The sequence below is a fragment of the Rattus norvegicus genome, chromosome 10 (genome assembly GCF_036323735.1).
Source record: "Rattus norvegicus strain BN/NHsdMcwi chromosome 10, GRCr8, whole genome shotgun sequence".
In the NCBI taxonomy this organism is placed as follows: Eukaryota; Metazoa; Chordata; class Mammalia; order Rodentia; family Muridae; genus Rattus; species Rattus norvegicus.
Genome location: NC_086028.1, coordinates 75,285,001 through 75,400,000, shown reverse-complemented (window position 1 = coordinate 75,400,000; position 115,000 = coordinate 75,285,001). Strand labels below are relative to the sequence as shown.

Sequence of the window (115,000 nt, the reverse complement as noted above, 5' to 3'; positions counted from 1 at the left end):
GAATGTTGTCACTTCCGGAAGAAGTCAAATAACAAACAAACAAAAACATGGCATAGACTCTACTTAGAAAGATAATGTGATAAATCGTTTCTTTTTAAGATAGGAAAAAATAAATTATGCATTTTCATTGTGAGGGCCAGGTTTTCTAAACGGATTCAACCTGAACCTCTGGATAGATGATTAATTTCTAAGCCCTTGTATACTGATTAAATAAGTACTACACAGGTGGTTGGTGATGGACAAACCTGGATCCTTTTTCTTTTGAAACTTCTAGTTCCACTGAGAGAGGCTGACAAGTAGCTGGAGAATCAAAACATAGCATGGCCATAGCCATGTTAGTCCACTGAAAAAGAACTGTAAGAACGTACGCGAAGGTCAGGAGCTCAGTTGGTAGGAAACTTGCCTAGTGTGCACGAAAACCCAAGTTCAGTCCCTGCGACTGTACAAACCAGATGAGGAAAGTGCAGGAGTCTACTCCCAGCATGTGGAATGCAGAGGTGGGAGGATGGGAAACTCATTATTATTCCTAGGTATGTAGCAAGTTGGAAGCCACGAATTGGTCCTCTGCCACCGTACGGCCTATAGCTTCCATTTTCAGATGTCTCCAGCACTGATCCTAATTGCTTAACCATATGCCTTTAAGTGTACAGTGACCTTTACATTTGATTGTATGGGACCCTGTCTCAAAGAAAATCTACGTGCACATTCAATAGTTGCAGCTCTCAGCTCACAGGCTGCTTGCTTTCCTCAGTTGAACTCCCAGCATTTTATTTGGACTTGCACAATGAACCTTTTCCATTTACGTGTCCTCCGCAAATATTTGTAGACTGAAATAACAATTTCCTTACCTTTTCTAAACACAGGAAGCTGGTATCTATAGCCCAGTCATTACTGTTCGACATCTGATCTTGCCTACCTCTAGCCAGGCTGTGAGCTAAGAGATAAAGTCTCCTGGAACCCTGAGAACTTAGATCTTTGCATGACCTGGAGAAGGGGGTCAGGGGTTCAGTGAGCTGAATAGATAATCAGAGGAAGGAACTGACCTCTGGGATCTTAGGCTCTGCTGCCTTTAGGTTATGCTGCGGGTCATTTGAGGGTTCAGAGTAGCCTAAGAATCTCCCCAAGTATTCACCTAAGACCTCCTTCTTTCTGCCTTCCTTTGCCAGGGTACCAGCATGCCTCAGTTTGTCCCCTCACTCCTTCCTTTGTTCTGTCCCCTCTCTCTGGCCTTAGCATTGAAGAGCTGCCCTGCCACTCTTTTCCCATTCCCCCACTTGGTTTCAAGTAGAACCCCCCAAAAATGGCTTCTGCTTTCAGAAACTCTCACAACCTTTTTCACCATTGGGAGGGGGAAGTTGTACACCCAGAGGACAATGGGGTCGAGAAGTTGGGCGTCCTAATTGGTAATTGCCAACTATATTATCTATAAATATGCTTTACTTCTATTCTTCTCTCCTTCCGGTAGCTGTGAAAACTAGAGGGAAATTCTGCTCCAGGGAGTTAAGAAAATTAAACCCAAATAAATGCACTGACATATCCCTGAGGCAAGGAGAACAGTGAATGAACAGTAGCTTCCTCTTTTCTCCCAGCTGTAGCCTGATCTCTTCCAGGCTCTTATATCTGAGTGATAACCCTAAGGCAGGAAGGTGGGAGACCATCTAAGACCTCAGATTTCCCTATACTTGATGCTTGTTCCTACTCCTTAAATGGTGCCTGATGTTCAGTGTCTAGTTTTAGGACTGCTAAAGTATCCTCAAATCTAGTGAAGAGCAATTATTTTATCGCCAACCTATTGGCATTTGTACAGGATGCAAACCCAAGCAATAATGTTAAAACCATAAGAATCATGATTAGGAAAGAAATAAATGTGTGTGGCATCATCATTTCTAGTAACCTAAAAAAGAATGCTGTGATTGCTTTATTTTTAATCGGTTCTTTAAAGATGTATACTAACTGTTTATACATAATTTTTTTCTCTAGTAACTAGATCTAAGTGGCTCTCTGTTCCTTGAGCCTTGCTAAAGAGTAATGTGTGTTCTTTGCTTAATATTGTCTACGATCAAGTGTTGAAGCAAATGTCATTGGTCTCTTTATCACGTTCCTAGAGGTTTTTGTGTTTTGATATAAATAATTGATTTGGAATCTGAAGTTTTGTCCTCCTGCCATATTTGGAAATGAAACTTGCATAGAATGCATGGTGCATGTTTCTGCACAGAGGTAGGGCAATTCGGCTCTGAGGCCATAGAGTCAAGCTAATCTCCCTGTGTTCCTTTGTTTCCTGCATGATACCTTGCTAGACACCAGGACCACTTTACCACTAAAGACAGAGTTGCCGCTATCAAGAGTAAAGAATGAGGGAGGGTGGGGGAGATGCTTAAAACCGTGGTTTCCATTCTTCCAAAGGATCAGAATCTGTTTTTTAACAACCATATTGTATAGTTTACAACTCCTATACGTCCTGGAACAGAATATCTACAAACCTTTTCCGGCCTTCCTGGGAAGTTGCACATAGGTGCAAATACACACATAGTAACATACACATATTCATAAGGAAAAATTTTTTTAAAAAATATTAAAAGGAATGAATCTGAAGATCATTGCTTGCATTGGGCACAGAGTCTAGGAAACCATCCAAAATAAAACATTTAGCAAAAGATTAGATACCAAATGCCAAGAGCCTTAAAATATAAAATAAGGAAACAAGGCCATATCATATGTTAGAAACACAGAAATGGCCCATGTGAGGACTTTGTAGCTTTATTGGTCTGTTTATCTGAGTATTTGTATATGTTTCCTTCTGCCACTATGAATGGACCATTGTTTTGGAATTCCTAAGCAACTTAAAGTCCAACAAGTATGAGCTATGATATAGCCAATTAACCCTTCAGACACACTGCAAAGATGCGGCTAAGCCTCTCTAACCTGTATTTGCTTGGTCAGCTCTTTGGCCAACTGAGCTAACTGTGTTTTTTAAGACAGTCATGTTTTTTTAAAAAAAATATTGATAGACGAGATTTTCATTTTAAATAGGAAATGTTACGTTTGTTAAACATGTGAGTCTGACAGGCCAGCCAGACCCACAACATTCTGCTCGCCTCTGCTAATCTATCACTGATGCCCCATTGAGGATGGTGGAAGGGGCTTGGTGACACTGTGGCAATTGTATTCTTAGCCTTTAGGAAGCTTCAAGAAGGCCTGATCATCAGGATGCAATTAAATCTTTATACAAACATTAGACCAGATACTCTGACCCAAATACTTCTGGAATGTGTCAAAGAATCCATATGTTTACCCTGCCATGAAACGTGGGCATCCTGGTGTCCAGCAAGAGAGACAGAAGAGTTTGAAGAATGATTACCCATCCAAACCCTTATCATGTGGGTTATCATCATCCAAGGAGGCAATGGATGTATGATCAAGAGACTAAAGAGGTTTGCATTTGATGGTGCCAGCTACCCCACAGCTAGCCCGTCTTCACCCTGTGCTGCTTCTCACACACACTCTACAATGTGCATCAAGGTAATAAGGTGCATTGCTGGAGCAACACAGTCTGAGATCTTTCTTCAGGGAAAGCTGGACTCCTTTCTCTGCATTCTGGGTACAAAGCAGCCAAGATATAACATAGGAGACTCTCCCTTTTCCTTTGCACATCCATCCCGGTTGACTAAGACCACCCAAAACACAAGGCATTTCTTTTTCAGATATATCTTCTTGCCCTTCAGCTCTCCTTCCAAATGTCTTCTTTCCTCCAGATAGGGGCGTTTACTCAAGCCAGGTCTATTTACCTAGCATCTGGGCTAAAGTACACGTTAATCTTCCCAGGGTAGTCTCAAGTCTTCCCTCTTCACTGAAGGCATTTCAAGACCTCGCCTTAAGCTGGATTCTAAAGGACAGAGATAATGGAGTAGTTGGATCAAATGAGGTGAGAAGAAGAGAAAGAGACAAGTGGATGGAGATGCCCGTATTGTAGTAGTTTTATCTGGGCTTGAACTTGAACATTGGTCTCTATACTCGTATCTACACAATCCTGTTTACTGAATGCATTTGGAGAGAAAGTCAGTGTCAGAGGTGACTTTCCAGGTCACATTAGTAATTACTAAAAGCTAGGATCTGGTGGGTTTCTAGTGACTTCAGCAATGCCTTAGCTCACATAAGCGCTGGGGAAGGGCTCCCTAATCGCACACTTCTTAGGGGATTCACTGTTGATACGAACATGTCGAGAAGAGCTTTGGCCTCTTCTCAAAGCTTCCTATAGCATCTCCTGTTGATGGCACATTTTCTTCTGCAATATCAGGTAGAATAACACCAGCTGTGGGGGGGGGGCGTGTGTGGCTGACATTTGTGCTGGGCTACGGTTCTTCCAGCCTGGGTTTGACTACCTCTTATTACCCAAGTTGGTGAGGAAGGGACGCGACCATCCATGTATCCAATGGTACATGGGGGCATCCAATACTGGAAAGATAAAAGTGTCAATTATTAGCCACACGTACTGAATATTGGTACATGCTGTCCATACATGGGCAGGGGTACATAAGGAAACAGAGAAGAGTTTGTAGAAGACATTTTTATAGGATCTAACTGGTGAGGTAGCTCAAGAGAGCATTCTGTTCTCTCGTCAAGATGTCTAGGCACAACAACAAGAGTAAAGGACAATTCCATTAATATTCTTGTGCAATAATTTATGAAAAGTCTAATTCTAAGAGTGCTACAGGCCTGTGGACATCAGAGGGCTCTGTCGATGCTTTCTAGAGATCTCAGCTAAACCATCTAAAATAGAGTGTGGAGACTACGCATGCTAGGCAAGTGTTCTACCACTGGACTGTAATGATCCATTTTGGACAGGAACATTTTACTGTTGAGTGAGTGAGTACTGCCATCATCTCGACCTTCATTCATGTCGTCAAAGAGGTTGCCTTTCACCAGAAAGAGAAGTCCGTTTCCTAAGCAAAATTACTTGCCTGAAATTTCAAATTTAATTTTCAAATAGGTATCATAGCAGAGCCCTGTCCCTTCTCCAACAGCTTTAGCCACCCCTCACCATAGTGGTACAGTGAAGATCAAGGCTATAAATGAGTCTCCTCATGTAGATCTGATTCATGCCAAAGGAATATGAATGTTCTAGAATGAACAGGGCTGAAAATTGAAGTTTAAAGATAAGGGGGTCAAAAGTAAAGAAAAATGGTGAGGTTTTTCCCACCCAAACTGAATCTCTAACTCTAGTTTCCGGTCTTGAGATTTAACGAGCATTGGAACAGATGCCTGTTGTGTCTCATTTGTCTCCTCCCACGGGATGAGCCATTGGGAGTAGACCTGGGGCCCAGGGCCGATGAGTCAGGGAGAAAGGGTTCTTTTCAGAAGGAAGGATCTTTGATTCAGGACTACCATCACAAACTCTTCACCAAATGACTTCACTTTTAGTTAAATATGAGTCATCTCCCCCTCTCCCCCGCAGGAACTGTCTGAGTCTTGTACTAACAGAAGAATTCAGTTTCTACTGAATGAGAACAACTTGGGCTTCCGAGCATCTAAAATCTCCCAGATCTGGACCCTCTGTCAGTCTGAAGACAGCCTTCACAAGTTCTATTTTCTAAGCTTGGCTCCCAGATGTATTCTGAATATTTAAACCTCTAAGTCTACGTCTGAGTTTTCTAATTCACGCACACACTGAAGAGAAGAGGAGGCCAATATTTCTTTTTTTTTTTTTCTTTTTTTTCGGAGCTGGGGACCGAACCCAGGGCCTTGCGGTTGCTAGGCAAGCGCTCTACCACTGAGCTAAATCCCCAACCCCAAGGCCAATATTTCTTGACCCAGTGGATGGTGACTGTTGGTGAAGACAGGGCCACGGAGGTGGGAACCAGATGTGGAAGGAGGCTAAGGAGAAAGGCAGAAGAGAATCGGCAGCCATCATCCCAGGGGCAGATCTGAGCAGCTGTTCCCTGCTTCTGCTTCTGCTTGGGAAGTCTACCAAGGGCTTCCTGCATTATAAATCTGTTCCGTCACTCAGTCTAGGATGTGTTATGAGGACATAATCCTGCCACTGTGTAACAATGCCAAAACAAAGGCTAACAAGAACTGAGGAACTGGGAAAACCTTTGAGCCCAGGGTCATTGATTTTTACAGAGAGGTTCAGTGAGGGGCAGGCACTCTGCCCAAGGACTGACAAAGTAGAAAGTGAGGATTAGATCTCAGGCAACCTGAGAACTTGTTGGGGTTTGCATATGAAATGTCCCTGGATGGCTTATGCATGTTGAAATCTTGGTCCCCAGCTGGTGGAACCAATCAGACAGAGATCATTACATCACGAAGGCTCTGACCTAATTAATGGATAAACTCATCAATGGAGTTGTAAGTTGATGGCACTATTGGAAAGTGCTAGAAAGGCCTGGTTGGAAACATAATTTGTTTGGGATGGGATTTTTGTGACTGGTTCCTTCCTCAAGGGCTCTTTCACTATTCGCCACCATGAAGTGGTTACCCTTCACTGTCACACAGGCCTGCCACCATGATGTTCTGCTTCCCATAGGACCTAAAGCAATGGAACAAAGCAAGTCAAACATGGACTTAAATTTCTGAAACTATCAATCGAAGTAAATCTTTCTTCCCTTGTGTTGTCTGTTTTGGTTATTTTGTCACAAGCACTGAAAGGCTGACTGAAATAATGGTCCCTCTCTTTTTCTTTTTCTTTTTTTTTTCTGTATTCATTTTGAAACAGCTGAGGCTTTAAACATGAAGAGTCTCATAACCTCCTTGATTTTTCCTTTTTATTTTTCACTTTACATCCTGCTCATTGTCCCCCTCCAGGTCACCCTTCCCACAATCTTTCCCCCTTCCCCACCTCCCCTTCTCCTCTGAGCAGGTGGGGAGCCTCTGGGTATCACCCCACCCTGGCACTTTAAGTCTCTGTGAGTTTAGGTACTTCCTCTCCCATTGAAGGCAGACAAGGCAGCCCAGCTAGAAGAACATAGCCCACACGCAGACAATAGCTTTTGGGATAGACACTGTCCCAGTTGTTCAAGACCCACATCAAGACCAAGCTTCACATCTGCTACATATGTGTGAGACCTAGGTCCTGTGCCTATCTGTGTATGTTCTTTGGTTGGTAGTTCAGTCTCCAAGAGCCCCCAGGGTCCAGGTTAGTTGACCCTGTTGGTCTTCCTATGAGGTTCCTATGCCCTCCTTCCTCCTAGTCTTCCAAGCTCCATCTGCTGTTTGATTGTTGATGTCTGTATCCCTCTGAGTCAGTTGCTGGGTGGATCCTCTCAGAGGACAACATGCTCCTGTTGGCAAGCATAACAGAATATCATTAGTAGTGGCAGGGATTGGTGCTTGTCCATGGGATGAGTTTCAAGACAGGAAGAAGGACATAAGTAAGGATGCTTGAGTCTCACTCAGAAGGGGAATGGACTGGTCATGGAGGACAGATGGAGGGAGAGAACTGGGTAGAAGAGGAGATTGGAAGGGGAGAGGGAAGAGGCATCAGGTGTGGGTAGGAGCAGAGGGGATGGTCCCTCTTTTTAATGTCTGTCTTGGTGTGTCCACTAGCACACTGTCTCCACCCTTTACTCTGGTTCTCAACCCAGGGTCTTAGAGGGAAGAGAATTTGCCAAGGTCCTTGGGGATATGACTCAGGGCTACAACTCAGGAGGAGCCATGGGGGAATGGATTCCTTCCCCTGACCAGGAGAACCCTCTGGATCTTCATCAAAAGGGGGAAAAAAGGATTCTAGAGTAAAGTATTATTCCAACCTTTGCTGAAACTCACCTCTGAGATGATCAGCAAACATCAAAAGAAAAATTGGGGGAGGGAAGAAGAGAGAACAGGAAAGGCGTATTGGGAAGGGAAAGGTATGGGAGGGGAGAGAAACTGTCAAATGAGAAACGGAATCGACTGTACCAGAAACTCCCAATCCGAGCATGACGTGAAGTCAGCTGAGTGCGTTAAGGAGTCAGAGACTGGGTAACTTGAATACAGCGATCCCATTTGCTACCCTCAAAATCAGCCAAGTGCTAAGGCAGGGGTTCATAACCTTCCTAAGGCTGCAACTTTCCTCAGGCTTGGGTGGTCTCCAACCATTAAATTACTTTCATTGCTACTCTATAACTGTAATTTTGCTCCTGGTAGACATCATAATGTAAGTGTCTGTGTTTTACAGTGGTCTTAGGTGACCCTCATGAAAGGATTGTTTGACTCCCCCCAGAGGGATTATACTCCTCAGGTTGAGAAGCTCTGTGCTAAGGGACCATTCAGATGCTTCTTTCCTGACCCTGGACAAACCCTTTCCTGAACACTCCAGAAACTGTGACAGCAGTCCAGTTCCCAACCCAACTGAGTTGGACTCAGAGAAAATGTTGTAGCCATTTTCTTGTGGGGAACTTTCAGTCAGAAACTCTGCAGAAATGCTTTCAGGCTTTTTATCCAGATGTATTTATTAACGTGCTTCCTCCAGCCTCTAGCTGCCTCCAGCTTTGGTTGGCAGAAGTCCGTGTGTGCCTTTGAACTTCAAATAGCTTCCAGATCTGTGTCTCTGTCTCTGAGAGGGCAGCATTCAGCTAACAAGGACATGGGGTCCCATGAACAAAAACAGCTATAGAGTTGACAGTTGTGTCACTGGTTACTTTTTCTTATTCTTTCTCAGTTTAGATCTGGCTTCAAAACACTTGCTATTTTGAAAGATTGGTCACCTCTGGAGCCTGGTTTTTGTTTTGTTGTTGTTGTTGTTGTTGTTGTTGTTGTTTTGTTTTGTTTTTGTTTTCTTTCCTGAAATTAGTGGGCAGTCCTGGGTAGGGTTCACAAGGCATCCATTTGCTTAGGCTAAGAGAACTCTGAGACAAGCAGATGGGCTTCCCAGAAAGAAAGCACCAGGGTTCTGTGGTCCAGGTGTAGGTAGATACAGCTCCCAGCATATAACTTGGATTTCTTCCCCGCTGGGAGGGATTCTCTGGGTAAGAAGCAGCAGGAGTGAAAGAGCCGTTCCTTATGTAAAATTCAGCTTGGGGAAAGCCATCATTGCCTCAGGAGAGGGAGGGAGGAAAAGGGAGGTAGGCAACAGACTGGCTTGGAGGGCTCTGTAAAAGCCTAATCGTTCAGTGTCCCATCCTCATGTGAGTCATGGCAGACTCAAACGGCCGAAGTGCACCTTGCTCCTCTCACTGAAAAATACTCCCCCCCTTCCTGCCCCCAATATTCCCCATCACAAGGACCAGGAGCTGTCCCTACTTCCTTGTGAACCCTGTGGGTTCTCCTTCCTTGCCAGCTGGTGGAATTTGTCAAGTAAGTCTAGGACATCACAATCGCCTCCCAAATCTTTGAAGTTATGTCAACAACTCTTGTTTTTCCTTCACAGTTAGAATTACAGGGTCAAATGACTTCTTGGAACTATGTATTCTGAGTCCAGGTTAGAAACGAGATACCATCAGCTATTGGCAGCTGATGGGTGCGGAGGAAGGGATGGTCATTTTTCTTTAGGGGTATGGTCCTCTGTCAGGTTGCTCAAGCCCCATACAACTGGACTTTTTGAGTAGTGATGATGATGATGATGATGATGATGATGATGATGATCTCTAGACGGAGTCCAGTTGGAAGCCCTGAGTGGGGGAGTTAGAAAGAGGTAGTAGGGGTTGATATGATTAAAATACATTGTCTGGATGTATGAAAATTTAAAAGAATAAATAAAAACATTAAAAAAATAAGACCTGGACAGATGGCACAGCCATTAAGAGCACTTGTTCCTTTTTTTCAGAGGACCAGGTTTCATACCCAGCGTTCACATGGTAGCTTAAAGTCCCTTATAAACCCAGTACCAGGCAATCTGATGCCTTCTTCTGACCTCCATGGGAACCAGACAAACATAAGGTGCACATGCATACATACACACATACATACATGCAGACAATACCCTCATAAAATAAATATTTTTAAATATTTTAATAATTATTATTTATACAATACACATATAACATAATCAATATTTTATTCTATGGTATATCTTACATTGTAATGTATATTTTACTATATACTATAATGTATAATTAATGTATTAATATAATATATTGTTGTTATATTTAGAACAACGAAATGTGGTACCATCAAATAAACGGGTTTTCTAGTATGTAACCTGCCTTTAATGTCAGGAATGTGGAAAGACAGTAGGCATGACTGTCCTCCATCCGCTAAGTCCTGTTAATGATCCCTAGGCACAGAATTTCTAGTATAAAATGGACATTGACTTCAATGAGAGCAGTATCCTTGGATCTGAATGTGTTCCAGAGCTGTGAAGAAAACCAGGGCAGAGCCCTGAGACCCCTGGCAGCCCCTTTGTCTTTCTCTCACTGCTGTTTGAGCCACTTCCTGCTGCTGCTGTCCTGCAGCCCAGTTAGGGCTTACTCTTCAAAGCACCTGGGAACTTGCCCTGCCCTGGAGCGACTCCTCTGTGTGCTACTTTACTACAGCAGGTGGAAATAGCAGGCCACCACACAATCCTGTGAGTAACCCGGTGCCTGGGCTCCTTCCTCCGCTCTGCTCAGCTCAGGTTGCCGGGATCATAGCACCACGCTCTGCGCTCTGCGCTGTCAGCTTCTCTTTCACACTGTCTGACACCCCTGCCAGTAACCTTCTCTCCTCTGCAGCTCCAGTCACTCCCAGGCCCTCTCCACTCCCAGCTACCAAAGATAAACCCGAGTCCTTCCAAATGAGCCTCAACCCCTAGGTGCTGGAGTCACAAAAGACAGGTCTCCCCCAAAGGAAATTATCTTTGATTTGGCACACGCTGCATTTTGACCAAGTTCCCAGCCGTAGGATTTTCCTTCCAAGGCACGGACTCTAAACTCAGGGGTTGGGTGTGTGTGTATGGGGGATGGGTAAATCAAAGAAAAACACCGCTAACTATTAGCTCTTCATCCACCGCAATGCTCTCTCCTCTACTTTTTTTTTTTGTTGTTGTTGTTGTTGTTCCACACTTATTCATTTTGTCTGTGGCATGTGTGCGGGGGTCAGAGGACAATTATTCAGTTCTTTCTTTCCACCCTGTGGACTTCAGAGGGTGGGCGTAGGGAAGAATTAAGATCATCAGGCTCCATGGCCAGCGCTTCTATCCACCGAGCCATCCCACCGACCTATGGTGCCCTTTATAGCTCACTGGAGGACATCGCTGATTATCACCCAGAAGTTCTCAACTTTTAACGTTAATTTCACAGTGATCCTCAATCATCCAGCCTGTTTGAATGGTAGAGTCTATCTTTGCATTGGCCTGAGACACACAGATAAAATCAAATTTCATGTGGATTCATAAAAAAATAAGCATACAGACATATAGCTTCCTCGACTAAGACACCCGTGCCCACACAGAATTTTGCTAAAACTTTTCTAGTTATTGGAATTACAGTGATTTATTTATTTATTTTATTTAAAATATTTTTCATACATACAACACCTTCTGATGAGGGTTTCCCTCCCCCAGATCCACACCCTTCCTTCTCATTATAATATAATTACACATTTTTAATGTGAACCTGCTATAACAACTAAACCATACAAAGGGCTTCCTGTTCTAACAACTAAAGGATCTAAAGTCAAATGGATAGCCTCCTGCTAGGTAACCACTGCTTCTCAGGTTCAGCGGTAGGAGGTCTCTTCCCACGCTGTGGTGTATACACCAATGAATGGGTAATGGCCCCGTTTCTCATCACACTGTAAACACACTCCATCTGTTACTAGCCTTCGGTTCGGTTCTGTTTTTCATGGTGCTTCTTTGATTAATATGTAAATATTCAATATCTCCTTACTTTAGACTTAGTAGATTTAAGAGTAAATAAAAACAGGGTCAGGGCAAGCAATGCCATAAAGGAAGAAAGAGTAGAACAGAGGTATGATGAAAGTGAATACTGTGAGTGGGAAAGTTCAAGCATAGAGGATGTTGGGAGTGTAGGTTGAGGTAGTGAGGGAGGAGGGTGAACCCAAATGAGGGTTGCAAGGAGAAGCCATGGGGACACCTTGTAGCACAAATGAGAAATATATAACAATGATGATGGTGGTGGTGATGATGATGATGGTGGTGATGATGATGATGATGGTGGTGGTGGAGATTCCCCTCATGGATAGATAATGCTGTGCCTAGAAGCGATGGGTTATTAAGTGGGAATCTCGGTGTCAGGAAAAAGATACCTCCGTAGGAGTTGTTGGTTGAAGAGGCCTGATAGACCCTCCAAACAATGCCAGTTTTCCTCATACCTCTTGGTTGCCCACCATGATCAGATGATAAGATTCTGTCCTTGAAGACACGGCACCACCTGACTGACATATAGACAGAAATAAGTTGGAGCTGAGTTGTAAAGGCCATCTCTGCTGGCTGACCTTCAAGATGGGATGTTATGCAGGCTTCTAGGGGGTGGAGTGGGGAATAGCACTGATGACTCATCTCGCCGTGAGCCCTATCAAGTGCAGTACTGACTTGCCAGGAAAGATGTGCCCATGTGTGCAATAGTGTCGTGATAGTAAACTAATGACTACCTGGTTGGATATGAATGAGGGTGGCTCCTCCAGAGATCATCCATTCCTAGTACTAGAAAGCCATCCAAAAACCCATGTGCAGGAAGACCATAGTCCTAAGAAGAAAACTATGTTATTTAGCTAAATCTTCATAGGGTCTAACTACTGTCTAAATATCAATGTTTATACCTATAGAGGAGGGCTACTCTCAGCCTTCACCAGAGAACCCTGTCTTTGTAGTGAACATCAGTGAATGCAGAGACTCATGGCTTCCCCAGTTGCTAGGAAAACTGACAGTTGAGTACTCAGTCCTAAACAAAACATACATCCTGCCCAGTCTTAGACTCAGGAAACATTCTGGGGTATGGGGAGCAGAAAGAATTGGGAGGCGGTGTGGGCAGTGTTGTCTCTGGGGCACAGCAATTACAATCACAATCTCACAGCAGACTGGCTGCCTGTTCTGGGTCTGTCAAAAGTCAATCGGAGACCAAGGAATGTTTCTACCTTTCCCAGCTCAGTTAGTGGATTAGGTAGCTAGTTAGTTAGCTGTTGGTGGATTCTAGAGGATGCTCAAATACTGTCTGTAGTTGGGTACCAACTAGCAAGTTGCCAAGTTCCAGTGGTCAAACAGGCATCCCTGGTTAAATTCAGTGGTCACAAAGCCAAAGACATTGATGTGGGAAAGAGATTTATAAGAAGGATGGGGCAGGAGGAGGATGGGAAAGAGTGAGGACTGCCAGCAATTGGAATGCATTCTACACTTACAGGGACTGTATAAGAGGAAATTTAATTAATAAAAAACCCAATGAGGGGCTTCTCTAAGGTCAAATCTATGGGTGTGCCCCATCAGAAATGCTATGGACAGAAAGCATCTCATATTTCTGCTTTCTGCACACGTTTACTTCCCTCTTCTCAGACGTCACAACTTCAAACACTTCGTTACACATCTCCAAAATTTAGCACAGGGAATCCAGAACACTTTCGCCCTCTCAAATAGACACTGAATTTATCTTCCCCCTTCCCTCCTACAGGCTGTTAGAACAAGGAAAATCCTCTTCTTTGTAAATTGGCATAGTCATCATGATCTCCTGAAGCACCGAATAGAAATGAGACATTTCTCAGGGAAAACTACCATCACAGAAGGTCCACAGAAGAGAGCCACTGTCATTAAAGTTCAGAGAAGGGAACCACTTTCAAAGTTTAACTAGAGCAGTTGAAAGCTGGGAAGAATCTTGTCTGTAAACTAAGCCTGTGTGTATTTGCATGTGATTGAAGGAGAATCATGTGATCATATCCTAAAGCCCAGTCAGCCTGTAGGTTAAGGTCACCCAACCTAGTCTAGTCTCCCTTTTCCTTTCCTCCCTCATTGTCCAGACAGGAAGTAGATGAGGTCAGGCAAACATGGCAGGCAGTATAAGACAGAGCTGTGATGGGATAGAGGTCCCCTGGCACCTTGCTCCCTGATTGGTTTAGTTAATATATGATATGAAGACACTCTATTTAATCCAACATTACATGTGAGTAAGAAGTAAGATACGCCGACATCAGCAAGATGTGTTAACTTCCTGCAAAATATTGGGAGGGAAAGCGAGCTCAACACTGTCAGCTACTGCAATGTATAACATGGTTGATGGTTAGTGGATCAGTTAGGGCTCTTCAGAGACCCAAAGCCAGTACTATATGTATATAGAGCAAGATTCATTTTAAGTAATTGGTCGTGTTAAGGAGAACATCAAATTCTAACCTCCCTCCCAGGGTAGCCCAGAAAACTGGAGATCCAAGCAATAGATGACCTTGTAGTTGAGTTCTGAAGACTGTCTACCTGCTGACGTGCCTTCTAGATCAAAGAAAATCATTTCATTAAGACTATCAACTGAGCATCAGAAGCCTACCTACATTATAGAAGGTGATCTGGCTTACACAAAGTCCATAAATTTCAGAACTTGTAAAATAATATTTGGCTAACTCTCTGAATAATATGGACAAACCCACTTGACATATAAATATAAGCATCATAATCGTTGTGGCTTGGACACATCTATCACTGTCCAGACTCAAGTCACAGGCCAGTGGAAGGGTTTGTAAGAGGGAGAGCATTTTCTAGAAGGCAAATACACGTTTTTATTATCTTTTGATGATCGAGCTGGAAACCTGTTCTTTCTTTCTCTTTCTTTTCTGTGTCAGTAGCTTACCCTGTCTCACAGGATGGCCTGCAGCACACCATCTGACCTCAGACTTGCAGTCCTCTTGATTTGGCCTCCCAAGTGCTGAGATTATGGTGAGAGCCATCAGGTCTGGCCCAGAAATACACTGTTTCTGATGTTCATGATTTGCTCATAAAATGTATGCATGTTGTTACCCGGAAAGCAGCAATTTATGCCCAGATTACATTAGTGTCAAGACTTCCTGAGACTTTAAAAGACATCCAAATCTCAGTGCCCCAAATTTCTGTTCCATAAAGAGTCATCAATCCTTTAAATATACATATATTGGGCAATGTCCTGTCCAACGACTGTTAGCCATCGGAGAAATAGACCCATTCTCATGTCAAGGAATTTGTGGTTGATTGGGAAGAACAGACAAGGGGATAAACAACTTCTCATAGGTACTGTTTTGAAAGCGATATTGTTCTGAAGAAATATTCTCAAGGATGCAACCATGAAGCCCCTCCCCTCTCCACGTTCACTGAGAATCCTTGATTCCAAGGTAGATGGTTGCTGGTCGCTCTGACTGACTCATATCACCTTACAGCGACTTGGCCTATCATAAGTTCTCTAATTACAGAATCCAGTCTCTCTTCAGTGGCTTTATCAGAACAAAATCACTTCAATGGTTTCTAGGTACAATGGAGTCTAGGCTGTGAGGAATTCTGGGCTAGAATATAAATAGCTTTATAGTTCAAATCAATTACTTAATTTAGTAAGGGAAGCCATATGTCTGCCTTGGGCATTAAGAAGCATAGTCTTTGCTATTTGCATAAAAAGAGCCCCACTTGGAGAAGAGAAGCATCTGGGTACAGGATGGATCTCTGAAATCAGGGCTCCATTAACGAGGTCACTGTGTTGTGCTGTTATGTTAGCAATTATCACAGAGGAAGTTAGTCTGGGATTAGGACCAGATTTTCCAAAGCCGGACTTGTCGCTACCCTGGAAATAGACTTTCCTGTTGGTGACGGTTAACAGCAACCTTTTGTGCGACAACAACGGGGCTGATTATTCTGAAGTCTGAGGGCGGAGCATTCGCCTTGATTAGACAGCAGCGCAGCTGAACGGGTGCTTCATTTCTGACTCGGTGAGCTGCAGCTGTAAAGTGTGACTCCATACTTTTAACCTGTAACGCCTTTGTGTTGTACTAGCTAAAGACGCACCTGCAGCTGAGGGGATGTGGTAGGATGTGTCAAGCATTTAAAATTAAACAGTACATGCTGGTCATAGAAAAGCCCAGTGCAAACAGTATTCTACGTATTCTAAAAAGCTTCTTTGTGGCCAAGTGTGCTTTTTCCCCCCCTGTGACTTATATGCACGTGTGTGTGTGTGTGTGTGTGTGTGTGTGTGTGTGTGTGTGTGAGCATGTGAACATGCTCACCTGTGTGGATGCCTGTGAAGACCAGAGTTTGTTATCAGTTGTCTTATTCAGTCACGTCTCCATCTTGTGGTTTTAGACAGGCACTTCTCATTGAATCTCATGATTATATATGGAGTTCATCAATTATGTATATTGTCTGGCCAGCGACCCCTTGGGATTTGCCTTGCTCTGTCCCCGAGCACAGGCATCACAGATGCACATAACCCTTCTAGGCTTTTCCATAGGTCCTCATGCTTGCACGACCTCTCTCTTGCCAGGGCTATCTTCCCATCCCCAAACAAAGCACTTCTCATTTTCGTGCAAGCCATTTCCCCTGTTGAAGGGTGACCAGCAGGGCCATCTCCTCAGCCCCTGCTCTTCCTTGTTTTCTCTGAAAACTTCTGGCCCCACTTCAGACCAGAAAACAGAAGCAATGTCTAGATTCACTCAAGATAAATGGTGACTACGCACTGAATGAACCCTACCCCCAAAACCTGAGCTTTAGATTTGACGAGCCAAATGTTATTCTGCTGAAGGGAAATCTTGTTCTAAATAGGACCTAATATCTGGAACAGATTGAAATGGTTAGGAAGTTTAATGTTATTTATATTTGAACCAACAAGTTAAAGTGCTGTTGGAAAACAGTTCTATTCCTCAGAATTAGAAAAGAGAAACAGAAAGTTATCCAACTAGGTCAACCTCCAGTGAATATTTTGACCCCCACCTTATCAAATTGCCCTGAACCACAAGGGGAGAGTTAAAGGCTGTTAAAAAAAAAAACAAGTTACTGTGGTAACATTAATTAGCTAAACTTTTGATGTTATAAAAGTTTTTATAACATTTATAAAATATTATAAGAGAAACTCTCGGGGCTGGAGAAATGGCTCAGCCTTTAAGAGCACTGTCTGGTCTTCCAGAGGATCAAGGTTCATTTCCCAGCATCCACGAGAAGGCTCACAATTCTACCTCTTGTCACATGGTGGTCTGACACCCTCTTCTGGCGTTCATGGGAACTACATGCAGGCAAAACGAGCCACTCAAGACTTTTATTATGAAGGGGTGTTGAATTTTGTCAAATGCTTTCTCATCATCCAATGAGATGATCATGTGGGTTTTTCTCTGACTTTGTTTATATAGTGGATTACGTTGATGGATTTCTGTATATTGAACCATCCTTGCATCCCTGGGATGAAGCTTACTTGATCATGATGGATGATCATTTTGATGTGTTCTTGGATTCGGTTTGCAAGACTATTATTGAGTATTTTTACATCGATATTCATAAGAAAATTGGTCTCTTTCTTTGTTGGGTCTTTGTATTCTTTAGTTATGAGCATAATTGTGACTTCATAGAACAAAATGGGTAGTGTTCCTTCAGTTTCTGTTTTGTGGAATAGTCTGAAGAGTATTGGTATTAGGTTGTTTTTGAAGGTCTGATAGAATTCTGTACTAAACCCATCTGGTCTTGGGCTTTTTTGGTTGGGAGACTTTTAATGACTGCCTCTATTTCTTTAGGGGTTATGGGGCTGTTTAGATGGTTTATCTGATCCTGATTTAACTTTTGTCCTTGATATCTGTCTAGAAAATTGTCCATTTCATCCAGATTTTTCAGTTTTGATGAACATAGGCTTTTGTAGTAGGATCCAATCCAGCTATACCACTCCTGGGAATATACCCAAATGATGCTCCAACACATAACAAGGACACATGCTCCACTATGTTCATAGCTGCTTTATTTATAATAGCCAGAAGCTGGAAAGAACCCAGGTGTCCTTTAACAGAGGAATGGATACAGAAAATGTGGTACATCTACACAATGGAGAACTACTCAGCTATCAAAAACAATGACTTCATTAAACTCTTAGGCAAATGGATGGAACTAAAAAGTATCATCCTGAGTGAGGTAACCAGTCACAAACAAACACTCATGGTATGCACTCACTGATAAGTGGATATTAGCCTAAAAGCTCAGAATAGCCAAGATACAATCCACAGACCACCTGAAGCGGAAGAAGGAAGACCAAAGTGTGGAGGCTTCAGTCTTTTTTAGAAGGGGAAACAAAATACTCACAGGAAGAAATACAGAGACAAAGTGTGGAACAGAGACTGAAGGAAAGGCCATCTAGAGACTGCCCTACCTGGGGATCCATCCCATATACAGCCACCAAACCCAGTCACTATTGTGGATTCCAGGAAGTGCTTGCTGACAGAAGCCTGATATAGCTGTCTCCTGAGAGGATCTGCCAGAGCCTGACAAATACTACACACTGAGCAGAGGAAGATTCTCACAGACAACCATTGAATTGAGCACGGGGTACCCAATGAAGGAGTTAGAGAAAGGACTGAAGGACCTGAAGGGGTTTGCAACCCCATAGGAAGAACAACAATATCAACTAACCAGACCTCCCCAAAGCTCCCAGGTATTAAACCACAAACCAAAGAGTACACATGGAGGGACCCACGACTCCAGCCACATGTGTAGCAGAGGATGGCCTTAGGACATCAAAAGGAGGAGAAGCCCTTGGTCCTGTGAAAGCTTGATGCCCCCATGTAGGGAAATGCCAGGGCGGGGGGGCAGGAGTGACTGTGTGGGTGGGTGGGGGAGCACCCTTAGAGAAGCGGGGGGAAGGAGGATGGGATAGGCAGTTTCTGAAGGGGAAACCATGAAAGAAGATAATATTTGAAATGTAAATAAATAAAATATCCAGTCAAAACAAAAAGTAAATGAGCCACTCCTCAGATGCCACATTGCTTCAAGCTGCAATGCTCACCCACAAAACTCAAATGGGACTCACATTTAGGAATACGTTGACAATGCACAAAAATTGGCTATAATTTGCCAAGTATTTTTTTAAACATTGTAGGATATAGACAAACTTACAGTCAAGTGGCGAGACATAAAATTTAGCATCTGGACAGATGGCTCCACGACTGTTTACTGCTTTCCCAGAGGACCTGAGTTCAATTCTCAGTTCACACCCAGTGTAATTCTAGCTTCGGGAGACTTGGTGCCATCTTCTGGCCTCCATAGGCACTTGCATATACATGATATGCACGTATATGTGCATGTATGGTATATATGCATATATGTACAACATATAAAATAAAATTACATAAATGATTAATAAGGAGGAGGGGTCATGATCCTAGCATAATCGACATACCCCCATGTTAGTCTAAGCTCAGTGAGACTGTTAGTAATTTCGCTCACAGGGCAGATGCTCTTTTGATGGATCCTCTGATAACACGGGTTATCAGTAACATGGGTTGCTGTCTGTGATCACATTAGAGCAGGGCTAGGTGTGCTGATGACTGTGCTGGAAATTTATTCTTGAGGTCTTTCAATAGTGCAAGAAACAAGAAAAAGGATGAAGCTAGAGTAGGAAGCCTTTTCATCAGCAGTGGGCCTTAGTAAAGTCTCTGTGATGACTGATGACTGGCTTTGTCCAACAATATAGCTCTAGATGACATCTCTGAATGTTGTGACCTTGCACCTTAAGTATCTAGATGTGTGTTAGCCAACTATTCTTTGACCAAAATAGTGTTTCCTTAAAAATGGTAAATGGATCAAGGGTATAAATAAGAATAATGAATAAGAATAATGTATAATGCCTAAAAATCCTAATAGTATAGACATCTACCATTGCTCGAGAGATACCCCTCATCTGCTGTCAACTTCTTTTGATTACTTTGTTCTGTTTTCTCAATCAGTCAATCCACTCAGTCAATCAATCAATATGTGTACATTATGAAAACTCCACTTTGCATTTCTTCTACAGTTATTAATTTTATCTGATCTATTCATTATGAAATGTTTGAAATATATTATTGATATTAAGTTTTAGCTGTATCTTTTAAAAAGCAGACATTGCTCAACATCTATGTTTGTTTCTAAGTTGACACTATGTTTTTATTGTGTATTGAAAAATATGTTTATTTTTAAATAATTGTACATTATGGATTGTTTAATTCTACTTAAAGAACAAACATCATCTCACATATTTACAGACAGTTGCACCTTTTAAAAAATCTCTAAATTCTGTGTGTATGATAATCCATTTGTCTCAGATTACTAATGACTTCCTAATTTCTAAATGTCCAGATTAATGGATATCTCTCTGCCTCACCAATACTGATCTTTAAGTCACCAACATTGTCACAAACTCATACTGAATCTCATAGAATATTCCTGGATCCCCTGATTGATCCCCTGGATCCTGATTCCTGTTGATGTCTGAGGAAAAATAAAGTTTACAGATGAAATAAAAAGGAAGCAAGTGGGTAGAAGGTGAATCTGGAGCTATGTTATAAGGGAGACACAGAGCAGGAGCCTATGCATGTGTGGGCAATGTATCTGATCTTAGAGGCTCCACATGGGAACCCCCAAACCACTTTTAAGTGATTTATGAACAAGATTAGTCTATGTCCAGACGCTACCATTCCAAGAGTCACACAATTCTCTACCTATACCCACTTAAGTTTTATAAGAAGTCCATGTGCTTATTAGCTTATATGTCAGTTTGGCACAAGTTAGAGTCATTTGGGAAGAGGAACTCTCAGTTGAGAAAATGCCTCCGTAAGATTGGCCTGTAGGTAAATTCGTTTTCTTAATTAGTGGTTGATGTAGGAGGACCCAGCCCATTGTGGGCAGTGCCACTCCTAGGCTGCTGGTCCTGCATGCTGTAAGAAAGAAGGCTGAGCAAGCATTAGGGGCAAGTTACTAAGCAGCACCCCTCCATAGTCTGTGCATCAAATCCTGCCTCCAGGTTCCTGCCCTGCTTGAGTTCCAGCCTGACTTCCCTTTGGTGATGGACTTCCTTTGAATATGGAAGTTTAAGTGAAATAAACCATTTCCTCCCCAGGTTGCTTATTTGTTTCTGGTCATGGTATTTCATTGCAACAACAGAAAAACTAACTAGACAGCCCATGGTATGGGTGTCTTTTATCGCCTCTTTATAAAAGAGGAAATTAAAATATAAATACATTAATTTAAATGACTTCATGGCCCAGTAAGTAGGAAAGCCAGATTTGGAAACTCAGGCCTCCTGATTTCAGAGCTATGACTCTCAACCACATCCATAGAAATGCTTCCTTAAGGACATCAATCAAGAGGCATGATTCATGGGAAATACAGATGACATATCTGTGGAAAACACAGTGTAGATCAGGCATGGTCCCAAGGGAAGCAGGGTTGGCTTGTACATACAGTCCAATAACTGAGGATTAAGGAAAACAACTATTTTCTTAGTGGCATCACCCCAACATCGTGAATGGCAGAGTACCCCGAGACTACGCTGGCGTGAATGACGCTCGTTCTAGATCTGAAGAGGAACTAGACTCTGTTGCAAAATGAAAGCAAGCAAATGACTGTAAGAAAAGTGCAATTGGATAGCTACACTCGGAACGGACTCTCAAGAATACTCTGTCATTTGGAGGCAGCTTTTTGAAGTGTTCCTGATAAGGCTGTTTGGGAAGAGAGAGAGAGAGAGAGAGAGAGAGAGAGAGAGAGAGAGAGAGAGAGAGAGAGAGAGAGAGAGAGAGAGAGAGAGCTGCTCGGCATCAATGCAGCTTTCTTCACAGATACTGAACACATGCAGAAGAGCAAAGAAGATGCTGTCAACACCTCATGGAGCAATGTGGAAGATTCCAACACAGAGCATGTTGCTGTAAACAGACCCTCCAAGCAACACAGAGCTGACAGTGTGGGTGAGCTCTCAGATCTCTCTCGACTGCCCACACATTTGTCTCCCTGGCAAATGCTCCCAACCTTTCTCATGTTAGTCAGAAGAAGCTACACAGGGGATTTAAAAAATCATCTGGATCTGACAGGTCCTAGTTATATTTCTCTTGTAATCATTTCATCCGATAGCAGAGGGAACTGAGTACCAATGTCACTGAGATAAAACTCAATGTGTTCAAACCCATTCCAAACACATGACATGGTGTGGAAAACGTAGATTTTGCCCTCTATGGTTCCTCTTGGGCATCCATAGCAAGTTCTCAATGAGACAGCCATTGCCCAGTGCCAATTTTATCTTATAGAGTTGGAGTTATAATTCTGCCCTCCCAGCTGTCATGAAGATCAAAGTATTTAAATGCACATAATTTATAAGGTTTTAGTGTATTAAAATTTATTTTCCTATTGATTAACGAACAGAGACTGCTCACAGATGGTCAACTTCATCTATCTCATGAAGACTTTGACAATAAAACCATTCAACGAAATTTTTTGGTCCTGAATATTCCCTTTCTTCTATCTCATCCCTTTCTTTCTTTTTTTAAAAAGTCTTTTATTTTCTTATAGTGTTTTAACCACTTCTTGTTCTCTTAGAACAGTTTTAGATTTATGGAAAATTTGGGAAGACAGTGCAGAATTCCCATGTGCACAGCTCTCTGCCTAGTTTATTTTTTTCCCTTTGTGGACCTTCCTCCAGGCAAACAGATGTGTACACTGCCTTCCATCTCTACACAGAAGAGAAATATCCTACTCCTGCACATTCTGCTTTAATTATTGTCCTCTTCCACATCAAAACAGAACTCCTAAGACTGTCCTGTGAATGGCTCTTTTATTGCCACCGCCCACTGAGTCAGGGCTGTCAAAGTCCTCTGTGTTATGTGATGCAATGTTACCTTCTCTGTCTTCATCATGTTCTCTCACCAGATCCAGTTGAATTCTCTTCTATGCTCTCCACACCCTCCACTGACTGTCTCCTAATCTCTTTTGTCACCTACTTTTCTGCCTGATCTCAAGTTTGGCAGGTCTCTACACATGGTTAAAGCTCTTGTTTCATCTATCTATCTATCTATCTATCTATCTATCTATCTATCTATCTATCTATCTATCTATGATCTATCTATCTATTTATCTATCTATGATCTATCTATCTATCTATCTATGATCTATCTATCTATCTATCATCTATCTATCATCTACCTATCATGTATCCATGTATCTATCTATCTACCTACCTATCTATCTATCCATGATATCCATGTATGTATGTATGTATGTATGTATCATCTATCTATCTATCTATCTATCTATCTATCTATCTATCTATGATCTATCTATCTATCTATCTATGATCTATCTATCTATCTATCATGTATCTATCATCTACCTATCATGTATCCATGTATGTATGTATGTATCCATGTATGTATGTATGTATCCATCTATCTATCTATCAATTATCTATCATCTATCTATCTATCTATCTATGATCTATCTATCTATCTATCTATCATGTATCTATCATCTACCTATCATGTATCCATGTATGTATGTATGTATGTATGTATGTATCTATCTATCTATCTATCTATCTATCAATCATCTATCTATCTATCAATCATCTATCTATCTATCTATCATCTATCTATCTATCTATCATCTATCTATCTATCTATCATCTATCTATCTATCTATCTATCTATCTATCTATCTATCTATCAATCATCTATCTATCTAATCTATCACCAGTGCCTCCACACTGATATCCAAGTCTGCATCTCTACTTTGAGAATAAAACCACATCTTCACTGGCCGACTGAGACCCTCTACTTCATCATCAGAGAAATATCTCAAGCTGAATACAGTCAAACAGAACTTCTCATCACTCTGTGTTTCCCTCTGTGCCTCCCCCAAGCCCCATCCCAGAAATAGCACCATTCAGTTGTCCGAGTTGAGAGACAGGCAGGTGTCTCTTACATTCTGCTTTTCTCTCAACCCATCACAGCCACCCTACCAACCTGTTCCTTCCACGTTGCTTCAGGCATCTGCCCTCAAGCCCCTCTCACTTTCCACATCTAACACACCGCCTGTACTCCACATGGCAGCGAGGGTGATGTTTTGAAGGTGTTGATCATACGCTGTACTTCCTTGCCTCAACACGACAGTGTGCTCCAAATGCACCCAAACTCTCCCACTCTCCTTGGTTTTCAAGGATGACCTGACATGACCTGGCTTCTTACTTTGCTCTGGGTCTTCGTGTCCCACCATTTATTCCTTATATATTAGCCGCTCTTGTCTTAGGTTACAAATACAAGAAGACTGTCTCTGTCAGATAGCTCCTCCCACCAGCATCCTACAACCAGCTCCTTATCACCTGGTCAGAGAACATCCTTAACTCTTCATTTTAAAGTTCCTGTCTCTTCTCCCCTGCCTTTCGCCTGCATATATCTTAGCTTTAATTTATCCACTGCGTACATTGATACTTTAAATTTCCTTGCTTGTTGTATTGTCTCCCCCCCCCCCCCACACACACACCTCCTGGCATCCAGAAGAGGGAATTGAATCTCCTGGCACTGGAGTTCTAGGCACCTCTGAACTACCTCAGTATCTGTGCTGTGAACCAAAAATTCTACTGGGATAGAACGTGAGCACACTCTCAGAATGACCCAGACATTCCTACACCTACTTAACCACCATTCAACACAGTCAGAAGTATGGGTTCCTGTCTAAGAGTTCCTGGTTCATTAGTGAATGGTTGGGTGAGTCCCAAATACTTTAAAGTTCCCTGGATGCTGACAGTGTTGCAAGAGGCCAGGATGGCCCAATTATTGCCAGTACAATACCTTTGCTAACTGATTATCTCTTCTATCCTGGGAGCTATGCTCGATATTCCTATCGTGTTATATTCTTGAATCCTCTACTCTCCTGTCATCAGCTTTCTCAGACTCCAGCTGAAAAAAATCAAGTAGATTCAAGTAAATTGGGGGGGGGGACAAATCACAGGATGACAAGTGGCAAATTGAGATTTCAAATCCTGTGTTCCCTCTAATAAGGCAATTTAAAGAATGGAAATGTTTTCTTCAGGTCATGATAGCAGAAATGGAACTAATAAATAGACCTCTGAGGGTGGTAACACTAAACTCCTCAAGTTGCTCCTGACTTTGCTCCAATGCAAGGTGTCCCAGATATTGCAAAGATAAAAGGCTTGAATGAGCACCAAGAATGATCATTAACGATGTTTCTGGATTAAAAAATGAGATGAACGTTCTACACCTTCCTCGTTTCCCCAACACCTAAAGAACATTTCTCAGAGGACTGCCTATGCTTAAAATCTGTTAGATTTTGGGGGGGGGATATGTTACAAGAAAGATACTTTATTTTCTTGAGGTGTCATTTCGAAGGAAGAGGGCTACTTTTAACTCTTCAACACTTACGCCATCTACTTCTGGCTCCTTAGCTGGGATGGAATTTATAACAATAATGTGATATGGAGTCAACTAGAGAGTGATGAATTAAGGGTCCTCCAGAGACCTACATGGAGATAACGTACCAGCGATGAAACTACATGGCAGCCCTCCAAGGTGGGTCACCTGTGGTTTGGATAAGACTGTTATATCCCTTATCTGGCTACACTTTGCAAATACTCCACTTAATAGTGGAAAATGTTATTTTTAATATAAAATACCAATAGTTCATTTTACTAAATAAAGACTCAGACACTACGGTGAAAGTCCACTGTCTCAGAGAGGCAGAGAAAGCAGCCAGATGACCTTCCACCTCCACTGATGTACCAGAAGGAAAAAGACCCCTCTGCTTCCCCACGCTGTCTTAAATACCCTTCAACTCAAAGACCCTTCTTTCTCTTTGCTTATATTCACTCTCTGTCCGCTGGTTTCTAGTCCTGCCTCTTGACCTACTGCTGACTTTATTTAATCTTGTCTACAAAAAGCTCTCTGGATTATAGGTGTGTGCTAGGGCTGAGCTACATCACAACAACCTGTTCATTGTAAAATAAACAGAACGCTCTTGGATAAAAGGCATGTGCTAGGGCCGAGACACACCACAAGCTTCCTCCCCCCCCCCACACACACACCACCAGTTCACAGTCTGGTGGTTCACAGTGGTAGCAAATGTCCTGCATTGGAAAATCTTGGTATACAAGGTTTAGGAAGTAGTATTGACAGGTTTGGGGGTTGTCTGAGTGTGAAAAAAGATTAGCCGAAGGAGGAGGAAGAGGAGGGGGAGTCGAGGAGGTGGGGAAGGGGAGACAGAGAGGGAGGAGAAGAGAGAAATGAGGAAGACTCAACCACGACTTCCAGTCTTTGGTTCTAAGCCACCGGGTGGATGTTGGTGTCCTTTAGGAGGAAGGTTCACACTAGAAGAAGACGTGAGGCTTCACTGCACTTTGTTTTGTTCATGAAAATTTTGGATATCCTAAAACGCCTCTGAGACATTCAAGGGTAATGCTCAACAGGCAGTTAAAGATGGAGGGTGGGAACCCCAGATTGTTTATAAACCTGACAATAGATAACAATATACCAGGAAACTGGAAAGATGTGTCTTCTGAGGTGTGAATCATGGAATTCAATAGTCAGATAAAGAGAGAGATTTCACACTATTTAGACAAGCCTGTGGGTTTGTTGTCTCTAATTATAATGAAGTTTTGTCCCTTGGAAGGAAAAATCCACCTAAATTCTAAAAGGAAAGAAAACTATAACATCCAAAGCAAACCAAAGCAAGCCTCCCGCCCACACCACCTTCTCTCCCCCATGTTCCTTCTGTCTCCTTTCAGTTTGAAAGCAGATAGTCATTTCCTCCAAGGGGAGAAGGTGGCATAGAAATAGAACTAAACCCTAACGACACAACCCGATGCATTTCCTCTGCACTCGTGTGCAGTCTCACTTCATCTCTGCTGTGACTGAGACCTCTGGGAAAGGGTCACACAGCTGGGGTCCATGTAAGCATCAATGAGCTACACATTTGATCAAACCCAACGCTTTCTTTGAATTTTGTGTTGTTTCCAAGGAGGGGGCTTTCGTGTGTGTGTGTGTGTGAAATGTTCCAGTTGCGTGAACTTTGAGATTAAACAGAGTAGTACTTTTTTTTTATCTCAGCTTTGTAGCTCTCCACTAAGGGATCTAGATTTCTCCTCCTCCTCTTCTTCCTCCTCTTCCTCTTCCTCGTCCTCTTTCTCCTCCTCTTCTCCTCCTTTTCCTCCTCCTCCCCTTCCTCCTCCTCTTCTCCTCTTCCTCCTTCTCCTCCTCTCTCCCCTCTTCCTCTTCCTCCTTCTTTTTCTTCTTCTTCCTCCTCCTCTTCCTCTTCCTCCTCCTCCTCTTCTTCCTCACTTCCTCCTCCTCCTCCTCCTCCTCCTCCTCCTCCTCCTTCCACAAAGTGCCATAACAGTTGTCTTCAACGAGTGCTTTGACTTAGACATGGTGTGGGGGATGGTGCTATGGTGGGTGTCTGCCAGTGGATATGCTTTGTCCTTGTGTAACAGAATCCCAGTTTCATTCAGGACTCTGTGTGTCTGACTCCTAGCTTGTGCTGTATCAAACAGTCAGTCTCTTTGTTGGTAAGAATGCTCAACCCCCATCAGTTCCACGAGGTTCATTCCAAATCCCCTTCCTCTTAATCTTTCAGCTCAGGGCAGTGAGGAACTCCTTTTGGTCAACAGGATTGGAGGGAACCCAGGTGGAAGTGGCCCCCTTCTGAATGAAAAGGCAAAGCCCATTTGTCTTTCTAAGTATACAGATGGAGCTCCTGGGGTCACCACTCACATAGTTGTGAGAATAAAAGGTATTGGAGATGTAGCACAGACAGCTAGAAGGATCATTTCCTTAGCAAATAAACCCATGTAGGTTACAGGCTAGTCAGTTTTCTGTTGCTGGGCAGAACTGGTCGGAGTCTTTTCCGATAAAGCTACTTTCTTTCCACAACTGTTCCTTTGTCTTTACCCGTTTCTGTGACGACTGTTTTGTTCAATAGTATCGTCTCTGAGGCTTCCTCTTCCTTCAGGCTTACCAGTAGGCCTCAATGTGGCAGGCATTTGATGCCCAGAACTCTGGGAACAATCCCAGCCGTTTCGTGAATGTGTGCTGTGTGCACCAGTATCATGCTAAGTAAGCCCTTTTTGCATACAAGGTCTCGTTCCACCTTAACATGGAATTACATAGGGAAACAAGATCACATGGTACCCATATTGTTTAAGAAAGAGAAACCGGAAAGAGGGTATAAGCGGTGTGCTCAAGTTGCACATCCAACGGGATGGAAGGAAGAGGATGCCACTTCCTCACTCCTGTGCCTTCGACTTCACTCACTTCCCACACTGCAGCCAATCCTAGTGCAGGTCTCCCCCTTGCAGGGCTGAGCATTTCATTCCTCTGTAACTCAACTGTCCGGTAGAGATTTCTGCCATGTTAGAGCTACCCTCCCCCACACCATCAATACAATGGCCACTATAGCCATACAAGGTGACTGACGACTTGAAATACGGTTCACCCACGAAGGAACAGAGCTCTAAATTCCGTTAAGTTGTTAATTTCAACTGAATATCCACATGCATCAAGCCACTACTGTACTGAAGTGCTTTCCATCTTCAGATTAGAGGACCCCAACCGTAGGGCCCTCTCCGGTCCCCGCTCTTGTGACAACTCTTGGTAGTTCTGCCATTCTCTGGACTGGCAGTTTTCTCATTTAGAGTTTACATCTGGAGCTCATGAGAGCAGCTAGATCTGCTTCAAACTCATTACTGTGAGAAGAGCAGCATGTGGCTTTGGCGTGGCTCTTAAGTGAGAGGTAAAATACCAAAGTCACCGTGAAAGAACGGTAGTACTTACCCGGCGCTCTTGTACATTGCAAAGGGGTTAGAAGGCTATCACGTTTTCAGATGAGTGATACAAACAGGGTACTTAGATGCTTAGAAGCTGGGATAACAAGAAATGAAAGTCACAACACTTTCCTGTTTCAAAGCTGACCCCTCCCCCACTTCCATCTAGATTAGCATTGTCTGCAGCACACCACTGAGCTCCCAAAGGGTTGTCACCGGTTGGAGGGCTGCGTGAGAAAACATGAGAAACAGTGTAATAAGAAAACCACTATAGTCAAATAGCTGGGGGAACATACGGATCTATAAACTTCCCTCAAACGATCAGAGTCAGGAACGGTAAATGCTGTTTCAATACACCATCCTGAGTGACCCGAGACTCCTTCGCTTGCAAAGCAAACTACTTGTGACTTGGCCACTGTTGCTCATCTTAATCTAACTCTGAGAACACACATTTCTCCCGGCATATTGCATAAAGCTTCCTAAGGGAAGACAAGTAATTACATTGACAGGAATTAAAAAAAGATAGGGGTGTACCTATGTGGACAAAGTGAAGTCATTGGAAATTAAAAACAAAATATGAATCCAGGAGTCCAGAGTGGAGAGGGGAAGTTTTATCTAATTCTAGCCAGTTGATGTCATCATAATCAGATCCGTGGCTAGCCAGGAGACCAGGGGAAACGGGGGAGTTGGAAGAACTCAGATGTTCTATCCCGCATTAGGCTCAGTCTTATGTGTGCAGGACGAGCTTAGCGGGAACAATGAATGTATCTGAGCCTTAGCCAGGACTGTTTTCCTGCAGAGATGGTTTTGAAGTCCCAGAGAAGGAACCACCATGAGTTTAACCCTCTGGCATCCTTCTGGGGCTGCTCCTCCCCCAGCCAGATTTTCTGTAGCCTTCCAAGCTCACCCACAGCAGTGGTGACGTTTCCCAGACTTCCAGCTCATCTGTGTTCAGGAATGGGAGGGCCGGGGCCACTGACACACACCAGTATCCTGCAGCCTATTATTTCCTGCCTGCCCTGGCTCCCCTCCAAGACTCAATGACAGGTGGATGAAGTTCACAAGAAAGCTCAACAGTGGGCCAGGTTTCCAGGAATGTTGCTATTAATCTAGACTCGCAAATTCCCCACCAACCCAGACTGAATGGGAAGGCAGCTGAATGGGACTGAATTGGCTCTTCCTCTCCCTCTCCCTCTCCCTCTCCCTCTCCCTCTCCCTCTCCCTCTCCCTCTCCCTCTCCCTCTCCCTCTCCCCCTTTCTCCCTCTCCCCCTTTCCCTCTCCCTCTCCCTCTCCCTCTCCCCCTTTCTCCCTCTCCCTCTCCCCCTTTCTCCCTCTCCCCCTTTCCCTCTCTCCCTCTCCCTCTCCCCCTTTCTCCCTCTCCCCCTTTCCCTCTCTCCCTCTCCCTCTCCCTCTCCCCTTTTCCCTCTCTCCCTCTCCCTCTCCCCCTTTCCCTCTCTCCCTCTCCCTCTCTCCCTCCCATTGCTCCCTCCCTCCCTTTCTTTTTCTTTCTATTTCCCCCCTTCTCTCTCCTGCTTGGATCTGCAGTTGTTTTAATTGGTGTAAAACTGTTGGCTCTCTCTCACACCAGGCTATGATTCTTGAGACACAACCAAGTGTGTGCTGAAAACTTCTGTGTGGGTGAGGTGCTGGCTCTAGGTCTGACGACAGGAATTTAATCTCTACAACCCAGATGGTAGGGAGTTCCTGGTCCTGCAAGTTTTCCAGTGACACCACCTCCCCCAACCCCGGACAGAGAAACACAGAGACAGACAGACAGACAGACAGACACACACACAGAGAAAGATAGAGACAGAGAGAGAGAGAGAGAGAGACAGACAGACAGACAGACAGACAGACAGACAGACAGAGACAGAGAGAAACCATTTGTAGAACATGAGCAGCAGTGTGCAGAGAGGTACTGTGACAGGATCCTTAGGCTTTCCCTTGCTCAAATGCCACATGAATTGCTATAAACAAAGAACCAATATCCCAGGTGACTTCATCACATGAGACAGTCACCACTGATAGCTACTAATGTTGCAAAAAGACAATTAGATGGGCAATGCCCTATGGAAAAGCTCGATTCTTCACATCACCTGTATCATTGCAAAAAATATGAAATCCCACTCTGTCGGGATATTACCTTTAACAGAAGATTTATTGGATAACTCCTGCTTCATGATAAAATGGCACATAATAAGTTGCAGACACAAAAATTAATGAAAATAGAGGGATCAACAGATGCATTAAGTGACTTTTCAATGTTTTAAAGTATCTGCATGTGTCCCCATGAGTATATGTCCCATGTGTATGGGTACCTGTGGAGGTCAGAATACTGTAGCAGCCCCCTGGAGTCCAAGTCGTTAAGTGAGTGCAAGATGCTCTGCACGGTGCACTGTGAGTTGAACCCCAGTTATCCTGAAAGAGCAGCCGACACTCATAACCACCGAGCCATCTCTCCAACCCGTAAAATGCTACCACAGAAGTATAACCCGCAAAACTAGGAATCCAGGAAGTCCTGCAAGGCAAATAGACCAGACAAAAGATGTATTGGGCTGTGTGGAAGATTTTTTTTGCCTTTGACTAAAAAATATTTTTTTGCAATAATTGTTCAGTAGGATGACTATAGACGTTGCTAATATAGTGTGTATGACAATAATTCTGGGAGAAGGGATGAAGAACGCATTTGCCATAAAGAAGCAACACATGCTGGAATATGTGATATGATTATTTTGAACTTGGACATCGCAAAATGAGCACATGCGTTTAGACGCTACAGGGTCCCCCACAAATCTATGAGACTGTTATGTGTCAGTCAAAAAATGATAATGAAACAGGAATTGTGAGGGAACCTGGACAGTTTGAACCATAGAGATTTGAGCCATTAAAAAAAAACCAACTCAGAAATGGGTATAGGGATCAAATTAGATTGCTCATAGACTGAATTATTAAAGATGAATAACAGGAACATGGAAATCCATTCTGTTTTAGAAATATAATATGGTTGAAATCATCCAAATGGGAGGAATTTGAAATTCAGATTCCTGCGTGTCCTTGTGGCCTTTTCTGTTGCTATGACAGTGTGAATAAAGTTAAATCGGGGGAGGAAAGAGTTTCTCTCAGCTCCCACAGCTGGGTCACAATGTCTCCGAGGGAAGTCAGGACAGAAACTGAAGCAGAAATCCCAGAAGTGTGTTGCTGCTCACTGGCCAGCTCTCTGGCTTATGCTCAGCTAGTTTTCTTACATAGCCCAGGGCCACCTGCTAGGGATGGTGCTGTCCCCAGTGTGCTGGGCCCTCCCGAGCCAACTAATAGTCAAGACAATGTTCCTGTGCGCATGCTCAGAAGTCAATTTTATAGAGGCAAGTCTTAAATTGAGGGTCCCAGCTGACTCTATGTTCAAAACCTCATCATATTAGGTTTTGAGTGTTGGAAATCTTAATACCATAAAGCCACAAGATAAATCTCCAATTTTTAGCAAGTATACTGGGAGTTTCAAAACTGGATGTCCCCTACAGAGAATTTTGACAAAATTAGAGACTGTAAGCTATCTAAATCGAGTAAGTGAAAATAGAAGAAGTCAATGCATCGTTAACAGTTAAAGTGTGTATGATAATTATCTACTGATCGCTCAGAAATAATTCTTCCAAATCTTAACGGCATCTGGGTATAATCATCCTGTGAGAAGTAGCCAGCATTCTTTCATGACTTGCACTTTGGGAGAGCTCTTTAACACTCACCTCTGGAGCCAAGGTTCATTCCGTGATCGCATAACCATCTTTGTGAATGCTTCCTTTCTAATCACAAAGGCGGGAGAGATCCTGCCAGGCCTCTCAGGAAGGGAGACGTTAAGTTGGTATCAGTTCTCACTCCACCCCTTCCAGTAGGAAGTGCTGCTATCCTGGAAAGGGAAGGGAACCGAAAGGTGCCAGTCCACCAATGTGCTGGCAGTTGGCATCAGAGGGCACAGACCACACGGACGCTTTCTCTGAAGGCCTTTTCAAATGGCAAGTGCCCTTTGGTTTTGCAACCGAGGTATGGAAGACAGGGCTCACTGCCTCATGAAGCACACACACTGGAAATAGGAAGGGAGGTTCTGCTGTCACTCCATAAAACAGGGGTAACCATCCCAGCCGTTTGCCTGCAGGAGGTCCTCCAGGAGAATCCGCACTAAAAACTGTTTCTCCAGGAGTGTCCTTGGGATAACAAACACGATTTGTATCTAGGCCCAGCTCTATAGTGCTGCCAACACCAGAAAAGGGAGTCTCCCAGATGAATCTTTTGCTTATCATGAGAGGTTGTGGGCTTCAGACCTGCCTGGAGTCATCTCGGGAAAGGCAGATGATATGACTCCACCCAAGCCCCACCCCCACCGACACAGAGCATTATGGTGTGCAATCTCCTCACCTTTCCTATATAGTCCAAACAGACCTCATTATAAACCACTGCTAACATATGGACTAACCGAATGGTCCCTGTTTGTGTTCTGATTTTTACATAGACCCTGAGGTTTAATGTCTCAGGACTTGTCCAAGGTCACTCAGCTCAGGGCTAGAAGTAGAATCCTGATTATCTTGTACTAGACTTCGTGCATTTAAACACACCCCCTTATACACTTATTTGCCTTGATTATGCAATCAACTTGCCTTTTAATTCATAATCTTCTCCTTCCATCAATATGTGGTGTGTGCGTGTGTGTGTGTGTGTGTGTGTGTGTGTGTGTGTGTGTGCATTTTCCTGATGGTGCAACAGTGTTCCCCTGAAGAAACTCTCACTCTCCACCTAAACTGTACCAATTGAAGTGCTGTCTCAGCTTTAGGAAGCCTTTCAAGGGTTATTCTCCATTTCACATTGGTAGAGACTTGATAACATTCTACTGAAAGCATTTTTAATACTCATATTTGTTTTTGGTGTGTGTGTGAGTGTATATGTATGTATTTGTGTGTGTGTGTTTATGCATGCTCACGTGTGTGTGATATACATATTTCTTACTGTTCTTATTTACTTGCACATGCAGACTGAGGTTGACCACAAGTGTATTTCCCTCATGTTTTTCATCTTTCTTTGAGTCCCTCATTGAACCTGAAGCCCATTGATTCAGCTAGACTGTCTGGCCCAAAAGCTTCAAGGATCCACCCACAGTTTAAGCTCAGCCTAGTTTTTTGCTTAGGTGCTGGGGACAAGAACCCAGGTCTGCATGGGTACCATTTGAGACATCAGTTTACTTGCTTTAATTGTAGCACTCTAACCACATAACCATTTATGTATTTGGTTTAAGAATCCTGTTCAGTTATTTTTGAATCCAATAAATACTTACTTTGCATATAGCACTGGTTGAATGTGTATGATCTGAAGCATATGTAATTTAGCTTGCCTCTGTCAAAACATACTTCAAGGCACTGGAGGAAGTTAGAAGATACAAAGGGGTAACATTGTGATTCATACTTGCCTAATTAACCCCCACACGTCTTGAGCACACATCATCATCGAAGTCTCAACTGGCTGGAAATGAGTTTTAAACATCTACACTTTGCAAAGAGATAGGTGAAATGCCTCAGAAGTAAATATGTTTGCGGGTCGCTCCCCAACTTTCTTGCTCTGTGTGATTCCAGGTTGGGTTGGGTGTATGAGGAGGGAAAGGGCAGCCTTCTGAGGAGATTAACAATCTGGTATGAAGGATGAAGAGAAAAGAACAGCCGTGGCTGCAGACCACACACCGGCCCTCTGATCCCTGTGCTCCAGGTACCCCCTGTTATCTCACACGACATTTTACACACTTTCCTGGGGTCAGTGTGCTTCTCTGCTACTCTGTCCCTACCCCACTCTTGTTCCTCATCAGCTCCTTCTTCCTGTAAAATGACAGCTCTCCTGCAGATAACTCACTGCCTAGCCATCAGACAGCACCATCAAGAACAATTTTGCAAACCCAGAAAGAAGCTGATTTTTTTGGTTAGCACGGAGACCTCCAGGCGGTGTGTGTAATTTTGTAAAGTGTTTACTTAAGTGACCGAGCCCTGTTGGGCTTTTCCATGCAGTTTCTAATTTCTCTAATTTTGGACTAAGTCATAAATCTCATAAAAGTTTGCCTTTATACCATCCATTTCATCCTCCCTGGGATTTACACCAAACATTCTAGTGGTAAGTGGGAGTTAAGGGTAGGGTGAAATCACACCAGGCATGGTCGTGAACTCTACTGTGCAATTCGGGGTAAGTCCCTTGGACTTTATGATGATGCTGTGCTCTCCTATTTCTGTTTGGAAAGTTTCCTCAGTTCTTCGGTTTAAAAACAAGTCTTTTTTTTTTTTCTGAAAGTCTGCCCTCAAATGTTTGTAGTGAAGTTAATTCTTCTCTTTAAGAGCATGGTAATCCCCGAAGGGGCTCTTCTGTCTGCCCTTGTCTTTTCTTGACCTAGCTTGGTGAGACAGGTCTTGTCTACCTGTCTAGTGGACCTCAAGTGCCATCCAGGGAGCAGCCCAAGAATCTTGGACACTGCCCTACTGGATGCTCAGACTCTTTCTGTAACCATTTAAAAATATGCCATGGTAGCTGCGGGTCCAAGTCCAAGGGGTTTATTTTCACTGGCTGCTTCAGATATCACCACTGCGCTCCAAATAGAAGCCAGGGTGGCAGCTCGTGTATGAAAATGTGTGTTCATCCATTTCTTTATCTTTCCGCTTCAGCATTCCTCCCCCATCCCCCACTGACACCCCACCCCACCCCCCAATTGGAAATATATCTATTTGGGAGCAACTGCTGACTGAGAGGATCCAGAACTTTCTGCTGGTAAACACTTGGCCAGGGACATCATCGGTTAAGCCTCTTGGACTCCAGTGAATGACATAGTGAAGTAACATATTCGGTCCTCATTCTGGAGACAACAGTTTGTTGTTGTTGTTCTCGCGGAGGAGGGCAGTCTCAAAACCCCAATTTATGACTCTAGAGGAAAAGGCGAGGCGTCCCTTGTCCATCACAGATGTTTCAGCACTTGCAGGCTGCGTGAGAGTTCTTCTTAAGTCTGCTGTGCTTGAGTCTGGCATTACCATTTGACCTACAGCTTGTCACGAACAAATGAATTCCTAAATACAATTCTGCTCAGAGAGGAGCTATTCTGCACCATGCTAACCCCTGACAAGTGTCCCTTGAAAGCTACTCTTGGAATGTCATCTCTTTCCTGAACCTGTCTCATTCCACGGATGAGAAACTTCTTTGTACCTACAGAGACATCTCAATAACTGGGAAAGGCAAGCTAAACTTTGAAAAGAGCCATGGGCTAGGTAGCACTGTGGGTGGTGAGGGCAGACTGGTTAAAAAGCTTGGCTTTAGACCTGTCTCACATTCCTCTCATCTGTTGCTCGGGAAAAGGTATTTCTTTAATCCACCTTCTCGATTATTTATGGTGCTGTGTGTTTCCTCTTAATTGGCGGCTAGGCAAAGCCTTTATATTGTAAGGAGACACCCTAGCATTTGTAGTGACCTTAGGCAAAGTGATTGACACTAGATCCCAGAGTCAGATGTCTCCAGTGACGCAACTTGCTCTCCCAGGAGCAGGAAAGCTTCCTGCCCCAGAGATTAAGTTAGAACCATGGAAGTGCTAAAATGTGTGCTTAGCCCTTCTCTGATGCAAGCGCTGCTATTATAGAGCCTGGTTGCAGAGGAGTGGAGCAATACAAACCCTGCCTCCCAGTGTCTCCACTCCCTCTTGCCTTGCTACTGTGTAAGACAGCGTGCTTTGTGCATGGGCCAGATACTTGAACTGCTGCAGACCACATCCACACACCCCCTCCAAACTTACAGTTGTGTGTGTGTCTGTGTGTGTTTGTGTGTGTGTGCGTGTGTGTGTTTTAGGATTTTGTCTGTCTGTTTGCTCTACCCCTACACTTTTCCCTTCTCAGTTAGTACAGCTTATTTAAGGACGGCAATGTCTAAGTCCTCACTGAGGATTTGCAACAGGTCAAACCAAGAAGCAATCTCTTCTGCAACGGCACTTTAAACATAAGTGGTCATCTGCTTGTTTTTCTGGATAGGGAACTGAGGTGAGCAGACACAGGATTCTTTCTTTTCAACATAGCCGGCGATCTCCGATGCACATGGCTGAGAAACCAAGAGGAATGAGGCTGAGAAACCAAGATCACGGAATGATCCATCTAAGTCAAAACAACGCACTGGCTTTCTTAACTCCATGTGCCCCGGTGGTCCTGGAACCTGCTAACATTTAAGGTTTCTAGGCAAAAGGGTATATCTAGATGGTGGCTGTCTCTTCAGTGTTTCCATAGGGATTGCCCTCAGTAACTTCTGATACATTAATTACGCCAGTGTTGGACCGCAACTAAAGCAATAATGTCAAAACACATATAAGGTCATGAGCCATAAAATGTTTGGAAAAGGATGGAGAAATAAATAAGGCCCGGCTTACATTCCCCTTACTTCTAAGACTAGGACTCACCTAGATATTTAATTCAAATAAACCATAGGTTCTTGGTTCTCATTCTGTCTTGATCCCTACAGTCCTGGAATCCAAACAGGGGTGGTTAATATTCAGATCGGGAAGCTGGCTGTATTAGGCCTTACTGTTTTTACAAAAGATTTACACCTGATCCGTCTTAGCCAGCCTCCTTACAGAGCAATTGCAATGCACACCTTGTGCCCATTTGAATGTATAGTACCTGGGTCTGTTTGGGATGTTGATCATGATCAGCTGACACTGGACAAAGGGATCAGTGAGTGAGTGAATGCCTAGATGGGAACTCAGTGCCCAAAGTTTGCTGGTCTGAATCAGTAAAAAGTGCGAACTCTGGTAATGAATTTGTGTTTCCCAGAACTGTGTGTATGTGCGTGTATGCATTTTCACATGGATGTGAGGGGACATACGAAGGTCAGAGGTCAATGAAACCCAGTCTTCCTTGACTGCTCCCTTCTTACTTGGGCTATACACTTTTCTTTCAGCTGATTGGCTCACCCAGAGATGCATGTCAATAGAGACTTCCCTTAAAACATTCAAGATTTTGGTCAACATTAACCATCCCACCCTGCCTTCATTGACATTCTGAACTTTGAGTTCCTTGCATAGAGAACTCAAGGAGGCTGAGAGTAAAAGCATCATTTTAGGTTCTATGCTTGCCAGCTGGAGAGGACAGCTTGATGTTTATGAAACACTGAAACTATGTTTAGGTTGTTCTCTGAGGACCTGGTTGCAAATGTAAGTGATTTAGTAATGGTCTCCATAGATGTTTTAGTTCATTGATGTTGCTGACGTCAGTCACTCTTTACCTCACATTGTAATCATAACACAGTTCCACAGGATTGGTTTGAGGGAATTCATTGACCATTACATTTTTCCACCTATCTATGATAATTTAATTAAAAAATATTAAATGGATGTAAGGATACTTTTATTGTCTTCTGTGGTCATTAGAAGGACCTCCACAGTCTCATAAAGTCAAATACTTGGTCAGCAGGGAGTGGCACCATTTGAAGGGATTAGGAGGTCTGGCCTTGTTAGAGGAAGTATGTCACTAGGGGGCGGGCTTTGAGTTTACCAAAAGCCTGTTGCAAGCCCGGAGTCTCTTTCTTCCTACTGCTGGGTAGATCCAGATATAGGAGTCTCAACTATTTCTCTAGCAACTGAGTGCTTGCTGCCATGCTCCCCATGACAGTAAAGGACTAACTAAACCTCTGAAACTGTAATCAAGCCCCAACTAAATACTTTCTTTTGTAAGAGTTGTCATGGTCATGGTGTCTCTTCACAGCTATAGGACAGTGGCTTAAGACATCTTCCTTTCCTAAGGGGACATCTGGGGAGTTATTTTGGTTATAAAGAATAATGAAGCCAGGAGCTAGATGAGGTTTGTGTACTCCCCAAATTTACATGTGAAAAGCAAACCCCTAGTGTGACAGTATTTGGGGTTGGATCTTTGGAAGCTGGTAGGCTCCTGGGGATTTATCCTCTTGGCTGAGGCAGTGGCCCTGTGAAGTTCTTTCTTTGGCCAGCTCTTCTGAGGGGGCACAGTGAGAGACCTGTTTATGAACTGAAGAGAGAATGCTCTTATCAGACAGAAGCCCTGTCACTGCCTTGTGCTGAGATTTTGGAGGCTCTAAAACTAAGGCAAATCCATTTCTGCATTTATAAGCTGTACAGCCTATGTCGTTTTTTTATTACAGTATCTCAAAAGGAAAGGGACTCCATATGAACTGTAATGTTGTTCCCTGGCTTAGGGTTTTCACTGCTGTGAAGAGACACTACAACCAAGGCAACTCTAATAAAGGAAAACATTCCATCAGGGCTGGCTTATGGTTTCGGAACTTTAGTCTCTTATCATCATGGCGGGTAGCATGGTGGCATGCAGGCTGGCATGGTGCTGGAGAGGAGCTTAGAGTTCTACATCTGGATCCACAGGCAGCAGGAAGAGAACTGAAATGAGCTTCTGAGACCTCAAAGCCCATCCCCCATAGTGACACATTTCCTCCAATGAGGCCACACCTCCTATGAGTACCACTCCTTATGCACCAAGCATCAAACACATTAGTTTATGGGGGCCATTCCACTTCAAACCACCACATGCCCTCAACTTCTTCATCTCAGTGCTAGGCCTCCCTGGCTGTGAGTTCTTGGTTACACAAGCCTCTGAAGCAGAGTGGTGTTGTAGCCTCACGGTATGGTGAGGTACGTTCTACTGACTAATAGCGGCTGTGCCTGGATCCTGTGAATACAGAGTAAGTCAGGAGTGATCATGATTCCTCATGGGTGCCATAAAATTGGGATTCAGGCCCTTGGAATTCAAAGCACAAGGGTGAAAATATACGCCCTAGTGGTTCTCTGCAGATTTCTCCCTCAGTCTTGCTGTCTGCAGAAGGATAAGGAGAAAAGTGAATTGAATGACAGAAAGGTCCCTGAGGAAGAACCCTCAGGGGGGTTGTTTCAATATTACAAGTCCAATTTTGAAATTTTATAGTATGTTGTTTTTAAGATGTATTTAATTTTGTATGTGTGTGTGTGTGTGTGTGTGTGTGTGTGTGTGTGTGTATGAGAGAGAGGGGGGCTGGGGGAGGGAGAGAGAGAGAAAGAGAGGGAGAGAGAGGGAAAAAGAGGGAAAGAGAGGGAGAGAAAGGGAGAGAAAGGGAGAGAGAGGGAGAGTGCACACATGTGGTTTCAGGTAAACACAGTCTGCTCTCTGCAAGTCCTGTCAACCACTGAGTTATTATCTCTGCAGCCCTCACAATGCTTTATAGGGTAGAAAATAAAAATATTTCTTTATAAACTAACCTTATTCTGAAAATGAAGATCACCTGGCTTAGTTTAACTGGAGAGTTTATAATATATAACCACTTCTTCCAAGTTCAAAACCCATGATCTCTCTCTCTCTCTCTCTCTCTCTCTCTCTCTCTCTCTCTCCCTGCCTTCTGCTTCTCCTCATTTTTCCCTTCCCCTCCCTCCTGTAATTCCAGCACTCAGGAGGCCGAGACAGGAGGATTGGCACACATTTGAGGCCAGCCTGGGCTCCAGAGGGAGACCCTGCATATATATACACACTTACACTCCAGCTTGCATAATGTATGAGGGTACATTTAGCACATGTTGCCTGTGTAGGATAGAACCATTTGTAACGATAGACGCTACTCAAGCATGGCACGTTGTAATTGCAATTGTAATTCAAATCTTTTCTGCTTTCCTTACTGGAGTTGCGATTTGCAGTATATTAGGACTACCTCAGTGGCTTACAGCTTTACAGGCCTTTATGAGGCCTGGTGAATCCCCATACTCTCCCCATATTTGGAAATTTCCATTGTTTAGAAAAAGAACTTAGGGAAGTGGATGGAAAGGAGGCCCTTGAGACACCTTCTCTGTTTCATTCAGCTAGGAACCATATTGCTATCGGCAGATACTATCCCAATTAATCAAGCAGTTAAATCTTCCTATAGGATTTCCTTGAGGACTCAGGTAGCAGCATGAGGCCCCCTGGTGGACAGAAGTAATGCACGTGTTTGCTTTTCAATCATTTTGAAGAGTTGGGTGGGCACTTAGCTGAAGAACAAAGGAACGTTGTTTCACCCTAACCTGCCTTTGCCATGGAGCTGGGGAATGCTGGGTAATCTATTCTTGGGGAAGTTGAAAGTCGAAATGTTTTCTTTCAATAACTAAGAATAGACTGTAATTCTGGATAAACCGCTCACTCTTCATTCTTGAGTTTATTTAACTTGAGTATTTGTTGAGATCCCTCCTTGTGTGAGATAATGTACTAACCAGCACACTAGGTACAGCATACAGTAAGGATATGTCTAGGAAGGTTTGGAAGGGAAAATCTAAACACATTTATATGACCCAGGTAATGAGAAACTGAAATTCCCATAAACAGTAAGAAACACTGGTTGGGGAAAGCTCAGGTGGGTTCCCATAGAAGACAGGCTTCCAGGAGGAGGTACCTTTGGAGCGGGAGTGCTGATGAGAAGCAAGATTTGGGTAGGCGGGGATGGAGAAGAGGATGGGAGGAATGGTGTTATTATTATAAGGGAGAGAGAAGAGTCTGGACAGACACGGAGGCAGGAAAACCAGAGCCTAATGCAGGATGGTGGAGTTAGTGGATGGTGGAGTTAGTCTGGCTGACTCATAGCGGCAGGTTTATTGGATTGGGACTGAAAGATGAGCTGTGTTTAGAGCAGCCCAGAGAAGCTGGAACTTTCCCTGAGCAATTTCTTCATGCAGCAGTACTGAACCTTTTTGCCTGTCTTTGATGAAAAAAACAACAACAAATATATCAACATATATATCCTGCTGTGAGCCCCGTTCATTCCCTGGCAGTTGGTTATTAGAAACATTAAGGTGTTTCCAACTACAAAAGCAAGCAAAGCCTGGGGAGTAGCCAATGTCAGATGGCTCCTGGCAGACTTAAGGAAATCCCTCAGTGGAATCCCTTCCAACCAATGTAACACGATAGGGACCCCCCCCCCCAACCTCTGCAAATGTTAAGGCTTCAAGCTTAATCGTCTTCTTACTCTGGTTGAGTGAGGTTTAAAGTACAGTAACGAGGGATGACTCTTACTGGAGTACATGGAACAGATGTGGGCTAGCTCACAACCACGGTCTCATCTTAGTTGTGCAGTATGATAACCAATGGAATATGCAACCTGCAGGAGCTCATAGTTAAATCAACAAGAAGCACAATACACATTTAATGGAACATTGTTAAATTTTTGACCCCAGGCACTGATTTCCTACTGGCACCTTCAGAAACCCTTTAGGATACATTAAGTGCTACGGAACATATTGTATCCCGAGATGAAAGCGACAGTCTTCCAGTAGAAGAAATGACATCTCCAGTTGAGAAACACACAACTGCTACTTTACAAATGAGATGAAGGGAGGTGGACGATTCGAAGTAGCCACAAAAGTAATAAAGGCAAGGGCTAGAAGGATGGCGGCACCAGAGTTAAGATCATGCACCGTTCTTGCAGAAGACCCAAATTCTGTTCCCTGGATCCATGCCAGGCAGCTTCCAACTACCTGTAACTCCAGTTCCAGGAGATCAGGCGCCCTCTTCTGGACTCCACGGGCACCTGCACTCACTGCGCAAACGCCAGCACAGCCTCTCAGGAATATACATAATTCAAATAAAATAAATCAGAAAACAATAAGGACAGCAGAAACTAGCATTTAAGAAGTTTCAGCAGCCATGAGCATGTATTATTTTGAGTGAAATGCACATTGAACTTTTGTATAAAAGCCATCGAAGGTGCTGTATTGGATTATTTCGGTATTAATTTAACTGTCCCCGCGTCATCTGTGTTCTCATCTACGTTTCTGTTTCCTTCTGACGTATCATTACAATCATCTACAATTGTCCATTGTTAAAATATAAAAAATATTAGTCTATTCTTCAAAATAAAGTACCTCTAATGCTGTTTGTTACTGAGAGTGAAAATTCTTTAAGGGGTGGTAAAGAATCAACTTATTAGAAAAAATATATATATATAGCACAGAATTTCCTAAGTACATGGGAATGCCAAGCCTATGTAGGTTTTTGGTGGAACGTTTCTGGAACACCACTTGCCAGGGTTCTCATCCTGTCCATTATTTGTCCATCATTCCTTAAGTACTTTCTAAGGTGAAGCAAGTGTTATTTAATGCTGTGCATATCCCGCGCTCCCCAAACGTTTAACATAAAAAGAAAGCTGATTCTTCTGTCTTAGAAATAGCCCTTAGGATTAAGTTTGTCGTTAAAGAAGATGAGTTATTCCCTACAAAGGGGGAACCGTCTTGACGCCTCGCTTTCGGTCCTCTCTATGCCCTATTTTCATTCTGGTAATTCATTCCAAAGTTGAGCCCATCCCCTCCTGGGCTGGTTCGGTACGAATGAAGTCACCGAGTTAGCGTAGGGCGGTAGGGTGAAATGTCTCTTTTGGTCTTACTCAGTCTTAAGCAAACAAACTTCTCTGATTTACCACCAGAGCCGTCTGACTCTCGCGTCTCTTGACTTTTTTGTTCCTTTGTCTCACCTTCCAGCACAACGCGCTGGAGGCTAGTAAAAACAGTCCAGAGGACAGAAGGACCAGGCCTAAGATGGAGATGACGGAACCATGGGAATTGAAGCTGTAAGCTACAGCGGTGACCACGATCCCGGTGATGAAGACCACCACGGCAAAGGGGATGATGCAGCGGTAGCAAGAGAGTTCGGCACCCCCGGTGGCGGCCGTCAGCTGAACCTCACTGACCAAGGGGACCGTGGTGACCACAACTTCACTCTTGGGGCTTTTCTCCATTGTCACAGGTGTGGGAGACTTCGGGCCTCCCAGGTTCTCTTTTGTGGGTTCTTCAGTCATTTTTTTTGCCCTGGGGGATGTTTCTTATCTCGCTTCACAGGCTAGGTTCAGAAAGCCTGACCAGGGTGGAAGCTGTGAAGAAGAAGGCGGGAGACGTCAGCTGAGACAGCAGCACGCGCCTGCAAATGGAAGCAGAGAGGTGGAGAGGCACCTCCTGTCCCAGGTCACCCGGGGAGCACACGTCCCACTTATTCCCATTTTAGGTTTGTTGGGGTCTTTCGCACCGAGTGCAAGGGAGAGCGAAGCAGCTGTGCACAGAAAAGGAGAGAGAGAAAAAGCAGGAAGCGCTTGGCAGAGTTTCACTGCCCGTGGTGGTCTACAAGTATCCTTTATAAGCGTCCTTCTTTGCGTCTCGCCCGTGTTTTCTCCAAGCACAGAAAAGCCTGAATCCTAATCCAAAGATGGCTCATTCAAGAGGAGAATATGCTATAAACAGTTCCCACAACTCCCTTCAGCGTGAGCTCTGCCAGTTTTCCCGGGCATGACACGCATTCTTTCCAAGGTATCACCCATTCACTGCTCATGAATTCAATGTCAGGACCAACAGCAAGTACACCAGCGACATGCTTCTCCATCAACTGACTTCTTAAACAGGGTGAACCGTAAAGTGTGTGCTTGGGACCTTTCCAACCCCACCCCACCCCACCTCAAGTCCCATCCATACCCCCACAACTCCGAGACTGAGGTACAGGTTAGGGAAAAAAAAAAAAAACCCTACGCGCCAATCACTTCAGGACTAATGATTAGAATGTGTCAGCAGACCACTACCCATATAAAAAGGGAAAAATAAGAAAAGGAGGTTTTGGATCTAGCTAATTTGGGGGGGGGGGGCTTTTTCAATGTTTCATACAAATTAACTATTCACCAACTATTAGAGTAACTAGCTGTGTTGTACAAATTCTCCATTTAAAAGCAACAAGGAGTTTTGTTATCCTGTATTTTATAAGAGGCTTACACAAATAAGCATAAATAACACACACACACACACACACACACACACACACACACACACACACACACCACATTTGGCCAATCGTTTTTCCTCGATGACCTTCTGTATAAAACTTGCCCCTTCCTAGCTCTTTTTGAACTTGAAGTCTTTAGTACAAAACTCAAGATCAAAAGGCATCTGGTTGAAACCCCAGTTTGAGAAACCAGGAAGAAGGTCTTGTATGAGGCTCAGAGCTGACACTGAGTCACGGACTGGCACCCCGGGAGAGGCTGCATAGTTGCAAAGACTGCAGATTTGTTGGAAACTTTAAGATCTTTGGTTGTATTAATCCTTTGAATGTATTAAACACTGACCAAAAATAAACACAACATTAAATCAAAACAGACCAAAATGTCATTCACCAGGCAATGAAAGTATTTAAGAGGTCTACCTGATGTAACTTGTATATAATTTGTAGTCACCAACAAATTAACTATTATCTAATTAATTATCCCTAATGATTAATTAATAATTAATGATTATTTATTAACCATTATCCAATGATACCCTAAAATTATTGTGGCTAGGTCCATGATAGGATATTTGACACTTTATTCAGAAATAAAATAGTTAAAATTAAAATCTCCCTCCCCTCAATGCTAAGATCGTCACAACTTAAAATCAAAGATTTGTCCCCAAATTAGCAACACATACCTCACAAAAAGGCAGTCCATTACCAGAGAAGCCACTTGACTTGGGAGAGAAGGACCAGCCAGAGTATTGTTGTCTCGTTCAACTTCTGGGAAAGAGCCTGTCACCCACGGGGCATTGGTAAAAGAACAGACCAGGGATTGCCTCTGAGGGACAGAACAGACATAAAATACTTAACTGTAGACAAGACTTTGAATCCCGGAGCTCTTCGTTCCTGCCACCCCAGCTCCTAAGTGAGGCTCGTCTTCCCCTCCCCTCTCAATTGACTCCCTCTTCCTCTAGCATGCCTCTCCCTGTCTTTTTTCCTTTCTTTCTTCTTTCTTTCTTTTTCTTTTCACTGCCAGCAGATTCAGAGTTTTGGCTTGCTCCAGCTCTGTTCAGGGACATGGTAATTCCGGATCATCACTTCACAGTCCCCAGAGAGAGGAGCCAGCGTCGGCTTTTCTTCCCACCATTTACTAAGCAGGCTGCTCTGAATTACTCGGTGTTTCTAGATCTTCCTCTGGCTTGCCCATCAGGCATATTCATAAGAGAATCCCAGAGTCAGCACTGCAGACCTAGCTGACTGACAGAACCGGGGAACAGAAGCTCCTCAGAGACAGGAACAGCTGTGGAGTTCTCAAGCTGCTGAGCCCAGCCTCTAGGTCAGCAAAGAACCAGAGCCTCAGACTCTGACAGTTTTCCACTCATGTATGTGTGAGCCGGCCCCTCCCCTCATGTTCCTTCATTTACAGAAGAGGAGGACGGGAAATACTACATTCCTGGTTATGCTGGGAAGTCCTGGTTAACTTGATTTAAGCAGGACTGCTTACTGCTTAAGGTGCTGGGGGATGAATGGCTTTGGCAAACCTGGAATCACCACCACCGTCACCAGCAACACTGCCTCTCTGGACAAAGCCCCTACTATGGGTGTGGTATGACATTAAAGACTGACACATGTTAGTATTAATTCTCATTCATTTGTAAGTGAAGTTATGGGGACATGCAGAGGTAAATGAATATGACTTAAGTTCACAAAGAAACTCTTGCTTCAGACCCCAGTCACATTTTTCCCCATACTGGAGATGGATCCCAGGGTCTCGTATGTACTAAGTAAGTACTTTATCATTCTGCTATATTCCCAGTCCACTCTCTGCCTTGACCCATGAATCCCTATGCCTCAGTTTCTTCAGTAGCTACAGTCACAGACTTCACCACCAGGCCCACTGGACCTCAGTCACGAAATGGTGCAAGCTCACCCACTGATTCTCACCCACTGAGCTTATTAAATGAAGAGTCTGAATAAGTAGCTTCGTGGTAAGCCCACCTATGCCAAGTCTGCTGTTTTTGGTTCCACTTTAACCAACAACACATCTTAAATAGTCCAACACACTCACACACACACACACACACACACACACACACACACACACACACACGGCACAGTATTCTTTCGAAGAATAAACTCAAGGCATCATCGATGACCCGACAGGCTCATGCTTTCTTAGAGTAAAGCCACTTGAAACTGTAAGTATTTAAAAAGCGTAAAGCCTGGGGTGGAAAATGTCGGTGGCAAAATAAGGGCACTGTGATGAGCTTGTCCCTGTGTCTAAAGGCTATCCCATGATTCCTTTCCTCTGTGCAAGTCTTACTAAATCCCGCTATAGTTCACTCATTCGAGTCAATGACAGAATAGCATTGTCTTTCCGTCTGAGGGATGCTAGCTTTCTTTAGCCACTGGCTTACCTCCTGGACCTCTCACCCTCCCAGCTCAGCCCTCCCCAAGGTGACGCAGAGAGACCAGGAGTCCTTTTCCTCCTATGTGAGCCAGAGCAAGTGTTCCTTCGTTCCAGTTGATCACACCGAGAAATCCCCGAGACCTGTCTGAGTTAGAGGTCCAACATGCTGGGTATAGGAGGAGGCCACTTGCAGGCCACTTGGAAACCCAGAATGCCATCATCCTCACGGCTTCCAACGTGAGTCTTAGAGAAATGGAGTCTCACATATAGCTAGTGACATCACTGGAGGTGAGTCTGGGCATCTTTGGAACCATGGCATTTCAGAAGAGGGTGACCTGGGGTCTAGGCTACATCAAGAAGAAGCCCTCAAAGAGAACGTCTTCCCACTTGAGAACTCTCGCCTTTGGGGCAAGTCCTTCCTAATTCCTACTGAAGGCCATTTTCTGCAAATCAAACAAATCTCCAATAGCAACCAGGAAGCTCTGAACATCACCTTATCCTACCGAAGACCATTTTCCCCTTGCTTCCTAAGCCAAAGGTAAGGAAATGAACCTACAGAGGGGAGAGAGGCATCCTTGCCCACAGCGAACCACCCCACCCCACCCCAGGGGCTGAAGCAGTAAGGAGAGACAGTGAACAGAATTGTGTCCCCAGGGTGGAAGGCCACAGGTTTGTTGCTACTCCTAACACTGACGATTCAGCCTTCTCCTGGTTTCAGGTGTGGTGTCCCATGCCACTGTCCCAGCACAATGTGAAGGCATCTGCCTAGGTATGAAGATGCCAGTCTCCAAAATCAGACGACTCCTGGTTGGAACCGGTAAATTTAAAGAAATGGAAAACTCAGGGATTAATCAGAAAGCATGCCAGAAGAGGTAGAAGAAGCATCAAGGACACAAGCATCTTTAACCAACCTTATCTCTTAAGAAAAAAAGAAATAAAAAGGAATTTCACAGCAACGCATGCAAAATGCCTTTGAATGTCCAGTCTTCCGCCCAGACAGTGCCTATCTGGTATAAAGCTCCCTGGGGAATCGCTTACTGGACACCTGGCCCCACGTGCAAATTTTCATCACAATGCATCCAGTCTTTTTTTTTTTTTTTTTTTTTTTTTTCTGCAAGCTCTCTGTGCAGAAGAAGGAGGAAATCTCCCTGGTTCTTTTTAGAGTGCAGGGCTTGTGAAGGCTCAAGTTTGGAAAACTTTTCTGAAGGCTTCCGAGTGCATGAATGGTAACAGTCCTCCCAGGGCGAACCCCGCCGGCAAGCATTCGACAAGTCTCTCCCAGATCTTTCAAAGAGCAAGGAAACCGAACCTTACCTTTCTCAGCCAGAAGCGGACTGAGACAGCTGCGAGCGCCGGCCAACAGCAAGGCCGAGAGTGGGATGCAAATCAGCACGCTAGGGACCGTACACAAAGTACTCAGCAAGACTTACAGACCATTAAGGGACCGGAGACAATTTGGTGAGAGGAAATTCCTTACATGCTGTTGTATTTTACTCTTTTTTTTTCCGTGCTCACACCATCCACTGTAATTACAGGAGTGAATCCCTAGTAATCCAATTATTTAAAAGGTCATTCAGAATCTCTCCTGCTTTGTTTTCTTAGTTTTAAATTCTTAGGCAAGCATTCTTTTTTAAGGTTTTTCTCTAACCTCTTTTTGATATCACTCCTTTGTAATGTGAAGCTGCAGAAAAGAACTCCTCTTTGGTCTTCTACATTACCGGTGGAGGGGGAGTGTGGGTAGGGGTGGCGGAGGGATGTGCATGGGTTTGGAAGGGGGAGTGGGATCCCCTGCAGATATGTCATCAGGACATTCAAGTGATAAAAGAAAAATCGATGGATAATAAGAGATAAGGTTGGGTGGCCTGTCATCATGAAGTCATGTAAACTGGTTCTCCAATGATTTGGAAGGGGGAGTGGGATCCCCTGCAGATATGTCATCAGGACATTCAAGTGATAAAAGAAAAATCGATGGATAATAAAAGATAAGGTTGGGTGGCCTGTCATCATGAAGTCATGTAAACTGGTTCTCCAATGGTCCTCATATGAGGATGCCAGATGGCATGGGGTTGCTAACACACTGCACCGTCACATCTCGGAAGAACTGAGGCCACCAAGAAACTCACAAATAACACCGTGAGGGAGAAAATTCCTCTTTACTTAAAAAACATCTCCTCTTCCTTAGCAATAAGGTACAGTTGCTTAGAGGGACCGCAGTGGACCGAAGGAAGGAGATGTCCAATACCAGGACAAAGAGGTCACTGGTGCAGTTCCCATCTGTAGGAGCCAAAGGCTGGGATGTTTCCACACTGCCTCTGCTGGCATTTTCTCTTTTGGGAAACACACTTGCGCTTTGCATTTGGGGAAGAATTGCCCTCACGTGTGTTTGATTATTCTCCCTCCCTCCCACTTTCGTTCTGCTTTTGCTTGGTGTGGTTGAGCTGGCTAGTTTCCAGCATCTAGGAAGATGCCGGTCCCTCAGGCTCCTCTCTGTCCAATCACCACATGAAGATCGCCGTCATCACCCAGCCCAGTTGAGTTCAGTGAAATTCGGGAAGCTGGCCAGCTTTTCTTCTAGCTATTTTTTTTAAAAGGGTGTGTCTACAGTTCTACTCTGAAATCAGGGGCATTTTGGAAAGCGATCTGTGCTTTTTGGATAGCATGTCTCACTTGCTATTCCCCCTCCCAAACACGTCCCGGGCATTTTTCTTTAAGTAGAAAGATCTACCAGTAGTAAGAGGAGGAAAGAATGTGCTTTAGATACAAACATAGTTTTGCTATTTGTTGGTGAAGTTCCAGGCGCGGCAATCCCTAAGATCCACACGTGGAGAGAAAGGATACCCTGGACCTCTTAGATGCGGGTCCTAGCTTCTGGTGGCTGGCACTTTGTTCAGGCTTAACTCTAGAACTAGCTTCCCCGTTGGGAATGGACCTCCCCAGTACACTGAAAGAAGAGGGACGGGGCATGTGAATGTTCATAAACACCTATCACACACCACACAGCTCAGGGACTGGTGTTTGTGTTTCCCCGTGCAGGATCCCGAGACTTAGCAGTGTGCGATACTTTAGCGGATCTGTACTACGAGGGAAAATGGCGGAACCAAGCCATAACTCCAGGGCCCTCTACCTTGTGCCCATCTATTGGCTATTGTTTTTGACTGCTTAAGATTCTATGAATAGTTCTCACTTGGGGGTTCCAGGGTGGCATACTGTCATTAGGTTTACTTTCGAGCAAGTAAGTACCCTCAAAAGAAACGTAATGGTTGAATTGCATGTTGTGTCCCCTATGATTCTGAGCATTGAGACGGGGCTGTGTTAGCAAGCAGATTTGAGTGGGTTTGAAACCAAGATTGACACAGGCTGCCCTGTGTGTGTGTGAGAGAGAGTGAATCTTGGGAAGGTGTTACAGTGGTAAGGACATTTCAGGGGTCTCCAAAACCATCCCTTATCCTTCTGAGAATAATAATTTTCCAATATTGATTGCACTGCTTTTGGAGGCCAAGGACTTAGTAAAGATTGTGGCTGAGCAGACAGAGAAGCAAAGGCAAAGTCAGGGCCTCATCTTGGAGCTAAGTCTTCAATGGGAAAGGCACAGGAACGCCAAGGCAGACACTCTGCATTTGAGACCATAGCAAGCTGCTACACATACCCCAGAGAGAAGTGATCAATTCTGGACGAGGTTTGGGAGCTACAGAGATGAGTGTGGACTGGAAGTTTCGTGCCAGACAAGCATTTGGCACTGTAAGGAATGAGGGGGAAATGTAATTCTGGGTAAAGGGAGTAATGTGCGTTACGTAAACACGACTTGGAAGAATCCGAATCTTCTGCAGAGAGTGGGGAGCAGCCTGCATGGCTCACACGGAAAACATCCAGAGTGAGACTGGAAATGGTTTATGGTTCTATTAGGGACCAAATGATGCATTGGAAGTCTATTTAGCGGGCAGAGTGGCTTTGAATAGTACACCATACTCAGCTCTGTAAAGAGTGGCCAGCACTAGAGTGTTGGAATATTCTGAAGAAAGTCATATGCGGGGGAGGAGACTGGGGGAGCAGGCAAGAACTCATGACACTGGGACCCTAAACTAGGAAGTGTGGACAAGCAAGAGTTAAGAAGACAGGGAAGGGGGTTGGGGATTTAGCTCAGTGGTAGAGTGCTTGACTAGCAAGCTCAAGGCCCTGGGTTCTGGGTTCGGTCCCCAGCTCCCAGGGAAGAACAACAAAACTTGGCAATGGATTTTATGTGGTACCAGCTATTAGGAGAGGGAGAGGAGTTTATAAGACTTTAAAGGCCACCCAATTAATAGTTTAATGAGACTGTCAGCAGAAATACTTGGGGACAAAGCACAGGTAGTTGATATGCATTTGATTTCATTACCTATACTGTTTTTGTGGATTTATTATTTCCTTTAGACAAATGATCCAAGGGGGTGGGTGGGTGCAAGAAATAATTCTGTTATACAATCAAAGATGTGCAGGGCCTTGTTAGACATTTGATGGAAAATGGGCGCGTGCTGGACTAAAACCACCACTTGATTGCCCCTAACTCTTGCCTTCTTCACACCATTCCCAAGTTCAGATTCTTCCTAGGGCTCACGAGTCGTGTCTTCTCACTAGAACAAAGGCTTGGGCTTTGCAACGATGATCGTGTTGCCAGTAAAAACAGGCAATCATCTTCCCACGGGGCCTCCGCAGAAGTTCACTGAGAGTAGAACCAGCTCACAAAACCTTTTGGAACGCATTCGGATCCACTTAAGAAGTCTTTGATGTCCGTGACGTGGGTGGGCAGTAGGAAAGAGAACAGTTTGCCCAGCTGAACTGAATTCAAAATAGAACTGTTTATGAACTTATGGAGCAGAGCAAGGAGGGCTGGCCATTGGCTTCTTTCTCTAGATTGAAAAGAAAATTAAAGTCGTATTTTATACGGACAGCCACACATTGTCTCCTTCCTTCTTGTTTAATTAAGTAAACTATACAGGAAGAGACACTATTGTCTTTGTTAAAGAAAGAAAGAAAGAAAGAAAGAAAGAAAGAAAGAGAGAGAGAAAGAAAGAAAGAAAGGAAGGAAGGGAGGAAGGGAGGAAGGAAGGGGAGAGAGAGAGAGAGAGAGAGAGAGAGAGAGAGAGAGAGAGAGAGAGAAGAGAGTGGAACTTGGTAAAAACCAATAACCCCAAGAGAGTGCATGGCCCCAGAAGGAGAACAAGATGTTTCTCCGACCATGACTCAGAGTGGGAAACCCAAGGCTCCAAATTCTAATTGACCACTTACACTCAGTCAGTAATTCTGCCATCCGGATGTTTGAGGGACGTCCAATTGGATGGTCTCAGTATTCTCGGGGGCTACCTCTCTCCCCTGATTTATTCCTTGTCATTTATCTTCTAAGATCATTTTACTAGGAAAACCTTTGTTTACTGCCCCGGTAGAACTCAATCATTTCCCTTCCTAGGGGCACAGCATAAGGGTTTGGATCGCTTCCACAGCAAAACCAGCATTTCTGACTCTCCGCACATGTTGTGCAATGAAAAGATCCATGGAGTGATCATCAGGAAACTTGGATTTGAATCTTCTTTTCTCTTTAAGGCAGTGAACAGGGGACCCCAACTGCTGGAAGTTCCATTTGTGACATCCCAAGTAAACCCTTTTAAAAACTCTTTCTTTCCTTTTCTTTTCTTTTCTTTTTCTAAGTGTACATGGGCTCAGTACATTAGAGCTGAGAGCAGTTAGGGGACATAGCTAATGCTGACACACAAGTCACCAGAGCGACTGTAGGAAACCTCACTTTAAAAAAAAAATCTGCAGTGTGTTATCTGTCCGCAAAGCCACTGACCTTGTACCGTGAACTGTGACTATCTATTTATTTCCATTCAGGAGTCTGGTTCAAGGACTGACTACAGAATAAACACTTCTTTGGTTCTGTGAGAAATTTGAGGTTTGCAATGTTTGCTCCCTGACTGACAATCTCGCTGACCGTGAGTCGATACAATAAGGTATGCAGAGACTTTCAAGTCACAGAACAGGCTGCAAAATTGATTCAAAAATCAAGCCCCAGGGGCCAGAAGGCACACTAACAGAGCCTCATCCTGCTGTGACTGATGTGACGTAAGTCAGAGACCTCAGTTCACAGTTTTATGTGACAGGACACATGTGTAGCCAACTCTAGGGAGGAGGGGTAGGAAAGCCCAAGGGTGAAACTCACTGGGAACAGGAAGCTCTCCTCCCTGGACCAACAAGGCTTTTGGACAGAGGAGCTTCACCAGCTTTGCAGAAGCAACGGGGCTCCTAGGGGGCTGCCATGAGGGTGTGTTCTGGTCACAGTGAGTGTGTATTTTCTTACTGATTCACTTCTCCCTGTCCACAGAATCCAGAAAAGAGACACTGCTATCGTATGGCTCTGCTCAATGCATTAGATTTCTTTATGATACATAGTCAGTTTTACGTTGCTTTAGGATATTAGAGGTGAGTGTGTGTGTGTATGTGTGTGTGTATATGTTTGTGTGCCTGTGCATGTGTGTGTGTGCCTGTGTATGTATCTGTGTGTGTGTGTCTGTGTGTGTGTCTGTGTGTTTGTTGTTTGTGTGTGTGTCTGTGTGTGTCTGTGTGTGTGTGTCTGTGTGTGTGTCTGTGTGTGTGTCTGTGTGTGTGTCTGTGTGTGTGTTTGTGTGTTTGTGTGTCTCTGTGTGTGTGTCTGTGTGTGTGTCTGGGTGTGTTTGTGTGTGTGTGTGTCTGTGTGTGTGTTTGTCTGTGTGTCTATGTGTTTGTGTGTATGTGTGTGTTCAGTGTGTGTGTGTCTGTGTGTGTGTTTGTGTGTTTGTGTGTCTCTGTGTGTGTGTCTGTGTGTGTGTCTGGGTGTGTTTGTGTGTGTGTGTGTCTGTGTGTGTTTGTGTGTATCTGTGTGTGTGTCTGTGTGTGTCTGTGTGTGTCTGTGTGTGTTTGTGTGTCTGGGTGTGTTTGTGTGTGTGTGTGTGTGTGTGTGTTCAGTGAGTGCTGAGAAGCCATGAACAGGCATTTCTTTATTCATATAAAATTTGAAGTCTCTAGTTTCCATTAATATGCCAACTTAAACAGGTATGTGAACTTAACCACACCGAGTACTCCCTTGGTGAAAACCCACCCATTCTCCCCTTTTCTTTCTTTTGAAAAGTTAATTTATTTGTTTAATCAAATGCTGCCCCCTTCTGCACCCCTCCCACAGAGACCTTCCTGCCATCCCCACGCCCCTTCTCCTTTGAGAGAAGGGCTCCCCAGTGGATCTCCTCCAACCCTGGCACACGAAGTCTCTGCCAGAGTAGGTGCAGTCTTTCTTACTGACGCCATACAAGGCAGCTCTGTTGGGGAACGGATACCACAGTCAGGCTATGACTTTAAGGAGAGCCTCCACTCCAGTGTTAGTGGGTCTCACATGAGACTGAGCTGCACTTCTGCTCCATATGTAGGGCCTTGTTCATGCCCGTGTATGTTCTTCGGTTGTTGCCTCCATCTCTTAGAGGTCCAGGTTAGGTAATTTTATCAGTTTTCCAGTGGGTTCCAATCCCCTCCAAGGTCTCGAATCCTTCCCCAAACTCTTCCACAGGAATCCCTGACCTCTGTCCAGTGTTTGGCTGTGGGTACAAACAGTTTCAGTCAGTTACTGGGTTAAAGCCCTTCAGAGGACAGTCATGCTAGGCTTCTGTCTGCAAACTTAACAGCTTCATTAATGAAGTCAGGGATTGGTGTTTGCCCATGGAATGGGTTTCAAGTTGGGCTGGTTATTGGTTTGCCATTCCTTCAGTCTTTGCTCATTTTGTCCCTGCATTTCTTTTAGACAAGACAAATTTTGGGTCGAAAGTTTTGTGGGTGGGATGGTGTTCTTAGCCCTCCACTGAAGGTCCTGCCTGGCCACGGGAGGTGGTCTCTTCCCACTCCATGTCTCCTGTTAGACAACTTGACTAAGGTCACAGGCACTGACTCCTGGGAGCTTCTGCCATCTCAGGTCCCTGGAACTTCTTAAAGATTCCCCTCACTCCCTCACCCCTGGCAGCTGCAGATTTCCATTCATTCTCCTGGTCCTCTGGGTCTCTCCCACTTACCTTCCTCCCTCTGCTTTCTATAACTCTTTAGTTCCCACTGCTAAGAGAGATTCGAGCATCCTCGCTTGGACCTTCCTTCTTGTTTAACTTCTTTGAGTGTATGTCTCCCCTTTTCTTAAAGGAGGAGTCACCCTCCTTCCACGGCCTGCCATCATGAATTGGCCTGTCAGCCTCAGACCCAGGTTGGTTCGCTTTTCAAATCTCAACACAGTATTTTGTGTTCCTACTCTTGACCACTCAAGATCCTGCTTGCCCATCTCTCTTTGACTCTCCTGTCTCCGCTTCTAAGACATCTTCCTTGATATGTCCTCCTCTGGGTTCAGACTACACATGTCTGAGAACCTCCCCTGGTCCCATGATGCTCTCTGCCAGTGCCCTGGTCCCATGATGCTCTCTGCCAGTGCCCTGGTCCCATGATGCTCTATGCCAGTGCCCTGGTCCCATGATACTCTATGCCAGTGCCCTGGTCCCATGATGCTCTCTGCCAGTGCCCTGGTCCCATGATGCTCTATGCCAGTGGTTCTCCATCTGGGCAATGTTGACCTTCAAAGATGGAAAGTTGCCTCACTGGGAAAGACTGTAATGTTCTTCCAGAACAACCAACAGCAAAACTCCCTGTTCCTCAGTGCTGCGTCCTGAGTCACAACCCCTCTAGTTGTGACAACCACATGTCTTCAGACTTTACTGAATCATCCCAAAGAACAAAACCTCCCTGAGTTGAGACCCTTGCTTTGAGCTTACCTATGCTACGTCCCTCACCAAATAAGGGAGGAATTGTGTGTTTATTTATCTATTCTAATTTAAGAGATTGAGAGCGTCTCAAGAACTTGGGGAATCCAAATTTATCTGTAACTCCTGCACCAAAGAAAGCATGATGTGTACTGAGACTAGTGGTATATATATATTTGGGTAAAACTCACTTGATAGGTTTCTGTTGCCTACACCAAATGCTTCTGCATCAGAGGCTGGACAAGTGGCTCAGTGGTTAAGAGCACTGACTCTTTCTTAAGAGAGCCCAGGTTTGATTCCCAGCACTCACTTGGGTAGGTCACAAATATCTGTTATCTCAGTTTCGGGAGATCCAATGCCTTCTTTGTCTTTGTCTGGCTCCCGAAGGAACCATAAGCATGTGGTACACAGACATACATGCAGATAAAAAACCCATACACATAAGTGAACATTGAAAAAAATTTAAAAAATGTTTAAAAGAAACTATCAGGTCTCAGTGGGCTTAAAATATGTCCATGTCACTCAAGTAGAAAAGGAACTGATAATGCCAGTCTTGTTACCCTATGGGGTGAGAGAGGACAAGTGTGTGGAGGGTACAGTCGCAGGCACAGCCACGGTGCAGACAGTATAGCCTATGAGTCACTGCTGCTCTGCTGGTTTTCTCTGACCTAGAGCCTGGACATCCTCAGCAGTGCCATCCTCTCTAACAGCATCCAGGGTGTTTCGTTAACGTAGATGGTTATAAATATAAATACGGGAAATACTATTAAAAATAACCAAACCCCCATTATAGCAGTGAGGCTGACACATTGCTGGACAGTCATAACACAGCACACTGCTGTATAGTACGTGATGAATGCCCTAACGGATGAGCCACCTAAGAAAGACTGAGCTCGGCTGAAGGAGCTTCCGCTACCCTAGGCCTGTCTGATCTCTGTGTCTGGGATGGATTGAGCATCCCTTTCTTTGCCTTTTTGAGCTAGTTCCAGGCTGCTCTGTGCTGGGATAGGCATTTCCTTGACTCCTGAATTCTAATGTCAGCGATAGGAGAGGAGCAAATCTTACTTTTTTTTTTTTTTTTTTGGTTCTTTTTTTCGGAGCTGGGGACCGAACCCAGGGCCTTGCGCTTCCTAGGTAAGCGCTCTACCACTGAGCTAAATCCCCAGCCCGAGCAAATCTTACTTTAGGGACTGCTCGAAATCCCCGGAGTTGGTCAGGAAGCTCATCCTGTTGTGAAGCAGGTTCTCACCTACAAGACCTGTGGCAGCACACAGCCTCCAGTCTCACAGGGGGACTTTTCTCGCACTCTGCTCGTCTTCTGGATCCGTGTCACTGTTTTGTAGCTTGAGTGTACACTTGGGGTATCCCATCGTGGTGGTATGTTACCCCATCACTGCGGCTGGCTGATCTATAGATTTCTCCGCTCTCTGGAGCAGAATTAACTTCAGATTGAGTTCAGCTTACACAGAACCCCTGTCAGCAGGTAAATAACCATGAGTCCCCATCAACTCTCCCAATATTAACCCAGGAGGAGCTAGACTGCAGAAGCAACTCCTGACTGCTTTCTTTGTAGCTTCTATCCTTGGCAAAAGCCAGTCTGGACCATTCTGTTGCCTCCTAAGAAACCAGTACTAAGCTTTCTTTTACTACCTGTCCTATACTGTAGTACATACTGCCTTTTCTTTTCTTTTTTTTCTTCCTTCCTTTCTTTTTCTTTAGTTTTCTTTAGTTTCTTTCTTCCTTTTTCTTTAGTTTTCTATTTTTCTTTCTTTCTTCCTTTTTTCTTTTCTATTTTTCTTTCTCCTTTCCTTCCTTTCTTTTTTCTTTTTTTCTTTCTTCCTTTCTTTCTTCCTTTCTCCCTTTCTTTCTTCCTTCCTCCCTTTCTTTCTTTCTTTCTTTCTTTCTTTCTTTCTTTCTTTCTTTCTTTCTTTCTTTCGCTTAAAAGAATGCTCCTTTGGGGGACAGGACATATGACTCCTTTGGCAAAGTGCCTGCCATTTAAGCTCGAAACACCAAGTTTGGATCCCAGTACTAATGTAATACCTGGGTATAATGACATGTGCTTGTAGCCCTCTGCTAAGGAGGCAGAGACAGAATTCCTGAACGTTGCTGGCCAGTCTATCTCAGGGGATTGTGAGCTCTTTGTCCAGTGAAAGACTTCCTCCATGTGCATGTAGCGTGCACAGGTGCACCTACACACAAACACATTAACACATACATACACTTATAACACACACACACACACACACACACCGAATATACTTCTTTTTTTTTTTTTTTTTTTTTTTTGGAGCTGGGGACCAAACCCAGGGCCTTGCGCTTGCTAGGCAAGCGCTCTACCACTGAGCTAAATCCCCAACCCCCTGGAATATACTTCTTTTAGACCAAGGTTAGGCCCTGTTTCCTGTACGAGATGATAGCTCTTAGTTTATGTATTTTATGTATATGAGCACACTGTAGCTGTCTTCAGACACACCAGAAGAGGGCATCGGATCCCATTACAGATGGCTGTGAGCCACCAGGTAGTTGCTGGGAATTGAACTCAGGACCTTTGAAGAATAGCCAGTGCTCTTAACCTCTGAACTCTTTCTCCAGCTCTGATAGCTCTTAGAGTATTGTTTATTGTTTTTGAACTGTATTGGTTATTGTAATGTTTTACAAGCCAGATGAAGGTTTAGACTGAAGGACGCGTTTTTATTTTTTGTTGTTTACTATTTCTAACCTTTACCAAACACAATTCAATCTTTTTCTCATGGAATTGAAATGGTTCTGTCCTATCCCTAAGTTGTTTTTTCTTGCATTCAAAACAAGTTTTTTGTTTGTTTGTTTGTTTGTTTTTTCTTCTGTTTTGCAGATCAACTAGGTTTACTTATTTATTTATTTATTTTTACTAAAACCGCCGTGAAGAAAACCCCTCATTTCTTAGAGCACTAACATTTTTCTAGTTGAGAACTTTAGAGAACTTGCACCACAGAGGTCCCCACGTGCTGATTTGCTTGCACTGCTCACCTGTGACTTTTCTGGGAGCTCTGAGGGCCTAAGCATGTTGGCACGCACACTGCTGAAGAAAACCAGCAGTCTGTAAGGACTTGGGTCAGTAAAAGAGAAATGAGAGATGAAGTTGGGGGTGTTGTGGTTTTGGAAACAGGCACAGGGTTTCAAATTTTTCTTTTTCTAAACAAATATTATTTTAAAACAGTCATTATTCAGTCACAATTAATTTCTTAAAATCTTTATTTATTATGTAAGTGTGTGTGTGTGTGTGTGTCTGTGTATGTGTGAGTGTAAGCACCAGTGTCCAAGGAGTCCAGAAGAAAGCATCAGATGTCCTACAACTGTCCTTAAGAGGGTTGTGAGACACTCAATATGGCTTCTGAGAACTGAACTCTGGGAGAAGAAAACAACCTAGGAAACAGAGGTCTGAACTACAAAGATAAACACAATTAAAATTAAGTGGACTTAAATCCTTTGGTTTCTAATAACAATGAATATTGTTCATATTGTCTGGAGTTTGAATGGAACCAGCAAGCTGGTTATACGTTAACATTTCTAGTAATTAGAGAAACATTATGGTGAAACCATTGCACATACATGCAGGCCTGTCCATAGACTCTCTGTCACACTCCATGAATTCCCAACCTTGTTCCTTCGCCTTTAAGAGAAAGACATGTTTACAGTGTGGGTGGCATTAAACCATTAAACATGAGAACGCTAAAAATGGGGAGGTAACAGAGGTTTCGCCCATGTTTCCAAACTCTCTGAATGGTTTCTTAATCAAAACCTTGTATCACGCTCAAGAACGACTGTCAAAATGTAAGTTTGAGTTCATTTGTGTGAGTCACCATTTGTAGACTCACCCATCAGTTATGAAACGAACTCCTAAAGCAACACCTATTGAAGGGGGTCACTGGGGACCTTCCTGAATCTAAGAAATGGCAGCCACGGAGTGCGCGTGTCCTTGTTAGGATGGGCTGTGTTTTATTCATTCATTCGTTTCTTTTAGAACCATCCCACAGTTTCTTCAGAAACACTCTGAGATTTAGTAGCACACTTCCTAGGTGTATATTACATTATTGTTGCGTGTGTGTGTGTGTGTGTGTGTGTGTGTGTGTGTTGCCTAGATATGTGTTTCAGAATTAAATCAATTAATATACTATTAAATTGGATTTTTTTCACTATGCATTTTCTATGTGTTTATTTGATATTTATTTATTTATTTATTTATTTATTTATTTATTTATTTATTTATTTATTGTGACGCAGGGAATCCCACCCTTTAGCTCTTGCTACCTCGGAACTCAACATGGAGACGAGGTTGCTCTCAACCTCTGTGAAGAGCTCCACGGGCTTCTTTCCCTCTCGGTGCTGGCATTAAACGTGAGTAACACCACACTAAGCCTAAATACTTTCCCTTTGGCCCATTCATTTTAATTTAATATTGTTCATTTGTTCTCCTTAAAAATTCCTTAGAAAGGCTGCATTCTGCACTGCGACAGTATACACAGCGTACGTCAGTACCTGGCAGAAAAGAGGTAGATAGCTATCTACTCACCGACGGCTACTTAGTCTCCGGGGAGCACACCGTGGGAACTGAGACGATCGGTAATGATAGAGCTGCAGTTAGTCTTATGCCTTACGAATTTCATGCGAAGATTAGTGAAAAATAACAATTACCAGTGTTTTGAAGCCTTTCACCATGCCACACACTCTCTTTGCCTCTATCTTGCGCCCTCTACCGACGGCAAAAGGCATTGACTAAGCAAATTAACTAAATCAAGATCACAGTTCTGTCCAGTCTTTGATTAAAGTTACAACCTAAAAACAAAAACAAAAAACCCATGGTTTATCTCTTTGAAAACACAGTCATAATGCTTAAAATGAAATAATATCGACAAAATTTAGGAAAAACAAAAATCATTCTAATCACCCCTCCAACAGAACTATCAACATTTATTGTGCTTTTGTCCTTTTTTTTTTTTGACATATGAATGTTATTTTTCTTTAAAAATATATGTTGAACCAGGCATGTTTGTGCATGTTTTTATCCTGGGAGATCTCTGTAAATTCAAGGCTAGTCTGGTCTACATAACGAGACCCTGCCTCAACGAAATACGTGCTGTGGGGAGCTAGGAAGATATATTACTGGATAAATGGCTTAGAAGGCAGGAACAGCAGAAAATTCCTGGGGACCCCTGACTGAAGATGCATATTTTAAACAATAATGATTATCTATGTTTTTATTCCAAAATATGTACCTATCCAGGAACGAGCAAAGAGCTTAGTGAGAAGGGCTAGAAACATGTCTATTTCACACAGAGAAAAAAATGAACAATAACTTTCCTTGATACTAATTCCCATGATATATGTGAACACCGACAGGTAGCCGAGAGCGGTATCTCATGCCTGTAATCCTAGAATTTGGGAGACGGAAGACAAGTGAATTCAAGGCTCACCTGTCCTACTTAGCAGGACTATATCAAAATAGAAATAATAACAAACCAAAACCTAACACAAAACCCACAAGACCAGAGATAGGACTCGGCGGTTTAAAGCATCTATTGCTCTTGCCGTAGACCTGAGTTATTCCCAGCACCCACTCCAGGTGACTCACAACCGCCTGCAACTCTAGCTCCAGGGATCCTACATCTTCTTTTGGTCTATGTGTGCCCCTGCACTCACATGCACAAACCTACACACAGACACATACATGTACACACGTAATTCAAAGGACAAAGCAAACAGCTGAAGATACACACTAGTAGGACTTTCTTTTTAAAAGCTTGATTTCTCTCTGTTTGCTTTTTCTTTAGTGCAGAATGTGTGTCCTCTCTTGCTACCTAAAGAAACCAAGCCAGAGCTCAATGGCTTAAAAGCCCTGAGGTGTGATTTAGGCGGAGCACTGCGGAGACAGCTCATCTCTCTGCAGGCAGCGTTGTGTTAAGAGGATGTGGAGGAGGGGGGCTAAAGGGCTCTGGGATGGTTGAGCTTCATAGCTAAACTGCTCTGGAATCCATCTAAAGGGACACGGCTCTAAGGGGTTTTTTGATCTAGTTATTTGACGTGGGAAGACCCATCCTGAAAGTGACTATCATCTCCTGGTGATAACCCAGATAACAGGACATAAAAGAAAGAGACGTGGCTTTGTGCCTGCATGTGTTTGCTCTCACCAACAAGTTCATGTAGTCTGTTGTCTGCTCCTGCTGCTGCTGCTGCTGCTGTGTTCTTCATTAGTATCAGAACTCAGGATCTTCAGGCTTCCAATGTGGACTGAACTTAAACTCCTCCATTTACACACACACACACACACACACACACACACACACACACACACACACACTCGTACACACATACAGAGAGAGAGAGATCGAGAGAGAGAGAGATCGAGAGAGAGAGAGAGAGAGAGAGAGAGAGAGAGAGAGTCTTAAAAGTACAAGAATGACTGGATAGGAGAAGAAGGGGGTCCACTGGAGGAGAAGGGAGGGCAAGAGGTCGCCTTGCCTATACTAAGTAAGCACTGCACCCCTAAGCTTCATCTCCAGTCAAGCTTATTATTTAATGGAGGAAGCAGTTGTTCAACTAATTACAGAGCGGGATGAGCGCTTGTTCACCCTTGTTTTCTTTTTTCTTTCTTTCTTTTTTTTTTTTTAGTTCTTTTTTTCGGAGCTGGGAACCGAACCCGGGGCTTTGCGCTTCCTAGGCAAGCGCTCTACCACTGAGCTAAATCCCCAACCTCCACCCTTGTTTTCTTACTGCTTCAACTGGGGTGCAGGCCCAATCACAAGGAGCAATACTTTTTTATAAGGAAGAAAAGGAGAAGTTTCTACCGTTACCTTACAATATACTAAATAATCCTCTTTAAAATAATGACCAAAAATACAATGGGGAGAGGGGCTGTGGAAAGAGAGCCCAAGGCAGGACTACTGATTCTGAAACCTGTAGGGTAAAGAGATGTGAAGAGTTCGAGGAAAGGAGGTATGGACTAGAAAACACCGTGGGTGACATTCAGGAAGTGCAGAAACACTGGACAGAACTAAGAATCTAAAGGAAATAAAAGAGAGCTTGAAGATGACGAGGATAAAGATTCAGGCGGGCAAAGTCTGAGAACACAGCATGAGTCACTTCTAACTGATGCCACGAGAAGACAGGGAAGGATTGTGTGATGCTTAGTTTTTTTTTTTCCAACTTATTACAGTCTAGAATCACTAGGGAAGAATCTCACTGAGGTATCTAGATCAGGAACCACCTGTGGGGATGTCTGCAGGGGATTGTCTTGATTGTATTAACTTGTAGAAGTACACTCAGCCCACCACAGGCGGCACCATTCCTTAGAGTTAGGATCCTATCGTGGAGGAAGTGAGCATGCATGCATTCTCAGACATTCATGCATTCTCTCCCTCTCTGACTTTGACTGTGAATATGAGGAGTGACTTCCAGTTCCTGCTTTGACTTCTCCACAAGGATGTACTGTGACTTAGAATTGTAAGCCAAACAAACTTCATTTTCCCCTTAAAGTTGCTTTCGTCAGGTTACTTTACTAGAGCAACAGAAACTATAATCAGTTCTAAGGACAGGAATAACATAACGTACTTAGTGTTTTAAGCTAACTGCCCCAGTCTCTGAATGAGGAATGAATCCAGCAAGGAGATGATCAGAGTCAAAGGTTGAGAGGACCTGTCGAGGTGGCCTTACTTTAGTATGGCCAGAACATACAAAGAAACATGAGTGAATTCAAGCTGCAGAGGAAGTAGGAAGGGTACAGACTATTTTACTGCATTAATGGTGAGTTAGAAAGACAGATAAGAGAGTCACTGAGTCCCTGAGAGATAGAAAAGAGAGTCCACACATTCAAATAAATGTTCTAAGAACACCCAGCCCTGTCAAGAAAGTAATTAAAGGGGACCCTAATGAAAGCTCTTTCCAGACATACTGCTGAATTTAGTTTACCCAGAGCATGGCCTACATTCCCAGAGGAAGATAGCCAGCCTCTGTCCCCAAATTGAAGCCTACCTCATTAAAGAGAGGACTTCAGGCTTATGAGAAAAGGCTGGCATTCATGCTAATTAACATGCCTTTTTGCCTTCAGAATCACAGCTCCAGTGAAACTCTACACCTTGGGCTGAGAGGTCCTGGTGCTGAACTCAGATCCCTCAGTGATTAGGAAGCGGAAGGGACTTGGTAATACAATATAGCCAGCTGCCTCTGGAATCCCCTTCCTGGAAGGCAGGTGGATGACGACTCTATTCTCTGAATGTCTTCCAGGATTCACATAGGTCTGGCTCTTTAAAGTGTCAACTTCGTTGACTGTTTCATGCACGCTACTCATATTATAAACAAAGCTGCAAAGCCCTTTCACTAGACCCCTACTGTGTGCTTCTGTTTTACATGTAGTCTCGGGTTAACTACACTAGGCGTATGCAGTGATTAAAGTAACTGCATTGGATAACGACTTTCTCCCAATCCTTGCATTTTCTTACGTGATGGGAAAGCTGTAGTCTGGATAATATTTAACTGCTGTGTCCTGTACCCACACGGACCTGTGACTGAGGACAGAAGTCTGTATGACTGCAGCTTTCTATTCCCCAGCAGCTGTTAAGGCCTTCAAGAAATTAATTTAAAAAGATGCTGCCTTGAATTGATTCTTCTATTCAGGTGTCTCCTTTATAAGCATCTGAAAGAATAAAAAGTAGAATCTGCTAAAGAGGAGTTGGGGAATCATTCAGTTTGAGAGTTTGTACTTCGACTGCTGTGGTGACTCGTGACAAGTGACTGAGCGCAGAGGCCCTTGTAGATACAATCTGATTAGAAGACTCCGCATGCATTGTGGGTGACCCACGCATGGGAGAATGAACTCTAAAGTGGATCAGCACAGTCTTTGCCTCGCTCTGTGGTCACCTCTCAAAACCTCAATTGCTTCTTGTATAACCCAAATGTTCTAACAGCGTTGATTTCAGACTGGCATCATGGGAATTAAACACAAACACTTTCCATAACTTCTGGTTCATAAAGCGTAACTCGGCATGGTTGAACTGTGGTTGGCTGGTGTATAGAATGTACCTTGTTTGCTTTAGAGATCAGACACATCAGGCTGGCCCGCTTTTTTGAAATATGTGGTGCGTGCGCACATTTTGTATGTGTGGATGCGCATGCGCATGCGCATAGGCACCAGAGGACAATTTCAGGTATCACCCTCAGGAACACTGTCTCTGTGATCTCGGATGGAGTCCCTCATCGGCCTGGAGGTCACAAATTAAGCTAGACCAGCTAGGCAGTGAACCCCGGGGGATCCTCCTGTTTCTACCTCCCCAGCTCTGGAATTAGGAGTGTGTGCCAATCATGCTGACAGTTTTACATGGCACCAGGAGTAGAGTTCAGGTCTCTCTTGCCCATGTAGCCAGCAATCTCTTTACAGAGTGAGCTATCTCCGCAGACTGTGTTGATTCTCTAAAGTTTCTCCACTGCGCTATGATGATAAAACTTATTAGTAACTTAGAAGGCCAATACGATATCCATTATGCAAAACCTTGCAAGCATTTTAAGGCACAAGCGATCTATCTGAGTCAGTTGGCTTTCTATTGTAACAAATATGGCTTTCCAACATATCTCATAAGAAAGAAAAGGCTTGTTTTAGTCCCTGGTTTTAGAGGTTTCCGTTCATGGTTACTTGGACCCATGGCTTTCATCAGTACACCATGGTGCAAGCAGGTGGGGAAACTTGTTCACATCACCAAAGATGAGAAACAAAGAGGAAGAGAAAGGGGCCAGGCTTCCAATATCCCCCTCCAGGGCATGCTTTCGAGCCTTTAACTTCCTTCCAGGACACCCTACATCCAACAGGTTCTCCCACCAGGTAGGATCACACATTGGATATCGAACATTTAGGATAACAGATTCCTAGGTAATGTTTGGGATCCAAACTTCAGCACAGTTGTACAAGGTCAATCTACCAGGAGAGAGCTGCTTGGGATGGGAAACGGGGCTTCAGAAATTCTGGTGCTGGACAAATGATTCAGGGTCAGGACTATTTGTCCATCTTTCAAAGGACTTGAATTTAGTTTCTAGCACCTGTTTGGTGACTCACAGCTGTCTGTAAGTCCCCTTGTAATGACACAAAGATTTCTTCTGGTCACCTTGGGCACTGCATATACATAGTTCACATATGTGTATACAGAAAGAACGCATGTACACATAAAATACAAAGAAATGAGTCTTTAAAAAGGAATTTCTGATGTGCTGACTTTTACTTCACAGAGTGTTCTGAGGTGTAGTTTTCAGTTAGTTTATTTGGTGAGCCCTCGGGATAAGCATTACTTTTATTATCACAAAGTAAAGCCAGCTAAACATTTCAATATGGTTTTCCTAATCCTTAAAATAATGAGGTCCTAGATCTCCTGACCACAGCTCTGTCTGGGGGATCCACTTAGCAAATCAGTGCTGCCTTGTGAGCAGTAACCTAGGGGGAGGTGAGAAGGGTTGATCCTCACTCAGATCGTTTCTCTGAGATGCCAAGTAATTCAGTCACTTCCCAGCTGCTGGATGAGAATGTTTTCCACTGGTGAACTAAAAAAACAAAACAGAAAAACAAACCAAAACACAACCCTTCCATCTTTTAAAAGTGTTTCATCTCCAGACCATTTCTCTGAATTCTGAATTTCAGAACTGGTGTCACATGACATGAACACACTTCCTGAGCTTCCGACCAAATCCCCCTAGATTTATAATTTAAATTGACCAGACTGGTCATTTCTGATGTGCTGAGTATCTTAATGAATGAATACAGTTTTCATTAACTGTCAGCCAAGAGAAATAAAACCCTCTTTGGGTATCAAAGCAGGAAGAAACTTGATATTGGAAATCAATAGCTGACTAGCATTCTGTTTTTGCAGACCTCGGTTTTAAGAGCAAACCTTCCGCCATCTTGATGAGATCAGCTTCCAGGAAGGAATCTATTAAGATAGAACTTGTGGACTGTTGGCATTCGCTCAAAGATGGGGAAAGAGCGGAGAGGGTCATTGAACCCTAAGCTCAGGATCCATCCCCTCCTATCAGGCATTTGTGTCAAGTTTGCCCCAACTGCACATGGAACCGTGGTTGGGGAGGGTACTAGAGGATGTAGTGTGGAGAAGGTAACTGAGGGGTCTCCATCTATGATGCCATGGGAAGCTGAGGATAGCCCTCCTCTTAGCCTTACCCATACTGCTGCCTCAGCCCTCACTTCAATCTATGCATAAGGTCACTGAGTCCCCAGGTTTTTGTTGGGACTAAGGAGTGGGTAGACATTGTTTACCTCATGGAGGAACTTTCCTGGCAGCTGTAGTAAATGCAGGTATATTTATTTGCCTATTCACCCATTCATTTACTAATTTATTATTGTTTGAAGCCAACTTGAGGTTTAATGGAATTTAATGTAGGTTTAGACAAGAAGGCTACTAGAAGGAGAAAACCCAGGGCAAGGGTAAGAAACATCCAAGTATCATGTGTGTGGGTTTCTCGTGATCCTCCTGCCTCTGCCTCCTTCAGCAAATCCTACCGGTGTGCGCCACCACAACCGGCGTGTGTGGGTTTCTCAAAAGAGAGCCAAGCTTAAATATCTGCATAACTGCCTGGTGTTAGGTTTGGGCCATGTCTATAGTTGTATATCAGAAGGCTTCAGAGGACCTCAAGTGGGCTCATAGGGTGGTTTCTGGGCTGCACTGTACAACTAGTAAGAGAAAACCCTGAGCCACAGAGTTCCATGAGGAAACTAAGACATGTTTTGTTGTGAACAAAGTTTATAGTCTTATCTAGGAGACTATCAGAAATCTTCAGGTTTGCATCCGGGGAAGGAGTAAGGTCACACTTGAAGGTCATATATGTTCAGGTTTTAGGTCTGCTTCATTGCTATTTTAACATTCTTATTTTAAATATCTCCAGATAAGAGGAAGATTGTTTCTATGAGGCAAACTTCGTGGCTAATTTTATTAATTGTGATGTAATTCTTTAAATTAGTTTCTTCTCTCTCTCTCTCTCTCTCTCTCTCTCTCTCTCTCTCTCTCTCTGTGAGTGTGTGTGTGTGTGTGTGTGTGTGTGTGTGTGTGTGTATACCATAGCACACGTGTGAAGTCCAAAGCTCTTCTGCCACCTTGTGTGATCTGTGGATTGAATTCAGTTTCAGGCCTGTGCTCATAAGGTTCTAGCTGCTGAGCCATCTGACCATCCCTGTGCTGAAACTCATGACTCAACAAGCAGGAGACTCCCACCAGATTGAGGAGGAGAAAGAGGAAGAGGAAGAGGAGGGGGGAGGAGGAGGAGGAGGAAAAGGAAGAGATCTTTTTTCCATGCCTTAATTTCCTCTGTTTTTCTCTCCTGCCTCAGTTTCCCTTTTTGTGACTTTGATTCCTTAATCTTAAGGACTAATGATGGCTAATGATCCATTTTTCATAGCTACTTGTCTGTTAAGCAGGGGCAGAGATCCTGACTATCCAAGATCAAAAGTCTCAACTTGTATGATCTAAGGAGGCATGTGGAGGTTCAAAGAGCTGGGGGATTTAAAGGGTCATTATTTGATGCATATCTAGAAGAAGTGATGTCATTAATCAGGACACCAGACTCTACAGGTAACAGAGCATTCAGCAGATTAAGGGACTCATCCTCAGACTAGCACCCACAGCAGCAGGGTCCCCCTAGCACGTAGTACCTAAAAACCATGAAACTTAGCAAGGGAGGATTAACTCATTACTCTGTTCTGGACTGTGATGCCCCAACCTCTTGAGATTTTGCACCATGGAAAGGGACCCACATAAACCCACTTTCTCCCTCATGTTGATTTTTGTTAGGGTATTTTGTCCCGGAATCAGAAGAAACAACCACACCCTGAAAAATTTATTGCTGGATTTTCCCCTAAGGTTAGTATTAGAATTGTTTTGAATGTATCAAAGTGTTGGGAGGGACAGAACAACAGAGATCTGGATGCCCTTGCTCTAAATTCATCTGCTATTTATATTTTGTTTATATTTACTTTTTAATGTAAAACTTTTTAATGTAAATTATGGGGAACATAGTATTTATCACCTGAGAAATTTAGCTGGCATTTTCCAAGAACGAAAGCCACATTCTCTCAACATCTTCTCTATGCTTAAGAGATATTAAGAACAATTCTATAACATCATCTGAAAGCTTCATATTCAAATACCCCTTATCATTATTCTGAAGTCAAACTCAGAAACAGAGAAAGAAAACCTGAGTTGGAGGCTCAACTATGGGAAGATGTGGTCAGGGGAGGTCTCTCTAACCCAGTGGGATTTGGTCAGAGTGTGAAGAAGATGAGAGCTCCCAGGACCCTTCCCAGTTCTCCACCTCCTCTGCCAAGCTGCTTTCTGATTAACTGAGGTCTACAGAGCTTTGCAATTCTATAATAGAACTAGAATTTATATATAGCATATAGCTGTTATTTCTCTTGAGTTTTGGAGCAGTTTCATTTCATTATTTTGTTTTTAGTCAGAGTAGGTATCCTGACAGATTTTCTGCTTCCTCTGTTTGATTGGTGTCTTACGATTGGTTGCAGGTTAAATAAACATTTGGCCAAGAAAAATATGCTTAGATGATGTTGTCAATTACTCACTGTCATTTCAGGGAAGCGTAATGGTAGCCGTCCTATTATTTGGGAAACTGTTGATCTTTGATCAGGTATGGAGAGATGTGGTCAGCTACACATCCCTGTGTGAATGTCTTAAGGAATCTGTGGGTGGTCCTTTGAGGCAATTAATAAATCACCTCCAACCTTTCACATGACAGCTTAGCATCTGTTGGAGATCCTTTCCTAAGTGGGACAAATCACTGAGGGTGAGAAAAGGGAATTTTCTAACTAGTTTACTTCTACTTCACCTAAAACAGATGGAGCCTTTCTCCTCTCTGCTGCCCGTCATTTCTCCTCGACATCTTTCTCCCCTAATCAATGGACATAGAGCTTTTGTTTGAAAGCCCGAAGACATGCGTGGGCGCAGGTGTTTGTGGAGGCATGTTTGCATGTTGAGTACCTGTGGGTATGCACGTATGTGTGTAGGTTAAAGGTCAAACTCAGATGTTGCTCCTCAGGAACCATTCAGCTTTTAAAAGTTACTATCATCACTAGAGTTGTGTGTTTGTGTGGTGTATGCATGTGCCGTGACATGCATGGGGGTGTCAGCTGGCATGCATATATGTATGATAATCAGCTCTCTCCTCGTGTCGTGGATTCTGGTCACTGAAGTCAGGCCCTCAGAACGTCCATTTGCAGAGTGATCTTGCCGGCCCCACCTTGTTTATCATGATGGAGTTTCTTACTGCGACCTGGGTCTTGATGACCATGGGGTAGGGAGGCATTGATCTCTGCCTTCCCAGTGCTGGGATCTCCGTGTACCTCACCAGGCCCATTTTTGTTGCATGGATGCTGGGAATAGAACTCAGGTCCTTAAGTTTCTGTGGCAAACAATTTAGCCATGGAGGCATCTCCTTAGTCCCATGGATTCTTTTTAAATCTTTGCTCCTAATCCACTGTTGCCTTTATTCTTTCTTGATGTTGTGTTTCCCAGAATCTTGCCAGTGGATAGTTCTGCAGCCAGCTCCTGTATCTTTTTGACATGACTTCAGTACTCTCTGAGCATCTCCTTAGTTTCAGGCACACAGTGTCCTAGGTTTGTAAGTTCCCCGTTTGAACCTATAATCAGCTGGTGTCGCCAAGTAGTTAGCAGAGATGGTATATAAAAGCCAAGATCTGGGTCACTGAGTGTGTCTACTGGTAGTGGGAATTGAAAGAGAGGCAAGTCTTTGGGGTACTACATGATTTTTATGATAAAGCTAGACACTTATGTAAATATGACGTGTGTGTGTTGTGTGTGTGTTGTGTGTGTGTGTGTGTGTGTGTGTGTGTGTGTGGTGTGTTCTGTTCTTTTAGTACAACCTGGGCCTTTTTGGCTTTCTATAAATGCACGAACTAGTTGTTTTCATATTGAACTCATCTCCATCACCATCGCCATCACCATCGCCATCATCATCATCATCATCATCATCAGCTTTCATTGAAAGATTAGAACCTTTTTGGTTCTAATTATACATCTTCTAATTCTTTTCTTTTCCTTTTTTTCTTTTTTTCGGAGCTGGGGACCGAACCCAGGGCCTTGAGCTTGCTAGGCAAGCGCTCTACCACTGAGCTAAATTCCCAACCGTAATTCTTTTCATATGGAGAGCTGTTATCTTGGGTATTGTTAGGGCCTCATGCTTCCTAGGCAACTGCCTTGCCACCGAACCAAATCACAGGCCCTGTTTCCTCAGGTCCAGGTGACTCTTACTCTGTTTCGTACATCCGTCTCCTGTGGGTGTTAGGTTCTCTGTGGTAACTCCATGTGTCCTGGTTGTGAAAGTATCTCCTGTTTTGATTCTGGCAACAACCCAGAGGTTCAAAGGTCCTGTGTTAAATTTCGTGCCTACTTATTACCTGTGGTTCTTGTGCATTCTCAACTCAAGTATCAAAGGCAGAAGTGTTGTGTTTGGGTGTCCCCAAACCCCTGAAGACAGAAAGTCCCAGGGATGAAGGCTGAGGTGCTAATGCTTGAGCTCAAATTGAAGATGCTGTTCTACCTACATGTGGGGAGCTATACCAGGGCCCCCAATAAAGCCCGAATCCTCCATGAACTCTTCTTGTCATTCAGATGAAAATAGGAAGTTCTCATCCTCAGGAGATACATGCTCTTCCTACAGGTGAGAGAGATTAAAATCCGTGCTAAACTCAGCAGTGGACCTGCACTTGGCCTTTACCTCTCTAAGCTGTCAGGGGGATGTTCTTTGGTAAGCATGGAATGACAGGCCTCCTTATGACTTGATACCAGCAGCAAGACCTGTTCCTTGGCTTTACGACATAAGCTATGGCAGACTTGCTGCAAGTGGATAGGTGTCAAAAGGGTGCCAGAAAGGGATCATTCTTCTGCTCGTGCTCAACAGCCTCTTCGAAACAGGAGTTCCTCCACAGACTCAGGATTACAGAACAGGGGTGGGAGTGTGGAATGAAGAAACACCAGGGTAGGTGCTATCTGTTCTGAAATACCCGTACGCACACACCTCTCTGTGGCTGTCACTCAGGCTCCCCTCTCTGAACTCTACCCTGCATTTCTTTGTTCCGAGGTGTGTGCATAGAACTATTTTTGGTCTGTCTTATTCAGCATTTCTACAGCTGAGACCAGGAGCCTGGGTGACTGCATAGTCAGTTCATCTAGAAAGCATTTCAGGAGGCAAAGTCAGGGACATCTCTGTGAGTTCAAGATTAGTCAGGTCTTCATTGTGAGACCTGGTTCTTCCACCCTCTACCCCCTAAAAAGACCTTGTCTCATAAAGGAATCAGGTTGGATTACTTATGTAAATCAACAATAACAGGCCTTAAAAATGGTGGTTAAAAATTATTTAAAGCGTTTACAAAAGCCCCAAGGTCACATTTGCCACAACACAGACAAATTGCTACTTTACTCACCTCAGCATTGATTTTGTTGTACAGGACAGAAGAAAAGTCATTTTATACTTCTCCATGAAAGAAAAACTGTTCGGCAACATTATTGTGTCCTGTGCTGACTAAAATAAAATAAACGTGTGTGTGTGTGTGTGTGTGTGTGTGTGTGTGTGTGTGTATAGTAGACAACATATTTGAACATGTACAATAAATGCAGCTTAAATTTGAACTCCTGTATCTTCTATGATCCTGTTCAAACTCTTGGGCCTGTCTTAATTTATCGGTATTTCTGTGGTGACAAAGTTCCGATTTCATTGAAACACACATTCATAGTGGGTTTGACGATCCTCCACGTTGGTTTTCTTGCTGGGTGTGTGTGAGTGGATTGCTTGTTTCAGTGACAGTGAGAAAGCTTACGAGCCACCATTGAAACTGCAAGGAAATCTGTCTTGAAGCCATCTTTTGTGAGTTTTGGAATAACTTACTTTCCTTCTGTCCTGCACAACAAAACCAATGCTGAGGTGAATAAAGTAGTAATTTGTCTTTGTTGTGGCAAATGTGACCTTGGGGCCTTTGTAAACTGTCTTTCAATCCATTTTTTTTAAAACCCACCTTTTATTTTCTAGTATTGAAAGAATTGCATTTAGGTTTATTCCTGCAAAACAAGAGGGAATGATCATTAAATAATACTTTGGTAGGCACTGGGAACCATAATCTATGGCCCTCAACTATTTAAGGTAGCACAGTCCTTGACCCATTTTACAGACTAGGCAATTTGGCTTCCCAGACTGTCTTGGCAATAGAGTGTTGCATTCACTTATCTTTGAACTCTCAAAGCCCGGTTTCAGTTTTCTGCTGAGAGAGTCTGTAACACCATGAGACTCAAATGAACAAAATGATCTTTGAGTTGCAAAGACCTAAATTATGCAAGCTGCAGAAATCCAGATGCCATATCTTTCATATCATTCGTTCCCACTGGGCTGGCAAAATCTTGTCCATTGTGATTTGATTTCTTAAGTCTTTCGTGCCTCGCACTTACTTCCTTGCCCTTCTGCAGAATCCAAGGGTCTTATTCACAAAATAGTGTTTCAAAATGTATAACAGAAAGAAGAGCATTTTTTTTTTGAAATACAGTTCTACCCTCTGACCTCTGAGATTCTCAAGCATTTGTGTTCTGTCCCTCTCCCCAAACATCATCCAGAGGCTTTATACCTTCAGAGAGGTAGGTGGGTAGGGGCCTCACGGGTTTGAAGGGTGTGGAGGTGAGTATGGGATGGTCTGTCCTACCGCCAGAAGTTTCCCTACTTCTTCATTCTTTCCCCAGATAAACTAGCTTTTTTCTAGATTTTTTTTCTTTCCCATTCTTCCTGCCCTTTGCTTAGCCCCGCCCTCCTCGAGACCTGGAACCTCCCCCTCAACCTCTGCTCTCCACCCCTGCCCTCCCACGTCCGGCCTCCTCTGCCAAGTCCCGCCTTCTCTGCTCCCGGCCAATCAGGTTGGGGTCACCTTGTGACCCCGCCCCCGATGTCTCTAAGGGCCAGTGGGTGACCTGCGCTCGGAGCGCTGTATCCCGGCTGCGGAAGGATGGCGGGGCCCGCAGCCCACTTCTCGGACGAGCAGTTCCGGGAGGCTTGTGCCGAGCTCCAGAAGCCGGCGCTAACTGGGGCGGATTGGCAGCTCCTGGTAGAAGCCTCAGGCATAACCATCTACCGGCTGCTGGACCAGGTAGCAGCTGACCCGCCCGCTGGAGGAGATCAGGGGCCTGGGCTAGGACTCCCCAAGGAAATTCCTGTGCTCTGCAGGAATTACTAGGTTCCTCGCTCCGAACTACTTTACCCTGTGTAGATTTTATGCGGTTGGGAAGTTGTCCTGGCTCAGCCTCAGGTTAATCCTGCGGCTGGACTTGGGTTGTTGTAATGTATGCTTTACTCTGTAGAGTTTGTAAAAACTCAAAGGCTTGGGAGCAGGGCATTGTATTTAATGGCTCGTGGTTGAAGATGGGGCGAGGCGCCAAAGTTACCCCGTCCAGGGTCTGGACTTTCACCAGGAGTGGGTATAACCAGGAGTGGGTCCAATACAAGGTTCAGATATTTAGCTGGAGTGGCGTGCCCACGGACGTTTGGGAGTGTGTGGCTGTCTACATTCCCAAGAGAGGCATTTGGCAACAATCAGCAGATAGACAACAGAAGATGAGTGGTTTGGAAGTTTAGTCCAACTTTAGTCCAGTTTTTGTGAGGAGAATTAAAACACTGGTCCATTGATTTCCTAGATCATGCCCGTGCCTGCAGAGAACATGGTTTCTGCCAGATGGGTGCCAGTGCTGTGTGGGGCACAGAAGGGCCGTGTCCTGAGGCAGATGGGAAAGAGTCAGAACTCGGGGACTGGATGTTCAGAGTTGGCCAAGAGGCAACAATAGCAACCCCACCATTTTAGTGACTATCTTCTGTGCGTTCTAATTTTAAGATTTATTTAATAATCCGGTGGTGAAATTTCGTGCAGAAAGAGCAACGGAAGTTGGAGGAGGGGTGGAGGTGGTTGGTAAGCATCTTGAGGCATATTGGAAGCCTTTGGAACCAAGTAGCTACCCAGGTGGGAGAAACTGGAGGTCTGGCATCAGGCTTGCTTTGCAGTAGGCAACCGAAGTTCCCCGGCACAAGACCAGAGTGGTATAGCAAAGGAATCCGATTACTGATCTATCATGGTAGCCTTGGATTTCACAGGTCAAGGAAGATCTGGAGGGATGGAATGACCTTGCAGCAGAGGCACGGGGAAGTTCAGGAAAGATGCAGTTGGAGGGTTCACAGCCGAGTAGAAGGCATGTGTGGGACGAGTTGGGTCAGATGAAACTGTGTGAAGGTGCATGATGCTTCTAGATGGCAGAGGTGGACTCCTGTCAGCTGAGGTCACCTGAGCTTCCTTCGTGAGGTCACAGGGCAGCTGGGATCGATGTAGTCTCACAGTCCTGTGGGGCTAGGGATCCTTCGTGAGGTCAGCAATAGGAAACTTTACTGTATGCTTCTGCCACGTCACAGACAGGAAGTAACTGATGATAGCTGTCAGCCTGGTGGATGGCTTTGTGCCATGTCCCATCTAAACTTCAGTGCACAGAAAGGACCTCTAGCTGATATTTTGTCTTTTCGCTAATCGTGTTCACGTGCACCCACGGGTGCCTGCTTCTTTCCGTGTTTGTGGTTTGCTAAGGTTGACAGATGGACAAGAGACGGCATGCCGCACACAACACACAGAACCAACATCCTATTGAGACTTTAACAGCTCGCTGTGTGAAAGTGGACAGGGCGCTTTGGGCCCAAACTCCTTCTGCTCTCTCCGTAATCCTGCACTTTCCCTGCCAGCCACATAACCGGGCACTCGCTGAGGTTGGCTTCTCCGCACCTCTCACCTTGTATTGCCTTATCTGTATAACTGGTCCCTTGGCCTTCTGCCTCTTCACCGTCCCGCATCCCACATGCCAGCATTTGAAAGCGAGTTTGTGATCTTATCGCTGTCCTCTTCTTGTCACCCTTCGTCATAGAATTGCTACAAGTCATTGTGATTGCTAACACTTGCAGCATATTGTCTTCTAATCTGGGCACCATTCCAAGGTTAGCCCTAGGATAGATGTTCTTGATCATTGTCTTCTTATCCATTTGGGAAGGAGCATGTGGAAGAAATGAGTCGGTTGGTTCTAGGTTATAATCGGCCTCTGAACCCAGCTGTGGGGTTCCACACTTGTCTCTTAAACCCTTTCTATCTCTGGACAGCAGGCACAGGTTAGGTGGGATGCTAAGTCTTAGAACACCCTTTCCAGCAGCGTCTTCCCATTCCCATGGACGGAGGCCATCCTCTATACATGGATATAAAGACATCGGGGTTCTTGGAAGGTACATGATATAATCCAACACGTGGGACTAAGAGCTGTTACCAGAGTAACACTCAAGCTTTCTGTCCATGAAGGAAGCCCCTTCCTTACTCTGCCTCCTACATCATACTTTGGTAGAGCACCTGGGAGATGGAATGGATAGTCCTGGGAGAGGTGGAGTGCCTCGTTATTAATATATTGAAACAGAGGCCAAAGACTGGTTATGTAACCATTCAATATTTATTGATCCTCTACCATGATTTAAATGGCACTTTAAGATTGTGTTGCTTCTGAGGGTTCCAGTGGCTTGGTTAGGAAGATATTGTGTAGGTTGGTTGGACTGATGGGCTTTTAAGGATCATGTTGTGCATGGCATCAAGGTGACCGTGGGTGAGTGACTGTTCGGCCTTCAGTCCTCCACATCAGAGGTCGTTCACTCAAGGTGGTAATCTCGCTGCTCCTTGTGGTTTTCCACTCAGCATCCTTTGTAGAAATGAGGACAGAAGAAGACAGACTGTACCCTTATAAATGCGTCTGGGACGGCTTTACTGTGAGGTTTGGAAAGGATTAAAAACAAATTCAGAGGCTTTGAAGTAGTCTTCGATGTACTACATTATATTTTAAATTAAAAAGTAAATTTTACCATCCTTTAAAGTAGATGTCTGAATCCTGTTGTTGGACAAATGGGAACTTTCCCTCATTTAACTGTGTTTATCTGAGACAGAGTTTCCTGCATGGATCTCTAGCTGGTCTGGTACTCACTGTGTAGCCCAGGTTATCCTGGAGTTCTGGATGATTGTTCTGTGTCAGCCTCCAGAGTGCTGGCATTTAGGGGCATGTGGGCAAGCACCACCCTATATATCTTCTTCCTAAGTGGGAACTTTTGACATTTTTATGTTCTTATGACTTTCCTTCTTAATAAGTGACATGTTCCACATGGATAGTTTCTTCTGGACCAGCCTCTCCAGCATTGATCTTTTGCTTGAACTTTGTTTCATCTGATGAGTGGTATAAACAGTTGAAAACAGGGCTGAGAGGAGCTGAAGGCAGAAACAATGTCTGTCTTAAAGACTGGCTGTTCCAGTTAATGACCCCTGGGAGCAAGTGTGGTCCTCTGACCAGTACTGGTAAGTTCCCTGAAAAGAAGAACCATAGGCCTTTAGGAGATCTTTCCTGGTGATCTTCAGTCATATCTTGCTGCAGCTTTGGACTATGTTACCATGGCAATAGTCAGGAACATGGCCTGTAGACTGACTCTGGCACACAGAGGTCACAACTTTGGTGTAGACGGATGCTGGGCTGAAAGGATGCGGCTAATGACTTAGTAGGTCATCTCTCCACAGGTGGAGATAAGGGACTCACCTAGTGTGTACTAGTTCTTGGCTATGTCTCAACTAGGTGAGGAGCCAACAGTCCTGTCCCAGCAGTGGCTCGACCTGGCACCGCTGTCCTCAGGAAGCTATTGTAGGCCCTAGAGGACAGTGAAACTGCATTGATCCGGCTGTACTGCAGCCCTAGGAAGGAAGCTCGGGGGTGACCTTAGCTGACAGAAGTCCATCTCAGCAGACTAGAAGCTTCATCTACCATCCCATAGCTGGATCTAATCCAGTTTGTATCACAGACTTTTTTTTTTAACTGCAGCATGATAGACCTAGTCTACCTGCTCCTCCTACCCTTTTGGCTGCCAGTGTGATGAATAGGAGAATTCCCAAACTCAGGATACTCATTGAACTGTAGCTTCCAAGCAAGCAGGGCCAGCCTGTCTACAAGCTAGACACTGGTGAGAGTTTTTTTCCCCCCCTGTATGAAGAGGGTTTTCTTCTCTACTTCCTCCAGGAGCATATAGAGACAGGTAACAGCCTTTCTTCTCTCTCAGGGTGAGTGTGTGAGAATGCTGATCCCAAGGGTTAGATTTGAGGATGGAGTTGTATAGGAAGCCCCACTTCTGTTCCCAGGTGGAAGCCAAGCTTTGTGACGTCTGCCCTGTCTTTCACCAACCCCTGCTGGGGACTTCATGCAGAGTGAAACATTTTTATCTGGTCCTGGAACCCCGAGAAGGGTTGAAGGCTCATAGATAAGATTCGGACATGCTGGATGTTTGGCTATAATTCCCAGATGAACCAGAGCTTTTTTGGGGGTAATACTGAACAGAAGCTTTCATCTATAAATTTGTCTTTTTAAAAAAAAATATCCCTCTGAATGTTCCCCCCCGCCCCGGAGCTGAGAACCGAACCCAGGGCCTTGCGCTTGCTAGGCAAGCGCTCTACCACTGAGCTAAATCCCCAATCCCCCTCTGAATGTTTTTTAAGCTTCAATTTTCTTGTCTGGAAGGAATGGGTTAATAGCTAGCCCATAACCTCATATTATCTGTCATTGTGTGAACAAAATAAAATAAGCCATGGCACCAATCAGCTCATCCTCTGCTGTTGAGTGTGTTGGCGAGTGTCAGCTGTCACCATTTTACCTGAGTACCTGCAACCCTTAGGTCTTAACCCCATTTCAGTTTCTTAGAGAGTTTTGAAATCTTACATGGATCTGGTGTTCTCAGCAGTCTGTAGCCATGGCTGCTTCATCCTTGACCCCTGACTTTCTAGTGGTGAAAATGCCTGTTTCTTATGTCCCCTGGATTTATTAAGTTTCTTAGAATGGCTGGAGTTGTGAGCACCCACAGCTCTCCAAGGACACTTTGTCCCCTCGGGGAATGGAAGGGCTCTTTGCCGCTGTGAGAGGCCAAGTCAGGGCATACCACGGGGAGAGTTTACACAGTTAGAAAAAGGCGGTTGGACTGCCTAACAGTCACCGATGAAAGTTCAGATAAGCTTTACAAATTACTCGTGGGTGGTTCCTCTGTCTAGATGAGGTTAGGAGGGTGTGGTGTGGCCAGTTATGTCTACAGGCGATCATTCTAGGTGAGAATGGCGAAGGTCGGCTGTAAATAACATTTTGGCAGTTTCGATTTCTCTCGTGTAAATTCACTGCACTTGCTCTGCCGAGGTCAAATGAGCACGTCAGTAGCCTTAGCTGTGAAAGTAAATTCATGACTCTTAAAAATCTTATCCATCATTAAAAAAACAAAAACAAACCAAAAACCACCTTCCAACCACCACGACCCCCTTAGCGTGGGGTTTATATAAGCCATGAGCATCAGAATCACATCTTAAAATTTAGTCACCCCAGTTTACGGTAGTGGGGATGCTGATGCTTATGTCCCTAAGCTGGGTACCTGGCATAGAGCAGGTGATATGTAGGCTACCCTTCCCCCAAAATGTGGAGAATTTGTGGTCCTCTGTTCTCACTTCTTAAACCCGAGAAAGGAGATCAAATGTCTATGTACGCCCCTCCTAGACTTCAGCTGGATCACCTGACTCGACCCTCAAACACAATCTATGAATTGGAAGCTCTTCTTTGACCCATTTATAGATAGGTAGACAGTGAATAGACTTAGCTCAGCTTGAGGCTCCAAGCCCATGCTGCCACCACCATGCTATCCTTTCTGGCTACAGAGTTTAGGAGACACCGGTTAGAGATTTAACAGTGGAAAACATGGCGGTGTCTAGTCCAGAAACAGCATCTAAAACAACACTTTGGCCATCAAGGGTCCTGCTGGACAAATGCACCAGGCTTAGGAACCCAGGGAAGCTCCCAGTGTGACGTCCATTCTGAAACAAGAACAGCAGAAGGGACAGGTTATCCGGGCTTTGTCACTGAGTGTCATCGGTTGGCTCTTAGCAAGTCACCTGATCTTTTAAATCATTGGTCTCTGGCCCCCGACGGAGATAAGATCTTATGTAACGGGCCTTTGGATCATCAAAGTGGCTTGGTTACCTTAGTTATTATCCTGTGGTTTGGATGAAACATGCAGAGGGGGTAGGACTGAGTGAGACCCTCTTGGGGTAGAAGGAGCTGGTGCCAAAAGACTCATGGTTTCTCTTTGACCTGACACTGATTGTCAGACTGAGGGAAGTCTGAGTCCAGTATCTCTGAGTTTCATTTCTTATAAAGACAGAGACCACAGAAACTTCCCTGTCTACTTCAAGGACCACACAGATAAGTCAGTAAGAACATGACTATAAAATTGTTTGGAAACTAAATTATGACTAGCTAGACAGTCCCTAATACTATTGAAAGAATCATAGCATGTCCAAGTAGTGGAAAAACTCCTCCAAACAAGCCGTGTGGCTGTCACAGTGACTACTGATGGGTCACCAAGGGAAGCACATGGTGAGAGCCTGTGCCCCATCGCTTCTCAGTGGCAAGATCCTAAATCCTTTCCAGCTTTTGAGTTTTTCATGAGTTACTTAGTGGAAGGACATGCGTAGTTCTTTGTGCCTTTGCAAAGTTAAACATTAACCATCAATTTAGTGCCCACTGTCAAGACCCCCTGCGACCACAGGTAACTCTCCTTTGGGGAGAAGGGTGGGGCCCACTTGGCTCACATGACCACACACTTGACTGAACAAGTAATGTATGCTCAGTTCTTCAAAGAGGTTCAGGAAGCATGAATGAGGCATGTGGACCCCTTATGACCTTGGTCTGTGATGTTCTCAAAACTGACCAGTCTCCATAGAAATTACCTCAGCCCCTACTCAGTTCCTTCCATAAGATCCATATATGGCTACTGGGCTGGACGACCATGTGGGGCAATACATCAATAGTCCTCCCTCTGAGGTGCTCCCACTCTCTGGACTTCTTTTTTACTTTTTCTTAAAATATTTGCTCGACTCCTTGTTCATATGTCTTTATTCTTTTTCAGCCTAAGCCATGGGTTTGGGACCGCATTGGAATAGTGATTATCAGTGTAGCTCCCTAACTTGTCAGGCTCACTGTGGTGGTTCGAAGGCAAACTAACCCCATAGGCTCATAGGTTTGAATGCTTGGTCCCCACTTGGTGGAAATGTTTGGGAAGGACTAGGAGGAGTGGCACTGCTAAAGGAGTCACTTTAATGAGTGTGTCACTGGGGCAGGCTTTGACATTTCAAAAGTCAAGAGCCCAGGGTGTTTCCATCCCACTTCACCCCCTACTTTTGGACAAGGGTGTAAGCTCTCAGCTACCTCTCTGCACTGTGTCTGCCCTCTTGCATGCTTTATCCTCACAACCAACGATGGTAGTGGAGTCATTCTTGAGATGGCAAGCAAACCTCCAACAAGCCTGTCTATAAGTTGCCTTGGTCATGGTGTCTCTGCTTAGCAGTAGAAAAGTATGATACTCACCAAGGAACCACAGAGGCTCCATTATTCTCAGAGAATAACACTGCTTTGTATTCCTATAGTATTTTAGGGAAGTAATGCATAATCATATTTTCTTTCCCGAAGCCACAAGTTTGAACACTCTTCTGCCATTCTGTTTTAGAGTGATGTAAAACGAAGAATCGATTCAGCCCTAGCAGGAGAGACCTTCAGGGAGTCAGGAGGCTCTTGCGATGGGGGCAACTATCTGGCCCTAAGGTCTTCAGCAGGGTGAAAGTTAGGCAAATGAGTTTTCTCTTCTAAACAGTAGACTAAAGGGTTAGAGAGAGCCATGCGTGGGAAATGAAGAGAAAGGATTGCATGATTGGGCAAGAGATCAGATAGTCCTTTATCCTGAGGCTGGCCTGTTCACCCGAGGGAGGGCTGGCTGGCTCACTGTGGGGTGAGTCACAGGTCAGGGACTTTTAGCAAGGAGAAAAGTCCATTCAGTTCAGTTAACAAATATTTTCTTTTGATTGATCAATGAGGAAAGGCAGCTCAGCTCATGGTTTATGAAGCAAAGAAAGGGACTTTGGAGGATCTGCTCTTTTGAGTGCGTCCAGTCGTATGGAGAAGTGGTTTTCTGTGGTTGTTTTGTATTTCCTTTGTAGTAAGGCTTTTATACACCAGAAAAGATGGAGAGTTGGGATTTTAAGTGTTTCTTGTATGTGTTCACGCAACCCACATGTATACCTGTTTATTTATATGTGTGCGTGCCTACATGAGTTTACATGTGCATGCAGATGCCCATGGAAGACTTAAGAGGATGTTGGATGTCCTGGAACTGGAGTTACATGAATTTGTGTGCCGCCCAGTGTGTCTGCTGGGAACTTAACCCAGGTCTTCCGCAAGAACAGCAAACGCTCTTAACTATTCAGCTACCTCTCCCACCTTCCATCCGGGGTTTTCAAGGGTTCTGGGGATCCAAACTTACATCCTTATGATTACACAGATTCCTTACCTAGGGTTTTACTGCTGTGAACAGACACCATGACCAATGCAAGTCTTAGAAAGGACACTATTTAGTTGGGGCTGGCTTACAGGTTCAGAGGTTCAGTCCATTATTAATTATCAAGGTGGGAGCATGGCAGCATCTAGGCAGGCATGGTGCAAGAGAGCTGAGCGTTCTACATCTTCATCTGAAGGCTGCTAGCAGAAAACTGACTTCCAGGCGGCTAGGATGAGGGTCTTATAGCCCACACCCACAGTGACACACCTACTCCAACAAGGCCACACCTAATAGTGCCACTCCCCGGGGCCAAGCATATACAAACCATCAGAATGGCCATTTTTCTTTAAACTTTTACTGTTTCCTAATATCAAAAGTTTTGAATAACATACTGCAGTGTCAGTGAGCACCATTTTGAATCAATTAACCTTGCTTTTAGGAGCAAATAAGACAAGAAAAAAGCCTAGACTGAGGAGGCCCTAAATAAAGGTACCTTTTTGTCTTGCTTAACTAATAACTTGGAGATCTATAACTGGCCCCTCATGCCAGAAACCCTGGATCTCTCTACTGTGCTGTGTGTTTGCTGCTTTTCAGTTCCAGAAGAGTTGGCACAGATCCAAATATTGTGTCCCCATTGAGAGCAGGAGACGGCGTCACTTGGATGCTCTCCAACACAGGAGACCAGAAAAGTTAGTAGCCATTCACATGCTCCTGGGCGCTCTCCCAGAAGGGAGGAAGTGGGTGTATACCGTATCAGCCAACCTCGTTTCTTCTGGCAGTTGTCTTCCATGCATGATACTGGTTAAGTCACTGCCATCCACATAACCTTTCAGTATTTGAAGTGTAGGAAGCGGTCTTAGAAATGGATCATTAGACACCCAGTACGGTTTGCTGTAAATGGGGGATGTGAGACATTTCTAGAGGTCACTGTGGGAGACTTCAGGAAAATCCAAGCATCTCTCGCATAAACATATTTGGAGTTATTTATTACAGTGTCGGGAAGCTTGGAAAAATATCCAAAACAAAATTTACCAATTATTTGTAAATCTAATTTTCAGAAGGCCCGATACATTGTTAAAATAAACTCCACTCAAATAGAACTAAGCATTAGGTTTTTCTCTGTCAAACTCTAAAACAGTGGTACTCAGTCCCAGGGAGCCACTTCTCGTTTCTGAGAAAACAGCCTGGTGTACTCATTTTCTAAATATTTGAAAAGAGGGCAAACTGCCCCTGAATGAATGTTAATGTTCCCTAACGCTCATCTCTGGGAAAACTCCCATATTGATAAAATGAACTAGGACCGTGAACTGAGAGTCTTATGGTCATTTTGAAACTACTTATTTCTATAAAATATTCTGACACGGGCTTTCCGTACTCCCAATATACTATTAAATTTGAGGTAAGAGTAATTCCAGCTGTCGATACCACATCATATCCATTCATTCAGGAAGACAAACATCTGCTCCCTTTAAAGAGATACTATAAGCTATTATTAATAGATACACATGAACTATGAGGTTACATAGTTCTTCATAATGTCTTCAGAATTCAAACAGTGAATATGGATTGTTTTTACAATGATTAAAAATCACTTTATCTTTTGAAGGAGGAAATGTAAATGAATATGTGTGCTGGGTGCATTTAGAGATCATGAGTGGTGACGAGCTTTGATCCGGGAATTTGGACCAGGCTGTGGAGCTCAGCAAAAATGGGAATGAGAAACCAGGAAGGGGGCAGGCAGCGAGGGTCTTGTTCCTCTGGAGTGCTGGCATTTCTCTCAGTCCTGCTGCAATGGGAGGCACTAAAGGAAGTCGTCACAATAGTTCATTCTTCTGTGTTTGCACAGGCCTTAGGCCGTTCTATTTGTCTCTGATTTGCTGGTCCTCTTCTGTGGAAACAGATAGAATCAGGGTCACGGAAGGTTGCAACTGCATTCAGGAAGGGACAGGACCACTTAGTCTAAGAAAATGGTTTGTCTTAATTCTTGTAGATATCCACAGTAAATCATAGAAGGCCCCCACCCCATGATCATTATCTTAACACGTAAGTATCCTGTTTTTGGTGAGCATATGTAGAAAATAGAAAATAGAACTTCTGTTTTCTCAAATGACTCCCCTGTTCGTTCATAATCTCTCTCTCTCTCTCTCTCTCTCTCTCTCTCTCTCTCTCTGTGTGTGTGTGTCTCTCTCTCCCCCTCTCTCTGTGTCTCTGTGTCTCTCTGTCTCTCTCTACACACACACACACACACACACACACACACACACACACTCAAATGCACTGTGCACTGTACTGGTCTGATATGTGTGTATAGGGAAGCCCTCACTGTCCTCCTTTCTGTCAGTGCAGTGGGGACAGGCTGAAGCACTTTCTCCTGAGGCCTCACATCAGAACCTCAGGGCGTCAATCCATACTGAAATATATAGGTCTTCAAACTCAGCCAAACACCATTGGCTTGTGGGAGACCCCGTGTCGAGCCATACGCTTGTGTAGCTGGCAGGTTACTATAGATTCACTTCTAATTTCACCTTTGGGGAGGGAGTGGGGGGTCCTTCGCAACCCTCTGAGAGTCCTAAACTGGGATATAGTTTGTTATGTTAATGCCATCCCAGTTGGAAGCCACTCTTTAGAAGGATCTCTCAAGCCTTTCTTAGACTTCCCTTGGGTCCTCAGGGTGGGCTTTAAGGTGCTTCTTTAGTGAGTAGTTAGTGGAACCCAAGCACCTTCCAAGGGCTGTGTTTATCACTTGCTCTGCTTCATGGCTTTCGTTGTTGGGTCATTGCTTTTGTCCCTTAGATCTTCCTCTTCCCACTAGGGCCGCTAAGCCAGGCCTGGCTCAGAGAATTCTGAGTCACCACTGGACCCAACAAAATGTGTGGTGGGGCCACCTGGAGCCTAGAGCCCTCACAGACAAGGATATGGCTTGGCGGGAGAAGGAAGGAACTCACTTGTACTTGTAATCTAGAAATTGTCTTTTTCTAAACAACAGGGCCACCTGTTTCAACATGGTTTGAAACAGACAGCTGTTCCCTTTTAAGTCTCATAAAATAAAAACATTTAATATTTTAATAAAAACAAAAACAAATAACTCCCCACACCCAAATAAAAACAGTTGGAAAGCTCTGTCTTGTAAAAGACTTCACAAGATGCACTGGTTTCATTGTGCTCCGGCTATGTGGAATATACCCTTTCCTCAGAACTCTGCTGCCTGTGGAACATGGGTGTATACCTGGTACCTAGAATTCAACCAGACCAAACCAGAACTTTTGCTCACACCAGAAGCTCACAGATCCCCCTTTCCATTTTCTTCTGTGTTAGTAGAGTCACTCCCTCATCTACCATGTCCAGCAGTGGTTGGTGGAGTTCTCTTTGGTGATCTATTTCCCTCCTCTCATTCTTCCAGCACTAATTCCTATTGGATTTACCTTCCTCGTATTCCCACAATTGATGTTAGCTCTCTGTTTCTGTTGCTGTCTATTGTCTAGTGCACTGGGTCTTGTCTTGTATTTTCTTTTCCCTCCCTCCCTCCCTCCCTCCCTCCTTCCTTCCTTCTTTCCTTCCTTCCTTCCTTCCCGTCTATTCATCCACCCATCCTGATGGAAATTTCCCTTCCCTGCTTTTCTAGTTGTTCCTGCTACCCGCCCCCACCACTTCTCTGTTTCTCTTCAGAAAAGGGCAGACCTCCCATGGATAGCAACTATGCAAGCATGCGCTGAGTTTTAAGATCATTTCTCTTCCCCGTAGTGTTCTTTACCAACTTAAAAAACTTTTGAGCTTTCACTATCTTATTAGATCTGGTCAAAACTATCCCTGGTCATATCTGGCCATATCTCTGGCTACAGTCTTCTTTCTGGTTTTCCAGAGAAATGAGAATCAAAGTTTAATCTCACCATGGTTCCCAAGGCCTTTGGTGTCATGCTACTTCAACGTCTCTAACATCAGCTCCTCCCACTCTGTGTTCTAGACATCTCTCTTTAATCACGCCAGTCTATCAGTTCCTCTTACCACAAGTGGTTTTCTTCATTTCCCAATGGCCAGTGCTTCTGACTTATAGAACACAATATCCTGATAAATCTTGGGAGATGGTCCCTATAGAGGCTCTTTCTACCTACATGTTGACATAAGCCCTCCACAAAACACTGTTTACTGTGTAACTCTTCTTATTTCCTGCTGAAATCATCTAGCTAATACTTATGACGAGTCCCTCCACCAGTACCTACCTCTGTGTATAAGACACATGAGACCAGGAGTCCTACCTGCTTCTGTGCTGTGGTCACCAAGACCCCAGAAGAGATCAGTGTTTGGTGTGATTGAACCTCAGCTCCAGCTGTTTTGCATGTGATGTGGAATCTCCACTCTGGTCTCACCAGATTGTTTCCCCCTCTGTGTTTCCATAGTCAACTGGACTTTACGAGTATAAAGTGTTTGGAGTCCTGGAAAGTTGCATACCATCTCTACTCGCAGACGTTTACATGGACTTAGACTACAGGAAAAAATGGGACCAGTACGTGAAAGGTGAGTAATGGCTTGCTTAAATTAAACATCCTTAGAGAGTTAATCTGCTTTTGACTAATTTAGTCTTGCTGTACTGGAGGCTGAAGCATGCTCTTTGCCATTTCCAGTACTCACCCTGACTATGTCTCAGTCACTCTTCCGTTTGTCCTTCTGATTGCTTTGCCCTGCTTCCTGAGCTGTGCTCACAAGTGTAGCTTGATTGTCATGGAAACCTTCTCGGAAGATGGGCATATAACTTCCTTTTGGAAACTGAATCAAAGATCTTCAAACAAGCTAGAGCACATACATGGGAGGAAGTGAGAGGGTAGGAGTGGTTGGAGGGCACTGGAGGTCCAGGGAACCACGAGATGGGAGTTGCAAAGCAGCCTGTTCAGAAGCCGCTGGCAGTTGGTGTTGCTGGGTGGTGATGTTCCCTGACCCACCTCTCTGAGAACATTTCATGATCCACGGCAGGGACAGGATCCACTGCCTACATGGTCTATGTAGTGGAGAGAAACACTGAGTTGGAAAGCATTAAACAGGTAGGGGGCAAATGTCACCTGTTATCTCAGCCACTGTCAAAGAGACCTGCACAGCCAACCAAGGGCAAATGGAATCTTTAGTGAAGACACCTGCGAGTATCCAAGAGGCACCCTATCAGGACGCTTTGTCATCTCTAGCCTGTGCTCCTCTGTATTGACCTAGCTCTCTGGCAGAACTCTCCTGTTCCTTGTGAACACGTCCTCCAGAAGATACAGGCTCCTACTCTAACCATGCCCATACCTCCAGGAAAGAGAGCCACACTTTCCCAGTGAAGTCAGTCAGAGTGCCGGGACTCACTCTGTACAGCTCATGTCAAAGCGACTGCTTATCGTGTGAGTCCTGGACATGGTCCCAGGCGGCCTCATGCTTTCACATACTCATCCTCATTAGGGAACGGCAGCACCTGTGCCTATCCAAGGGAGCAGGCTGACACTGCCCCAGTTTCCACAGCAGCTGTATGGCCATCATGTGACACACACCTTGTCAATAGGTGCCCGTGTGAGTCCTGCTTGGAAAAGAGCCATGGGAGGAAGCAGACAGCCTATAAAACCCCTTTTGTTCAAGTCAGCTAAGGCACCTGTTTTTAAAAAAAGAAAACTGAAATGAATAAATAAATTGATTGAGGAACAAAAGGAAAAGTAACTGCGGAACCTACCGTCAGCAGTTAACCCTGTGGTTTCTGGTACAGTGGAAGCTGTTGTTAGATTTGCTAGGACAATCTGGAAGTCCTTACTGTACTGCATCTGGGATTTAAGAGTACTCAAGAGCCTTGTGACCCATTGGGTCTAAAAGAACACACCAAGGCCCTGGTCATTCAAACATCATAGTCATTTCTTGTTCCTTTTCCAAGCCCTGAGATCACTACTTTACCTACTTAAACCTCATAGTAGAGAAGGGTAAGGCTGTGTGTGTGTGTGTGTGTGTGTGTGTGTGTGTGTGTGTGTGTGTGTGGATCGGCATGAATATTGAACAGGCAGAGGCCCCCTCATCCCTTCCCTTCATGACTGTCTTTAGTGTCCTATGGCACGGAATGGGGCACAAAGCTCCCTAATCAATGGTCTGTTTCTGATAGAATTCTTCATGTACCCTTCGCATCTCACTCACGGATGACTTCATCCTCGCTGGGTGGTCAGATGGGAGCCCCCACCCCCACACAGGCAAAGCGCTTGCCTGCTCGTTGGCCATCTCCTCTGAGAGCTGTAGTTTGCATGTCCTGGCACAAGAGCACGGACATCGAGGGAATTTGGTTACTGAAGCTGTGGCAGGTGCTTAGAGGCAAGAAGCAAGGAACACAGGGTTAGCCATAGTTCAGCCATGTTGCAGCCATTTGAGAACACAGCTCTCTGTGGGCCTTTTGTTTCACAGATACATGCTAGACTCCCTCAGTGTTTGGCTAAGAGTAGGGAGGCAAACATTGATGGTACTCCTGGTACTCTAGTGACATCTGGTGGTTTACCTGCTTTAAAGCTACTGGCTGTTTCTCGATACCATTCCTTACATTCTATCCCAGCATGCTGTTGGAAATGGACAAGTGCTGGAGGCTTATTTAGGGTTTCTGTGTTTCCATGTCCTCTAGGCCATCCCTAGACAGCAAGCTTTCAGTATATTAAATATGCTTTTGTTTCAAAAAAATATTTCTATGTCTGGTGAGTTAGGGGTTTGTCACGCACTGAGGCTGAATAGACTTCTTGAAGCCATTGACTTTGCAGGTGTGCTAACCTCTTGTGTTCTCCTTCAGAACTCTATGAGAAGTCGTTTGACGGACAGATGGTGGCGTACTGGGAAGTGAAGTACCCTTTCCCTCTGTCCAACAGAGATGTATCCTTTCTGCACGCCTAGCACTCTATTCCCCGAGCTTCTCTCTCTCTCTCTCTCTCTCTCTCTCTCTCTCTCTCTGTGTGTGTGTGTGTGTGTGTGTGTGTGTGTGTGTGTGTGTGTGTGTGTGTGTGTGCTGTGTTCCTCAGCCGCCGCCCTTGCACTGGGATCCACTAACGTCACAGTCACAGGAGTTGTGGGTCTTGGATTCTGAGGAACCGTATGCTAATCCTGGAGCCTCTTGTGAGACTTTCCGGGACTTCAGAGTATTATTTCTGGGTGTGACGCTTAAGACAGGACCCACACCCAGGGTCACTGGAAGGTGACTTTCAGGGGTCCGGGGGGAGCTGTTTATGAGGAGTGTTAGTCCAGACTTTTAATCTCACAGAGGAGTAGGCGGGGCCCATGGAAGTGAGCTAACAGACAGACGGACTGACATGACAGAGGAACCGGGCCTCGCCAGCTTTGCTTCTGGCCCCCCCTCAGCATGGCCCTCTGGACTGCTCTTGACACCAGGCGCAGGGTTTTGCTCTCCATTTCTTTGTTTGTAAAGTACAGCAGTTGACTGAAGTGTAGGGAGTTTTCCCTCCCATCTGAGCGTATTAACTATTGTTGCTGTGAGCAAATGGCTGCCGGACAATAGTCCCTCTAAGGGCAGCAGAGATGGGAAGCCATAGTGATTTGCACGGAAGAAGATGTCACTTCGTACGTTGACTTTAAAATTAAGAGAAAGTAAAAATTGAAGTTTTTAAAGATGTCGTTATCATTGGTAGAATTAGTGCTGTGGACCTTGAGAATGTTTTGTGCAAGCTTACAGAGGTGGAAGAGTTTTTGCTGTTCTTGGCAAACCAGTGTTAACTCAAAGAGTACATCTCCCTACTAAAATTCGAGGTATCCATACATTTCCTACAGTTGAGCTGTGACATAGATGCCTTCCATGGGTAGAGGTCTGCGGTTACCGCTGCAGCTGAGACAATATCTACGGGTCGATACCATTTCTATCCAGTGTTTCTTCTGCCCTTGGATTTCTCTAATGCCCTGAACATTGTGGCCTGTGACCTGAATGTGCTTGATTAGCTTCCCCAGGATTACAGCTAAGTGGACAGTGTTCTTGGTGCGTCTTCTCGGAGAAAGGGGGAATGTGATCCCTGATGACCAAAAGCTTGGGGGGGTCACAGCTAGGTGACATGCGCTCTCCGGTGAGAATTCCCATTGGTTGTGAGGTTCAGCTCTGCAGGGAAAGCGGGCAGTACACAGAAGGGAGCCAAGGCTAAGTGGAAGGTGCAGAGTGACCTCCTGTTGCCCCCAATGTGGGCTGCCCTTGAGCTGGCATCCTGCCTTGACTGGCTGTACAGTATGTCTACACCCGCCAGCGGCGAGACCTGGATGTGGACGGGAGGAAGATCTACGTGGTCCTGGCCCAGAATATCTCTGTACCTCAGTTTCCGGAGAAGTCTGGGGTAATCCGAGTGAAGCAGTACAAGCAGAGCCTGGCGATCGAGAGCGATGGCAAGAAGGGGAGCAGAGGTAAAGCTTGGGGTGCAGCTCAGCAGTGCCACTTGAGTGGAGGCAGCGTAGGTACAAAAGCTTATCTAGGAAATGTAACCCGTGGTCTGGCTAACCAAGTAGCGGTGAGGTCAGCAGGTGGGAACGTCAGCAGCAGGTTAGTCCACATCCCAGGCTAGGGCTCGATGGTAGATGTTTCATCTGACCCGGTGCATTCTTTTTGTTTGTTTACATTTACTTATTTTATTCTTTCATGTGCACCAGTTTTGCCTGCCTATGTCTCTTGCCCTGATGTCTGTGGAGGTCAGAAGAAGGTATCATATCCGCCGGGACTAGAGTTCCGGGTGGTTGTGAGCCACCACGTGGGTGCTGGGGATTGAACCAGGATCCTCCTTATGAGCAAGAAGTGCTCTTAAAAGCTGAGGCGTTTGTCCAGCCCCACCCACCACCCCTTCATCCTTTATTGACCCGATGAAATCAGAACATTCAAGTTTGGGAAGAGTTGCTTCAGGCTTAACCTGTAGCTATCGGGGCTGAGCCTGGACAGGACCAGTGGATTGCAGGTGTGGATCGAGGACCCAGCTCGGACAAACACAAGGCCAATGCAAGAACATTGAGTTCCCAGTCCCCCAGAAGGAAAGCACGGGTATCCGTGTCTGCCATTCTGGCATGAGTGTGGCCTGAGCCAGGCAAAAATCTGAACCCTAAGCCTGATGCTTGCTAGGTCTGTCTTCTCACACTCCTGAGTCTTTATTTCCTCGAGTATGCTGTCAGTGCCTCGGGGCTGTTTGGATACTGAAACGAGAGATGATCTGCAAATGTCTAGCATTCATCAGGTATCTAAGAAAGCACAGCCAAGCGTTCCCCTGGCTGCATTTTCAACAATGCTCCCGTGTCAGTAGCCACAGGGGGGTCAGGGCAGTTCACTTGCTCCTTCCTCTGTGCTGTCTGGGCCCCAGTGGGAAGACAGGTTTGCATGGTTTTGTTATTGTATTTTTCCAGCCCCCACCCCCACTGCCCCACTCCCACTGCCCCCTTCTGAATTGTCTTTTCTTCTCTTTTAGTTTTCATGTACTACTTTGATAACCCGGGTGGCCAAATTCCGTCCTGGCTCATTAACTGGGCAGCCAAGGTGAGGTCCCAGGAGTCAGGCAGTGGGAAGCGTGCATTTGACAAATGTTGACTTAGCCTGTGGGTTGTCATGTTGAAGAGACATATTGTCCCAGGGTAATGAGACTCTTTTATGAAGAGCTTGGTTGAGTGACTTGGGGAGAATTGGAATGGCCAACACCCAGGATGGAGGCTGAGACATAGGACAAAGAGTCTGTTAGCCAGGAATGCCAGCCCTTCCCTGCTGGTGGCTACAAGCCCTCCGAGAGCACGCTCTGGAACTTCTAGACATAAGACTGCCCCTTGTAGGAACAACAGTGTTTTCAGTATCTGCTTATGAGACAGTCAGACCCTTCCTGGCCTGAAGGAAGTCTCTAGTTTGGTTGTCCTTGCCTTTTTTTCATTCTCTAAGGCCAGGGAACAGTGGTAGTGGCCCAGGTCACTATAGTGTGCCACTCCTAGGATCCTGTATCACTGTGACAATTCAGCAGGCTTTGTACAGGTCCCGTGGTGAACTCCAGTGGCTCATGGGAAAGTACGAATGCCTATAGGTGTCAAAGGCAAACAGGTGCAATTCTGAATCTGGGCTGTTACTTCATGTCTTCTGTTAGTTAGGGAAGCCCTGACTTCCTTCCTTTTTCAAAAACGGAAGATGAATATTGTCCCCTGCATGGAGTTGAAGTCAGTGAGACAGTGTTTTCAAAAAGTCTTGCACAGGCTTACCACTGAACAGCATATCCCATCCCCTAACTACAAACACTGTTTTTAGTACAGTAAAGCAAGCCCTTCCACTTATAAGGAAGTATCAGCAATCTAATTTCCAACTATTGATTTGCTTTGTAATCTCAGTTTTTTGTTTCATTTTAATTTTTCTTTCCTTTTTTTATTGCAAAGAAATTACATGCATATGTTTATAAGGAGTGTGTGCATACGTGCCTGCAGGGTCCACAAGAGGTATTGGAGCCTCTGGAGCTGGAGTGACAGGTGGCCGTGAACTGCCTGACATGGGTGCTGGGGACTGAACTCAGATTCATCGCATGTGCTTTTGGGTGCTAAGCCACATCCCTAACCTCTCTTCCTTCCATTTTAATGAATAATTATTTTAAAAAGAACTCTGTAGTTTTTATTAGCAGAAGTCAAACCCTGTCTTTGAAGCAGTGGTCCGTCTGCTCTGGGTCTTGCCTTCTGCTATTTTCTGTGACAGCGTCATGTTGAAATTAGATCAGGAGCCCCATTGCCCTTGATTGCCTCTAACTCCATTGTTGTTTTTCTCTGCCACACTCCAGGGAATGAGGAACACATAGAAACATATTCTTTTCTTTTGCAGAATGGAGTTCCAAGCTTTTTGAAAGACATGGTGAAAGCGTGTCAGAACTACCACAAGAAAACCTAAGGAGGAGACCGGGACCCCGGCATCCATGAAAGACACCTCTGGATGTGCTACACCAACTGAAGCTCGCCCTTCTGTTCCCACCTTCAAAGCGCTACACACCCCCAAGGCATGCTTGCCTCTGTCCGGCTCCATCACTGACTTCTTTCCCACTGGTCATAGTCAGAGCCTACTACCTTCTTCCACTGTCGAATGGGGGGTCCCATACTTGTGTATGTTTCATTAGGAAAATCCTTAGTGGGGAAAAAGAGCTATTCTGTTGTGCCATTTTTGGGGGGATGAGTGAGAAGAGGAAGGGTGGCAAGATATAAGAGTGGCCCTTCCTGGAAAGCAGGCTCACTTCAGCATTCTCTCTTGCAACTAGAAGTGGCTTTTGGTCCACAGTTGACCTTCTAGGTTCGAATCCCACAGTGATGCCTGTTCTCTTGATGCCTCGCTGACTCAGGCTGGGATTTGAGGTGACAAGCAAGTGTGGCTGTGTTTCTACTTGGGCATGATCAGTAGTTGCTGTGGTATCAGACCACACTGAGGAGTGTCCCAGGCCTGACTGAGCACATGCTGAGATGAGCAAGGTTTCCTAATTGTCAACATCTGGATCTTTTTCCTTTCCCATAATCCACTGAGAAAACGCTGTCTATACCTCTTGAGCAGTGCATTTCACTGCAAGCCCCAGGTTTCCGAGACAGCGTGTGTGTAGTACGCTGACTGTATCTTACTAAAGTGACTTCCCCTTCTAGAGCGTTTGGAGATGTTGAAGGGACAATAATGGTTTACAACGGAGTGAAATTGACGTAGTGATTTGGTGTGCTCTTCACCTTTTTCTCAGGAATTCTACCTCTTCAGAACAGGGACTCTCAGAACCCTGCGTCTGATCCTCAATTTTTGTAGGAAAATAGATTCAGTGGCCAAGACACAGCCTTAATGATCTCAGGGAAAAGTTGTAGTCAATCACTCTGTGCAAACCTTGACTAAAGGATATGGAAACTCAAGATGCAAAGACAGAGGAAAGGATCTGTTTGAGTGGGATTTCTTAGAGTGTGTGTTCTTTCTGGGAAGAAAGTTGTGTTCCATGAATAAACACAGTGACTTATGTTTCTCTGTGTGCTGTCTCCCTCTTACTTCTTGCTTTGTGGAAGAAGGAATTGGGTCTCTTCTGTTTGCACTGACACCTGGCCTAGCTCAAGACTAGGAAGAAAGGAAGAAAGGAAGAAAAAGAAAGAAACATACAAAGAAAGGGGGAGGGAGGAGAGACAGACAGACAGACAGACAGACAGACAGACAGAAAATTGGCTAGAGAGATGGCTCAGCTGTTTACAATGCTGGCTGCTCTCTCAGGGGACTCTGGTTCAGGTTTAGGTTACCAACACATCAATGGCAACTCACCACCTTCTATGTAACTTCAGTTCCAGGGCATTTGACACCCTCTTCTGGCTTCCACAGATACCGCATGCAAATCATACCCTTAAGGACATGCAGGCAAAACACCCACTAAATTTAAATAAATCTTCTTAAAGAACAATTTTCGGCTTAATTACATTCAAGCTCACATGTATTTGACTTGTAGGAAGAACCAGTAAAGTGCTTAAGTTGAGTTTAAAATCCAGCTCTGTTCTTCAGTCTATCGAAATTTGATAAGATTGCTACTAATAGCAATGCCAACCAGAGAAGAAAGGAAGGAAAGAAGGGAGAGGGAGGGAGGGAGGGAAAAAAGGAGGGAGGGAGGGGAGAAGGAAGATTTCTTGTCAACAACACAGCTTCTCTCTAATTTAAACTTTCCCTATGACATACACCTATTGATCCTGGGAATAAGATTATACAAGTAAGTGAACGATTTGTAAAATTGTCATTAAAATGCCAGTATCAATAAGTGGCTGGTATTTGATTTTAGAAACATGGCAACTAATTGTCTTGTATTGTGAGCGTAAGTTGATCCCTGACACAGACCCTTTAAATGAAGATCACAGCTTTTGAACAGGATTGACATAAAATGGTGTCACTTAAGCCATTTCTTTTTCTATTCTTGGTTGTGAACCTAGCCGTTAACAGCTAAACCATCTCTCCAGCCAGCCATTTCTTTTTTTTTTTTTTAAAGAGTATTTTCCCATGTGTATTACTGTTCTGCTTACATGCGTGTCTGTACATCATTGTGTGTCTGGTGTCCATGGAAGCCAGAAGAGGGCACAGGATGCCTGGGACCAGATGGTTATGAGTTGCCATGTGGGTGTCGGGAATCAAATGTAGATCCTCCCGAAAGAGGAGCCAGTGCTCTTAACCGCTGCATCATCCCTCCAACCCCAGGAAACCATTTCATTAAAACAGCTAAGGACTTGGTGGATGGTGGATGTTAAGAACATCAAATGGTTTTATTGTTGGCTCATCTTGATATTTTGAGACAGAGTCTCTGTACAAACCACACATCAGATAGACCCCCAGATAGCGAGATGTTTGGATAGAGGCAGTTGTTGCTCACTGGTCAATGGCCTCGAGGAAGTATGTCAGAGGCATTCATGTGATAACATGTGAATTAATGATTTAGAGAAGGTTGAAGACATGATGCAAGATCAGAGGACCCAGACCTTCCTGATAGAAAGGTTCATCTCCACTGGTTCAGTCTAATTGACTTTCTCAAATCAGTGTTTGAGGGAATTCTAGATTCCTTACATTCCCACTGGTCCTTCCCTGTAAATACCTTAGTCCTGCCCTAGGGAGGAGTGGTTTTGCTGAGTGGCCATATGCAAATTTTCTGTGACGTTTGGAAACGGTTCAGTCCAGATGCAGTGTACCCCAGCTTACCCACAATTTCAGGTAAAAGAAGCAGTGCTACTGTGGTGCAAAATTCTTTCCACACACAAATCATCCTCACTGTTAAAGATCATTTTGGAACTGGTGTTCCCAGAAAGGGTCGTTTCCCTCACAAATGTTTCACAGTGAGAGCCCTGGCCCAGGATTCTCCCTCAGGACCCACTCCCCAATGTTTGCCCTTTCACCTCTTGGTTCCCAGTAGGATTTGGAAGAGACAAATTGGGAAAACACCACCCAGTCAGTTCAGAGAGCTATCTGTTCAAACATGGAGACATTAAGTCGAGTTGTAGGTCCTTCTCCAAACGCTGGTGTCATCAGGACTGAAAGCAGGAAGGATGGTCCTTGGAATGAATGAGCCAGGCTGAGGACCTGCCCTCTGCCCTCAAGGAGCCTGTGGTATGCTGGGGAAGGCACAGTGAACAAGCTACTGAAGAGCTGGGCACGCTCAGAAGCGGCACATGGCATCTGCCCTCACACAGGACCCTACGCAAGGCTGAGAGACCAAGGAGAACTGTTGGAGTTGACTGAGAGTAGGTAGAGAAAGAAAAGCATTATAGATGAAAAGCAGTTTCACGGGGCTGGTAAGGCTGGGGCAATGGCCTGGTACTCTGCAGGCCGGAAGAGATCCCGAGAGCTGCTCCAGGACTCGGGATGTGACAAAGCCACTAGTGAGCTCTGAAGGACAGTAGCCGGAGGAATGACCTGATAAGATTTATTTATCCCTAATTCCTTCCATTTTTCTCCTATGACCCTTTGACATCTTTATGGTCCCTTGACGTCTATAATCATAGGATTCCTTTTGTGTGACCCTGGGTTCTCCGAGCCTTCTTACTCTGTTCTGAATGGCAAAGAGTTGCCCATGCTCTGATAATGTTTCTAACGCAGAGCATAGCTCTGGTGTTTCGCTGAAAAAAAATAGATAAAAGAAGGCCAAGGGCGGGCATCTGTGTATGTCTCGCCTTTTCTCATGTTGTGTGTCATGCCATACCATGCAGCCAGTCAGAGAACAGCAGTCTCTGAAGAAGTAGGAATGAGAAAGTATGAGGTACTCAAAAAATAAGCAGTTCTTTCCCTAAAACACTCTTTCACTGTAAGAAAAGGTCTTTAAAATATTTTTTTTGTTCCTTGATAAAATAGAAATTTGCTGCTTGATCAGATCACATATGGAGGGCATAGATAAATTATTAATTTGGTTAACTTGCTTATCAGTTACTTTTCGGTAGTGAGATACCCCAATAAAAAAAGAACTAAGATGGGGAAGGAGGTTATTTTAGCTTGCAGTTTCTGATGGGGTACAGCCCATCATGGCAAGGAGGGCACGACAGTCAGCAAGTGGAGTGGTCACATTTCGTCTGCACACAGGAAGCAGAGGGAGCGGGGGGCGGGGGGAAGGCAGCCCATAAGACATCAAAGGCCACCTTGAGTAACAATACTTCCTCCAGCAAGGCTCCACCTCCTAAAAGCGTCACAGCCTTCCCAAACGGCACCACCAGCCGGGAACTAAATGTTCAAATACAGGGACATCCCCATGGGTGTTACCTATAACATCTTTGTATGATTACATGCATTTGCACCTATTCTGGTGCACGTGACTGGTCCTCACTTCTTAAGGTGAGCAATGGTGACCTTACAACCACAGTGACAGAGCATGGCAAGGTTTCCTGTCCTCCCTGCTATGCTAGGTAACATCCGTGAAGTGAAGGTGGAATGGCTTCTTCCAATAGGACGTCCATTGTCTACAGAGACACAGAACACGTGTACAATGATGGGAAGGCACAGGCTCACCAAGCCATGGAAGGAAAGAAAGTGTAAAACAAGCTTGTCCCAAACTGCTGATTATCCCACGAGGTCCCAAACTGCTGATTATCCCACGAGATCCCAAAGGAATGAGTTTTAGCAAATGACAGTGAAGGCGTGGACAGGGAACCAAGTGCTGGCCCGTGTCAAGAGTGCAATCCGTGCCTCTCCCAGCTCAGGGTCTTCAACGGTGAGACCTCGTTTGTCCCCTCTCCCTCTTCACCATAACTGAAAGATGTTGAGTCCACGATGAAAGCAGAAGATGGATTATGGCAAAGTTTCGCTGTGATCCCCGCTTCTCCTCCTGTCCACTTTGACTCCAAATAGTTAGGGTTCAAAGCCTGGTGCCACTAGGTCAGGCATGGTTTTGAGGGTTTTAAAACTTTCCATCTGAGTCATTTAGTGCTTCAAGGCTTTCTCTCCTCTCCGTTCCCTCAACAGTATTTGCCTTTCCATTCTGATTCAACACCTTTAGAAGAATACACCCGCCAGAATGGCTTTACTAATTGACCCAAGGGATGGTAAGCAAACAGGGATGAAAGAGAAAGCTTGTCACTTGCAGGCCAGGAGAAGGTGAAGGCAGAATGCCACATCCATCTTCTCTTATCTGCTGTCCTCAGCTCCTCTCGATTAGCTCATGAGCTGAGAAACAGTTGCAGGAAACCGAGCAGTACGAAATGGTACTTAGAGGGCCCCCTAGCAAGTCACACAGTGACTTTTGTGTTGTAAGTCGAGCAGCTTCTAGAGCCCGGGACCTGTGTTTAAGTGGTCATGGATTCTGCTTCCCGATGAATGTGGCGTTTTATTTTCCGAGGGAGACCTGAATAACATTCTTCATTAGGAGTCTATATTTCAGGCCTGGTATTGAATAATTACAGGGCTGCTGAAAGCTTCCAAGAAGAGTTTACCCTCCACTACACGGCTTGGCTCCTGCTTCCATTTCAGCTACTTTCAGCTCTTGTAAACAGCATTCATTTTCCATTACAAGCTAGGAAATGTGACCGTGTGCAACAGTGCCGGGGGTCCCTGGAGAGCGTCTGCTCGGGAGGCTGTTTCCTCGCGTCTCATTTGCCTTTGTGACTCTTGATGGTGAGGTTGAATAATCTCCGAAGCTCCCCGTCTTCCCATCCCATTCTGTTCCACTAACTTATAAAGCAGTGACCTGCCTGAGGACTGCTGGATCAAGCAGATGTTTCCTGAGCAAAGACAGTATGCATTTCCCCTCGTACATCATCTTGGGTGGGGGTGGGAGGTGGAGGCTGGCACCGCTCGCTCGACTCTGACGTCATTGGGCGAGGTGGCCTGGGGGAGAATTTCAAAGCCGAGCTGCTTGGCCAGGGATGCAGGGATTAACTGACCCAGATAACCGGGAGAAGGAATCGGCAACTCATCATGTTCCTTCTTCTCCAGGAAGTCAACAAGTCTCCCCACACCTTCCTGAAAGCATACAGTCTATGGGAGACCTCCGCTGCCTGCTTCCCCAGCGCACCGCCCACAGCTAGGATCAGTCCAGTCATACCTTACGCCTTGATTTCCCCTGGCCTTTGTTTGCAGGTGAAGGGGGACATAACTGACTTCAGTGAGTAGTGATAGTAAGATTAAGTAGATCCAGGGATGTGGCTAAGTACTCAGGCAGAGAGCTTGCCGAGTATACAAGAAACCCTGAGTTCGAGCCCCGGAAGCACATAAACTTAGCGCGCGGTGGTGCGTGGCTATAATCCCAGCCCTCAGAAAGTTGAGACAAGAGGATCAGAAGATCAAGAGGTCACATGAGACCCTGTCTCAAAAACAAAAGCCGAACTAAAGATTAACTAACTCTTCCCTCCCGAAACAGCATGCAGGCGCCCAACCCCAACTCCTCCCGGAAATGAATGACTTGGAATCATCTTCTTACAGATCATTAGCTTAAGGATTTTAAGATTCTGGTGTGTTTGGGGGAGGAGGGGCAGGGGTGCTGTGAAGGACCATTGACACTGATTTTCCAGTTTCCTCATAGAATGCTATTAAGATCCAACCAAGCAGACACAGAGTATTAGCCACCTCCATGTCTTCACATAGGAAGTACGTTTGGAGCTGGAGAAACAGTGATTAAAAGTGTTTGCTGCTCTTGTAGAGGGCATGAGTTCAGTTCTGAGCACCCACATCGGATGGTCACAACTACTTGTAACTCCAGTGCCAGGATACCCAACCTCCTCTTTTGGCCACTGCAAATACCTGTACACACCACACACACACACACACACACACACACACACACAGAGACATACACACATACACACACTTGCTCACTCACACACAGGTTCATACACATACATATACACATGCTCACACACACATAAACACTCATACATACATATACATATTCTCTCTTTCACTCTCTCTCTCTCTCTCTCTCTCTCTCTCTCACACACACACACACACACACACACACACACACACACACACACACAAGCTTCTGGTTGCTCTTTCCTCAGCTCTGGTGCAGTGCCCAGAGCAGGCAGCATTTTCTCTTGGCTCTGGTAGTCTGTTCTCCTGGCATTCACTCCCTGGTGTAATGTCGTTCTCTCTGTGTGGGCTAGATCTACAGACTTGCTTCTCAAGAAGAGACTAGGACAGAAAATATAGGTAGGACATGTAAGATCAGCCTCTAAACACTGGGCCTCCCATTCCTGTTCTTTCTCTGACATTCCTTCTTTCTCTGAAAGTACAGATACCATTTGCAATCTGCCTGGGGGTGAGGCCAACAAGGAATGGAGTTCAGCCTCTAGCCAATAGCCACCAAGGTCCTGAGTGACTTAGAAGCAGTTCCTTCTGAGTGGACCTTTGCAGTGGACCTTGTGAAATGCCATGCCAGAGGTTCCCAGTGAGCTATGTGCAGGTCACATTGGAAGTGCATGCACACCTCATTTCTGATGGGAGTAGCAGGGACCACGGCATCATCAACTGTACCTGTAGGGTGTTCTTTTGTGTCACTACCATCTAGAAACTCCTCAAAGTCTCCCGTTGCCTGTTGTCACTTGCTGACAGGTGTATGTGCTTTTATAGGTATGCATGGGTATGTGCATATGCATGTGTGTACATGTGTGTAAAGGGAGAGGGTCATTAGTTGGGCTGTGCACCCATCTACTCTCACAGAAGCTGTAAGAGGCAGTTATAACCAGTTCTGAGTGAGGATGATCCTTGATTTCTCTGTGATTTTCAGCTGTGCTTGTCGCCAATGTCCCAGCACACAATTCCCCCTGCAATCTTATCTTACCCATTTCCTATCCATTTCTTAGCCACAGTGACACTCTAATTTGCCTATACATGTATTTATATCTATTAATGCTTGATATGTAAATATGTAAATGGTAAGTACATAGTCATATATGCACATGTGGCTCTAAGTTGGCCTAACTACTGCCTCGAGACCAGTATTTCTATGTAGCAGAATTTTCTCTTAATTGATTAAAATAATAAATACAAGAAGCCAATCACTAGGCGAGAAGGAGGAGGGACTTCTGGTCCGAGAGAGGAAGAGGGAAGGCAGGAGGAGGAGCTGTTAGTTTAGGTGGCAGAATCCACCAGGATCTGAAGATTTCTAACAGAATAGTTGGTAAATTCAGGATGCTGGGTTCTGTGCCCAGTGGATGTGCTATCTGTTGGTTCAAAACTAAGATTGTCTGGTTTCCTTCTGGCAGTGATTCAACTGAGCTCTAGGGAAAGGTGACCACGACAGGGCATGGGTTTTCGAGATTGTGCCCCAGCTAGCCTTGGGAATTTGGGCTTTCTGAGCGTATTTGGCAGCAGCCAGCCGACAGGGTTAGATGACTGGGAATGTAAGCGGGTTCTCTCCCTCCTTCTTTACATGGGTGGTGCATGCCATTAATCTCAGCACTTAGGAGGCAGAAGCAGGCAGATCTCCGTGAGTTCAAGGGCAGCCAGGGCCACACAGAGAAAGCCCATCTTGAAAAACCAAAGAAAGAAAGAAAGAAAGAAAGAAAGAAAGAAAGAAAGAAAGAAAGAAAGAGAAAGAAAGAAAAGAAGGAAGGAAGAAAGAAAGAAAGAGAGAGAAAGAAAGAAAAGAAGGAAGAAAGAAAGAAAGAAAGGAAGAGAAAAGAGAGAGAAAGAAAGAAAAGAAGGAAGAAAGAAAGAAAGAAAGAGGGAGAAAGAAAGAAAGGAAGAGAAAAAAGTGAAAGAAAAATCTTCCATTCTTTATCCCAGAACCTCCCTGTTTATTCAGCCTCATAACTATATGTAATATATTAGTATATTTATAATTTATAATATATACTATAATATACAAAATATTACATTAAATATTTTTTCTTGAGCATTGAGAGAACTCACAATACAACACAATTGTGATCTTTGTAAACTATTTCTTTCCAGTTAACTCAAATTTGGATTTTTTTTTCATTTTGAAGTCAGTTGTATATATTATTATCTTGTAATAAAAAAAATTCTCTCCACCAAATTGCTCAAATTTAAATTATAAACTCTGGTAAGCCCCAGCTCCTGCCTCTGCTGTGGGATTGCGTGTTGGCTGAAACAGAAGACAACGGTAAGCCACACTGGATTTTACCAGGTAGGTGCTGTGCCCCTCACCAGTTTGCAATGTGTGTCAGGATTTCCAGGAAGACCAGCTTCAGCTCTTGTGGTTCTTATCCATCTGACAACCTCCTGATAGCTCTAATTCTTCACAGGGGCAATTTCCCCAGCTGTACAGTTGTTCTCCTCTTACTAGAATGTCAAGGGGTGCGTTAGCTCCGTTAGCTGAATCAAGTCGTCTTCACTGGACGTACCGGCCACCAAAGATGTCTAAGGAGCCAACGGTCTCAGTACCCAAGCTGGTCGTTGGCTACATAGACACACAGAACATTATCCTGGATCTCTTAGAGCTAATGGTACAGTATTTGAATTTTAGTAATTACCTAGGGACTTGTGGCTGTCATTATTAGTGATCATACAGAAATTACTTGTAAAATGCATCAGTCTTAACAAGCAGCTACAACACAAGTTTATTGGGCCGTGGGGTATATGGGTATTCAGAATACAGTACTTTTTAACTTTCCACATATATTAAACTTACCATAAGACAATATTGGATAAGATTTGTCTCTCCTCTATGAACTCCATTGGGTTTATTCTCCATGCATGGACATACACACCACAGTTTCTTTAAAACTCGTGGTATTGCTTCCTTTGCCTTCTAGGAACTTAATGGTGTTCCTGTCTCCTTCCAGAGTATCTATGAGAAACTGTCACATGTGGCCCATACGTATACAGCCACCCAATTAGACAAGATGGATGAAGCAAAGAAGTGCAGACCGACAGGAGCCGGATGTAGATCGCTCCTGAGAGACACAGCCAGAATACAGCAAATACAGAGGCGAATGCCAGCAGCAAACCACTGAACTGAGAATAGGTCCCCCGTTGAAGGAATCAGAGAAAGAACTGGAAGAGCTCGAAGGGGCTTGAGATCCCATATGAACAACAATGCCAACCAACCAGACCTTCCAGGACTAAGCCACTACCCAAAGACTATACATGGACTGACCCTGGACTCTGACCCCATAGGTAGCAATGAATATCCTAGTAAGAGCACCAGTGGAAGGGGAAGCCCTGGGTCCTGCTAAGACTGAACCCCCAGTGAACTAGTCTATGGGGGGAGGGCGGCAATGGGGGGAGGGTTGGGAGGGGAACACCCATAAGGAAGGGGAGGGGGGAGGGGGATGTTTGCCCGGAAACCGGGAAAGGGAATAACACTCGAAAATGTAAATAAGAAATACTCAAGTTAATACAAAAAAAAAGAAATATGGAAATAAATACAATTAAATTAGAAAAAAAGAAAAAAGAAAAAAGAAAGACAGCTGTAGCCAGGACTCTGACTCTGAGCCTATGTGCTTTGTGCTTCCAGAGAAGTCACAAAGTATCACCAAGCCTCAACTTTCTCATCCCTAAAATGGGAGGTAATCTCACTGACACCTCCACTTATTGTTTATAGTAAACAAATTATACACCTAGTCATTTTGCATATCTTAGCTGAACACAGCTTGATCCCCACCACTTTCTCTACCTATCTGCCTTCCCTGTAATCTTTATTTCTTTCCCTAAATATCTGATGCATGGAGTTAAGGCCCATTCACGTTCTTCTCCTCATCTACTCTTTTGTTTTATCTTATTGGAACAAGGTGTCGCTGCGCAATCCAGGTCTGCTCAGCCCCAGGTGCTGGGGTTACAAGTGTGCATCACAGTACCACATTTTACCTCTCCTCACTGAAAGTTAGACTTCTTAGAAACTCAAACTTGTTATGTAATTTTCCATGCCCTTGTTGATAAGTATATGGTCACAGATGTGAATCGCCCCATTGTCTTTGAGATTTTGTATTTTTATATTTTGTATTATTATATTTTGGTATTAGAGAAGTATTATGCCTATCTATCCAGATAGGATGTCACTATTATAAACTGTGAATGTTCCGTTTTCAGTTCTTGTCTTCAGGGTGTTAGTGTTATCTAAGCACCCTGATTTCCCTTCAGTGCTGCCTTCTTGCTTCTGTAATTGCCAAAATGTTGGGCATCGCTTTCTTCTCCCTTGTTGGGGAGGAAGTCTGAGATTAGGTCTCCCTCACATAGCCCAAGCTAACCCCGCACTTGCTATGTAGCAGAGGATGATTTTCAACTGAAGCCTGGCTCCTCCTAAGTGCTAGGACTACAGGTATGTAGCACCATGCTTGGCTGCCATGAAGCCTTTAAAAACAAATTCAATGCTACAACTTCCCCCCAAGCCTCCTTGAATTCCTTTTGCCAGCTTCTGCTCCTGAGGACCCATTCTAGAACGCTGTGCCATGCACTGGCATTTTACTAGACACCAACACTGTGCTGTCAAGACCCTCCCATCCTGCTAGCAACCAGCACACACTAGAACGATTTACCAGTGTTTGAATAGATGAATAACTAAGGGTCATCCTCCGGGGACCCAGGCTTTTCCTTTACGAATTGAGTGTCAGATGACTTGGAGGGCCTATTTCAACACTGAAATGGTAATGACTCTTAGCTGGGTCTGAGATTAATTAGTCAGTCACCCAAATGGTAGCAGTTCTGCCTGGGTCATCTGCATCTTCATTTTAAACAAAGGGCATTTGAGCGCATGTCTGTGACTTCACTCTAGATCTTTGCTCTTAGTTTCTCTGTGGTTTTGTTCCAAGGATACAGATGCTGCTGTATTCAGCTCCAAAAGGTACCCCAATCCAAACAAACAAGTGGATCTCTTGCCTGACTCCCCAGTGTTCTAGGTTTACTGGCTTGGACTTGCCCTCCTATTCTGTTGTTTGACTCTGGGAAGGAGGCACTTGTGAGGTGTAAGATCCCCCATCATCTCGCCCCATCTCTAGGCTCCTCTGATTCCAACCCTGCTGAACAATTTTGTCAGAGTCTCCTTGTCCTCCCCTCTCCTCTCACCTCATTGCAGGCCTCCCTCCCTGCCTCAGGAGCTATAATGCTCATTCATAGTCTCAGGAAGTAAGTTGAGAATCACTTCCTGGAGTGAATTTCCCAATTCTCTCTTGTAGTTCTTGCTACACTGGCAACTTTCTGATCATTTGTAGGACTTCTGAACAGAGTTGGTAAATTTGCATGCTTGATGTTGAAAGCCTAAAGCTTAGCATATGGATAACCCAACCGTTGCCTAAGCTAGTGAAGACCGCAGTGCCAGCCCTCACAGGGAATGAAGAGTTACAGATGTACAAGAGGGCACACCAAGAGTGAGTGTGTTAACGCACTTCATTTTACACTTCTTACATTTCTTATAACACTGCTCCTCCCATGATGTCGGCAGAAGGGCAGCTTTTAGAAGTGATGTCATCCCCCCGAAAGTGGTAGAGTTGAATTTCAGCTGGCTCAGTGCAAATTAAAGATTGTCTTTGTAATATCACAGTGATATGCAGTATGTTTGGCAAACGTAATTCCAAAATCCACAGTCCACTTGTAGACAGGGTAAGATTTTTATATTAAAAATGCAATCATTAATACAAAGTCCTTATACATTATTGTAATTTAATCCAAAACGGCCATACCTGATGTAAGATATAGAAGGCTTTTTCTGGTTATGTTTTTCAAGACACATGCACAGAATGGCATATAGACTTGCAATATGGTGGTTTTCGTTGCTTCACATCTTTTGCTTGAGCTTGATGAAATCTGGGTAACTTGCCATCTGACACATCCGTCAGATGGAAACTTATATCTCCTGCCCTTTATTCTCTTGGAGAAATGTTTTCTGATTTGTTTAGCTAGTCTCCCATTATGGGTATTTAGCTATTCTCTTCAGCATCTCCTCTAGAAATAATTGGAAAGCAGGGCCCCTCGAGCATATGCCCTGGGTCCTCACTAAAGATCTCCTGTCCATCATTCCCTGAAACTAGGATGTACTGGGGATGAGCTAGCTGCCATTTAAATTGTGCTGACAGAAATTCACAGAATGTTAAAAAGAAAAAAAAGTTGGAACCAGAGGACAAAAGCACGGAAGGTGGTAAAGTCACATCAATAAAGGTACCTAAAAGCATAAATCACATTCCTTTATTTTTCCCAAGAACTTTCAGCATTTCAACCCTTTGTGTGAGCCCTAATGACAAATTCCAGGCCCTGCCAAGAGACCACAAGCTATTTGTCAGTTTGTCTATTTATCTTCCTTCATGTGTCTCCAGTGATGAAGTCCCCAGAGGTTAAACACTCATTATTAATCTTACCACAAGAATCTCAGAAAACCAATGTTTGCTGCCCTCTGGTCCTTCGTTTTAATGACTCCTCGCCACACACAGAACCTTCATTGTGCTATTCACAACTTTCTGGGTGAAACCAAAGGCTCAATTCAACTGTAGTCAAAGAAGTCCAATTCTCCACAATCACACACACACACACACACACACACACACACACACACACACACACACACACACACACACACGTCTTTCCACCAGCAGCTGAGACTTAAAACCAAAGGAGCACGACACAAGCTGTTTCTAAAGCGTTTTCTGCCTGCCATCAGCTTTGTGAAGGGCCCCAATGTGCAGGCGCATTTAATGGTGTTTATTTTGAAACATGTGATGTTTACCCTTGAAAACCTATTGTGTATCTCTCACCTTACTGTGAACAAAAGGGCATTGTAACTTCTCAGAGTCCGTAGTCTGATTGCTCGCTTAAATTTGGGTCTGCCCTCAAATGAGAAAAATACTTGAGTATCATTCATCCTGGAATCCAAGGGACTTATTCATAGTGCATGTGGGGCTCTATTCATGCATGATTTATGTCTTTGCGTAAAGGGGGGGGGGAGGTGTGTGTGCTGCCCAGAGAGCCATCGTCTGCCTCTCCTGAGTAATTTATACAAGATCAATATTTATCAAGGTGAGCCAAGAATTGTACCATAACTCTCCAAGAGCCAAATACTTCATTTTCAGGTCTTTCACCCATGGAAAGGAGCGTGACAGACTGAAATGTTTGTGTGAACCGACTTAAAGGAAGCTTCTTACACACTTCTTGGTGCTTTGGATACAGTGTGATGCTTTGGCTTCGGAAGAGATCATGGATTTGTGCCCCGGATGGTGTCCTATGACTCTCCCAGAATAATAAAGAAAAGCATTTCTTGAATTAATGTCAGAACGGTAATAGGTGGCCGCGCTCTCACGAGAAAGGGAAACTGGCCTGTTTTCTTACTCTGTTAGAATGTGGGTAAGTAAGCACCTGAGAAGGTAATTGATACCAACTGAGGAAACAGTTATTACCTGGGATGACCTCCTGGACAGATATCTATTAAATATTTGGGAACATGGGAATGGAAAGTACTATGCTGTAGGGATATAGATCTAGGATAGATCTACATAGAATTCTATTGCAAGATGTCTGAAAAACAGAGGGGAAATGGAAGTTAAATGGACAGATGGTCAACAGGGATTAGGGCTCTGGGAAGAAGAAGTAACAGAAACACAGGGAATCTGAGAGCCCTTTAAGTTGTGGGTGTGGGGCAGAACAAGTTGTTTGAGATCATACAGTACCTTGTCACCCATGATAAAGAAGGGAGAAGAATTTCATTGGAAGTGGATTGACAAGGTTCGACTAGAAACTCTTCCTTCATTTTATAAATAGAAGGTGAATCATACTCATGGGTTCTTAAACATGTGCCAGAAGTGGTCAGATTTCCCTTAGGGAAATATCTCTGGTGACGTAACCCATGCTATTTGGTAGAGAAAACTCATGGGGAGATGGCAAATGGGCTTAACTTTATATTGGCTTTTGAGAATGATTTCAAGGCTGGGTTTGTCTTTGCCAGGGAAAAAAAGAAGAAATGATACAAATTGTTTCAGAAGGGACAGGAGTTGGGGGGTGACAACAGGTATAAGGTGACAGGTATTTGTCATTCCTTTGTTAGCAGGATCCCAGGAACTCTGAAAGAGAAATCACTGGTCTTAAACAAGGACACTATCAATGTATTAGCGGGAGAGTATGGCAATAACTTTAAATATAAATAATTTATGTCATGTTATACATTATAGGTAATGTGTGTTACACTGTATAACACACATAAGTTAGGATTTATGGAGGTTCAAGAAAGACTAAAGGGTGGCTTTATAGAGTCTGTCATTTAGAAGAGGATCTCTGTTCAAGCAATCATAATCAATTAAGGCAGGGGAGGAGGCATAAAGGAAGCTATGACACTGAAAAGGAACAGGAGACTGTGAGGACTTTAGGAGTAGGCATTCTAGACCCTGAGAGCACAGTAGACGGCTGAATGGGTGTTCCATCGAGGGTTTGGGCATGTATTTGAAACCCAGATGACTGCTCTGGGAAGGAGATGTGAACTGGGTTTCACCGGAATGTAGGCAGTATGCCATGACAATACTGCTCGAGGAGAAACGCTAAGGAGCACCAACATTCAAATGATGAATGAGAGAGACAGCGCATCCACGAGTGAGATTCCGTTGACAATGGAGGTCTTTCAATCTGAGGGAAATGTGAAACTGGGTCTCCAGCTTTTGTTCCAGCCCAGAAGGACTGTGATAGACAAATGTGTATCAGACAAACCACCTTGTGGAGAATGACTCTCAAGCTTAGGTTATGTTCGAAAGATCTATTTGGAAGCACGGAGAGCTGCGCTAAAAGTGATTCTTAAAGATATCAAAAAATTCAATAGGCGGAGGGGTCAGTCCATCAGAGCTTTGTGGTTCCTGGACTTGTTGCTGACTCATGAGTCAAGGCAAGAAGCTGAAAAGCTAAACAGAGGTTCTGGAGTCTTAAGGAAATATAAAATTTAGGAGCTATTAAAGACAAACATCTGGTGAATACCCCCGGTTGTCTTTTGTCACCAAAACCAATACTAAGGGAAGACAAATATGACAGATATGGTATGAATTTTAGGCATCACTTCCTACTTGCTCTGTCACTTCACCCTAGGCCTGCTTCTTATTACATGATGAGTATATTTGACATATTGTCTGTGATGTTGTGAAATTATTTCATTAACAAAAGCCAGGTCTAAACTAAGCAGATGCAAATTTGTTTTGGGATCTGTCTCCATTGAAACTTCCTGCCGTAAGAAAAACCAGATCTTATCTTTCTTGTTACATTTTTTCTCACATAATGCCTTTCAAGAAAATATGACATTGTAATTATATAAGATGAGGTGATTTTTAAGAAGACATATCACAGAATCTAATTTGGTAACTAATGATATTAAATGAGATGTAATTTTTAGATGAGAACTGGACTGAACTAAATAATCAAAGTACAAGAAATGAAGACACTAAAACTGGAATTCAATACTTAGTATATGATAGAATAAAGACAGGTGATGGGGAGTAAATAAATGTGACCATGTACGAGAGAAATTTATAAACAGAATCCTGGAGAGAAGAGAAACAGAAATAAAGACAACTATCTGGGAGGCACATGAAACAGTTCTGAAGAGTGTGATCTCATTCTGGTAAGATAAAAGGGAGTACAAGTCTCCATCAACATTTGAAGAGATACTAGTAGGCTGGAAAACGTAAGTTGCCAAGGATATCAAACTGCTGATGCAAGAAATGTTACAAGGCACATGCCTCCACTCCAAGCACTCAGGGTGCAAATACAAGAGCAGTATGAGTTTAAAGCTAGCCTGGGCTACATGGTGAAACCATGTCTCAAAACAAAACAAAACAAAACAAAACAAAAAACAAGGCTTGGCTTTGTGGCTCAGAGGTAGAGACTTACCTTGTTAGCAGGTGCAAGGCCCAGGGCCTTGATGAACCCCATCTTCGAAAACATGAAGAATTCCCAGCACTGAAAACAGAAAGGAAACATGGAAGGGAGGAAGGGAGGGAAGGAGGAAGGGAGGGAAGGAGGAAGGGAAGGAAGGAGGAAGGGAGGGGAGGGAAGGGTGAGCAGGAGGAAAGAAGGTCTTATATCTGTACTAATCATAAAAACAAAAAAAAAAAACATAAAAAGAAAACCCATTTAAATCCATTGTATTATCATGCATGAAATGGAAATTATTCAAAGTATTCCAGAGAAAGTAGAAGCTCTTCATCTTTGAAAGACCTTATTACTCTTGTTCTCATCTGAAATTATTATAGCAGAAGATAATTTATTGGTGTTCTTTTTTTTTAAGATTTATTTATTAAGTACACTGTAGCTGTCTTCAGACACACCAGAAAAGGGCATCAGATCTCATTACAGATGGTTGTGAGCCAACACGTGGTTGCTGGGATTTGAACTCAGGACCTCTGGAAGAGCAGCCAGTGCTCTTAACTGCTGAGCCATCTCTCCAGCCCGATTGGTGTTCTTAATATACTAAAAGAATAAAACGCTTCCAGCCAGCTGTAGAGTAGCGTGGCCATTTACGACAGGAGGCTGTTTACTGGAGATAAAACCAATCAGACAGTGGCTACACCACTGTACCTTGGTCATCATGCGTTGTCTGCCGGTGCACACCATAAATCCCCATCAATAACCTTGCTCAGCCCAAGGGGAGAAACAACGCCCTACTTGGTAAAGATGACTCCCTTCAATACATGAAAAGTCCTTAACTTCCCAAGTCAATCCTGAAATATAACCGGGAAAGGGAATATTGAGAAAGCTCTACCTAAACTTTGGGTGTTGAAAGCAAGACATCACACTCTTCGTTGAAAAGGGGTGTAAATATTCTTAATATGGGCTTTTGTAGGGGTTAACATAAAATATTCTAATCCATTTCATATATTTTGGAAACGAAAGTATTTCACAATCATTATTAAAAGATTGGAGGAAGAGATTTTGCCCCGATGGAGCCCCGAGAAGTTCTGACCCTCACTTTCTTGAATGCCGATAGGTCATGGGTGAATGCCACCGCTTGAGTAACTCAGAGTGCATTTGTTGTGCTCTCCCATAGCCATGAAATTTCACTTAAGGACACTGTGCAACAGAACACATGAGGAGTGGTGAGGAGGGGTCGGTGTTGCTGATTGTGGCCCTCTCTTCCCCTTGTCCTGGTTTCTTTGATAGAGATGCAAAGAAGCTGTTAGTAGCATCACAATCAGCTAGGGGCATGGCAATCAGCTAGGGACTGGTAATAGCATCAGGTTAAAGGGTTCTGGTGATTTTCATCATTACCATGACAGCTACTTGGAAATCCTTGTTTGCGGGAACTATGTTAATTAAGAGCTAAGCTTTCTGCATGTTTCCAGGATGAAGGTGACTCGATTCCTACCAGCAAAAGCCAGTTTCGATGCTCTGGACTGTCACGGACACAATTCCTTTCTCACCCAGGGGTTGACAAGAGCGACAAGTGGCAGATTGTAAACTCTTTACTACCTTCCCATCTTCTTTGGACCAAAAGGGGACTTATAGGTCTTTACTACTATTTTTCTCTTTATCCACAGATGCAACAGAATCTTGCCTTATATAGAAGAGTAAATCTCTGACAAATAGTGGATTTTTTTTAAAGACAGGGTTTCACTTTATAGACCAGGCTGGCCCTAAACTTATAGAGATCCATCTGCCTCTGTTCCCTGAGTGCTGGGATTAAAGGCATGCACCATACCCACTCAGTCACTGCATCTGTCTTAGGTCTTTGTGGAAAACGCCATGAGAGTATTTCATAGGCATGAAGTCATTGATCAACTGAATGATCAATGTATTGAAGGCCTTTATAAATGCAAACATAATGACTCAGGAGAGATGGGTGTGTCTCCTGGTGGCAAGACTCTAATAGCTAGAACCAAACAACAAGAAAGGCATCACAGTGACCGTACACCCATCTTATTACCTTTGTAAACTGTTTTAAAACTACTCCAGATTGTGTCATTGTTGATGCTTGTATATGAGTCCATTTATCTAAAACGCCTTCAGCAAGCTCATTCTTAGAAGGAAGCAAATTAGAAGTTACCAGGGGCAGAAACGAGCAAGGAGGAGCATTATTGCTTAATGTGTACAGTTTCTGCTTGGAGCAATGAAATATTTGAGAAATGACAAAACTAACAAATGCATTCTTGACATCACTATGTTATCAATGTCACTGAACTGTATTGTTTTAAAGTGGTATTTATTTATGGTCTTCCCCTTTGTATTGATTAAATTTGCTCTTTGACAGTTTTAGATGTTACAATGCATTGTTTACTCTCACTGATACCCTCTTCTTCCTCCCATTTCTGTCACCTTCCCTCTGCCTTCACAGGATTCCTGTCACAATCATGGCTTATTTTCTTTTGTTTTGTTTTGTTATATTGATTTTTGTTTAACCAGGACCTTCTGTTTGACCAAGGGCTTAGCACCATCCTCTGGGACGTGGTGAGCTCAACATTGAGTTTATCCCGGGCTTAAAGGAAATCCAACAAATACTTCTGGGCAAGCAAGCTGCCCAAAGTATTGCTTGCTTGTTTTTATCTTTGATACAAATCATTTTTACATTCGTTGTTTTATGACCTCCAAAAATCCTGAGTAAATAAAGTAGGTACCAGTGCTGACGGTGTTGTTCCAGATGAGAAAGCTAGTTTAATTATAACGCTGCTGCTAAATGCAATTTAATACAGACCTCTCTACTATATCCTAGATTATGCAATATTTTCATTGGGAAAATGTATTTTGTTATTATTTATGTGTATGGGTGTTTTCCCTGCATGTATCTCTGTGTACCATGTTCACGTCTGGTATCACATAAAACTGGGGTTACAGAGAGTTGTGGACTACCATGTGGAGGGTGGGAATCAAAGCCAGGAGCTCTGGAAGAACAGCCAGTGCTTTTAACCGTTGAGCCATCTTTCTATCCCATGTGCAACATTTTCTTTACACACATGCCACTTAAACCACCTCCTCCCCAAAACACACACGAAGTAGAGATCTTAAAACTGAGACAGTGTAAAATGATTCATCCAAGGTCACATGGTTCATAGACAATAGAAGTGTTTGGGAGTCAAGTTTTCTGTCTTAGGTTTTCCTATCCATGCACTTCCAGATCTGATTCATAGAATGTCTTCCTACCAGAATGGTTGATCCTCCTCACTTCCTTCAGAACCTCACTTCCCCTGTGAACAATTCTTTGCCATGTCCACTCTACTTTGCTTTTGCTACTGTGAGGGTTCTTTCACCCACTCTTTACCCTTTTAACCCCTTTACACTAGATAGGATAGAAAAAGGATAGAAAAGAAAAGGGGCGACGTTATTGTTAAGGCTACTTCCTGCTGACCACGTTCTTTGGGGCAAGTTTTATCTTCGTCAGCAGGGTATTTCATTTCTTGTTGTTGTTGTTTTTTCTTTCCGCATGAATACTTAACAAACCAAGACCAAAAGCAACCAACAGCAACCAACCACAACCCACCATACCTCCTGGGGCCAGAGCATTTATATGTCCTCTGAAAAGTCCCTAGATAACATCACACATTTCCCAACATCACACAATGACAGAAACCGCCTGCCTCTGGCAAAGTCATACCCCAGCTAGAGCATGAGGCAAATCAGAGTCAGCTGCTGTAGGCAATCAGAAGCAGCTCCATATCCCCACACCTGGGATTAAAGCAAAATCATAACCTTATCAGATTTCTGTGTTTTTAAAGAAACCATAATTCCAAAATTGTCACTACATACTGCTTTGGTGGTTTTGGAAAAATTATTTAATGTGAATTTACTCATTCATGGAAAGAAGATAATGCTCATATCTAAAGATCAAATAACTTAATCTAGGCAAAGAAGGTAACCCAATTGGTAATGTAAGCATTGTTAGCATGAGGACCCTGGAGTCAACTTTAAAAACTGGGCACGGTGACATGGTTCTGTAATCCCAGAAATGGTGAGGTTGGGAATAGAGACAGGTAGATCCCTGACAGCTCACCAGCTGAGTAGCTTAACCTGCTTGGCAAAGTGTCAGACCAGTGAACACCCTGTCACTAGAAAAAGGTGGACAGCATCCTGAGGGCCCGTAGCCAAAGTTATCCACTGATCTTCACATATATACCATGCACAAATACACATGCACAAGTGCCCACAGAGTTGGGGTGGGGGATAAAATGTCTAAGACAAAAGAAAAGTAAAGACCCCTGGGAGGTCAGTCCTAGAATGAGCTGAGGCTTGCAAGCCTTCAAAAAGAACAAAGGGGTTTAATTTGTTTTCCCTGGGACCATTATGAAGACTTTCCAAGCGATTAACTAAGAATAAGACATTTGAGCTAATCCAATTTAGGGCAGCTGCTTCAACACATTTCTCCCAATACCTGGTGAGACCTTGGTATTCTTAAAATAAGATAAGCAATATAAAGGGAGAGGAAACTCCAGCTAAGCCAGAATCCCCACCCCCATCTCCAACCTTGGTGAATGAAGAGGATTTTAGTCAAGGGATTTTGAGACTATATTACCTTTCTTCCTCTTTGGATACAAGTAAAAGAGGGTATTCTGATATTAAAACAATTGTGAATGTTCCCTGAAATTCTCCAAAACAGTAGTCATCATTTTCTTTCCTCTAAACAAACAAAAACTTAATTGTACTTGGTTGAATTTTACCTTATTTTTCATTTCCTTATACAACTGCTCTCGCAAGTTTTCTTTGAAAAGATGCTCTGTATACTGAGTTTACAGTATCCCTCCACACCTTAATGATGTCCCACAGAATGGTCAGAGTCAGTGTCCCAGGCTGCACTCTGCAGATTGGGAAGAAGACATTAGAAAAGCTCATAACACACCTGCAGGTTTCCACTGATGGGTCGTGAAGTCGGAAATAGAACCCACAACTCTAGTTTCTCATTGTTTCTCAAAATCAGAGCATCCTTGGAAGATTCTTGTCTTGCTTTTCACATTTTCTTAAACTTTACACTTATTTGTGTGTACAGATGCATTTGTGTGCACAAGCATGTGTGTGTGAGTGCATGTGTATGTGGTTTTATGCCTGCATACATGTATGTATGTACGTATGTATGTATGTGGTATATGAGTATTGTGTGTATATGTGTATGTGTGTGTGTGAAATGTGACTGCACACATGTGCACATGTTCTTGTGTAAATTCGTGTGGGTCCAGGT

The 115,000-nt window shown here is 44.1% G+C and overlaps 2 protein-coding genes and 1 long non-coding RNA gene across 13 annotated transcripts; 1 reads left to right on the top strand and 2 right to left on the bottom strand.

Moving 5' to 3' along the window:
• Positions 1–6,746: 6,746 nt before the first annotated feature.
• LOC103693415 (uncharacterized) lies at positions 6,747–35,279 on the bottom strand. Of its 4 annotated transcripts, none has more exons than XR_594853.4 (4): positions 32,349–35,279; positions 30,927–31,126; positions 28,618–28,704; positions 6,747–9,584 (listed from the first exon to the last, which is right to left on the bottom strand). It is a non-coding gene; the product is annotated as an uncharacterized LOC103693415 (long non-coding RNA). The 4 variants fall into 4 exon arrangements; XR_005490418.2 differs by having other exon boundaries at positions 6,747–7,277; XR_010055435.1 differs by lacking the exon at positions 30,927–31,126.
• Positions 35,280–42,252: 6,973 nt separating this feature from the next.
• Positions 42,253–48,110, bottom strand: Tmem100 (transmembrane protein 100). 4 transcript variants are annotated; one of them, NM_001017479.1, is made up of 3 exons: positions 48,094–48,110; positions 45,065–45,207; positions 42,253–43,491 (listed from the first exon to the last, which is right to left on the bottom strand). In NM_001017479.1, exon 3 carries the CDS (start codon positions 43,417–43,419, stop codon positions 43,015–43,017), a length of 405 nt encoding a protein of 134 aa, NP_001017479.1. In that variant the 5' UTR covers positions 43,420–43,491; positions 45,065–45,207; positions 48,094–48,110; the 3' UTR covers positions 42,253–43,014. The 4 variants fall into 4 exon arrangements, with proteins under 4 accessions (NP_001017479.1, XP_063125726.1, XP_063125727.1 ...); XM_063269656.1 differs by lacking the exon at positions 48,094–48,110 and adding an exon at positions 47,691–48,054; XM_063269657.1 differs by lacking the exon at positions 48,094–48,110 and having other exon boundaries at positions 42,253–43,538; positions 45,065–45,340.
• Positions 48,082–94,002, top strand: Pctp (phosphatidylcholine transfer protein). Of its 5 annotated transcripts, XM_008767983.3 has the most exons (8): positions 48,082–48,237; positions 59,832–59,945; positions 60,039–60,170; positions 86,447–86,564; positions 88,825–88,904; positions 90,257–90,428; positions 91,472–91,539; positions 92,845–94,001. In XM_008767983.3, the coding sequence occupies exons 4-8, from the start codon at positions 86,522–86,524 to the stop codon at positions 92,908–92,910; spliced, it is 429 nt and encodes a 142-aa protein (XP_008766205.1). In that variant the 5' UTR covers positions 48,082–48,237; positions 59,832–59,945; positions 60,039–60,170; positions 86,447–86,521; the 3' UTR covers positions 92,911–94,001. The 5 variants fall into 5 exon arrangements, with proteins under 5 accessions (XP_008766205.1, XP_038941698.1, NP_001309727.1 ...); XM_039085770.2 differs by lacking the exon at positions 60,039–60,170; NM_001322798.1 differs by lacking the exons at positions 48,082–48,237; positions 60,039–60,170; positions 91,472–91,539 and adding an exon at positions 53,022–53,087 and having other exon boundaries at positions 92,845–94,002.
• The last annotated feature ends 20,998 nt before the right edge of the window (positions 94,003–115,000 follow it).

Bases quoted from the DNA above. Each gene is read 5' to 3' on its own strand.
- Tmem100 (NM_001017479.1), bottom strand. From the start codon at position 43,419: ATGACTGAAGAACCCACAAAAGAGAACCTGGGAGGCCCGAAGTCTCCC.
- Pctp (NM_017225.3), top strand. From the start codon at position 73,603: ATGGCGGGGCCCGCAGCCCACTTCTCGGACGAGCAGTTCCGGGAGGCT. The intron at 73,744-86,446 runs GTAGCAGCTGAC...GTGTTTCCATAG, and splicing joins TCTACCGGCTGCTGGACCAG to TCAACTGGACTTTACGAGTA. The intron at 88,905-90,256 runs GTATCCTTTCTG...CTGGCTGTACAG, and splicing joins TCCCTCTGTCCAACAGAGAT to TATGTCTACACCCGCCAGCG.